Source organism: Crocodylus porosus, unplaced genomic scaffold (genome assembly GCF_001723895.1).
Source record: "Crocodylus porosus isolate Cpor-Errol unplaced genomic scaffold, CroPor_comp1, whole genome shotgun sequence".
NCBI classification, from domain to species: domain Eukaryota; kingdom Metazoa; phylum Chordata; order Crocodylia; family Crocodylidae; genus Crocodylus; species Crocodylus porosus.
Window position 1 is genome coordinate 10,756,837 of NW_017728932.1, and position 142,995 is coordinate 10,899,831.

General features: G+C 46.0%; 2 protein-coding genes and 2 long non-coding RNA genes across 10 annotated transcripts in view; 3 read left to right on the forward strand and 1 right to left on the reverse strand.

Annotated features, from left to right (window-relative positions):
* Positions 1 to 32,946: 32,946 nt before the first annotated feature.
* Positions 32,947 to 94,104, forward strand: MNT (MAX network transcriptional repressor). 2 transcript variants are annotated; one of them, XM_019545568.1, is made up of 6 exons: positions 32,947 to 33,200; positions 57,827 to 58,406; positions 61,994 to 62,035; positions 62,694 to 62,805; positions 86,652 to 86,844; positions 89,666 to 94,104. In XM_019545568.1, exons 1-6 carry the CDS (start codon positions 33,128 to 33,130, stop codon positions 90,379 to 90,381), a joined length of 1,716 nt encoding a protein of 571 aa, XP_019401113.1. In that variant the 5' UTR covers positions 32,947 to 33,127; the 3' UTR covers positions 90,382 to 94,104. The 2 variants fall into 2 exon arrangements, with proteins under 2 accessions (XP_019401113.1, XP_019401114.1); XM_019545569.1 differs by lacking the exon at positions 61,994 to 62,035.
* A 6,479-nt stretch (positions 94,105 to 100,583) lies between these two features.
* On the forward strand, positions 100,584 to 119,803 carry LOC109317103. Its single transcript, XR_002102975.1, has 3 exons — positions 100,584 to 102,212; positions 102,548 to 102,683; positions 119,206 to 119,803. It is a non-coding gene; the product is annotated as an uncharacterized LOC109317103 (long non-coding RNA).
* Positions 117,711 to 142,995, reverse strand: part of SGSM2 (small G protein signaling modulator 2) — a 106,011-nt gene continuing 80,726 nt past the window's right edge. The window contains exons 8-24 of one of the 6 annotated variants that reach the window (XM_019545572.1): positions 142,562 to 142,686; positions 141,107 to 141,174; positions 139,524 to 139,684; positions 138,849 to 138,975; positions 137,511 to 137,645; positions 133,526 to 133,676; positions 132,711 to 132,775; positions 132,093 to 132,238; positions 131,058 to 131,186; positions 125,930 to 126,112; positions 125,171 to 125,584; positions 123,982 to 124,106; positions 122,598 to 122,680; positions 121,953 to 122,062; positions 119,810 to 119,906; positions 118,726 to 118,893; positions 117,711 to 117,968 (exon numbers count right to left, since the gene is read on the reverse strand). In XM_019545572.1, coding sequence (XP_019401117.1) covers positions 117,880 to 117,968; positions 118,726 to 118,893; positions 119,810 to 119,906; positions 121,953 to 122,062; positions 122,598 to 122,680; positions 123,982 to 124,106; positions 125,171 to 125,584; positions 125,930 to 126,112; positions 131,058 to 131,186; positions 132,093 to 132,238; positions 132,711 to 132,775; positions 133,526 to 133,676; positions 137,511 to 137,645; positions 138,849 to 138,975; positions 139,524 to 139,684; positions 141,107 to 141,174; positions 142,562 to 142,686 — 2,376 coding nt within the window. In that variant the 3' untranslated portion in view covers positions 117,711 to 117,879. Of the gene's footprint in view, positions 117,969 to 118,725; positions 118,894 to 119,809; positions 119,907 to 121,952; positions 122,063 to 122,597; positions 122,681 to 123,981; positions 124,107 to 125,170; positions 125,585 to 125,929; positions 126,113 to 131,057; positions 131,187 to 132,092; positions 132,239 to 132,710; positions 132,776 to 133,525; positions 133,677 to 137,510; positions 137,646 to 138,848; positions 138,976 to 139,523; positions 139,688 to 141,106; positions 141,175 to 142,561; positions 142,687 to 142,995 lie in introns of all 6 variants that reach the window. The other 5 variants (XM_019545573.1, XM_019545574.1, XM_019545571.1 and 2 more) reach the window with 5 other exon arrangements.
* LOC109317104 lies at positions 126,253 to 141,054 on the forward strand. Its single transcript, XR_002102976.1, has 3 exons — positions 126,253 to 126,264; positions 130,574 to 130,577; positions 140,661 to 141,054. It is a non-coding gene; the product is annotated as an uncharacterized LOC109317104 (long non-coding RNA).

A 142,995-nucleotide genomic window follows, 5' to 3' on the forward strand; every position in this document is an offset into this window, starting at 1 on the left:
CCCAGGTTAGATCAGACCAGTAGTTCATCTACTCCAGTATTCCAACTTTAAGATGCTTATGGGGAAGGTTTAGGAAATGTTGAAGAATGTGCTTATAAATAAACTGCCCATTGGGAAAGATTCTTCTTAATGTCCATTTGGTAGCAGTTGACTAAAGGCCTGATACTCGAGTTGTATCCCTTCCAAATTGTTTTTAAAATTCTTACTAGCTAAGTTTCTAATACCCTTACTTTCCATATAAATATTCAATCTTTTATAATCCTCTGAGGGTTTCAAATTTTTCAATTACTGTTACATTTTAATTTGTTGAAAATAAATGTGATTACCTATATCAAGGTACAGAAACTAGAACTTATTTTTGGAGCAGAAAGTCTTACATTAGCATTTTATTTTATTGAATGTTTTAATTCTGTAATAACATAGAGATAATGTTTATTTAAGTGGAAGGATTAACGTAGAGACCAATTTTGGGTGCTAATTTGAGACACACAGAGTGTATCTACACATTCATTCATGTGCCATAGTTATGGGGCATTAAGCTTAGTACTTAGTTAACCAAGTACTAAATCAATGCGTAGTAACTTGCTGTACTGCACAGTAGCGCCAGTGCATGACTATTTAGTGATGCTTACTGCACAGTGGCCTAATACTACTGCGTAGTAACATATTAGCATTGTTTTTGCCCAGCACGCTACTGAGCAGTGTCATTAGGCTACTGCGCAGTTAGCATCTCATGTAGACGAGCCCACAGAATCGAATTTTTCAGAATCTTTATCATCGTGTGGCACATTCAGTATTCATAACACCACTCCCTCCGAACCCCATTTCAGTGCAAGTACTTTATCAGATCTCAGGGTCATCAGCCAAGCACTGGAAAATGAAGAACACACAAAATTTGGTGTAAGCATCTTGACTGAAATTATGTAGGAACTCGGTTGCAGAGACAAGGATAGAACAAAGTTTTTAAGGATATCTGTTAACTTCTTTCATCACAGGATTATTCTTTCTGTTCCTGAAGCCCCTCACCTCCTTCACTTCATAACTCCAGCTTTTGCAACAGATGAAGCAGATGTCCTGTAGATAAGAATCTCATTTTCTTCACTTGCTACACAAGTTTGATTCATCCCCAAATCAGTTCCATCCCATGCACTGAATGAGGGGAAAAAAGTATGTGATTGTGTAGTTAAAGACTGTATCTTAATGTATATGCACAAAGGGGCAAGTAAGGTGCATAAACAACTGCTCTGAGGCTGACATCTGGCACAGGGAATTTCAGCCTGATTGGTTAAGTTTTGACAAAGTTACAAACCACTGAAAACGTGGTCTTCCAATGGGAAGCATTGGGCAACCTTAAGAAGAGGTGGTACTACCAACCTTAACTCTCATATACACCTTGTCCCAGGAGGACAGTCACCAGGGGACAGGAGACCCTTCCCACAGCAGGACTCAGGACAGGGACAGCCTGTCCCTACAAGAAAAGGCCTGAAACGAGGGCAAACTTACCAGCTGCAGGTCAGGAAGAGGCAGACAAGTTGCGCCAGCGTGAAATAAGCTGCACTTATTTCTGGCTGGAGTCGGCACAGGCAGGTGATGTCATCCCAGGACACTGCCCAGCTGAAATAAAAGCTGGAACTGGGAGGAACGCCAGAGAGGCGCTATGGGGAGAGGAGGGCAAAGATGCTTCCCACACCAGGCACAAATGGCGCCAGCATGCAACATGGGATGGGGAGCCAGACCCACAGGAGAGGTCCTCAGCAGGAGAGAGGATCTGGGACAACACCGGGGGACTGCTGGGGCCACTGGCATCGTGTCTGTGAATGGGGGTGGGTCACAACCCTATGCAAGCAGCTGGGCATAATTAAGACATGGCAGGAGATCAGGGGCAGCTCAAAATGCCCCGAGGACACAGAAATTGGGAAGAACAAACTGTAGCCCAGTCAACAAGAGAAGCGTGAGTGATGACACTGGAGGGCAAGCCACACTGACGCCAAGTGGCCATCCTGGAGGCTGGTGCATGGATGGGGTGTAGGGGAGGCAGAGCCGCTTGGATACCCACCTAGAGGTGCAGCCAATCTGAGGGAGTCCACAGGAAGGGAGATCAACACTGAAGGTACTATCAAAGTTGTGACAGGAAAGTCTCTGGGTTTCCCTGCGGACCCCTTCAGAGACTTCGGGAACTCATGCAGCGGCCAACACCAGGTGCACGCAGCCAAGGCAGCATGTGAGCTTATCCTCGAGACCAGGCAGGCACATACCTGTAGACACACAGATATAGTTTGTCTTACTCTAAAAGGTTTTTTTAGAATTTCAAAAGGAATAGCCATGATTCTAAAGATATCTAAGGTTTAGCTCATTCTAGGTGCTACTGTTAAATTGCTGACAAAATGAAATAACTTATCAGTCCAGAGTGACTGAGCTAGAATTAAAAAAATATGCATAACAAAGTTCATTATCATATTACAAGTTATAGGTGAGAGCATCAGATGGCATACCCCAGCCAAACCAAGCAAAGTAACAGTTACATCCTCATGTTGGGTATCACAGTGTTTGTTCCATTAAAATGTAAGATTTTGATTTATGCAGCTTAAATGAAGAGAACAACCTATCATGTATAGGGCAGCAAGAGAAAGTCTGTGTGATGATATTGCTGACACCAGTATTGTACTGTGATTAAAATATGGCTTTTGATTAGTAAACAGATGGGTTTTGATCTGCATCACGAGCCTGAATAAATTTGTTGCCAATTCTTGAAGCGATTTGTGTTCTTGGAATCAAACTACCAAACAATAACAGATGTGAGTACATTGAGCTGTCAAGAGTTTAATGAAGTAAAACTGAGATCACTAACCAGTTTTAGAGAAGGGTTAAGGGGATCCCTTTTTGAAAGCTAATTATTTAGGACAGCACACCTGTCATGAGGCTGCAGAAGATACCAAAAATTAACCATTTGTCTCGCATGAATTCTCACTCTGCCACATGTTGTTGAAATGATAGACAGAGTTGTAGTTCAAAATTAATTGAGCTTTCAACCCTAGAATTTAACTGTGAGGACATTTCTGAGTTAAGGTTATTAAAATCAGTTAAAAACTTCACCATGGCCAATGTCTTCTAATTAAGAAACATTTTCTATTAATGCTTAATATGGTAAGGATCTCTTCATAAGCTGGAACACTGATAGTTAAACTCAACATAGTAGATGCAGATATTATTACCAAATTATGGGTTTATCCTGGAAAAAACATGATCTTGCAGTGAAGACATTGGACTGGGAGTCAGATCTGGGTTAAATTCCTGCCAGCTTAGTTAATGTCTAATCTTGACCAAGTTATTTAAACTCTGCATGTCTCATCTGTCTCCCTTTTTTTTAACTGTAATATCAGAATAATAACAGTTCCTTTGTTGTCTTGTATATTTAGGTTGTAAACCCTTGGCAAAGCGTTGCTTAATACCTGTTTGGAAACGCCCAACCCAATAGGCTTTTGATCTCAAAGGGGTGGCGTCTTCTGTAGGTGATGTAACGATGCATCAGAAACTGTAGATAATTTCATATGCAATTGTTGGGTGTGTTACTGTGTGCTGAACTGACTAATTCTGTAGCTAAATTCCCTGCAGTTTCTGTTTTTTGTTTTCTGTCACAAATAAAAAAAATATTAATTTACCAAATAAGGACTACAAAGAAACCTAGTTCTTCTCCTTATATTCATAATCAGGCTCTAAACTATAAAGAGACTGGGTAGATAAGCTCAGATGTTGCCTTTGAGCATCTTTGCCATTTCTTACAATGCTCAGATTATTATCCACTTCCCATTGCCACTTAGTCTTTTATATACAATCTGACCTTTGTAGCTTGAGCAATGCATGTGACCTTTTACTAGCTGTTGTATTCATCACCTTCCAGTGGATCAATCTGCAGTCGTGTTACACACATCCACAGCCCAAGGTATTTCTTTTTCTAGTGCCTGAATTCCACACTCACCCATTGTTCAGTGGTGGTTCCTGCATCCTTCCAGCTGATGCTCATCACACTGCATCCATATAGCCTTTTCTTTTGTGCCTTTTCCAAGAACCAGCTCTCTACAACACAAAGCACCAACTGGTCACTGCAAATTTAGTTTCACTTCACATGATGCATTAGACAGCCTTAGTCAATTTGGTGGGGGGTGGGAAGCACTTCTTTGCAAAATGATGGCTTCAGGTTAAGTATTTATTTTATCTTTCCAGTCTGATCATCTTAGGTTAATCACACCATCTTTATTAGCCTTATTGTTGTTGTAAAATAGCCATTGTGGGAAACCAATAAGTGGTAGATTAAAATTGGCAGTTGTGAATACTGTACTGTAGTTCTTTCCAATGAGAGGTGTTTTCCATGATTGTGCATAAGAAATATGATCTTGATTTGTTTTTTTGTTTCTCAAGCTTGAAGCCATCTGGAAGGGTGCATATCATAAATGTGAATGTGAAACTATATTTGTTTTTAAATATCAAAATTCTGCAAATGGTAAATATCACTTAAATCTGTAAAAATGGTTCCCTAATTTGTGGTGGATTTGTTACCTTCAAGTTTCTGTAGTATTAGCAGGGGATAATATCACTGGCATTGGTGCCAAGCATAAATTTACTTTGAATGTTCCCTTTCATGGCAGATTTTTTTTCTTCCCTGACTTTTCCGGGGATCAATATTTATATGCTGTACATAATAGAATCTGAAGGATGTCAGTGGTGAAACCATCCCATTTCTCTCTCTCTGGACACATCCCCACAAGCAGGAAGATGCATTTCCCTGGGGCAAACTGCAGCAGCACATAGGACTATTTGGGATTTCTCAGGGTCAACCCCCCCCCCCCCAAAAACAAAAAAAACAAAAAACAGGCTGCAAATTAGCAGTGCAGGGAATGCCTGCATATGTGGCATGTGTAGCACCACAGATGCATCTGCAGTATCGCATACCACATGTCCATGCCCATCTGCATGTACCCTCCGTCTCCAACTGAGTTCTTAGTTTGCCCCTTTTTGATCGCTTTTGAGAATTACCCCTCACTCTCTTCCTTCCAAGCCTATCAAGGCAGTGTAATTAGTTTCCAGGGAGTGATTAATTAGTTGTGTATGGGGAATGGTGTCATGCATCAAAAATTAAAGTGCATGCCCATTTTAAGTATGTAAATAGCTCTATCAAAGTTATGGGACTATTCCCGTGTTTAAATTACCTGCTATATTGGGGTTTTGCAGTGCAAAAGTTATATTGAAGAAATAAGTTTTGCATTAATGCCTCAAACTTATAAAAGCACAGGCATAATGTTACTCAAGCCGTCCCACCAAGTTCAGCATGCTTTTCTATGTGCTAGTTTTCACAGGAGCAGGGCCTACATCCTGAAAGTGCTTTTGTTCACTGGTCATTCTGTTTTCTTGCAAGACTGAGTTCCACAGTGGGAGCCCAGCTCTTGTGAATGTTTCTTTCCTTTCACTCAGCATCTCCCAACTGGTCAGAAGATTCATTATTCTAGTGCAGTGCTTCTATAGGAGGCAGGTAGGGCCAATATGTAAAAGATCGAGGGTCAGCATAGGGACTTGGAGTGTATTCACAAGCCTGGCTACTTATTAACATTTTCTAGAGATTAAGAAAAAATAGAGCGCACGCGTGTGTGTGTGTGTGTGTGTGTGCGTGTGCACATATACGCGTGCAAACTACACGAGATGGGACAGCTCTGGAACTCTTAACGCTGTAGTGATTTACATTGATTTTGAAACTTTTATTCCGTACATGTTGAATTTTTTTTTCTGGGCACTTTTCATATAATGTAAATATAGTACTTGGGAATCAGATCAGGTCCTAGGTGCAGTGTTCATAGCAGGGCTTATAATTATTAGTTCTAGCATTACCTACTGGACTGAGATATTGGACTGAGAGTCATTTTATATGACTAGTACTAATGAAATATAGAGTCCTGTCTCAAAAAAACATAGAACTGATGCTAAGTGCAAAGACTTTTAAAATAGATTTTTTTAGTTGCCAACTGATTTATAAACAGAAAAAAAAAAGCATTCTGTACAATCCCCTCTGTCTAACACAAAGGATGTGCATTTCTGCTGCTAGGGTTCCTTTACTGAAAAGCAAGTTTACAAGTCTTAGAAGGCTGATGCATTTTTCCAAAAGATTGGGATAAATGTGTAAACTGCCTCCGTAGGTGTTTTCTTGTATTTGTCATCCTACTGGCATCTATTTTATTTTCCTCCTAGGAATTATTCCTAACTTCCCAGAGATAAATCTTTGAATCCTTGCCAATTATCCCTTTTCTCATAAGTATGTAAAAATCTACATTGAGAGCTAACTCTCTATAGCTCTAGCACAAAAATAATATTTGAAGTCTGCATATTAGAAGGATGGATAGCTGTTGTTTCTTTCACCCCAGAAAATCTCCTCTGCCGTACTTCGTTTGTCTTGTTCTTTGTTAAATATACATCTACTATATTTGCTGGAATCAAGCGAGTTACTTCCCATAGTTTAGGCTCCTAGGTACTGAATTGCTTTAGTTTAACAAAAATCTTGGGGATTAGAATGGGGTATTTCAGTGAAATGTAATACCCTGAAATATGCAAACCATCAGAAAAGGTGATCTGGTAGCATTTTCTGGCCTTAAATGTCATGAAGCCCTATGAAAGTATGAATAATTTTCTATTTCTTTCTGAGAAAATAGTGAAAAGGTATAAAGCCTGCCAGTATTACTTAACTGCTGGTACACAAGTAGTCCTATTAACTTCCACTAGAATGCTCTCATAATTAAACTAGGGTATGAATTGGGGCTCATTGTCATAAAAGATTATCTTGTGGTTGATTAAAGATCGTACAGAATTATTTGCTTTTCTCTTGATTGAATGATTTCTTGCCATGCAGTTTTGTAGTATTTCAGTAGTTTTAAAGCTGAAATACTATTTTATAGACTGCAGAATATCACTATTTTTAATTATAATTTTTTTCCACAGCACAAACTAAATCCTACATCATCTTAAATGAATAGCTTTACTGACTTGAGTTGCCTCATTTAAATTAATAGGGCCAATAAATGCATATGCTTAAGTGTATGTAGGATCAGGTCTTACATTTGCATAATTTTGACATTTTTAGGTCAAAAGTGTGTAGCTAATTCATACTTGCTGTTCAGTGGTCGCTGTCATCCAGGTAGACAGGAGCAGAGGTTTAAAGCCAAACTGGAGTATCGCTAGAGGTCTCTGAAGAATTGTAGGCATTTGTCCATCTGAAAGTCATCACAACCAGTAGAAAAACATGATTTAATTGGTCTCACTTTGACACAAGTGACATATTCCTCCTGTTCAGAGAGATCAGGCACTAAAACAGCTTCTGTATTACACAGAACAAGAGGGAAGGAGCTTGGCAAAGCTAAAGCTTGTGAAGAAGACTGCATTGTAGCTACCTGTGTTACACCATGTTTGACTTTATTCTCCATCTACACTTAATTAATAAAAGTTTTGCCATGAAAAATTAACTCAATACTCCTACATACACAGACAAGGAGAAAGGTATTCTTCAGTCTTTTCATTTTAGTTAAAAAACAAAAACAGCCAGCCTTAAGGAACAACAGTTGGATTCTAATGTGTTCCCAAGATCCCATCTCTTTTACTATGTCATAGATGGGGGTATCTACACAAGATGCTACATTGCTGTAGTAACGAGCTATGGTGACGTAGCGTCAGTGGGCATGAACTGTGACACCATTGCTACTGCACAGTAGCAACGAGTTGCTGCGCAGTAACTCATTGCTAGTGCCTAGTAGGGTCAGAAAAAAACCCATGTGGCATCAGGACTGCACAGTGCAGGCATGTAACTGCCCATCATTTAGTGTTGGCAGGTACTAAATGACTGGGCAGTAACAACTGCACAGTCGGGCACATGTGTAGATGTGCTCGAAATGGTTTAATTTTTTTCCAGCATCTTACCTTTTCCCTCCAAAAGGGAAGCGTCCCATATAGTTAATCAAGAAGAGAAGACGACACAGAAGTAGAGTAGAAGACGCTTGTGCTTCTCAAGAATGCATCGCAAAGTTTTGTTTTCCTTTTGTTAAATCCTGTCAAATGGAGGGTCAGAAGAAGCTCTTTTTATCTCTGTAAGGCTACTAATCACAATTGGTTTTATGCTCTCCTGTCACAAACCAAGGGCTTCCAATATAATTATTAACTGAATTGTATTCCAGCATCACTTAAGGGCAGTGACAGCAAGTATGGCCCCAGCGTCCTAGGCTCTGTCCAAACTCAAAGCAAGAGACAATCCCTGCTTTGGAGAGCTACCAATTTAAGCAGAAAAGAGAAGCAAAAGGCATAAGATAAAAAAAGTGAGAAGTGATTTTTCTAGGTCACACTGCAGATGCAGGAATCAAACAAAGGTCTGAAGCTTGGTATGCCTACACTTTCCAATGCGGTGCTTTGTAGATTAGAGATACCCAAGTACCTGTTGAAGCAGGTTAAATTAGCCCAGGCAGAGGACCTCACTAACAATGCCGTGTTGCTTCCGATACCCAAGCTAGCTCTGTTACTTCTGCATGGTACTGAATCATGGAGTACAGACAATCTCCTTTGTCTGCATTTGGAAGGGTTTGTCATTATGTAATGGTAAAAGCTCTTACGGTCAGTGCAGGTCGTACAAAAACAGTGCTTTTGCCAGTACTTTATACCAGGTCCTCAAACAAAAGAAGTCATTGCAAAGAAGCACTCTTTTGCTGTGTAACTACATCTCTACTAGGGCTGCTGCCAGTATAAAAATAATGTAAAAACCACGTAATCTAACTGTACTGGCAAGAGCTCAGTCCTACTGCAGTGCTTTATTCTGTAGACCACACTATTTTGAACTCAAAATTTGTAGTAATAACAGCGACCACCTTGTTTGCCCTTTGTGTTAGCTGCAGGCTACACTCCAAGCCTTGGCTTAAGGTGCATTATTGTTTAGGGCTTTGACTTTCTTCCAGTATTTTTAACAACAAAAAGCCTTAGAGTAAATCCAGTATATCAGCATAGAAGTGTCTGTGACAATATATCTTAACTCGATAGGATAGACCAGTTTCACCAACATAGCTTCATTGGGTAGGAGACCCAGAAGAGTGTAGGTAACCCAGCAAAAGCCTCTGTAGGTGCACATTATACCAACCAAAGAATCTTTTTGCTAGTACAGCTTATGCTGTTTCAGGCAGTGTTTATTAACAATACTGGCATGGGACTCTTTTTGCTGATTTACGTCACATCCTCACAGAGGGGCTTGGCCAGGTTGGCTGTTCTGGCAGAACTACAGTGGCAACGTCTTTACAGTGTGGATGGGCCCACATTTCACATGCAGAGCTAGTATAAAATATACCATTCAGAGTGCTTTTTTGCAGGTATAAACTGTACTTATGCTAGGAAGTTTTTCGCCAGCATAACTATCCTGGCAAGCATTTTAAGCTTGGACTTTAATCCAAGGTAAACATGCATAGACTTTAATCTGCAATGTTTTCCACTTATTTTAATTTGTAGCAGGCATGAGTGCTCAAATGGGGCAATCTGCAAGGAAGCAGTTCAGCATTTGGGGAGAGGCAGTAACTTTGGGATCAGCATCCCAATGTTGTGTTGTATCTGGCTTGGGCCCTTATCATGTAATCAGATCCCCACAGGCACATTAGGACTTGGCACCATGATAGACAGACAGCATTTTAAGAAACTAGTTCCGAATGGTTTTTATTCTTTTTTGTTTCTTGTCATTTACCAGCAAGAAGAGAACTTAAAATTAGGAATGTCTTAACGTAAGCAGCTGGCCAGAAACTGGCTTCTAGGGCTATGTCTTGGTTCAGAATCTATCATTAATTGCATTAAGCTACCTTAACCTAATGGGATTTGAAAATCGTACTAAGTGTTAGCTGTCATAGTGTAGCTCAAGTGACATAGATCACTTACAGAGTGAGGTGCACTCTTCCCCTGCAAAACCTTTGTAAAGAGAAGGTGTTAACGTTAGCCACCTGTCTCTCCAGCTGTCAAGATCTTGACTTAGGTGATTAAAGATGTACAGGTTTCTAAATTATGCACATGATCATGCATTTTGAAGACTCAACTGAATTCAATTAAGCAAATATCCTTATGATGTGCTTGCCTGCTAAGCCTTTTGTAAACCAAGCCAGGCTAGACAACATGACCCGTTATGAAAGAAGAAATGTTTTCCCTTGATTAGTATCTTCTTAATTGTTTTGGCCACTTTCTTGTAAGTATTGTTCCAGGGCAAGGTGTTTATCCAAGGAGAGCATATATTTACAGCATAAAGTGCAAGGAGCATTCAGGGGAAGTGATCATTCGGTATCTATTAGGACATGTCATGATCCAATGCAGGGGAGTTATGAGGAACTCCCCCATGACCATATATGTAGGGACCTACTTCTTTCACAGTTTTGCTGATTGTGGAGGCCACAAAATCCAGGATGGTCTTCAAAAATCTGCCAAATAATAAAATAAATAAATACATCAATAAATAAATAAAACCTTAATAAAAAATAAAGTGCCGTCTCCCCAGCAGTCCTCACTGCCAGGAAGGGAAGGTGCCAGCTGGCAGAGAAGCATGAAGGGCAGCAGACAAGATGACGGCTGCCCCCTTGTCCCTTTTCGCCAAATCGGCACCAAGTGACAGGGCCACAGTGATATGACCAAGGAATTGATCGCGGCCTAAAGCTTCAACCCACAAGAATTTGTATGTCCCCCTATGAGGGAGGTAGCCCCCTACCTATATGGGGCTTCTCCAATATTGTGCCTTTACATGGAGATGAGAACAATAACTGAATGTCCATCATTCTTTACACCATGATTGTGCTGTGAGCCCCTTGCACTGATAGGGAAGAACAGGACCTTTGGCTTGTATGGGCTCTTTACTCCTTCATTTAGTTTGCATTAACTGACAGGATCCACTCCTATTTTTTAGAGGCATATACCATTAAAAAAAAATTGGGCAAATGCAACATATGCAGTGATGCATCATGTATGAGACTTGAACAAGCTCACTTTGTCACTAGTACCAACTATACACAGCCATGGTGTTTTGTCAACCGTAATTTCCTTGTTTATCTGAGATAAAAAGTATATTCTTATTTAGCACAGCTTTTAAAAGTTAAATGGTTAATAATACATTTTAGGGGGTCAGCTTTTCTAAAACAAGATCTTGAACATGTTGGCCTCTGTTGCCCTCAGGTATCTGGACCCAAATTTGTAAATCTTGCCCTTATTTTTTCAATTAATTATTATGTATCCCATTAGATGGGTAAAACCTGCTGATGGTTTAAAGTGATCCATATTCAAAAGTTAAAATAGTGATTTCTGCACATTTAATGGTTATTTTGGAAAGAGTATTGGCCAGCTAAAAGGGTGAGATATGTCATTTCAAATATTTATGACAGAGTTCCTTGCAAGACAGGAAGCTACAAACCAGTCCAGGCAAAAAAAAAAATCAGTTTTCTTCTGTTGCTGGATTGTTTTAATTTAAGGCTTGACATAAGCAGAACAGCCTAGTGAATATTTAGTAGGGTTTCTTCTGCTTTTGCAGAGTCTGTAAAGGGAAGCAGTAAGAAAGAAATGTAAAAGGTTGCCCTGTGCATGCGATTAGAGTAAAATGCAATAACATGCTCCATAGGTGCAAAAACAAACCAAATAATAGTTGAGCAATTATAATTTAATTTAAACTGTTAAAAGCATTGGCACAAGTGTTGTGGGGTTTTTTTGTTGGTTTTTTTTTTTTAAGGGGGGTTCCTGCCAGGAATTCATCAGCAGGTGTAAAGGGATGGGTGTGTGTGGCTGTTTTCAGCCACTTATCAATGCACTGCCTTTCAGATTTCAGACCTACTCCAAAACCCAGCAAAGTTAATGGGAATCAGATCAGGTCCTAGCTGCAGTGTTCATAGCAGGGCTTATAATTATTAGTTCTAGCATTACCTACTGCAGCTTCTTGGAAATAAAATGTGCAGATCAGCAAGGAGTAAAGGATCAGGCTGCACGTTTGTATTTATATACGTTGTATAGCTCCTTCCATCAAAGCATCTCAGAGGGCTTTACATACATTAATGAATTGCATTTTGTGCCATCTCACTGAGGAATTGTCCTCTTTCACAGATGAGAAAACTGAGGGAGAAAGGAAAAAAAAGTTCCCTTTTAATAAGAAGCTGCATGGTACAATACTGTGCAAATATTACATTTGAAATCTACAACTCTTGCTGATTTCTTTCCATCCTTTTTGCCCTGTTTATTGTGAACAGTATGAAAGAACGCTGCTTGCTGAAGGCTTAAAACTGTTCATGTACTGAAGTACTCATCAGCCTACTGTTAATAATACATTCCCAAGCGTTCCATTAGATGCACTTAACCTGGTGCAGGAAAAAGCAGTGATTTCTGATTCGTAGTAACCCAGCAACAGTTTCTTAGCACTGGCTCAGCTGATGCGAGTGCAGAGCAGCAGCTTTCCAGGGGAGGTGGGAGCAAGGGCGTTTCTCTGTTGGGGGAAAAAAAAAAAAAAAAAATATAGACGCACCTCATGTAGCTCAAGAATCCAGGCAGGCTGAAGAGTAAGCCAAGAATGGGAGCCAGCTAAGCAGAAATATTGGCCTACATTTTTTTCTTCCTCTTTAGTGTAAGGCATGCTAGTTTCTATGGCAACTTCTGTTTTCTGTGCTGTAAGGCCTACTGACTCATTTCTGTAGGAGCTGCACGCTGGAAAAAAAATTTTGTTTTCTTTTCCTGCCAAGTCAAGTGCCTCCTTTTCTGTATCCCATTGCTCCTGAGTTTGTCTGAGCAACAAAACAATTGTTATTTGATGCTGGCCTTTTTTTTCAGAAATCAGTTTAGTTTAACAACAAGAGACAGCTACATGTAAAAATACCCTCATCTTCTTGAATTGCAATCAAGAGGCTTTAATTTGCCCTAGCTTAAAATAGCATTGGGATGCGTTAGGCAAATGGTTCAAGATAAAGCAATATTATCCCAAGAAGGTTGCTTTTCCCCTTGAGGAAGACAGCTGCAAAAGCAGCAGCAGCTATTGGACCCGTGCGACTTGCCCATCGTGTGTGTTGTACAAGCTGCAGTGTCTCTAACAAAGAGAGAAATCAAAATATGCAGAGAATACATTTGATAATGTTAACTGGAACATTGCACGCAGACATCACTGTTGCCTGCTGGGATTTGTGCACATGCACAAATTATGCCTTGAAAATGTAACCCCCAGAAGGGATGGCTTAGTGCTTAGTACATGGCTCTGTCTAATATAGAAGCCAGTTGAGTCTTGCTTTAGGCCTGTGGGGGCTTTGCAAAGATGACTACCTTGGGTAAGAAAGATGACCATGTGATGATTCTTTCAGAACAGCTCCTATATCCAGGGAGGAATAGCAGAAACTTTTTAAAATGATGAGGTGACATTTTGGCATTATATTGTACATAGTGGTAAGTTTAGCAAAAAGGAGTCAAGAAAAGCCAGGACCCAAGTGGCCTGCTGCCTACATAGGTCTGTCTGGAAGAATGGAGGCCCCTTTTATAGTATGCTCTGCAGATAGCAGGAAGGGTGCACGTACAGGGTCCAAGGCAGGACAATATACACACACACACCTCTACATCTACCGTTATCTATAGATGTATGCCGTTTGAAAAATCTACACACATTACCTAGATTTGTAACTGTGTTACAAATGCGTTAGCACTGATTTTGATGAATGGGTGTATCCCAGACTCATTTTCCAGAGCATAGCATTTTGTAGTATTCTAGAGTGTTGTATTTAATGAGTGCTTTTTTTTTTTGTGGTACCAGTCAAAACCATAAGCTTTCTGTACATATTGTCAGCTGGTGAGAAATTAGCCTAGTTGCCCAAATCTGGTCTCATGACTCATTGGGAAACTGGTGTAGGCACTTAGGCTTGGATTTTCAAAGAAGCCAAAGGGAAATTGGCGCCCAGAAATTTAAATCCCATGGGAACAGGGTGTCTGACTTAAATTCCATTGAAAGTCTCAGCCTTAATTTATCAGAGGGCACAGGGATCGTGTCCTACCATCAATTCCATTGAAGGATTCTCCCCCTCCCCAGTCACAAACCCATGGTACACTTCAGGGGTAGGCAACTCCTGGCATGCAAAGGCATGTGCACCTTGGGGCAGATGGCAGGAGAGCTGCAGGGGGCCTGTTCTTTGTCGTGGCTGGGCATTGGGCAACCCCAGCCCCTCTCTGCCCTCTGCCTTGAGGTGTGCGTGCACCCACCACCAGCAGTGAGCTGGGGCAGTGCTCTGCAGACCCTGGTGCAACTCCTTACAGCCTCCTTGCCACCTGCTACAAGCAGCCCAAGCTCCATGGTGAGCAGCAGATGTTTGCCCAGAGCCTGGGCCTGCACTGGGGTTCGCAGAGCCCCAGCCAGCAATGAACCAGGCAGTGGGTACTCTCGCACCTCTGCACAGACAGCAGGGAGGGGGCCACAGCTGCACTGCCACAACAAGGATCAGGCCCCTCACAGCTCTGCCACCATCCACTCCTAGCACACCAACATCTTTAAAAAAAAAAAAAAAATCGAGGTTGCTGGTATTTTTGGGCACTCTGCCCAAAAATGTTGCCAACCCTGGCATACATTAACAGAGATTACCTTTATATTATTTAATATTGAAAATACAACCTTCTTACTAGCTTCCCAAGGTCACAGCAGACATCCAGTAGAAGCTAGAGGAATGAAATCCAGACCTAGATTTTGCCTGTAATTCACCGTGTGATCTTGGACAACCAGTTTACCCTTATAAACCCTAGTTTCTTCATTTATAAAACAGGAATAATTCTCATGTTCTATACAATGCTTTGAGATCCTTGAATAAGAGTGCTTCAGAAGCACAAAGTATTAATTATTTAAGGCCAGTAGAGTTGTAGGGAAATGCAGATGAATTTAAGATCTATTATTGCCTGTTTATTTATGTATTAGCTAGTATTTAGAGGCACAGTGATGCAGCCCTCAGTAAAGTGTGACGGCTGGTGTTAGCAGATAGTGCACTTCAGCTGTTGTACTTTTGCTGTTCGTGGCACAAAGACTAAGAAGTGATGGCCAGATATGGTGGGAATTCAAGCAATATTGGTACTCTAGCAAGTAAGAATATTTTAAAGGACTTATGTCAGCATTTTACATAGAGATCCTCATTAATTATACTGTGAGGGGGTGGGGAAGGGTAAGGAGGTAGCCAGCACTCAAAGCTGACATACATGTTGTCAACCAAGCATGCATTCTAGAAAATTATAAAAATGTGCATAACCTAAAAAACAGGCAAAGGCTTACTATTCTTGCCTCATGTTATAGTTTTCAGTTATGCGGTTTTGTAGGGAAACTTAATCTGAAATCACTCATAAATTGGTCTTCTGGTTGTTGCATTAAGCTGGATTACCCAGCACAAAGCATTGATTTTTAGATTTAAAAATGTTGAATAATTTATGTGCATGGTGCCTGCTCTACTAGATTGTGGCAGTTTGATTCCAGTGTTTCTTTTCGAAACAGATCCAGAAAACGACTGGTTTTAGATACTGGCAAAGTTTTAATTCACCTGTTTTGTTAGCAACTTGATTAAGGAGAGCGAACACATCTCTTCTTAGGCTGTCCCATTTTATTGAGTTTATCTTAAACCTACCAATCACACAGTCCTGCTGGGTGATTTGTGCATGATTTTTAAAGCTGGCAGTATTTAAACCCCCGTCTTGTAGTCATTCCATTTTAATATCAGCGCATATGCTTGTAATGGACACATAGCAACTGTGGAATGCTCATCTAGGTGGGGGAAGGAATTATATTTTTTATTATGCATGTTGGAATTAAGTGATAAATCCAGTTTCCCACCCCCAGAGTGTCTGTCAAATGAAACTCGTCTGAGGCATTCAGAAATTCCTGTTTATGAATCAATACTGTTGAAAAATAAGATGAGAAGCAAGAGGTGTTTCATCTAAGTTGGTTCAATACAAGACATTACCAATAAACCTTGCTTCTCACATATTACCTGGATCAACACAGGTACCACAACCCTATACCACTTCCGAAAAAACAAACAGCATTTTAGATTAATACTTGTATTGTCTAAATCAGAGGTTCTCACTTAAGAATGTAATTAATCTCCGATGCTGAAGCACAAAGTTGGTGCTTTGAGGCTGGGGAAATGTAGCTTTAAGACTTTTTTTAATATATATATAATCCCTTTTCATACCACTAGAAACATGGCCAGAATGTGTTGATTATGCTCTCATGCTAGGTCAGCTTTGCTTAAGACTCAAAAGCAAAAAGACATCTATTAAATGTTTTTTGCTGAGTCTTCAATTTAAATGAACTTGCAAGAAACAGCAAATATTTTTTCCACCCATTTTTCCCTGCACTAGCTTTTGCTTCCCTTAGAGGTCATAGTTTCCCCAGAGAGGCCAGTCTAATGTCTGAGAAACACTGGTCTGAACAAGTCCAAATGCAGCTATTCAGCAACAGGACAATAATCTCACTCAAGTACACCAACTTCCATCCATCAAACAATTGACCCCATAAGTGATAGGATTGGAGAAAAATTCTGTAATTGTAGTAACACAATGCCAGATAGCGCACTGTTCTTCACACTGCCCTTTACCTAAGACACTATTATCCTTACACAATAGGCTATTGACACAATGTCAGATGTTGACATTTATAGCAGCATTATTGACAGTGATTGTTCCATGTTGTAAATAGATTGCCTGCTTATGGCTTTTCATCTGTATCATACCTGTTTATCATTAGCTTTATACACAGGCTCTAAGGTTCACTTATGCTGTCTCCAGTTCAAGGAATGCATTATGCAGGCAGCAGTCACAGCACCATAGTTAAGGATTTAGAGAGATATTATTCAGCCTCTTTGTTACATATGAAAAATACAGACTATCCGCTCCAAACAAATAGCACTTGCTCTTGACTATTACCAGCTTGCTTGGAAAACCACTTATAGCTTTCCATGCATAGACGTGATGCTCCATCTTAGCCTGTGTAATAGAGATGGCATCCATCATGAGACAGGGTCCCCAGGGATGGCCATAAACACCCCTCGGGCTCCATAGGGATGCCAGTCTTGCCCAATAGGCACCCTTTTCCTCACCTGGCCCATCTTGCTGGTAATATAGGGAGGCTGCCCTTGAGTTTGGAAACCAGTCGTGATGGACCTTACTGATCCCTGTAGATTCTTGAGCCCTTTTTTGGGTCCTGCTCAAAGTGGATGCCTCATAGGACACCCTCAGCCGTATGGGTTAGATGCAAGACTCCAAAACCACCCTTTTACCACACCCCAAGCCCCACAAATGTTATCTAGACATTGACTTCTGGTGTTGAGGCCTCAGATTAGTCCAGCCCATTACTGCACCCCTTCTAGCAGTGGGATCTCTGTAGCCCCTATCATTGCACCCACTCTGGTATTGGGGTCCCCACACTGTGGTGGGCCACCAATGAAACCTCCTTCACCCCCAATTGCCTCAGCCCAGTCCACCAGGTTATAAACAGCAACCAATGTATGAGCCCCTGGGCTATAACATAATACAAGCAGTTCAAGGTGTGCTCTAACTCCTAAAAGAGTTAAACTCCCCCTCCCCCCCCCAGCACTAAGTGCCTTGCAGGCCAGGGTCCCTGGTAAGCTCCTAGAGCCCCTTAATCCTACCAGAAGCAAGACAAGCAGTCAAGCACCTCCAGTTAGCACTGTCTATGAACACTCCTTTCCCTTTAGCTACTGACAGAGAACTAACTCTCTAGTCCCAGCCCCGGGGGTTTATATGTGCACAGGGCCCTGCCTCTTCTGGTCAGCTGACCAGATGCAGGTGCAGGCTAATTCCCTCATTAGCCTGCTGCCACAGTAACCTGCACCTGTGGGGTTCCTGCCTGACTGCTAGGGCCCTCTCCCTAGGTAGTTTCTGCCCTTAAAGAGTAGGCACCTTGGAGCAGCACCAAATGAAGTTTTCCACTTGATGCACCCAGCAGCACCTCAGTTTTTCATATGCCTTTTGCTTTTTAATTAGCTGCTATTATTAAGGGGATTTTTTTGTTCTGATTAGTTGAGGAATTTTCAGTATTTATTCATTAAACTCAAGGACTAATATTATGTCAATGTTCCATTCAAAGACTGAAATACAGATTCATCGGCCACAGATAGGAACTATTACTCCACCTCACGATAATAAATGATTTCCGATTAGGTGGTCATTCTAGAAATGCAGTTTGCAGAATTGAATTAACATAACTGTACAGGAGTGCTGATACTATAAAAGCTTTGCTTCTAAACCATTATCTTGCCACTGCTGTTTCTGTTATCTTTACTTCTAAAACTAATTATTGCCTGGTAAATATTATACAGTATTTTTATAACGATCTATATTTATAATATTTGAGGCTTTGGAAAGACTCCTTTTAAAATCAATTTATGATGTTTTCCCAGCTGTGTTGGAGATAAACATTTGATCTCCCCTGACAGCCTGTGCTATTACTATAGCTTACCTTGGCCTAAATCACTTGTAGTTGCTGTAGTGAGAGACTGGATAGAAGTCTAAATAGGAAGTTTCTATTAGAGCACAAAACTGCTCCATAGAAAATATCTGGAGTTCTAATTCTTTACTAAAATTATCCTAAAGGGGAGAGCTTCATATTTTTAAGGTGAAAAGGCAGGTGTCAAAGTCATCAGGTTGCAGTAGAGTCTGGGTCCATCTAGTGGTTGCAGTAAAAACTTTCCTTAGTTGTCTTGCCTGGTAAGGAATTCAAACTAGTAAGGGGGATGGCAAATCTGTAATTAGCTTTCAGACGTACATTTTTAATAGCAGTGAAATTTTCCCGTGATGACCCTCACCTTGCATGTCTCAGTAATGGATACAACTGAACTGGCTGGAATAGAAGGAAAACCCCCATTGAATCAACAAAGTTGAGATACTCTAATGTTTATTTTTCTCCCACCCTGAGTTTTTAAAGTGCTGAGATGTGGCAAGCATGTGACTTTCTTAATGCTGAAAATAGAAATTCCTGAAGAAGGACAAGAATCTCTTAGAAAATCTGACTAAGCGAAAGGGAATGGATGTCCCTGGCTTTGTATTTTGGGAAGCCCACACCTCTGGAAATCTGTCTTTATGTGCATATCTATCTTATATAGCCCCATTACCATAGTGCCCATAGTTGGAGCAAGGCTCAGATGTATACCTCTGGAGCTGCACAAGATGCCTTAACTGCTCTGCTTCTGCATCCCTTCAGTGTTTTGGACTTGTGCCAAAGGCTGCCACAGGTTGACCAAGAGGTAACGGTCATTTGGCTGGGCAGTCAGATGAAGAGGGATGTGATTCTAGTCATGCTGAATCTAGGGAGCAGATCTGGGATCTAGGGAACAGATGTTACTTATATCAAGGCTTGAGCACCCCACAGAGTGGCTTGATTTTGAACCCAGACTGGCATTCTAGTGTTACCAGGAAATGGAAAACAAAAAATCATTCTCTTGCCTAAAAAAAAAATTAACATTCAGTTCAGATCAGCTAAATAGGGATCTACCGTCTCAAAAATCAAGAAGTATTATTAATAGTGTGTTGCAGTGAATGCCAGGCCAGTTTATCAGACAACTTCAGATATGCTCTCACTGTATTCATAAAGTATTCCACAAACTTGGGCAATACTGACACGCACCTTTTGGATCAGAGAAACCAGAGGCATTATTTATTAAATTTATTCTTCAGTCTCTGGGCTTTAGCTAAGCGGAGCACAGTATTTGGTCTGGCATGTCAAAATTGTTTGGCTACTTTGTTTTATCAAATTATTGTACTTCGGGGGGGGGGGTTCAGCACAGTTTTAATGCAGTTATGAGGTTACTCAAAGAAAAGCAGAGGCAAGTCGTCCCCATTCTTTCTCATTTTTGGCAAATTGCTTGATAATTTAAAAAATGGAGTCATTAGAAAGGGAAAGTAAAGCTAACACAGTAATTTAGCCTGTAATAAAAAAGTGAAAATTGAGAAAATGTATGGAAGAGCCCATATAGCAATGGCTCCTTCTACTGGCTGGAAAAGTCTGCTTCTGAAAAATCAATGTGGTTTTCCTGTGGAAGAGTGAAGGCATGAGATACTTTTATTTGGGGAATAGTTAGATTTCTTTTCATAGTTCAAAGATACAGTTATATCATGCCAGTTAACTGTTTTATTACAGGTAACAGATAGTGGGTGCATCTACATGTCTGACTAATTAGCTCCACAGTAAAGTGTCACTGTCTACACATGCACCCATATTAGGGCGCAGTAAATTAATTAACTCCACCAGAGGATAGTACTGTCCAGAACAATTATTATCCTATGGCAGAGGCATTTAGTGCACCAAAATGCACATGTAGGCGATGATCATGGCTGGCTGGGGCATGATTGTGCTATAGTGCAGGGGCTGCCTGCCATCTAGCTCCACACTGGAGTACCTGTGTACCCCAGCCATCCCTTCCGTCACCTGATGCCACAACCCAGAACCCAGGGCTGATCCTCCCAGCCACCTACTAGCCTGGATCTGCTCCACCCTGGCTCAAACAGCTGTGGTCCTGGGTGCACATGTATACACTGTTCCCAGGAGCAGCTGACTCCAGCATGAACTGTGCTGAAGTTTATTGAGCTGCACTAACTGCACATGTAAATGCACCCAGTGATTTGTTCTTGTTTGGATTTATTGGGTATTTATCTGTAAGCTCAATGGTTCTTAAAGCAGGATGTGGAGACTACTAATGATCCTCTGAGCTTTCCCAAGTGTTAACAAGCTTCGATGTTGGTCTCATGTAGAAATGGCTCCAGAATCCCTGCTTCTAGCTAGTTTTGATTAATCAGTATCTTCTTGTTTCTTGCTCAACAAATGAGAGGCAGTTTCTGCTCATCTACAACTATACAGGGCTTCTATTGACTTCAGTCAGCTTTGGCTGAGGCCTAAGTAGAGTTTGAGTTCAGACTTCAAGAATGTAGGTTGCATGAGTAGGCATTGCAGATCAAGCCATGTATCCCTAGAGAGTGTCCACATCCAAGAACTGAGCAGAAAATAAGTATTTCTGAAAATAAAAGTGGAGTTCAGTTTTGCAAAACCAATATCTCTTGTCTCTGTATAGCAGTTTTGTAGATGTATTATGAATGATGCAAGGGGCATCTAGACAGAAACAAATACACAATGTCATGCACAGTTTGATGCTGTGGCATAAAGGGTAATGCAATCCTTGGGTGTATAAACAGGGGAATAGAGAGTCACAATACGGGGAACACCCCCCCCCACACACACACAATTCCCTGTGTACTCTCAGGAAATACACACAGCAAGGGAAATTTGGGCATTGCAAAACAAATCTTAGCACTTCCTTCTGTGACCAGAAGGTGGCATATTGGGCATTAATAATCCTATGCTGTACTTTTGTTTTGGGGAGGCATAGAGAAGCTTGTATGCTTGTAGAGTGAATCTCACCAGTGTGTAGACGGCTGAGACCAAGGCCTGTACATCACTAAAGCCCCACTAAAACCCGAGGTGAAAGTACTAATTTTTTTCAGCCTTGCACTGTTTGTATTCAGCACCTGCATTCAAAGGGCAAAATATTAAGATGTACTGCAGGTATCGAGGAGACTCATAGAAAAGGGTTCTATTGAAAGGAGCCTCAGGATGTCATCTAGTTAAACTCCCCGCTCAAGGCAGGGTCTTCCCTGTCTGAACCATCCTAGGCAAGTCTGGGTCTGATCCAGTGGTTCCCAACCTCGGGTCACAAACCAATTGAGGGTCGCGGGGGCAATGCCGCTAGTGCTGCACACACAAGACGAGCTGCACCACATGCCAGGAGCTTCCCTGCCCCCATCCCCTGCCAGTGGCAAGTTGTGGCAAAAAAAGTTTGGCAACCACTGGTCTAATCTATTTTTTAAACTTCAGAAAGAACCTAAATAGCTTCTGAGTCCTAAGCATCCTGTCTGGTGTGAAAGATGGCTGTCTGGAAGAGGACGAACCCCCCCACAAATGTTTAACCTTTTCAGCTTAGCTTTTTAGGGCCTTCCAGCGAAGTGTTTAAGCACATGTTTAATTCGAAGTAGTTGAGTATGCCCATTAACTTCAACAGGAGTGCTCACCTGTCTAAAGCTGTGCATGTATTTTGCTGAACAAGGGCCCAAGGGGGCAGAGGAAGTTCAAAAGCAAAGGTGAACAGTGCTAATGTACATAGTTAGAACATTACACTGGGAGTCAGAAATCCCAGGATGTTGTTTTAGTGATGCAGTATCAACCAGTGATTGGGCCTTAGAAATATCAATTGATAAACCCAGATTCTGTTCCCTCTCTGCCATGGGCTTTCTGCTTGACCTGTGGCAAGATTATTCTCCCTCTGTTCACCATCTTTAAAGGACATTAGTGCTGCCTTAGAACAATCTGTGGGTGCTTGAATACTGTTGTAATAGAGACAAGGGGGCTTATGAACAGGTGTAATAGAGACAAGGGGTCTTATGAGTACCATAGATAACAATGAACAATTATGGTTTGATTTCCATCTCCAGATGAGATTCTCAGAAGGGCCTGCGGGCTTTTGGTATTCCATTCACATGGAAGGTCATTTATTTGATAATCTAGGTAAGAAGAACTGTATTTTGTAACTGATTTTAAATCTTGGCTGTCAACAGTTGACCTTACAACTGTGGGTCAGCTCTCCTCACAGGGGCCACAGAAGTTATAGAGAGCTATTCAGAATAATCCAAGCCCCCACTTTTTGAGAGTTTCATGCCAACATTATCTTCACACTAGGACAACTGGAGAGGAATGCTTCCATAAATGCCGCTTTCCAGATGAGAAAGATGTGCAATCAGAGAGCTGTGATACCATGATACTGGACTCCAGCATTCCAGGTGACAGAATGAACACTAAAAGTATCTGCAGGCATTTGTACTTGGACTCAGGAATAATATAACTGTGTGAGGAAACGTGTAATGATCTAACTGCCTTTAATGATCATGTGCAGCCTTCATGCCTCCTCCAACACTGTTCCCTTAGAGTTTAAGGCATGTGCTTCATGGCAGGACTGCAGACCCCCCAACAGCTGTTCCTTGTAAACTTAACACTACATCCCAGCTCCAGACCTCTTGTGCAAGAAAAACAAATGCAAGTAATTTCCTTAGGCTGGTTCAACAAATGAAAAAAACACACACATTAAACAAAAATCATCAGCTCAGTTTGAAATATTTCACAGATACTAATCTTATTAAAGCACATGTGTGGCAAAAAGTTTTGTGTAACAGCAGAAAGAAAATAAAAGGAATATTAGGGGAGAAGTAGAGCTGTCAAGTCCTCAGCATAATTAGAACTGTTCTCCCAGGTCTGGACAGTCAAGCTCTAAAATGCCCAAGTTGTTTTGGATCTCTAGTAAGATGCTCAGAGGTTTTGAGTATTGTGCAATGCGTAACCCATTACAGGAACAGATGACATTGTAAAAATAAGAACTTGCCTACAGTGCCAATTTCTCATTTTCAGTGGGACTTATTTTCCTCCTTTGTTGGAAGGATGAAGGAAGATAATGAGGCCTATAACCATTGCTCTCTTGCAAGCTCTATCTGTATATAACTAGCCTAATCATAATTGTATCTAATTAACTCTAAATTTACTGTAAGTACAATGCCCTTCCAAAAAAATGAAGGAAAGGACAGCATATTTAGGCCTTTGAATTTGTTTTGCTTTACATTGAACCTGTTTGAATTACTTCAATTATGTTCTGGCAACCATCCTTCATGCATAATGTGGGATGTAAGATCATTATTCATTGCATGCAAGAAATTAAGCCAGTTTTCTTTGCTTTCATTGATTTCAAAGGTAATTCAATGGGGTTATGGAAGGGATGAATTTGACCCATTTACAAAAAGACAACACATACTAAATAAACCAAAGTAGAACAAATAAGAGGAAAAAAATAATAACCCCTTCAGCATCCGCCCAAGGACATACAATAAATACAGACCTACTAAACCTTGAAAAGGAAACAGTGGCTAGAGAATCTGCCTGTTGGCCGCCACAGATGGTTTTTGAAGTAGATGAAAGAGAAGAGCATTCCTGTTACAAGCCCTGCATCTCAACCTTGGAAAAGTTGACCATTTAATTTCTACCAGCTTCCGATGCTGTGATTGGAAAATAAGGAAATAGGTGATCCTATTAAAACAAAACAATTATATTGAAGGCTTTTCATACTACAAGTCAAAACTTCAAGCATAGTTGCTAAGAATGTACAGTGATTGCAAGTCACAACTCAATCCTCAGAGACTTTGAATGGAAGAAAGTCCTTTTGCAACCACCCATCCTGCAATTATTTGTAACCTGCTAGCTGTTTTCAAGAGAAGCGCAGGTGAAGAACCTTAAAGAAGAAATCCCACTAAGCCGTGGATTGCTCTGGTGGAAAGCCCTTTCTAAGAAAAAGGCTGAGACTTTCAATAAATGTTTTGGCACCATCAAATACTGAATTTCTGTCACACACCACAGACCAAGGTCTGTTCTGTATAAACTACGAGGTATATAGCAGGAGCAGATCTGGGACCTCTTTGTACTTGTAGGACATCTGCAGTGTTTTAAAGGCTCTCAAGGAGTGTTCAAGAAGTCAATCCTAATAAATGAACTGCTCTGTTTTATTGCTGGACCTGGTAACAACATCAAATGATTCAGCAAAAAAACTTTCTGAGGATAATCCTCCAGTGAGAAAGATAAATACATGAGTAATAGATTTTGGATACATTCCCAAAATGCTGCTTTAGTTTGGTCCAAAAGCTCTCAATAAATGAACTTAATCACATACTGTGCAAGGAACATCACTCCCTCTGACACGAATGGGTAGTGGTAGTGAACTTGTACATTTGGCTGCCAAAGGCAGGAGCTGGCTCTGTAGGCAAGAGCGGACTAAAGGTTTTAGAAGAAACAAACCTCCCTGGAGATTTATGTTGCAAAAGAAGTTACTAGATAATGACAGGAAGAATTTTGCTTTTTATTTAGCAGTTAACCCAGCACATGCCTCAACTATTCCAGTGAATCAGAAATCACTTTTCTTCTAAGCCATGTTTTAGCAGTCCCCAGTATGGTATATTTAATGGACATCATCCCTGGTTTCTTTGTACCGTCTTGGAAAGCTGCTTTTTTTTTATCCTTTCTAAGTATGTTTAAAACATTTTCATTTATGGAAAACAATACTGTCAGTAACTGGCTGTTTTCACAACTGACTGTAAAGCTGTGAGAGTGAACCACAACACTGCAAAACCACAACTCGTCTGGTTATTAAGAAGTTAGATTAGGCCTTTCAGAGTATCAAAGGTCCACCCATGGTTAAGGCAGGCCACTTTCTGTGGTTAAAGGCACACAATGGAGTTAATTCAAGCACCATTGGTGCCTCAGCCTGAATGATCAGTTACTAAGTGGGGGTAATATTTGGCATGAGTGCCGAGCAGCAGTCATACTCACCTGTCTGGGACATAGTGATGCATTTAATTGCTCTCCCACCATACCCTGCTCCATTATGTAGCCAGATATTTCTATACTGGAACATTTGCTAAACCTCTGAAAAAGAGGAGATATTGTCTCATTTCAGTGCACATTATATTGGGTTGTAAATAACACTGGAAAAAAAGAAAAGAGAGCTAGTTGGAGGAGCAACTGATCTATAAATACATGTATCACCTCTAGGATGCAGCCAGTTTCAATAACCTGGAGTGCAATAAATGCAGCTGTCCCAGACTGCAGAATTCTGTTTCTTCCTTCTTGCAACAAGTCAGCCTCAATATCAGGAAAAATTTTCTTCCCACTTTTATTTTTACCTGAATATTATAATGCTTAGGAAAGTTCCCCAGAACATGTACAGCACAGGCTGCAGGAGTTGCAAAACTTTCCCTTATAATGACTTGCTTTCGTGCTTGAACTTTGGCTGCTGGGACCATTTGCTTCTTGGCGTCTTTGCTGTGACTTGCCAAATAAGAGGTTTTTTGGATGTGACATATATATGTTACACACAGAAAGAATGTTAAGATTGCAAAGTCAGTCACGCAGAAATGAAGAAATATCAGAGTGAAGGTCGTTTGTATAGCTTTAACTTGGCTCCTTGATGTGCATGCACAATTATTTGGTGCACAAGATTATAATAGTTTTTGCATGGGACCCCTATTTCAGGATTTTAGATGGATCCACTTTGGGAAGAGTCAGGGTTGGGTAGTAGAGTAGTTTTTTGGCTGTTGGATTCCGTCTTGGGTTGCAAAGGTTAGAAAATGTATGGTGAGTTAGGAGAAGAAAGAGAAAGGTTCATCTCATGATGAAGGCAGTTGAATACTGCCCTGAAGACCTAGATTCTCTCTGTGCCTTTCCCCAGGAGATCCTCTGTAATGACTGTCTTTACAGCTAGGTCTTAATCACGTGCAATAAGATAGGCATGGGCCCACACTTTGTAATGAGCCCTGTGTATAATGTACATACATATACATAATGCATGAATATAATGCATATACCTAGGATCTCCCAGTTAACATTTTAATTCTAGCATTTCTTAATTTTGTGTATTTGCAAACTTAACATTGTCTGTATGTAGTTTTTGGTCTGTAATTTACTACATTAAAAAACAAAAACAAATAAAATGTCATCATGGGAAATTAAGCATATTTCCCCCAATCTTATCTTCTGAAACAGCCAGATGGGTTTAGTTGAAACTTTCAAAACCCCACACCAAAAAATCCCCAACAAAACCAATATCAGAAAACTGGTCTGAGACATGCAATTGGCATGGAAAATTTCAGTCTGAAGGGTTAAAGCTACCTTAACAATAGGCAGAGGTATCAGCTCCACCTGTAACAAATAAAGCGAGCAGGAGCAATGCAGGACAAGCTCCAATACACACTTTTTTTAGAGCAGTCGCTGGTCTTTGCCTCTCCTCAGCAGAAAGATCTTGGCTTTTGTTTCTTGGACTTGTTTTGCACTCCATGTGGCCCCATCAGCAACCACATACTGACACAGCTAGACACATGCATCAAAGCACTAAGTAATCTTAAAAAATTCAAAAAAGAAAAGAGCTTCTTAAGTCTGTGGCTAAGAATAGTTCAGGAAAAGGCTGTCTCTCACATACAGCCCTTTAAAGTCTACCCAGACAGAGGACAGGACACAGAGCAAGAATCCCCAATAAGACAAAGTCTCCTGAGATCCTGACCTGTTTATGATCCAAAATACTTGTTTGTGGCAAATACAACATTTAATATAAAATGAGGATTGCAGACTTGCTGCCCCAAATTCATAGGGAATCTGTTTTTAAAGGTGTATTTTCTGGACATCAAATATTCGAGGACAGATTCATCCATTACAGCTAGGGAATGCATATATATTATGCCCCATGCTGTGCATGGGGGCAGGTCCAATCCACATGTGCACCGGACTCAAGCAGAGCAAAATCATTTAAAGAAAGAATTGTAAAGATCTAATTAAATTTACGCTTTTGTGCTGTAAACCCATGAAAGAAACAAGGGGTCGATAATAATGGGGCTACTCTGATCAACTTCACTTTTGTTTCTAATTAGTTCCTAGTGGTCAGTTCAGTTTCTACCTCTAAGCCTAAGGCACTAGCAGATACTGCAGTACTAGAGTTGCAAGCTCTGCAGAGGCATGTATGTTGTTTAATGAAATAAAATCCTACTTAGGTTTAATAGATTTTTTTCTAATAGTGCTAGACTTGTTTATACAAAAGCTATATTTTATGAAGTGCTTTGGACAGACCATCAGCTGGTGCATTTAAATCAGCATAACTCCATCAACGTGGAGCTATGCTGATCTACCCCAGCATAGCATCTGGCCCATTCTGAGGAAAAGAGCATAGAAGGACATGGCTGTTATTCTGGTCTTTCTCAGAAAGCATATTTAAAAATGTCTTTATATTATCACTTGGAACTGAGCAATCTCATTTTCTTCCTTCTCTGAAAGCCATGCAAAGTAGAAAACTCTACTTGATAATCACCACCTTTATGCTGTCATCTGAAATTCTGGCTGTAATACTGGTTTGCAGTATCAGACAAAAGGGCTACTGTACTGTATATAGTGTTGTATTATGTGATACATATACCTATACCCACAAAGAGGAACTGAGACAAAGGGTTATATTATTACACCTCTATTCTCCCTTTTTTCAGGGGAACGGGGGGAATAGAGCAAAATAAATTCCATGACCAACTTGGAACATGGCCACTAGAAATCCTTAGCTGTGTAACTGTAGATGGAGGAAAATTTTAGAATGGAACTTAAAACGAGATTCACCGAAGAAACATAATGGGCACTGAAGGGAAGGCACAACACCTCAGCACTAGAAGCTACATCAGCTGTCCCAGCTTTGACTATGACTCTCTCTTGGGGCAGTGTACTTGTCTGTCCCTCAGTCTCCTTGTCAGTAAAACAGAAATAATTACATTTACTCCAGAAGTGGTGAAGACTAATTGATTTGTATTTCACGTTACGTTATAAATGAAAAGTGGTGAGCGTGGCTGCTATAACCGATTTGCTCTAAACGTTCAAGATTTCAAGTGGCTTGAGAAGGCAGAGTAGTCTTGATGCCAGAGTAAGGCAGCATGCTGAGGAAGAAGAGAGGATTCCTGCCACAGGGCTATGCCAGAAGATCACTTCCTCCAGTTCTTGAGTTTTCTAGGACTTAGCTGCTATTAGCAAGGTAGAGCAACTTTTTCCCTGGTCCTCTGGCAAGAAAAGATATGTTTTGGTGGGTGATTTCAGTTACCTTATTTTAAGGCAAAGTCTAAAGCTGTGGGGTCCAGCCTTTTTGGCAGACATGCCACAAATTAGCCCTAAGTGCATTTTCCATGCCATTCCCTTATTCAGTTGGTTGCGCTGCCTTCTGCTGTCTGCCTTGTGCTTCATGTCTGGTTTGCTGCTCTGCTTTCTGCTCCCTGCCATATCTGCCACTGCCTTTCCCCTCTCCAGTCTGCCATGTGCCACCCCTGGCTGGCCACTCCTGGTCTAGAGCATTTAGACTTGTATCCACTGTCTGTGCTGGCGGAAGGGATTATGTTAGGAAGTACACTGTGATGTCAAACCCAGATGTTCCCTTGTGATGGGCAAGGACAAGCACGTTTAAAATCATGCTGGTGGGATAAGGCTAACCCTAAAGAGAATTTCTAATACGCTAGCTTTGACACTAGTACATCTCAGTCTCCACACAGCCAGTTGTTATCTCACAACTAAAGGACCTCACATTCTTAGCTCAAATGGTAGATGCACTGAGGTATGCCAGCAAGAGACTGGATAGTATTTTCTGGCCTCATTCAGGGGAAGTGGGGCAGGATTACAATGGGTTATGTTGCATCACAGGTTGGAGATCAGTATCCATTGATTCAACTGTCTCCTGGTAGAGGCTGGTGGTGCTGTGGATCCCAGGTGCAGCCTTTACTAATGGCCATGGTGTTGGTCTGGGCATATAGCCATGGCTCATGATGAACTCTAGGGACCAACAGCAGTTCTGCCATAAAAAAACCTGAAGCTTCAGTGCATAGCTGGTGTTAGTCATACAATCAGGGTGGTTGCGTCCTTTTGGTACACATTTTATCCCAAATGCTGGATGAGGGTGGGAGCAGCAGCTGGGGAAAGGACTGGGACAAAAGAAGAGTACATAGATTGGAGGAACTCCTAATTGTCTCCAAATGTTTCATGTGCTTTCTGTGGAGATGTGTCAGGTCAGCATTGCTCCATGAAGGTCAGCAGAACTAGAGTGCTGATAACAGCCCAAGATTTCTCTAATTGCTTCATCATCACTGTAGGGATCATTTTTACCTCTTCTGTTTCTTCTCAGCATAACTTTCCTAAGTGTCTCATCAGTTATGCTTGAAGCCACAAAGGAGCTGCAAAAATGTTACCTCCCAGTCACTGACTTTCTCATCAAATGTTGCTTTTTGCTTTGCTCATCAAATTGTGATTTTGTACTGGGTTGCACTTGCTCCCTTTTCTCCTGCTTGATCTTTTCAGGCTTAATCTGAAACCTGCCAAAGTCAAAGGGAGTCTTTTGACTGTCTTCACAGGGATTTGGATCTGATCCTTAGTCTTAAACAGCTGTGTCCTAGATGTCTTCCGTAAATAATACAATAGGAAGAGGGTGGTTTTGCGGTGTTGTAGAACCGGGAGTCAGGCGTCCCAGGTTCTGTCCTTAGCTGTACAGGGTCATTTTACAACCTGGTCTGAACAATTTAAGCTCTTATCTGTAGGTTCTGTCTGCAAAATGAGGGTAGTATTTATCTTACCTACCACTTGGGGGTGTTGTGAGGCTTGTTACATTAATGGTAGTCAGTCAAACGCCTTCTGTCCTCCAGACAGAAGGTACAACAGAAATAACAAGTATTGTTTGATTCTGGTTTCAATGCACAGACAGTAACCTCACGGGGATCAGCCCAGAGGTTTTCCACACAAGAGAAAGGAGATGTCCACGATGCCCTAGGGATCATTCTGTTGGCTCCTGGTATAACTAGAGGGGGGGCGTTTTTTGTTTCTCAAAAGACCGATTTTGCCATTGCAGCCTCTGAGCCTGGGAATGGATTTGTGGGCACCTTGGTAAACGAGCTCCAAGTTATTTACTGGCGAGAAGCTGACTGTTCAAACCAAACTGTATTTGTAGAGAAGGACTGCTCCAGGAAGGGCGACGGGTTTCCCCGGGATCTCTGGAGCGCGCACTGACGGCATTGCAGGGAGGCAGGTTTCCCCCGCTTTACCCGGGGCCGCTTGGGAGGCTGGGGCTGCGTCGTGCCAGGGCTGGCGGCTGTCTTCGCTGATGCACGACGCCGGGAGGGGCTGGAGAGGGATGAGCCCGCCTCCGTCCCTCCCTGCCCCACTTTCTCGGACCGGGGCAGCGCAGTCTCTGCAGATCGCGCCGGTCCCGCTGCCCGGGCGGGGGCGGGAAACGTGGCGATGCCGGACCCAGGCCGACCCCGGCGCCGCCTCCCTCGGGGCAGCACCCACGTGGGTCCCTGCAGACCTGGCCCCGCTCTCCCCGGCCCACGTGCCCGCTGCGGGAGCCGCCGGCGGCGAGCAGGGAGCGCCGGGCGCCGGGCCCTTTAAAGGGGGCGCCGCGGGTGGCGCACGGAGCAGGGCGCCCATGTGGAGCTGCTCCATGCCGTGTTGTTCTCCCAGCCCATTGGCCTGCAGCCGGGTGACATATTTTAATAGGATGCAAACGCAGTGCGGGGGGAGGATCCGCTACAAAACCCGGCGCCGGAGTCCCCGCCGCCCGGCCCGGCGGCTGGGCGCCCGTCTCTACCCCGCCGCTGCTCGGGGCAGCCCAGCGCTGCCAGCTCCCAAACGAGCCTGCCGGGCCTTGGCCTTCGTGGCGCCCCCTCCCTCCTGCAGCCCTGCCCGGGGGCTTGTTGGGGCCCTGGGCAAGAGAGTCATTTGAGGCCCCTTAATATTGATGGCCTGAAAGCAACTCGGACATTTTCACTTTCAGCTTCACCCTAGCCATGAAATAGCAATGAAAGTATCTTAATACAATAGTGATCAAACACATATTCAGTGTAATTTATTGTTATCAAGTGTGGGGCCTCTGGCGGTCACCTGGTTTGCCCTCCCCTAAGGCTGCTATTGGCCTGTCCCCGAGGCGTGGGGCCTGTGTAGCAGGGGGTGCAACCCTGTCCAACGCGGTTCAGACAAGACACCCTGCAAGTCTTGTAATTAGCTTCCCAGTGGCCAGCTTCCAGTGGGAGGATCCAGCTGCACCCCTGCTTTACGGAAAGGATGTGGGCAAATTGGAGGCAGTCCAGTGGAGGGCAACGAAAATGGTTCAGAGACTGGGGCACATGACTTCTGAGGAGAGGCTGTGGGATCTGCGCTTATGTAGTCTACAGAAGAGGAGACGGAGGGGGGATTTGGTAGCAGCTTTCAACTCCCTGCAGCGGGGATCCAAAGAGGATGGAGCGCGACTCTTCTCAGTTGGGGAAGATGACAGAGCAAGGAGCCTGGGGCTCAAGTTGCAGCAAGGGCAGTTGAGGCTGTATATTAGGAAAACCTTTCTTACTAGCGGGGTGGTGAAGCACTGGAAGAGAGGTGGTGGGCTCTTCATCCTTGGAGGTTTTTAAGACCTGGCTAGACAAAGCCTTGGCTGGGATGATCTGGTTGGGGCTGGTCCTGCTTTGAGCAGGGGATTGGACTAGATGTGACCTCCTGAGGTCCCTTCCCCACCATCGCTAACAACAGCAAATCCAGGTCGCAATAAAACTTCCTAAAGACACAGAGTCTAGGCCTAGCCATGATGGGCTGCAGGAGGGGTGAGATTTTTTTCCTGGTTGCAATACATCTTGGTAAAGACATAGGGTCTAGGCCAGGGGATGGCAATGTTTTTGGACAGAGTGCCAAGAACACCTGCAAACTCAGCTTGCAAGATATTGGTGTGCCAGGAACCAATGGTGGGGGAGCCACAAGGGGCCTGATCCTTATAGTGGCAGGGAAGGGGCTCGTGCCAAGCAAAATGCCTTTGTGACTGTGCCACACTCTGACTCCTGTGCTGGGGGTTGCCTACCCCTGGGCTAGGCCTAGCCAGGACAGTTTAAAGGAGAGGTGAGATTTGCTTCCTGGTTGCAATATACCTTGGTAAAGACACAGGGGTGTAGCCCTAGACAGGACGGTTTGCAAGAGGGGTGAGATTTTGTGTATGTATTACTATGACTCTATTTCATGTTCCAGGTCAAATCAGTTCGAAATCATACGGCCTGAGCAGGTGAGATGCGTAGGCTCTCCCTGGAGCACCCACTGGTAAAACGAAATCCATACAGGAGAGAGATTTAAGAAGGAGTCAACCTGCCCCCAGCAGACTCCTCGCCCCGGGGTTAACTCCACCCCTGCACCCGGCGCGCACAGCCCCAGTCCGGCGAGCGGCGGGGATCCAGGCCGGGTTTCCCCCGCCGCCCGCCTGTAGTAGCCCAGGGCAGTGTCAGTCCTTTTTCCTTGTTGTGTTTCTGTTACTCATCGCCATCTTGTTGCAAACCCTTTTCTTGTCTGCAAGACTCGCCGGGGATCGGGCTGGGGGGGTGCTTTGCAGGGGCATTTTTGCACGGGGGGACAGACCAGGCGAAGGAACCCCCTCTCTCCGAGCCTCCGGGATTGTGGCCCCTCCACCGCAAGGCAGCCCGAGAGATGAGCATTGAGACGCTGTTGGAAGCAGCCAGGTTTCTGGAATGGCAAGCCCAGCAACAACAGAAGACACGTGGTAAGGGGGGACAGCGCGGAAAACCGGGATCCGAGCTCTTTAAAGACACAGGACACCATTTCCCGCCGGCGGGGAAGCGGCAGCGCCTTTCTCGGGGCCCGAAACCCGGCTGCGGGGCCGGGGCGTGCAGGGCGCCTCTTGCTTTCCGAGCTGATTTTGCAAGGGCGGGGGTGAAACCATGCTTCCCCCCTTGAATAAAATCAGGGTGGCAGGCAGGGGCTCGGGCTGTTCTGCGGGGTGGGAGCGGAGCCCGGAGGAGGGAGGTGCTGACACATCCTTGCAAGGGCTCGGGGGAGCCTGGGTTTCCCTGAGACCCGCTCCCCTCCCGCCGGGGCTAGCCCGGCTCGGCTCGACTTGTAGGCGGCCTCTGATCCCGGAGCCTGTCTGGCTCGCAGGCTGCAGACAGACTCTTGATTAGGTCTTCCTCTTTGCTTAAACGATGCAAACAGTCGCATGGGAAAGTAAGTAGCCATGGAAGCATGGGGTTATTTTTCTTTCTTGCAAACGGGTTATCATGAATGGGTTGGGAGACACGGGGCTTCAATGCGTCAAAAACGCACCCCCCCCAAACTGTTCTCCTGGCCAGCAGGCTCATGCCTGGGCTCGCATTTCCTGGTGGGGCGGATCTGCCTCCGCGGTCGTGGGCTTAGGGCGGTGGCAGGGCTCCAGCGGAGCGGGCTGAGGCTGCCTTTGCATAATGCAATGACACGGAGTGTCAGATGATACGCGGCAGTTCCTCCTCCCTCCCTCCCTCGCGTGTGATACATTGCACACGGCCTCCTCCCTCCCTCCCTCCTTCCCGCGTGCGTGCGTGCGTGTGTGTGTGTCCCCTCCCTTCCTGGAAACGTGCAGGGCCGGGGCGCCCGTGTCCCCGGGATCCCTCGTGGGCAGCCGGGCCCGGCCCGCGGGCCGCCCCTCCCCCTTGGAATGTTGCGTGTCGCCGCGTTCCAAGAGCCTTCGTTCCAACCGGGGGCGGATGACGTGTAGGCCCCGCCCCCTCCCACGTGCGCCGGGCCCCGCCCTCCGGGGCGCTGCGGGGCTGCTCAGCCGCTGCACTTTCGTTCTGGCCGCGGGCGGGGGAGGAGGCAGGGGGGCTCCCGGCGGAGGTTTCCGCTGTCGGCCTGCCTATGGCAGCTACCCGGTCCTGCAGGGGCTGGGAGGAGGGAGCTGTTCCGGGCCGACAGCCTGAAAATCGAATAAAAAATAGGTCATCCACGAATATTTGAATATTCTCCCCCCGCCCTCCCCCCGTCTGCACTCCCCATGACTGTTTCATTCTTGCCTGCAGTTAACAAACATCCTGTTCCTTGCTCTCGCACATGCACACAGTTGTGGTGAAATCGATACTGTGTTAACCTCCATTATACTCTGCGCCATGGCTCTTTCGGGCTGATCCAGGGATTCCCGCTTGCTCCTAGGGAGGTTCCCTTTGTGTTTGGATCGGTTTTAAGGGCAGCTTTCAAATCATCTTCCTGGGACCGATAAAGAATTGATGCAGCGTGGGGGGTATTTCACTTCAGCATACTTCCTGTGGCTGTTTTTGGCTGGGGAAATCTCATGCAAACAGCTTCCACCGTGAATCTAGTTCAGAATAAAAAAACAACTCGCAGGGCCTTTCCGACCATTGTGAGAGCGGGGCAGGCCTGTGGAGGCTTAGACTTGCTGGGTTAAGTAATAGCGTAGGGAAACCCTGCTTCCAATGCATCATCTTTTCAGCAGCGTGGTCGAATCATCATAATTGCAGATAGCTAGCAAGCAAATACTACTTGGCAGGGATGCCACCCTTTTCCTGTGTGCCTTCTCTATATTCTTTGTTGACCCTAATCCAAATGCAGTTCACTCCTATAAGAACAAGGTTGACCTTTTCCGGAGGAAAAAGGCAGCGTGCGCATGTGTGTGTGTGTGTGTGGGGGGGGAGCATTAATACAGTGAATTTCACTGAATTTTAAAACCAGGTTCTTGAAAATTATGCTATGCAGTCTCGTTTCTCCCATTTATGTGTGTTTTTCTGTCTGTATGTTGTAAAGGGTGATGGAGCTCTAATACAGCATTAGCTCTATGGCACTGGTAGTATACCTGCTGCAAAAGCAAGGATCGGTTCCCTTTGTGTGTCATTGCTGTGGGATGTAGCTGAAAATCTATTGTTTCACTGATGAGTCATGCAGGAGATAGTGGATGTTATGAAGAAGGGCAGCTTGGAGGGAATGGGTGGAAAAGCTTCCGGGATAACTAAGGAAGGAAAATATCCAGTGTAAGCCTGCAGACTATCACAACACCCCCTCTTACACTGGGGCTAACATTGCTGAGGCCAAGCGTCATGCCTACACCCGGGAGCAGCACAGCTTTAAAAAATAAAAAAAGGGGTTTGTTTCATGTGTCTGCTTCACAGTCTCCGTGTTCAGACTTACACCCTGGTAGGCGTGAATATTGTGGTGCCTCACGAACATACTCTGATCACCATGTGCCAGTGGAACAAACTGGATTCATGAGGTGGGGTGTGAGGCTGTGCAGCTCATCATGCGATCGTCCTCTTGGGATGGGGAGTGGGGTATTTTTTTTTCAGGCCCCCAGAAATGAGCTAGCCACTTCTTCAGAACAAAGATACAGCTCTTGCCACAGCCTGCAAGCTCCGTTCAGCGTGCCACAACAAGCAAAGGTCATGTGCACAGAGCAGGGCAATGGTAGTAAGTTTGAGAAGGGGACAAGAGTGATGGAGGTCAGTGAGGCTTTGAGTCATCTTGGCTGCCAGGCTTTTTTTAGAGACTTTGTGGCAGAAATGATTTCAAGGGAGAGGCTTGCACAGGGTGGTATGACAGTAGGTTCCGGGAGGACTTCCCAAACAGGAGCACCAGGAAAGAAGCCTAATGGTGCTACTTTCCCATGCTAAACTCTTCTAGGCAGGAGCTGTCTCTGCCATATTTGTACAGCAGCCAGTGCACTGAGCCTCCAGGCCTTGTTGGGTGTTACCATCCTGCAATTCTTTACTGCTAGAGCTGCTGTAAGAGGAGGTAGCAAGGCTGGCATAACAGGCCATGTGGAGAGGGTTGGGGAGCATCAGTGATAAAGGAAACTGGGTCAGAGAGATATGTAGTAACTAGTCTGGCATTAGACCTGAAAGAGAAGAACCAGTCATTCAAACTGGATATGTGGGGCAAAGGGGATCCAGCAGAACAAGGGCGAGGGAGTGACCTGGTTAAAGGAATAGGTAAGAACAGCAAAATACACAAGATTTGGGTGTTTCTCTAAAAGAGATGCTATGGATCAAACAAATTAATTCAGGGACATCCGGTGGCCTGTGTTATGCAGGGGGCCAGGCTAGATCAGGGGTTCTCCATCTCATTAGATTAAAGGAGCCCCTTAGAATAGTGGCTTTCCACCTTTTACATTTGTGGACCCCTAAAAAATGTGAATGGAAGTGCAGACCCCTGTGGATTGTAAGTGTGGGTATTCACGTAATTTTAATTGATCATAGTCATCTTTTGCGGACCCCTCTTAGACATATTCTGCAGACCCCCAGAAGTCCATGGACCACAGGTTGAAAACCACTGCCTTAGAAAATACCAGTTCTTACTTTTCACTATTTTTGTTGACTACAGAAAAAATAGTAGACCAATTCTTCTGCTGCAGAGAATTCAGGAGGCCCACAGCAGGCCAGAATGTTTTCAACACTTTGGATTCCTATTTGAAATTCTTGGGTTTATCTCATGAATCATGTCTGCACACTTGACAGTGCTAACTTTGTGTGTCATCCCACAGCACCCTTCAAAGAATTTCATGGCAAGTTTGCATGCCACAGCTTCCTATCACTGAACTAAATGATTGCAGTGGTGCACCCCCATCTTACACCCTGTGAATGAAATCTGTGGGACTGTGAAGAGTGTTTTCCAAAGCAGCTTGGGTTCTGAGATTGCTCTAGTAGAGATGCCATAGATTGTACAGCTGAGGGGTGGAGGGATAGTACAGTATGAATCTGCTTGGGAGGCCCTGCTGTGCATGCAAGCTCTCAACCCAGGCCATGCCAATTTTCCCTTTCTATCGCAGAGCTAGAGAAGGAGAACCTTTTCTTCCCTGACTTCTTATGCATCCACCTAGGCACTGCATGGAGAGAAACCCTTCTTCCTGCATCCCTTTTGCCAGGTCCATGTTTTTTTGCCAGCCTATCACAGCTGTAATGTGGAACTGTTCTCCTGACGGAGCTAGCAGAGTAAAGAGCGTATGCTTTGCTGCTCTGAGAGAGAGACCCAGACATTAATAAATGCTCAAGCTGCCTCTGTGATAAAGGTTCTTATTTTCTTGTTATTTGTGTAGTACATAGCACAGTGGAGGTCTCCACATCCGACCACCAAGTGGGAATTTAATCATAATGCTACTGAGGATGTCTCAGTCCTATGATTTGAGGGGTGGGGAGGGGTAAAGGAGGAAGGAATTATTTGGGGGGGGGGGGAAGGGAGATGAAAGTATGGCTCCTGTTTTTGGAGTCTCCTGTAAGTGTTAAGTATAGCAATATTGCTTTTCAGCTCTGTATTTATTACCCAGAGTTCCCTACCGGACACAGGCACACCCTGTGTGAAGTGCATTTGTTGATGTAGGGGTGTGCGCAGATCTTGTATTAAACCGTGCAGAGAAACACAAGGGTGCTTCTAAATATGGCTTAGCTGGTGAGGAGGGAATGGCTCTGGATACACTACCTGCTGTCTTAGGAAATGTGCTGATTAAAGCACAGCATAGGGCCCCAAGAGAACTGGGAGGTTCTGTCCTTAGCTTGGTCACCAGAACTGCGTGCACTTGGCCAAATGACTTTGCCCCCCTGTGATTCATAAAATAGAGGCGTTGCTCCGTTAAGGCTACCTAGCGGTGTTGTAAGCCTTAATTCACTAATATCTCGCAGGTGCTTCAAGGTCTCCATGGGGAAGGTGATAGAAAAAAGAGCTTCGAAGTTGTGCTAAAGACAGTTGGCCCTTCTGTGACACAGATAACAAAAAAACCAAACATGACTAGAGATGTCGGGATGACACGCTAACATAATGGGAAGCATGTCACTCTCTTTCTGACACCCATCACTCTTGAGCCCCAGGAGTAAAAGGAACAAGCCGCTGTCACTCCTGTTGGGCGAGGCCTTTGGTTCATGGCCAAGGAGCCATGACCTCTGTGTTCAGCTGCTCAGGAAGTCCATGTTGGCTGAACAGCCTCAAGTTCTATGTCACAGGAAGTAGAAGAACATTGCAAGAAGGCAGGTGACTGGTCTGAGATCCATCTAGGTCAGTCCACCCATCTGCAAAGGCTCAGTGGCCTCCACCCTTCTGGGCAGGCGTGATGGAGGACTGTTCTTGGCCATGACTCACAATCAAGAGAATTGCTCCTTGACAGCAGAGAAAACAGTAAGATCCCCTGAAGGGAGCAGCGGTTACTTCTTTTGCTCTTCCTTGTTGGACTTGCCAAGAGATTAGGCTAGCTGCTTCCATCATCATCTGTTTTGTATTTTTTTCAGGTTGACCTTGTTACTGGGTTGCAACTTGAATGTTCTTAAACCTGGGGGAGCAAGGCAGGGAAGAAAATATGGGCAGGTCTTCATTTTACAGTAGAGTGATTAAATCACATTCTTAACTCAGCCCTGCCAGTCACCCTGGAGATCTCTGTGAAGTATAAAGATGCCAGTAGGAGAGCAAGTGTGATGGATCTATATGGTCTGAGCTGGTGTAGGAACAATACTTTGTTCCTAGGCAGTCATGTCAGTATTGAATATGGTGCCTAAAATGTTTCACCAGTTTCAGCAACACTTGTCTTAGAATCTTTCCTTGCTGTTTTCACTGAGTATCTGCCTGATTTCAGTGATCACACATGTGGCTTCCAAATGTTTCCAAAGCTGACACAAGTATCTCAAAATGCCTCATTTCCCCAGCAGTTACTCTAATGCCTTTGCTCTTGTCTGTTCTGTTTCCCGTCAGGCACACATGTGGCTTTTGCTGCTCTTCCAGCCTTTTTGATGTGTAGAAATCTAAACCACGTAGGCATTGCTTGCCTTAATTTATAACCCGAATAGCTTTATATTTCTCCTTTGGTTCTCTAAGGACCCATTGTAAACTAGAAAATTTACTGTACTGGGGAATTGTGTTTATAATGGTCTTGCCTGTGTGGATGGGATGAAATCATGCTTTTAGCCATGTTAACATCCTTCAGCAAAACCCAAGGAGTTTCTCACTCAGTTGGGGATCGTCCTTATTGAAACCACGTGTTACTACTCTATGTGGTAAATCTTTCTGTATGCATGGGCTGTAAGGCCTTGTCTACACTAGAGTTCAAACTGGTTTTAAAAAATGGTTCTTGTTAGAAAAGTGCTTGGATATTATGATATTTTAATATGCTAAGATCTGTGCTAACACAGTTTTGAATTGCAGCGTAGATAAAGCTGAATGTGTTGTTGGATGGTATATAACAGCCAGTCATAGTAGGAAAGGATGTCTGGAGTGAACTCCCGTGCAGGCCAATTCTGTGAGTATTGAGTTTTTCAGGTTTTTCCAGAAGAGACACCAGGGCCTACCAGATGTGGTGCGAGTAAGACATTGCCAACCACCTTCAACTTTAGATTGCATAAGGAATTAATGAGAGGGTGGTGATCGTTTCCCAAAACAAACTGTCCAGGACTATCTCCTTATTTACACACACATTTGCAATATAAACATACCTGCTTTGTTACTAACATTTATTTCTTCTTGATCTTTCTTATGTTTTTGTTACTTCCCAGCAGCAGTTGCACCTGCTGGTTTGTATGTCAGGGTTCCTCAGGATTGGGATTATTTTGAAATTTCCACAACACAGACCTGGCTTAGAGCAAATGCATACAGAGGACATGTGGAAACTTTGCAACCAGATGCATGGAAACTTTCCCATGATGTGCCCTGGCCCTCAATACTTCTGTCAGAGCCAAAGTACTGAAGTTTTCCTCCAGAGCAGATGCACAAAATCAACCCCCCTGATTTCTTGGCCGTAGAAGAGTTTACACTTGTGATACAGTGATGCTTGCCCAACATCAGTGCTTATAGCAGTAGTGGAGTGGTGGACACACTTATGTAGATAGAGTGAGTACAAGAGAGTGGCCATTTGATGCTTGCCATTGTGTCCTAATGAGTATGCCCATGCCCTGTTTTATAGACTTGTCTCTCTCTGTCTTTCCAGGGCTCTGGATGATCCCCCTTTGTACTTTCCTTTCTCTGCTCTCCTAAAGTGAAGGTGTTTATTTGGCTTGGCTTGCTCCAGCCTCTCTTTTGCTGTCTTGTTCACGCAGCTTTTTTTCAGTTTCTTAGTTAAGAGCTACCTTAGCAGAAGTGGGCTGGGTTGAACAAGTCTTGGGTCTCCTTAACACAGTTCCACATCTCTGATTGAACAGAGAGGGGAAGAACCCTCTGGTGCATCTTCCATGTCCGGCTGTATTAATTGCAAAGGTCAGAAAGATGTGCTGAGAACTTGTTGTGTTGTCCACAGGTGCAGGTCTCTCTGCTGGACCAGCAGTGCTGTCTTCCTGCCTGATTTATGCTACAGTTTCTGTCCCCTGGGGTTCTTTGTCTCTTGACTGGCTTGCGTCTTGTCCCTCTCCCTGCCTCCCACCCCCCTGTCACAACAGACAACTGGAAAGGGTTTCCTGGGCCATCAAGTCCAATCTGTTGAATTTACCCATGGAATCCCCCAGATCTCCACTTTGTGCCCTTTTAGCTGCAAGGCACTATCCCTGAACACCAAGATCACCCAATTACACACTGTGGGTAAAAGCAGGGGTGACAAGGGCCCTGCCGGTGACAAAATTAGTTGGTTAATGCATGCTCAGAAGTTCCTACAAAAAAGACCATAGTCTCTGCTATAGAGGAAGGGAAGTCCCTCCCCACTGTCTATGCTCATCCGACCTGGGAGAGAAATTTTTTCCTGAGTCCAGATCTGGTAATTGGTATGACTGAGCAGAAGAGCAAGACTCTCTAACCAGGACCCTCTGGGTTTTCTAAATGCTAGCACTGGAATAGGATACCTGGATTCTATCCTCATCTGTGCCATTGACCCCCTGGGCGACCTTGGACATGTCACTTCACCTTCTTATGCCTCAGTTGCCCCATCTGTAAAACTGAAATTTGTGCCTTATATTTCTCGGATAAAATGCTTTGGGATCTACAGCTGGAAAATGGTGTCAGAAAAGAAGGACTCGTCATTGTTGTGAATGCAACCAGAACACAAATAATAATAAGAGATGCACTGGAAATGTACTGTGTTAGTCATATACTCCAAGGCCTGACTGTACATTTTGGGTAGCTCCATTCTGAAGCACTGTGTTGCCTGTTTTTCACTTTTTCATAATGATTTCAGGCCTAACATTTTCTTTTGTAATGCCATACTCTGTTGTTTCCTTAAACTCCGCAGACGCACACAGGCTGAACTACAAGTAACATTTATTTAAAAAAAAAGAGATTTTGCAGTGGATTTTGTAAAAGAGTTGGAAAGTGGCCAATTTTTTAAACCTGTCTTAGTCTGAGAACCTTTTGTTGTCCAAGATGCCAAATTATTCATGGTTGGGACTAACTATGACTTGCTCTCTTAGGATCTGCTTTCCGTGGATACTTGTCTGAAACCAGATCAACTCCGTGCCTTCTGCTGTCCCTCACACTGCTTAACTGTATTGTTAAGGCTTTACATTGAATACAGTTGGCAAGCAGTGACTTGTGAGCATGTGCATTTCTTTTGGTCTTTCCTGCACTTGTCTGGCTTTCATTTTGACATGTATCTTAATTACCTGGGGTTGATGAGCTTAGATGTGGTGAACACAAAGAGCCCCTGGCCAGGTTTAAAAATCATTGTTTTATGGAATCATGTAACAGTGCCAGAAAATAACTATGGGACTCCCAGCTTCCCATCCCCTGCCCGTTCTCTGCTCTTATGTTTGTAACAAGTTAATATTGAGCGTTATAACCCATTGCTGTCTAAACACTCTCATACACTTGCTGTTCAGCTGAGATTTGCACACTACGTTGCTGAGATGGGCACTTGTGTCATTCCTTGTTTGTTGATGGGGAAGTGGAAGCACAAGTAGTTTAATCTTGAAGTGTCAAGCATCCCCATTCCCTCTGTAGCCTGTAAGGGACACTCCCAAGGCCACACAGCAAGCCAGTGGCAGAACTAAGAACCTGTCCCTCCTCTAGGCACTTCTCTACTCTCACCACTCCCCCAGCCACCATTTTTGTCACCATAGGCTCACCGCACGCAGCTGGGTTACCTTGATTCTTTCCAGGATAAGTCAAGGTCTGTCCAGGAAATCCAGCAGTATTTACATAGTTACAAAAAGCTTCCATTTCAGTTGAATTGGAACCACAGAGGAGGCAGGGGCTGCAACAGATCCATGGCACTTGGAAAAAGCTCTGAGGTGTAAACACTAAGTTGACTTTTATGAGTCTACATGGGCCTGCCAAAGCCGCAGACTAAACTGACAGCAGGTTGGTTTCAGGCAAATAATTGCCTCCCATGTCCCTGCCCTATCGTATTACCTGCTGCTAGATTAAGTAGCTGTTTTGTTCACCTTTTCTTTGTTTTGCCTTCTGATGAATACCCAGTCCAGCGTGTGAACAGGCACAGCGATCAGTAGGCCAGATGACAGGATGAGAGCAAGGGTATCACGGAGTGGCTGGAATTGAGGTCTCTCTCTGAATCTGGTGCTGTCTTCACAGTTCATTTTGATTTGACCCACTACAAATCAAAGGCTATATTATTGGGTTAGGAGTCAGCACTGCCTCCTGGGCTAAATATGGGACTGAAAGTGAGGCACTCCGGCTTCTCCTAATTAGCCCTTCCTTCCTTCCTTTTTTTGGCCTTGGGAGAGCCACTTTCATTCTGAGGATGAAATCTTGGCCTATCGAAAACAGTGGCAGAACTGTCATTTAAATTCACTGAGGCCTGTTTTTTTTCACTCTTTACATTTGTGTCTTTACCTGCAAAATGAGGATAAAGATATTTATCTGTCTTGTGGAGGGACTGCTGATAAATTATGTACCTTTGCAGTGGTGCAGGTTGTAGCCATGCTGGTCTAAGGACATAGGCAGACAAGGTTCTTTGGGTAAATCCGGTATCTTTTATTAGACCAAGTCAAATAGTTGGAATTGAGTTGGTCTAATAAAAGATATCAGATTTACCCAAAATACCTTTGCAGGAGCACTTAAAGTCTATGCACAGTTATATACGTAGGGCCAGACTTCCAAGTGGTATCGTTGCTATAACTCTGTCAAAGATCCTTAGTACTCTGGGTCTGAATTCTTGATGGATGCATTTGCTGGGCTGCTAGGAAAGAGTCAAAAGGAAGCAGGAAGAGCCCCACTACACACATGTTGAGCCGTGATTCTCAGCTAGGGTGCTGGGAGATGCTTTGAAGGGTGCTACAGGAAGTGTGAGGAGATGAGCAAGGTGTGAATAGATACTCCCTGTCTGGTCGCTCCTCCACTCGCTGCCTAGACCTTCTGCAAATAGGTAAGCACTGGAATGAATAGATTAGCTTTTGAAATGAGGTGCTGCTCAATTCACAGTGTTATAGAGAGGTGCCTCGAGTCCTGAGGAGTGCCCTGAGTCCAAGAACAGTTGAGAACCACTGCTGTAGAGGATGGGGGAGCATCTGCAGAGAAACAAGTCAGTATGATCCCTCAAGTATCTTAATTAAAAATGTGGCTTCTGGCAAAATGTTAGGAGTTGTTTCTCCTCCTTTTCCCCTTTCTCTGCCCCCCCCCCCCCAGCAACTTTGATCAAGTCTAGCCTCTCCTGGGTAATTGATCTTCAGTCCTGGTGGAGATAATCAGTTCTGGACTTCTTAAGTCTGACTGATTTTTATTTGGAACTGCACGGCTGACAAACTCCTGGTGCACTGATTTGGGCTGTTCAGTTTCTGTGCAGAGGCAGATGTGCAGCTGGGACCTGAAAAAGGCAATTTTTCACATCTGTTGAACCTTCCTTCTGCTTGCTTTTTACCCGCCAACACATGCACTCTCTCACACGTAGAAGGTGGGTGATGATACCATCTCCCTGTGCAGTTACTCCCTCTGTCTGCATGGAAAATAAAGCAATTGTGGCAGAGGGCTCCAGGGATGCTTCTTGGAAAATAAATGAATAGACAAATGCATTGCCCAAGGATCTTGGAGCACTTTATAACATATAATTAAGTTTCCTAACATGCCAGGGAGGATGTTGATCGTTCCATATCAGGATTTGCATTTATCCAGCCAGAACTCTTGAATCTTGTGTTAATTCCCCTGTTGTGGAATCTTTTTCATAAGTCGAGCCGGATCTGATAAAGAAACTTATTTCCTCTCTGTTATGATATTTAGAGTTTCACGTAAAAGGAGAGCGTATATTTGATGGCACCTCGTGAAACCTACAAGGTGGTGATATAACCTTTTGGAAGGTGATGGATGTGCCATGTGTTAGTACGTTTGTAAGGACCTGGATATAGCACAGATGATGTCAAAAGCAGCTGTAGTTAAGCACTTTTGCTGCAAATAGGATGGCTGGCTTCTTTGGGCAGTGTAGGAAAGAGGTTCTGTGTGTATCTAAGAGCACATCTTGAATCCAGTTATGAACTGAGCACATCTAGAATCCAGTTATGAACTGGTGGAGGCAATCTGTTTGGTTGTGTGTGTATATTAGGAGACTAACCTACATAGAATAGTGGATGTCAGACTCAAATTCCCTCTACTTCTCCCCACAACCCTTTCAGATAGAGTTACAAGTATTTTCCCTGCATGTATTGATGAGGTCGGACAAGTTCATCATCCATTGTAAAGAATGGTGGTTACCTTTTGGCTTATTCTTTCATTTTTAGATATGTCTCATTTCTTAGAACTCCAGGGAGGTGGTTCAAAAAGTTTTTCCATACCTGAATATTCATATGGCTCAAAACTGAGAGATTTTGCACATTGCAGCATAAACCAATTCGATGTCAACTCACTTTGCCTACAGTCAAACCATCCTTTAGAGCAGTAATTCTTAACCAGGGTGCTGCCATCTCCTTTGAAGGGTGCCTTGAGGTGTGAGCAGATAAGGTACGAGGAGATAAGCTGATAAACTAAGCAGATAAGTGCAGGGCTGGGCTTGTCTTTGCTTGCATCATGCCCTACTGGTAACTGCCTAGCCTTCCTCCAAGGAAGCCTTCCCTGCAAGGAAGGTTTCCTTCCTGAATGCAAGGAAGGCTTCCATCCAAGAAGAGCACAGACTATCTGCAGAGGCTTCCTCAGCCTGACTAAGGGTGTTTGTGCCCGAAAGCTTGCTAAGAAGATTTGTTCCAACTATTTAAGTTTGTCTAATAAAAGCTACTGGATTTATCCAAAGAACCTTGCCTGCCTATGTCCTTAGACCAACACGGCTACAACCTACACCCCTGCAAGGAAGTAAGCACTGTAGTAATTAAATTACTTTCAAAATTGGGTGACACAATTCACAGAAATTACGGAGGGTGCCTCAAGTCCAAAAAAGGTTGAAAACCACTGCTTTAGAGAAAGCCTGGACACATTGGGCAGGTCCCCACATGCAGAGGTGTGCACTTGTGCTTTGTGCCCCATTGCATACCCGTGCATGTGTGTTTTGGTGTGCAGCAAATTGTCCCAGGAAGGGGTAGGGGAGGCTGGGGCCAGCACCTGTGCTGGCCCTGGCCCCAGAGGTATTCCTTGGTGTCCTCACATAGCAGAGGCACAGATCTGGCACCATGGAGCTGGGCTGGCAGCCAGTGTCACTCCAGACAGCCAGCCCTCTGTTTGTTTTGGTGCATCCTACTGATGTGTGCTCTGCGCTGCTTTTTTCCCTGGAGTTGTTGCGGGGGAGTTGTTTTGGGGTTTTTTTGCTATGAGGATTTCCCAGTAGCAAATTTTGCCCCTGCCGTGCAAATTCGCAGCAAGTGCATGTTTTTATGTTTCCAACTTGTGGTTTGTGGCACCACATATGGGATGCCCCTGCACATGGGGACTTGCTCATTGTGCCCTGTAGCCACTATCTAGATTGTCTCCAGGAAAGATGGGGGATTCCAGGCACAAGGATCTTCTGCTGAAAACATCCTCCTACCAAGTACACAGTTTGAAGCATTCAAGCAGGTCTGTTCTCGTTTCTTTAATAAAAAACACTGCCACGCATTAGCTAAGAGAACAATGTGGCAAAGTTTCAGTTTCAGTGTAGCTAGAGAAAGCTCTTGTCTGCCTTTCAGTAATCCGAGCTGGCAAAGATCATACCAAAATTTGGTGAGGACTGTTGTGGGTAGGGCTTGCCTGGTTACTGATGGAAGCAATGTGAAGAGAATTGCGGTAACGCTGTTGCTTGTGCCAGGAGAGGACTTGGCCTGGTTTGATTACTGGATACCTCTGTTTGTGACACCTCCACCTCCTGTGAGTTTGTTCATTAGAACAGCTTTGCATATGATGGAAGGAGCCTTGCATAAAGATGAACATTGATGTTGTGAACTTGAAGACAACCTGTGTGCTTGTTGCCCTGTGGGGAGCCATTGATTATCAAGATAGCCATGACAGCTTAGGACTCAAGTGACTCACGTGCTGTCCTTTGATAAGCAGATGTCACTTCATTCCTACCCATTTCCCATTTTCAGAAGTACTTTGTGCATGCACTCAGTGACTTCAGTGGGAGCAAAGTTAGGTTGGTGCCACATGCTTTTGAAAGCATCACCCTTTCAGCTTTTGGACCAGTAAGCTGTAGTGCACTGTACTTTTGGTTGTAGGAATCCAGTAAGAATCTGTAAGCATTGTTAAAAAGACAAAATGATTGTTCACACACAGATCCCTTCCTGCCACGATTTGCTGGGTGACTCTAAATACATCGCTTTATCTTTCTATGCCTCAGTTTCCATCACCTGTAAAACCGTGATAATGTGACCACCCTTCAGAAGCATTGGGAAACTTATTTCATTTGAAGAGCATTTGAGATTCCTAGCTGCAAGTTGCTAAAGACATGCAGAACATGTTAGTTACAATAGACAGCCTGTCTCTTTCAAAAGGTTTTACGAAAGTAGGTACAGGTTAACCATTCATTTTGACTTTTATATTTAAAGTAGTTCAGAGTTCCAGTAGATTTCTCCAGGCTTCCTGTTGGTATCCCAAGCCATCACAGTTTTGTGGCTGAAAAAGGAAAGTAGCATTCTAATGAATGTGCTTTTACCCGGGATTGGATTCCCCGTTATTTTACAAAGTCCCTGTTTTTGCTGTGGAGTGTGGTATAGAAGCCTTCAAGCTTGCATACAGTTGCTTATCAGAATAAACTAGTTTTCTGGGTATTCTGTGAAAAAAGTGCTGATGCCCAGTGGAAAAAACTTAAAAATACACATCTCACTGAGAGAGGACTCTGGTGATTAGCTTGCTAGCTCAGGCCCATCGTATGATGTAGTGGAATCAGTAGTAAATCATGTGCCTTTTGTGGTTGTTCTGCATGTCAGAGCCATACCTCTTCAGCATTGCAGTGTCTGGACTCTGTGTAGTGCTCTGGTTGTACCTTTCTGCTGATTTCAGACTGTCAGATCCTTAGTGCGGAGCAGAAAGGGGGGCTGGCCTGTTGTACCTCCTTACCCCTTGGAAGGCAAGGTTGCTACTCTTTGTCTGAACTGTGTTATGCTGATTAACAGAGAAAAAAATAAGCCATAAGCCCAGTTCTGTCATCTGATTTTTTTGCTTTCCTTTTGAGTGCGTTTCCTCTGGGCAATTATGGTCTATTTAAAAACAAACAAATATGTAAATAAGATTAAAAAGGACTTCCTCCCCCTCTCAACCTGAGAGCATAGTGTGTAGGTCTCTGCTCCCATGTGAAGTTGCCATCATTTGAGACTTGCCTAAATATGTGAGTTGTACACTGTGCCCTGAGGCTGTTGAAGGCCTGCTGCAGACCATCAGGAGCAGCTGGTTCCACTGACAGTGTCCCACAAGTGCAGTTAGAAGTGTTTTCTCTCTGTTCACACAGAAGCCAGATATGATGCTCTAACCTGAGCGCCTTCAGACTGCATGTGCCCTATAACATCAGGCAGAGCCTGGGACCCAAACAGGGGTGTTGTAGCCTTGCCTCTGAGAACCAGCCAGGAAGGAGGTTCCATGTTAGCTAATGTGCGCACCTTAAAAAGACAAGACCTCAGCCAATCTAGAACTGTTCCCTGTGCTGTTTTTTGTACCACTACCCAGTTTCTCTTGAGACAGCCCTGTCTGTGATGCTATCCTCAGTCCTTTTGAAGCCTTCTGTTACTCTTTCTGTTCAGAGCTGAGATTTTGGGGGGAATCCCGACTTCCCAGTAAGCCATCCGTCTGCATGAAGTAAAGCATGTGTGTGTCCCCTGGTCTCACTTACCAGCTCGGAGGATTCTGGTGCCATTTATTTTCCTGTTCAGTTTAGGTTGGGATATAGCGTTGCTTAAGTTTTCTGGGAGTTTTGAATAAGCGTGTTGTACTAGAGCCTCTAATCATCTGTATTGGTCAATGTACACCAAGTTCTTCCTTTGTAAAGTGGGCTTTGATTTACTCACATGGGCATGCTCGTATTTCTTCTGACAAGGAAAACAGGAACTCAGGTTTTGGTCAGTGATAGCTGTACGTGCCTAGCAGCTCCCCTTTCCTACTTTGGAAAGGATGGCTTAGTGGGGTGAGTATTAGTTAGGCCTGTGTAGAGTTTCAAGAGACATAGTTTCATATCCCAACAGGGTTGACTCTGCTGTTTATCCCTGAGAGGAGTGGGATCTGAGTGCGGGACTTGGAGTCAGGATCTCCTGAGCTCTAAGCCTTCCTGTGCTTTGGAGCAGTCTTTCCACAACTGAAGCAGCACTGGCTTCCACTTGTAAAATCTCCAGGGATTCAGCTGCAGTGATGGAGAAGAGCTACTCCCTGGCTCTGCCATCATAAAACTTCTTCAGATATACACAAGAGAGGCATTTTTATGCAGATAATGTGGTTTGGCTGTGAACCTGAGGCCCCGTCTTCTCAGCATTGACATTAAAAGATTACAGGGCACTTTCGTAAGAGAACTGTTTGCCTTGTCCTTTTTCTATAATACCACTTTCCACCACATTGGTGCCCACTGGCTACTGCCCTCTGCTCCATGGGTGGCTGCATTTTGCGGGCACTGTATGCACAAAGAGCTGGAGAAGCATTTTACTAGTCTGTGGGTGTGTCTGCATGAGACATTGACTGTGCAGTACCGTGCTGGGCAAAAACTCTGCTGATATGCTACTGTGCAGTTGTATTAGGTTACTGTGTAGTAAGCATCACTAAAAACCTGTGTGCTGGCACTGCTACACAGTAGTGTGAGTTACTGCTCATTGATTTAGTACTTGGTTAGCCAAGTATTAAACTTAATGCGCAGTAACTATGGTGCATTAATGAACGTGTAGACGTGCCCTGCGTAATGAAGAAGCATAGAATTAGTGAAATATTGATCATGTGGTTTATTCTCCCTTAAGTCATGCGGTCTGTTTGGTCTCATCTATAATTGTAAAAAGGGGGAATGGTGTGTCTTAATTGCAGACCTGAATCTGAATGAAAACCCTGAATTGGCAGTGGGAGGGGGAAGGGTTGTGGGGGGATGCCGCTGGAAAGCAACCAGTTTGCCTTTTCCTATGGGCATATATGTTTGACATGTCAGTGGAGGCCTGGCTCAGCCCAGTCCTGGAGATACCTGGCAAACTGTGTCATCGGTACAGAGGCGGAGGGTGGGGAAAGAAGTCAGACAAGGGAGGTGTTTGCAATCTCTTGTGGAGAAAGGAATGAAAAGTCCAAACTCCGCTGATGGGAGAGTACTAGCAACTGAAGCATAAAACCTAGTATTCAAGCTGTATCAAAAGCAAGGCAGACTTGGCTTTTACCCTTGTGTTGTGGGTGTTGCAGATGAGTTAGTGGTGAGTGCTGATACGTTACACATGGACAACTAAACTTTATGAGGATTATGTCTGTCTGTCAGAATTCTACATAAAAATGGTAATTGCAGGGCAAACTGCCTGGAGGAACCTTATACAGGCAGATCTAACCAGGATGTATGTAATTTTACCCTCGTATGTCATACTCTTGCCCCTTGCCATTTAGATTCTTTCCAGTGGAATCAGTGTTTGTAGCCAGAACCAGATTGAGGATTTTGCTGTCACGCAAACAGTGTTTTCTGTTTCAGGAGGGGGAATCTTCCTTTCAGTCTTTCATCATTCCTCCCCCCTACTTTCCTCCTCCACCCCACAAAGAAAAACCATAAAAAAGAAAACCCCCAAATTGCTCCATTAATCCTCTTGGTCAGTGTTGGTCTCGGGAGAATTTGGTACTGTTCCTAGTTTGAGGAGCTCTGATTCCTATGTGAATTTATGCTCCTCTCATTGGCCAGCGTACAGGATTTGGGATCCTTAATGTTGGTTCTTTGTGCCATAAAATCTGTATACTTACCTTTAAGGGTAGATGAAGCTCATATTTTGCCCATTAATCCATCAGTCTTACAGGTGATTTACAGGGGAAGTTAAATACCATTAGTCTCATGGTATTGATGGGGAAACTGAGACATAGAGAAGTGGTGTGACTTCGCTGATGGCCACACAGAAGGTCAGAGGGAGAGTCAGGTCTCTTGAATCCCACTCCAGTGCCCTATTCACTGTAATAAATCTCTTTTTTAATAGACTTGCTTTACTATGGTCATGATGCCTTTGGGAGACAGATGTTGAACTATGAACTCAGGAAAGGGGTAGGGGAAAGAACTGCATCACAGTAGAAGTAAGAGGGTTTGGGGTTTGCTTTTGGGTTTTGTTACTTTTATCTGGAGTATCCAGATTCAGGAAGGTTCAGCTAAAGGGGTTCCAGTTTTGCCCTGTCTTCGGTATTTAGACCTTGTTCCAGGCACGAACACATGCTAGGCTGCTCCATAGTGTATCATCTGCCTCTGTTTCAGCAGTATGTCTTTGTTTCTCAGCACGAGCCATTGATTCAGGGAGCAGTTGACTTCCAGCATTGCTGACTGCGCGCATCCTTTATCTTTTCTACCTCCCTCTCCATTCCCTCGTCCAGAACTTGCAGTCCACAATGCCAGAAAATAATATTCACACTTTGAAAGGTATTTTAATGTTTAGTGGCCTTTTCCTTCCATTTCCCAAACAACACTTGGATTGGCTGCAGAGTTGGCAATTTGAGGGGGGAGGTACAGTGCTTTTTGTACAGTAATAATTAAAAGGTCCTGTGCTGCTCTTGAAGTCTAATACCCAGGAGAAGAAAAACAGAGCAGTTCCCTTGCCCCCACCTCTTTATCATAGCCTCTCCTCCTTCCCACTGCCAACAGGGAGACTCCCACCAGAAAGATGAAACCTAAGCATGTGTTACACGATTCATTTGTGGTTTCACGGCTGTACTCAAGAGTTCGGTTCTTCCATGTGGAATACATGGATAGGTGATGTTTGTTGTAAAGTAAGAGGCTTATGTGAGCACAGAGCTAAAACATGAAATGGCCAAAACACACCAGTGCAGCTGCTGTGTAAAAGCTGAGCTAAGACCCATTCCTAACATGGCTCAACAAGATTTATCTGTTTCAGGCCCCCAGTCCTGCCCCTGTGAAGCAACTAAGCTATGTGGAAAGGAATCTTGTGCCTGCTAAACACTGATTTTGCTCGTGATTCAACATACACTGTTAATCTTTCTAGGGAGCTTTGATAGAGGTGGGTTTACATGTAAATAACAGTACAGAAAGTCTCCCCCTTAACTATAAAATGGGAGATTTTCAAAGGCACTGACCCAGCCTTGATGAAGAACGCCTTGCATTCAGAAGCTTGTCTAGCTTTATTCCACTCAGGCACTTGGTCCAATAAAAGATATCGCCCACAAAAATCCTTGCCTCTCGCATAGAGTTAATTGACTCTCTTTTTCTTTCCATCAGAAGTATAAAGCATACGTTGAGATAAGGTGCCTGACTTTTGCAAAGGCAGATGCTGTTTGCATGCGAATTATGGCTGTTGACAGTCTCTCCAGTAGCAACATTAATAACAGAGGTTTGTCTGTATTGTTCTCTTGCTCACTGAACTTCCTTCTGCGGTCTGACAACTGGTGCTCCAGCCCCAGGACCCTCTGTCCACACAGCAGCAATGCTTGTAATTACAGTTTGATGGAGTTGCCAGGGCATTTGAAAGAGAGGAGTTAGACTTAAACCCAGCGGCTTATTAGATAAACTGAGTGTCCCTGGCACTATGTGCTCGTGAAACATTTAGGCCCTAAAATAGCACCAATCCATTTGTCGGGGAATGTTAACCCTGCTTCCTGTATCCTCTTGTGACATAATTTGCTCTCTCTCCTGTTCCTCTTGCTGCTGGTATTATTGTCATCCCCCTTTATTATGTGCGACCGCTGTACTTTGGTTGTCAACTTAGTTAAAATCCTCAGCCCTTGGGACTGAAATCTTGTACTCACAGAACATATATATACAGAATGAGCAGAGGCAAAGCAGGACTCTTTATCCCAGCACCTATCAGCTGTGGGCTAAAGAGACTACCTTAGGGATAAGGGAATTTAGCCTTTGTGATCATGCAGTCCTTGTCCTTTCTGCTGAGAATGTCAAAAAGGGGTGGCAAGTGTGAAGATCTATTTAGCAATGTGTGGGTTAAAAATACATGTGAAATATGCCTGCCCTAGACATTGCACGTCTCACACATACCTATAGGAGGTCATATGTTGGCTTGTACGAAAACCACAATGAAAGTATGCATGTGGATGGCAGTCTGGGGGATAGTGTGCCCTTATTTCTATATCCATGTATATGAAATATGGAGGGGAAAACTTGCTAGAGACCACCTCACTTGTTTCACATAGGCAACTAGCAAGGTGTCAGGTGGACTTCTCAAAATGCAAGTGCCTTCAGTTGTTTGTAAGGCACAAGTATAACATTGGACGGTCTGAGCAGATCCTCATGTCCTGATGGAACCACAAGCAGTGTTTCCATCTCAGAGGTATATCTTGTGTCATTAAGGGAGATGGCTTAGAGGCATTTTTCCTCTTTGCAGTTTTGGTGACAGCTGCCAGTTTGGTTTCTTTTTTGGCCATAAGTAAGTTGGACTCAGAGGTCAGTGCCCCGCTGGTGTCAGACGTGGGCTAAAACACCCTTGAAACGAAGCCTTTAACTCAAGAGACCGCAAGATTTGTGACACTAAAGGCCTTGTTGGCAGCTTGTCAGGAGCCTGAGGGCTGCACCTGCTTTGCAGAGGTATTTACATAAATATTTCTGATCAGTAATGTGTGCCTGTAACCTTACTTTCCTGTGCTCTTATCTTCCTTGATGAATGAAAATTGTCTGTTGTGTGAATTTCAATTGACTCTACTAATCTGTACATCAGTAAGCAGCGTTGGCACCTTGGAGTTACAAAGGGAAGGCCAGGTGCAGGCCATATTTTTGGGTTCTACACTGTGATTATCCTGACTTGAATACCAGGAAATGGGACAAGAGTTCATTCATTGTTGAGTTATTCCAGGATGAATTTGGCTTCGGGGTTTTTCAGTCCTAAGCTGACTGGCAGTGGCACCAGGAATTCCTCTTATCAAACCCCCTCACAAATGTTTTACCTTTTTACAGATGGTTGGAAGTCCTTCACCCATTCTTCACCCAACTCGGGCAATGCAAACAGGAACCTGGGTGCCATTGTGGGCACACCCTTGGCCTCTTCGAGCCAGGCTGCCTGAGCAGCTCTGGTGCTGGAGTGCCTGATTAAACCTGCAGATAGAAAGCACAATTTGTCATCAGGTCACTGAGATTGAATTTCCTCATGCATCCTTTGCCAAGGCCATCCTGTTGGTTCTGGCTGCAAACCAGGCAGCGAACTAGAGCAAAAGAATTGCAGACAAAGGGCTTTTATTTATTAGTTATTAATGTTGTTCAGTTTAATAGGATCAGGCTGAAATCATCAGTAGCTCTGGTGTCCATTGTTTACAGCAGGGGATTCCTGCTGATGGGTCTTTCCCCATTATTCCTTCCTTATTTTTTATGTTAATATAGATAATGCCATTTCTGCAAGATAGGTTGGATTAGAGAGAGCCCAAAACAAACCCTGTGCACCAAGACAAATCCCCTGGTTCTTTGAGGATATCTAGATTTAAACTTCAGCCTAATCTTTTATCTCTAACAAGCTGAATCAAAGCTCTGACCATGAATGTCCCAAAATCTTGGGGGAAGTCCAGATTGCATGCGAGTCTCCTTTCAAAACACTGACTTTCACATGCTTTCCATCCAAGTGCTGAATGCACATTGAACGGTTTGGGTTTTGAGGAAGTGAACCAAATGTTATTTGTAGATGTTGGACTGTAGTGATCTGCATCCCTGACCTAGCCTCTGTCCTGGTTGGGAACATTTTTTGTTAATACAGCTGAGATTTGAACTAGGGTTCTCAAGGTTTATGGGAAGTCACTGTAAAAGAGGCGTACAAAGAAGTTTTCCCTCCTCTCCCTCCTCCCCGCCAGCCAGTAGGCTCTGTGCAGAACTGCTCTCTGTTGGAATTCGCTCTATGCATATCTTACAGCGCCTGCTACCTTTACTTTCCATTCTGAGTCATGTGTCCAGCCTGCCATGCACGTGGGGCCAAAGTCTGCTCTCCGTTCCTCTCGTGCAAACCTGGTTGATTGCAATCAGACCTGTGCCAGTGTAACTGAAACTAGAAATGGTTCTGTATTTTTTTTTTCTGGGAGGAAATATCCCATGTCATAAATCTCAGCTGCATTGACGAGCAAAAAAAGTTCCCAACCAGGACCTGTGACACTGATGTGTAGAAATTTAGGGCTAGAAGAAACCTCAAGAGATCATCTAATTATGCATGTGTGTAACAGAGTGCAAGTGTTGGAATTTAAAAGGAATCCTGCAGAATCTCCCCACTGCTGTCTTCAGCTGCCCCACTAATCATCTTCAGCCAAAGCTTTGTGCTTTACTGATCTGATGTGAAGAACTTAACTAACCAAACCCGCACACAGACGCAAAGCTATGCGAGCTATAAGATTGTTTTGTTTGGGGTTTTATGTCTGTTTTTGTACTGTTTTATTTAACGTGTTTACTTGCCTTAAGGGAATAATATATCAGTGGAGCTGAGCTTGTCTCTCTCTCAAAGACAGGAAAGCCCTGATTAAGTGTAAGTTGATGTGGCTCTTGGCTGTTTGTTTAATTGGACTGTTTTTCCCGTGTTTGATGCTGACCAGTGTGGTATGGGAAGAAGGATCTCCAAAGCTCTGGATGGATGATAGAGTTGTCTTGCATTTGGATAAAGCTAGCGATGCAGTTTGTACAGAAGCCTGGCCCTGGATTTCCTCTGTTGGAGAACCTCGTTGAATTCTGTTTTGTCCTGGCTTTGCTGTTTTAAGGGAAGGGTGTATAAAAAAGAAATGTGATGGCAGGATGCATTGTGAACATTGTTGAGTCAGACCTCTCTTCCATACACGGAAATCCTTCTGCTTCCATGTATGAGCCAACCACCACCTCCTTCCAGAATAGGCGTGTTTCACAATTAGGGATGTTGTTGCACCTGTTTTTGGCATACCCAATTTGGCCACGATCAGACACAGGGTGCCAGTGTCGAGGCCCACCCCTCTAGCTCAGCATGGTGGTTCTTGTTCTCCTAACCATTTGGAGGTGACTGGGGAAGAATCGTTGCTACGTGGATGGAGCCAAGGGGCCAGATCTCGATGGAACTCTTTTACTTCCATTATGGTTTGCACCTCTCGCACTTTGTGGGCAGCCAGTTTTCTGCCCATCTAAGGAAGCGAGCTTTCTTGGTAGGTGTCTGAGCTAAGGCTATGAGATGTCTAGGCGCCCAGGCCGTTGGCGCCATACCACTTGTATAAATAAATTTCATTTGTGCCACGTTCACACAATTAAAGCCAGAGACCTGGAACATATTTAATGAGGTTTATTTTGCTAGTCAGGACACACAGATTCCATTTACTTTGTCTGGCGTTGTAAAAACATACACGGGCTCACATGCCTGTCGAAGTAAGGTGAAGGGGCCTGAATGAAATCCCCAGCGGCAACAAAATGTCATTTATGGGCTTGATTCCCCCACTCTTCACAGCTTCATGTCGCAGTAAGTCTTTTGGGTTCAGTTAAATTATGTCTCATGGAGGAACAAAAGCAGCTGCCAAGGAAGTCCGTGACAGCTAGCTCCCACTGATACATACATACATACATACATATATATACACACACACACATACATATATACTTATATGTTGTTGGATCAGGTCCTCTTGCATGTAAACTGGAGGGCTCCCAAGCCCAAGAAATCTGTCCTGCCCTGAACTCACCCCAGTGAGATCAGTTTTAACCCTAGGCCTGTGTGCTCAGAGTCTGAAGGGTATTGCAGGGTTTGCCTGACTTGTGCACGCAGGGGTTGCCCAGGGAAAGGAGTGGGCCAGGATGCCGTCATTTCTCTGCTTCTCTTTGGGTTTGTTGTTGTACCCCTTGAAGGGGATGGCAGTTTTGCCATTATGGCTTTGAGCCCTTTTTAAGGCATTCAGTAGCATGAAAAGGAAGAATGGGAATGGTTTGCAGTGGACTGATTTCTTTTATTATGTAGTGGGTGGCAGTTTCTTTTTTGAAGGGCATAGCCCTTCAGCGGTTTGAGGGCAAATATGTGTGGGGAAGGATCCTCTAGAAACATACAGCATCATTCAGGTGACTGAAGGTTGACTATCAAGAGCCTGCTCAAAATTTGCCTAGAGGGAATGGGGGCTGGGGCCGGAGCTTGCTTTGTCTTTAGTTTCCTTTTCTTGTTTTTCTCTTAATTGTGAACAAATTCTTGGCAGGGGCTGGGGGGATGGTGAGGGAGTGAAATAGGTTTGCATCATTTGTACTGGTGCCAGAGCTCCACATTTCTATCTAGACTCCAGAATTCAAGAGGGGGTTGGAGCTGCAGTTTTGCTTTGGGCCCTTCTGGCTCGGACAGTAAGATCATAGTTAGAAGGTCTATAAAAGCAATTTTATGTTAGCATTATAACACAGCATTATGTTTCCAGTGGCACACTTGGCCAGGCCTGCTGTGGAAGAACTTTTGCCATCCTCTGAGTCAGACACAGACAATGATCTGGGTCATGATAGAGATCTTGAAGGTCCATTTGTTTTGTCAATCCTGCAATATTGCAATTACAGCATAGCAATATAGGTAATCCGGGTCTGGCCAGACCAGAAGGAGCATTGGGCCCGGACAGCCTTCTATCTGTGGTCCCATTGCTTGAGGCATTAGGGTAATGGGCTGGTCTAGGACAAAACCCTTTGCTCTCCCACCTGACTGTCTGGTTGGTTTGTTGTTGAATCTGTGCCAGACTCTAAAATCTCAGCTGTCAATCAGCCATTTGTGCTCAAGACCTGATTCTGAAGGTAGCCCAGGTTATAGATTAATAATCTGTGCCTGAACAGAGCAAAAATGTTTGGAGGGGAGGCCATGGTCCAGTGGCCAGAGTACAGGATGAGGAGTCACGAGAGAGCCTCCATTCCTGGCTCTGCCACCGACTGATTTCTTGGCCATGGCAAATCTCTTCCAATCTCAGAGCCTCATCAGCAAAATGAGGATGATGGTACTTAGCAGCTCTGAGAAGAGGCTCCTGGCTAGAAAATGCTGTGTAAATGATATCAGTCCCTGCTGACACTGTTTCTTTCTTTTACAGAAGAAAACGAAAAGCATGAAAAGCTCCGTCTAGAAAGAGAGGAGGAGCAGAAGGCCAGCATCCCAAGGGTTAACCATGCCATTCACGCCGAGGAGCTGCGCAACGAAATCCCGGCAGTGCCCATTTCTCCCCCTGCACCAGCGCCACCTCCTCCCCCACCTCCGCCGCTAGCTGCTCCCATATCCGTCATTCCCATCCCTGTCGTCACAAGCCCCCCACAGCAAGCAGCCCAGACCGCCCTGTCCCCTCCGCTCATACGCCACCAACCCCTTGTAAGCACTCCCAGTGTCAGCAAGGAAGCGTCTTCAGTTGCACCTGTTATACAGAGACCGTCTGGCCCGTTGCTTCCTGACGTCAAAGCTGCTACACCCCCTTCCGGGAGCCCCAAGCAGTTACCGCAGTATGCAACGCCAGTACTGGCCATCTCTCAACACCACATGGTGCAGCAGCCCATCCAGCCCCAGACTCAGCCGCATCAACCTCTGCAGCAGCATCAGGCACCAACCTCACAGCTCAACACTCTTAAGCTGGCTCCAGCAGAAGAGGCCAAACCAAATGAGCAGAAGAAGCGACCTGGAGGGTGAGTGCACGGAAACTTCAGGAAACATCTTAAAAACGGGGGCGTGTTTTAGTGACATAGGGTCCATGGAGTGTCCTGAAGGTGCGGGGAAAGGTGACCTGTGAATGCTGTATTAGCCCTAAGATATGGTTGCTTTGAGGAGGGATCTCAGATTAGTGCCATGCAGGCTTAATGGGTATTTGAATAGATCTGTTGGTAGTAAGGCTTTAGTCTGGTTTGCCCTGATCAGAGTACACAGGGATTTTCATCTGGCCCAGCGCTGTATTCTAAACCAATTTCCCTAGACTACCCTACTGAATCCAAGAGGTCTCTGACACTGTTCAGCACCAGAGCCATATCTGCAGCCCCAAAGCCATATCGGGGAAACTGTGCCAGGATCCTGAGTGCAGCAGCCACATTTAGATTTGGTTGCAGTTAGTTTAGTATCCTAGTGCAGGCGACATTTTGGTTATTTCTTCACGTAATGTGGATGATAAACTTTAGTTAAGTAAGAGGTGAGCACATGGGCATCCTGCTTAGAAAATGAACATTCTGGGTGGATGTGTGGAAAGGAGCAGAGCAAACAGGCACATTGATTTCCCTGGCGGATAAGTTCTCTGAGGTCAGTGTCTCGGTTCAAGAATTAAAAGGAGAGGCTGTCAAACAACATTATCTAAAAGTGATAAGTGAAGTCTGCTCTCTAAGAGGCACAGCAGAGGTAGTGTCTCTGCAAGCTTCTCTGATGCTGACCTGCCAATATGTCTCTGTTTTTAGGGGTAGGTCTCTGTGGTCCACTCAGTCATCAATGCCTCTGCTGTACTGCCTGCAAAGGTGTCAGAAGTGATGTGGTTCCACATAGCCTGGACTGCGGCTAAACAAAAACCTTCTGTCCAAGCCAAGAGCTGGCCTTGTCCCTTAGCTCATTACCAAGCTGGCTGGGTTTGAACTGATAATCAAGAATTTCCCAATTCTGCAGTCCCTTATTTATATCCTGTGCTCTCTGGTCCCTTCTGCATCAGTTCTTGGCCTTGCTATAATGTGACTGATAAAAGAGCAGGAATGGAGGGCTGTGAATTCTGCCTGGTTATGGCAAGAGAATCCCTGGTGTTGCTGAGCAGGATGACTAAGGAGTAATATTGACCTGGTTTTTATCGACTAAAAGGATAATGGCTGAAATATATACCTCCCCTGCTCCTGAGGCATAAAGGAAATGATAGGATCCATAGATGTCGATGTATCCATGTAGATGTTTCTGTCCCCTGCCTGTTTCTCCGGGGAAAAGAAAGGAAAAAAGCAAGCTCTTTCTCCCCCAAAACTATTATTAAAATTCCAGATAGAAAGCTTATGGTATTTAGGGTCTTATTATCAGAAGCCAGGTGCAAAAATGCCTGATGAGCCTACTAAACAAACGAGTAGTGATCTCAAGTATCATGCACATATAGCTTGTGTCCATCCCACTGTCAGGATTGCTTGTTAGGAAGGGTTGTGCTAGTGGCCAGCAAGCTGTATAACTAGCCACCTGGGCATATGCTGACCCCTGATGATAGCAGTGCTAGTGATTTCTCCTCTGATATAGGTGATCTTTGAGTGTCTGCCTTTGGAGAATCAAGTCTGTGTTCTCGTTTTGTAAAGCTAACTTCATTTTTATAAGAGCTGGAAAAGTACGGCTTCAAAATTGGTCACTGAAGCTGTGGGCCTTGGGTCAGTTTGTAGGACATCCCAATGAAGGGCAAACAATCTCCAGACTATGCCTGTTGTTCCTAGAGATTTCTTACAGCGTGCACGACACTTACCCATTTGGCCTCAAACTGATGTGCTTGTTTCCAGAACAACAAAGCTATTAAGTTCTGTACTACATAAAGGCTTGTCTGGATCTAAGGCCATGTCTGCCCTATAGCTTTTTGCTGGCTGAACTATCTCAGTCAGGGGGTATAAAGAGGTGCGTTTCATGCCCAATATAACTGTGCTGGCAGAAGACCCCAGCGTAGGTGCAGTTATACTGGCAGAATTATTACTTTTCCCAATACAGCTTGTTTCCCTCCTGGGGGTGGTTTTCCTATCCTGGTACTCGATACTAATACACAGTGCAACTTTGCACCCACACTAGAAGTGCTTTGCGGTAGTTGGTGTCGTGTACCAGTATTTCTGTAGTGATAAAGAGCTCCAAGCTAGATATAGCCTAAGAGCACATGCCCATATGCTGAGCAAGCTGGCTTGTAAATGCTGCCCTGGTGAATGCATTTAGGTCAGACACCTCAAGGTGCATGCTTGTTGTCTCCCCTTGTCTTCCAGCCACATGCATATGGAGAAATTGTTTATTCACTTCATAAATGTTTCAACGGAAAAGGCCCTTGGCTATTTATTTTTAATTGATTGAATAATTCTGGCCCTTATTTAAAAAAAAAAAATTCCAACCCACTACTTTACTTCCAGTCTACTTTTAATCAGAAGTAAATAATCCCTTTGTATAGACTATATGGAAGATACATGACATCTCTACCTGTTACTAATATGGCTCATTGCCTGATCAACTAAGACAGCGATTCTTAATCAGGGTGCCACAGTACTCTGGGGTGCCTTGAGATCCTTTCAGGAGTGCCGGGGGGCGGGGGGTGCTACACGATGTTAGCACCGTTAGGTGTGAAAACATGATTCACAAGATAAATCCAGGGATTTTAAAGAGGAATCCATAGTGTTTAAGAGTATTCTGACATGTTGTGGTCTTTCTGAGTTCTCTGCGACAGAAAGAGTTGCTCTGTTATTTTTCTGTAGTCAAAAAATGAGTGAAAACTGAGAACTGGCATTTTCTGATGGGTGCCTCAAGTCTATCAAGGAGTGCCTCAAAGCTAAAAAAGGTTGAGAACCACAGTCTATAATACGTTTTTTGTGAAGGTGAGATGGTGTTTATGAATCCATTTGGCTTTTCCCAAAGTTTTTTTGTTTTGTTTTTTTCCCCCTCTCTTTCAAAAATCTGGAGCTAGCTAGCCCTTTATCCTTTTTCTCAGGTGGTGACTGGAGAATTCCTTGATTTCGTTATTTCACATTCAAATTTGGCCATGTTATTTCAGTTACAGTGGAAAACTAAAGAGATGTAAAGTATGTCTACCAAGTGCCATATGTTTTAATTTATGACTGCACAAATCCTACCCCCACTGGTGGGTGGATATAGATTAGAAACGGGTCAGAATCCTGGCTGCAGGCTCTAGGCCTGCATACTACAGTGATTAGCGCTACATAAATACCTAAAATGCATGTTAACGTAGATACTACCAAGCTGCGCATCTTGCCCCTCTCTGCTGATATATACACTTAATATATTAACCTATGTATACCCAGTGTCCAGAAGATACATAATATTCTGTGTATGTCTGTGAGATACGGTTTAATTTATATATTATTTATATATATAAAATAGATCATATGTACAGTGTATTTAGATCTATAGTGTATATAAAAATAACATAGAAACTGGTAATTTCTAAATTCTTTTGATAGTCTTTAAAATCTCCCCCTCCATCTAAATACACACACACTGCTGAAACCTCAAGTTGAATGGCAAGAGTTCTAAACTTGACACTGAGTTTATCTTTGTTCTGTTTGGGTTACAGGGTTGGGACCAGGGAAGTGCATAATAAATTGGAGAAGAACAGGTGGGTAGAAAGCCACATTTTATATTGCAACTCCCTCTCTTTTGCTCGTAGCCTATAGATAAATGTCTTTTTCAACAAAATTCATAGTGACCTGAATGAATCTTACAATACTACCATGCTTCCTTTTAGCTGATTTTTGTCTCTTTTGCTTCCCACTGTGTTTTACTGAGCTACATAATTGGATTACAATAATACTGCAAAGCTATGCTCCTGTGCAAACACCATCCTTACATGCATAGTATTATTATTTATCACTTGAATTCAAGTAGCACCAGGAGGTCCCAACCAATGGAGGTCAGAGCCCCATTGTGCTGTGCAAACATATAACAGAAAATGGTCTCTGCCCCAAAGATCTTACAATCTAAATGGATCAAGCGGGGAAGGGGTGGGAGGATAAGCAGAGGTATGGAGATGGAATGTTTTACCTAAGATCATGCAGCATTTGGAGAATCAGGGAGTGGATTCTCAGTCTCTTGCACTTGACTCTTACTCCTGCCACTGGATCTGCTGACTCTATTTTAAGCCTGCAGAGAGTCCTGGTGACTAAAAGTCACACAGTGTGCCTGATTGGGGCCCAAATGAAGCTGCAGTCCTCAGCCAGATTGTCATCTGCCTTCGGTTCCCTTAGAATAACAGTCAACCTGTGTTGTTTCTTTAGACGTGCACATTTGAAAGAATGCTTTGAGACATTAAAACGCAACATCCCCAACGTAGACGACAAGAAGACCTCAAACCTCAGCGTTCTAAGGAGTGCCTTGCGATACATCCAGGTACGTGCAGCCTGCAGCGACTGGTTGTTACTGCAGGCCACCCAGTCAAAAACGCTTTATTCATTGGAGCTTAAAATGCAGTGTTTTGCGTCTTTTTCATTTAAGTCGCTTGGTTTCTTTGGTTTAATTCTTTTGCTCTGAGTACATATGAAGGTAAAAGGAACAAGAAAAATCAGGGTTGAATCCTTTGTCCACACCAGAGCTCTGCAGTCTCTGAATCTCTTGCATCTTCTCCCCTGTTTATCCCGGTCTCAGAAATTCCTTATTAAGCACAAGTCATTTGCCCTGACAGCAGTGCAGTTTGGGTAAAAAATCCACCCAGGTGCAGTGGGGCAGATGAAGTGGGGGTTAAAATTGGCAGAAATCTGGCGTAACCTCTGTGCTGTTTCCTTAGATAAGGGTAAATTTTACTTTTGAGCATTTGTTTCCCTGCTGCCCTGAAGCACTTGTATTTCTTGTGAAAGATTTGAATGTGAAAATAAGGCTTGATTACATATATGACATACTCATGGGCAGAAGTTGACAGAAAGCTTCCAGTTACAGATCTGGAAGCTCTGAGTGGCTTTGAGATGAGAGGGAGTAGAGAGAAACTAAAAATAAAGGTCAGTCCTGCTGTAAGCAGGCCTGACTGTTGATACCACGGGTGTACGGGTGTTCGTGTCTACAGTTCTGTTTTGTGTGCGACACTGTCAGCAGTGAAGGCCAAAAGCCATTGTTTGTCTGCATGGCTCTGTATTCACTCACTGAGCACCTTTTCCTTATTTAATATTTGCAGGAGTGGTAAATTAACAAGAAACTCCCACTGCTGTGCCCTGTGGTTGGGAAGTTGCTGTGCTAAATCCAGTTCAAACCACATTTAATCTATAAAACAGGGATGTACTCACTTAAGGGCCCTCACATCCTATTTGTGCAGGTACTGAGCACCTGTACCTCTGGATGATTTCCTTTGGAGACCCAGTGTCCAGCAGCTTTATTCATTGGAGCTTAAAATGCAGTGTTTGTGTCTTTTTCATTTAAGTTGCTTGGTTTCTTTGGTTTAAGTCTTTTGCTCTGTATGAAGGTAAAAGGAACAAGAAAAATCATGGTTGAATCATTTGAGCACCTCTTTAGGCTCAGACCATAACTTAGCCCTGGGCTTTTATTAGCCTAAATCACTCCCTGTCTTTGCCAAGAGGAATGCCTTCAATAGGGGAGGTGCGGGGCATGGAAGCTAGACACATGTTAATGGTACTCGGCAAACAAAAGACGCAAAGCAGTGTTCCTTAGAAAGGTCATCTCTGGAGATGCAATCATTTTGCAGCTAATGGGCATCGGAAAAGTCGGGAGCCTTTCACTTGATTTCCAAAGCAGGTTGCTGTCAGTTAGGAGCTGAGCTTCCATTAGCACTAACAGAGACAGAGCTATGTGATCGCCTACTCTTGCATTCGGGAGTTGAGTCCAGAGTCACGATGTCACGAACAGAGACGTCTCCGGCGTTGTTAGCTGACACTCTATGAATATTGATACAAGTGCAGATCTCGCTCTGTGTAGACTCTGCGCTCAAGCAGAATTTTTATTTGGTGCTTCTGGAAGGCGGCTTGAAAGTCTCTTTGAGGGTGTCAGTGGGGATGATTGGTGCAGTCTCTGTACCTTGGATCCATTGTGAAATACGCTGAGGCTGAGGAATGGTGCAGTTCTGTGCTGCTCCATGCATCCATACTATCGGCTCTTAATTGCTGGAAATTAAGCTCTTGCACTAGTTACAGGGAGCACTTTCCTGATGATGGAGCTGGTTGTAAGAGGAGAATAAATATTCCCAGGCTGTTAATGAAATGCACGGTCATGTCCTTAAATGCCTGGGAAGCATAATCTGCATTCATGAGTCTGAAATGTAACTGTTGACTCAGAAGAACATTGTGTCTCCCTTAATTTCCTCTTGCAAGGGCTTCAGTTCAGTTCTACCTTTGAATTGCCTTTTTCTTTGGTCACCCACTCTACTTCGCAGAGCTGTTGTCATTTCCGCATGCTGGAGTAGCAGTCAAAACCAGCCTCGTACCGGGTTTACATCTGTCTAACTCCTGTCAGGGGATGGATGCCTTGAGAACTGTGTACTGGCTGGGGGGATGTGTGGGGAAAAGACGTCTATGCTTTTCTGTACTCCCCCTGCCTGAAATTAAAAGGCATGTCAAGGGAGTATAATTGGGGCATATTTAGCTGTTCTGTCAAGTGAAAAATGCAGAAGTGCAGACGGTTTCCATGTTGTTGTTTTGATGCCACACTATTACAGAAATGGCTTCAAACCAAAATAAATCCTCGATGTGTAATTATCCCCATTCATCCTTCCATTAAGTTTACAATGTCTCCATCATGGTGTCAGAGCACTGCGGGCACCTGCTGTTAATTTCTTCCTATTGTGAAAACTACATTTTGGTCTGGGGAATTGCATGATGCAAGGGGAGGAAGAGAGAGAGAATGAAGCGTTTAGAAAAGAAGGAAGCAGCTGCTTTCCCCCAAGAGTGACCTTTCACTTGCGTTAGATGTAGACTGACTAAGAGTAGGGTGCAAAGAAGCGACTGTGGAAGGTGACCAAGCCAGGTATGCAGATGGGCTAGTATTAAATAGGTTGCGAGTGCTAATTTAAACCTCTTCAGCTTCTCTCAACTGTGAAAATAGCCAGGGTTTCAACAAACCCAGGAGACCTGTGACAGTGTCACAACAGCACTTTGCAGTGCTCGAAATGAACTCTGCTGTAGGAGAGATGGTTTTAAGTGTGCTCTGTTCACAGCTAACCTGGATTGCCATCTATGGAAATCTGAGCGCGACAGTAAACGGCAGCTAGCTCCCCGCACGTAGATCCCACGGCGTGCAGCAAGAAAGAGGGCAGCCGAGGTGACTTCCTCATCAGGGTGGTTTTGGAGATAGCAGTTGCAGAGCCTGCAGCAGGATTTGACTAGTGCAGAGCACGACAACCCTGTACTTCTTCCATGGCCGAGCAGCTCTGGTGTCCAGACCCCGTCCTGCCTGAACCCCGGCCGTTCAGGTAGCAGGATGGCTTGCAGCGATGGGGAGGCTGCCAGGTAACGTGCGCATGGGCGTCTGTCCCTCTGCTCCCCCTGCAGCTAAGCAGCCTGTGGGAGGCCAGTGGGAGCACAGGTCATCGGAGAAGGCCGAGGGCACACGCAGCTGCAGAAGATGGCAAGAAGCACCTGGTGACCAGAGATGTTGCCGTGGGTTTACGGGAAGAGAATTGCTCCCAGCGGAGTATCTGTACTTGGGGTTTGAGTCTGCCCGACACTCAGAGTCGAAGCCAACTCCATGGGCGCGACTGAAACGGCTGGCCCGGGGAATAATGCAAGTCACTGGAAGCAGGACAAGGGTTGCAAGTCTGTGTCGAAGGAGGGCGAAGTGCGCGTGCTAAGGCGGGTGGACATAACTGGGGGGGGGTACATTCTCTTATTAATGGCGGCTGCATCTGTTCAGGAGTAAGCGGGGGATCGCTCCAGACTGCAGGGCCGGTCCCTGCCAGTCGCGTCGCAGGTCTGCGGCTCCTGCTGGCCCCCCCGCCTCGCGGGGCCGGGCGCAGGCGCAGGCGCTAGGCTGTAAGGTCACGGCGCCCCGCCCCCCCCGGGCGCTCGCGCCAGCGGCCACGTGGGCAGCGAGCACATGGCCGCCCCAGTTACGTCATGGCCCCGCCCCGGCGGCCACGCGGGCGAGAGGGGCGGGGCGGCGCCGCTTGTGTCACTCCGCGTGACGTCAGCGCCTGCCGGGGCAGCCCAGGCGGCTCCAGGCTGGAGTGCCCGGCGCGCTGCGGCCCGGCCTGCGGGCGGGGCCGCCGCCAGCCTCCTGCCGCCGGGAGGACTTCTGCCTGCCGCACGCTGCCGCTCTGGGGTCACGGAGCCCGTTTGCGGCGACCTCCCGTTCCTCGTCTTCGACTCTTGGTGCTTTCACGGAGCCCCGTCCCGTCCCGGCCTTCTTATTCGTTCCCCGGCTCTCCTCGTGTCTGCCCCCCACCTTTTTTCCCCCCCTCTCTTTTCCTTCCGCGGTGCCCTGCGTTAACGGGCCGTCTTCTTTGACCAGTCTCGTCTTTAATAAAGATATTAAGAATCGTGAACCGAAAAGATGACAAAGCCAGAAGGGAAACGCAGAGAGCCCGAGCTGCTCTGCGTTGAGGCGTCCAGCGCCAAGCTGCAAGCAGTGCTACTTACTCTAAGGGAAGGGAGACCGCTGCTGGGCCCAGACAGACCCCAGGAACGTTTCCCGCTAGGAGCTGGCTTGGTTTGCTAATTCACAAAAGAAAACTGCCAGGCCTGCCTGCTGCTCCTAGCTGTACACATGAAACAGATGGAAAATTGTCACGAAATCCACTGGCAAGGCTAAAATGTGATCCACCTGCCATATTCGGTCTCAGCCAGGAGCAGCAGCGCAGTGATGAAGTTTTGTTTTTTGCTTTGGAAATTCAGGAGTTAAATCCTGCCTTTGTGTTCCCTGCACTGAAACCAGTGGTCTCCTGTGGGGTATAACCTGGCACAGAGTTTGCTTCTTACCCTGTGCAGGTTAGCTTCCTCATTATTGCCAGCATGTGTTGCATTTCATTGTCAGTTTTGGTTTTAGCCTCGGATGTTTGGCACTTTTTTATAAATGAGTGACTGACAAAGCACCCTGCAGATAAGGTTATGATTCAGCCGGTGGAAGCAGCTAAGCCTCTGTGAACCTCTGTGCCACTTGGGTTCTGGGAGCAGTATAGTTGTTGTTTTTTTTTTTAGTTCCTGTTTCAAAATGACACTAAAATAATCCTCCTTACAAAATGGAAACCTTTTCTCAATCCAGTTGCCCACAGCAAGGGGCCGCATCACAAGAGCCGCGCACCTTTGGCTGGGAATAACCAGCTCAGAGAAGTCGAGCAATAAATGGATGTAGAGCCTGAGATCCCCTTTTGCTCCTAGCATTAGTCCCTCCAAATACTGAGAGACACTGGCAGAGCATCCTGGGGAGGAGTTTGCAGGCAGCTGCCTACATTGTGCCTCTTCTGTCTGAAGGAAGGCAGTGACCATTACCATTGCCTTGCCTTTGGAAAGCACAGCTATGGCCCTGCTACCACTCACGATTTTGCAGTCTGGTAGGTAGAGCAATTACCTCCAGGAAAACTTACCCCACAGGAGCCTGGATCCATTGCACAGTTCCTCCGTCATGTGTACAGCACTCACATGCCGAGCGGTGCCACTTCACGTTGTTTACCTGACCTGATCCATTGATTCCATCTTGTCTAATTAGCCTGGATTTCAGTGCACGGAATAGAGGCTTCCCGCAGCAATAGGCTGTGGTCAGATACTCGGTGTCAGATAATCTCCAGGCTTCAGAAAGAGGACAGATATATTTTCTTTTCTTTTTTTTAATATAACAAGGAACAAGCAATTTGTAATGCTGCTTTGAAAGTGTGATACAGATGGTATCTTTCATGGCTAAGTCCTAAGATTGTGTCTGCGGGGTGCTGCCCCGCTCCAATTTGTTACTTTTGCCATTGACTTTTCAGGGGGCTTAAGTTTGCTCCTACTGAAGTCTCTCTGCAATACGGTTATGTTACAACTTCAGGACATGCAACATTGAGTCACGTTTATTAAGAGGTTTAGGCAATGTAGTCCTAGATTTCAGGGCCAGAAGGTTCATTCAGCATCTGATCTCCTGCATACCACAGGCCCTGAACACTTTCCTGAATTGGTTCCTGTTTGACTGAGAGTGTAACTTGTAGGATAACCTCCAGTCTTGAGTTAAACATTCCCAGTGATATAGCATCCACCCCAATAGAAACTTGTTCCAGTGATTACTTACTCTTACTGATAATAATTTGCACTTTATTTCTGGTCTGAATTAGTCTAATATGAACTTCCAGCTATTGGATCTTAAGCGTTTCCTAGGTTAAAGAGCCCCGTGTTAGCAAGTCACTGTTTAACCTTCTCTTATTCTGCTTCTGACGTATGTTTGTGGGATGCAATTATATTTAAAATGTAGTTGCATTTGACAGTAATTGCTTTTCCTTTGGGGAAAAATTGCACATACAATTATTACAAAAAATACTGGATTTCTACCCTGAATCAGACAGTTGGCTCTCTTGGTGCAGAAGCATAGATAAAGCAGTGACCCATACCTGATTATGTCTGAAAGCAGCTGTGGAAAAAACCACATGGACCTGTGTTCCCCAGTTGTGAAACTCTGCATGAAGAAGGTTTCCTTTTCACACTTGCAACAGTCAGTGGACTAAATATTAGCATGTGTGGTTCCAGATGATGGGGGGGGCTGTAGGTCAGAGAGATGTCCTGCTTTTCCAAAAACAACAATTCAGTGTTTTGCTCGATTTGGTAAATGACACATTTGTATATCCTCTTTGCCATGAGCAGGCAGCGGGGTTCTGTACAGCACTCCGCACCCAAGGCAGTTTACAAAATGGAAATTTTTTAAGTATTTGTCCCCTCATATACAGAAGTCCATGTCCATTGAGTCTATGTCCGCATACGAAACAATTTAAGGAAACAAAGCGAAGTCTAAAGCTGGACCTATATTGTCCCATAATGTAAACTTTCATTATTGGTGTTTATTTAGTTCATTTATGTAGTGATTACATTGCAGTTGGTGCTGTACAAGCATTGAGAAAGATACCATCCCTGCCTTAGTTTTTCTGGAGGAAATACAGTTTCTTGCAAGCACACCAGAAGACATGGGTCTTCAGGAGGGATCTGAATGGAGAAAGGAGCAACAGCCTTGCACACTCCTAAGAAATCCAGCAAAGTAACCATTTTCTTTTTGTTCTTTTTTTTTCCAGGAAGGCTGGTTGTGTAAGGGGCTAGGTAACGGGATACAGAGCCTTTCCTTCCTGAGCCAACCATTTTGAATCCAGCTCAGTTCCATAGTGACCATCTGATGCCTGTTCTGATGGCCTGGGGAAACAAGATTGGTGGTATCAGGCTGGCACCTAATGGACTAGAACCCCAAAAGACACACTACCATGTTTAAATCTAAATGGCACCCATTGCTGGCACTTTCAGCTGAAAGAACAGAGATTGACTGGACCATGGAGACTGGGCTAACCATTCTTGCCTCAAAGGTCAGGACTGAGACAGGACAGAGGATTATGGGGAAAGCTTGCCCTGTTAGTACATTGGGGCATTATAGAAAGCTGGAGATAGTATGGTTCTTTCTTACTGTCATTTTTATCCCTGGGGACTGCAGGGGCTAATGGTCAGAGAAAGAAGTAGGCTATGTCACTGATTCCAAGTGCTGTGGGAGATCAAACAAGTTGCAGCATCTAGAATTTATAATATGGCCTTGCCTGCACTGAAAGAACACATAGCATGAAATCGCAGATTTCACAGTGGTAGAGTTGAACAAGCCACCATCGGCTTCTTGAAGTGCATTTCTGCCATTCACAGCCAGAACGGCCATAAGGAATATGCTATGATAAGATGCCATGAAGGGGGTCTTTTGAGACGCGCTAGACATGTGAATGTTTGCAGCCCGGACCCAGGGCCCCAAGGCACAGTGTTCAGGAGTAGTTAGGGTGCAATGAGACTTTCTTCTCACGCAAATTAGGAGATGTACTTCTGATTTAGATATATGTAAGGTACACTTCCTAACCTGTGTCACCAGAAATTCACTGTGCACTTGTAAATTGTAATTAGCTAGTTATTAGGCCATTCAGTTACTAACAGATGGTTGCAGGAAAACAACAGTTATTGTCCATGATGCAGAGTTCAATCTGTGTTACACAATGGGACATAGTCACAGGTCTCAATTACAATTTTAGTTAGACATGATGAATCAATTACAAAATAAAAACTAAGAAGGACCTGAAACCTTCTGTAGAGCCTCAGCAGCAAGCTCCACTGAAATCATAGTAACATCAATGTGACAGACTAGTAACACTGATATATTTAGAGGAAATGGATGTGCAGGTATGGGTTACAGAGACTCCATCAACTTGAACCATTTTATAGATGGTCCAGTGTTGTTCCTGGTTTTGTGCCTGCCCCTGGCTCTCCCTGCCACTGTTTGTGGTTTTACCTTCACATTTTTCTATTATAACAGTATTTTATATTTTTGCTGCTCTTGCTGAGAGAAGGACCCACACAAGCACTGGGGGAAATTGGATGACCTTTGAGAAACAGTGAAAGTGCTTATACACTATGTGTTGTTAGATGCACTGTGCAAGCAGACTGGAAAAATAAGGGTTTTTTTTCCCCCTCTAAGCTCTTTCATCTACTGTTATCTGAAGTATCAATTGCATTGTAAAAGAAACTGGACCAAAATTTAAATTGAGCACATCCATAAATATTAGCCTTTGTACTGCATTTTTGACTACCAACAATATGACCCTGACAAATAATGCAGGCACATCCAGTATACAGCTTGTTGATGAAAACATGGCCTATGGTGTTTTACGTCTAGCCGGTGGATGCTAATAGTAAGGGTATCAGGTAGAGACCATGCTGGGGCTCCTCATCTCTAGATGCTGTTTGACCTACCACATTGTATAAACTAAATTATAGTTGGGTGCTAACTATTGGGCAGAGGTTTGGTTCTCTTCATACATTTCCATTTTGGGGACCCAATTCTTAACATATGAGCACCATTATCTCCCAAATTCTTCCATGGCATTAGGAAGACCAACATTTACTGTGTATATCTTCCCGAAAGTCCAAGCCACTTATATTTGAGTGGAAAATGCTTTTAAAAAAAGCATAATTAAATTTTCCATTCAAGCTCTTAACTGGGAAAGATACCTCATCTGTTTGTCTCTAACTCACGTTGTGTTTCTTGGTAACTGACATATTTTTGTTAATCTATGGGCATTGTCCTTAATTAGGTGCCCCAGCACCATCAGAAAGTCTGGCTGTCAACTGCTGTTAAGAGATTAGTCTCTAGGATGCTCTGGAATTGATCACTGCAGCACTAAGTCACCACAGTGGGAGAGAGAGGACTCTGCTTGCGTTTTACTCTGTTGCAGCGAGGGCACGGAAATGATCCTGGGATCTGGGTGCATCGTTATCTTTCTCAGCTGATCTGTATTTTTGATTTGGGGTAAGCTTTTTAAAAACACTTGTGTGACTTAGGAGGCTACATTCTTTAGAGTTTAGTAGCTGCCTCAGATTACTACGTGTCTCAGTTACTTTTGACAACAGGACTTAGGCTCCCAGGTTATTTCACCCCATTTTGAAAATGTTCCCCATTCTCTTTTCTCCCATTCTAGTTCCCAAGAGCCTGTCAGCTTGCATTTCTGCAGTGTGGAATTTCTGTAAAACAGGAGCAGATGTGCCAGAAATGTACTGAAATCACAAGCTGGAGTCTCCTTGCCAGAGCTTGTTCTTTAGCCAGTCGTAGACAGGGCAGGTCCTTTTCTGAAAACACCATGCTTGCTGCATCTGTGTGAGGGTGAAGTCACCTCCTAGAATATAACCAACCTCTTTGGCTGCCTTCCGTGTCCAGTGTTAAGCAAGTGGAAAAACTATGTCATAAAGTCACTTAACACATGGCAAGTTAGATTTTTATGATTTGTAGATAGACCCACACCCCTTTTGTCCATAGTCCCATAACAGGTTGTTTATTCTTCTGTAAAGGATCTGATAGGTAGCTGGAAGAATGGCTATTGATGTAAAATAAAATGATTTTGCTGCAAAGGAGTACTGATAGAATAGGTGAGAGATGGACAGGCAGCAGGCCTCTTTAGCCCCTCCTATTTTTCATATACGTTATATGTGTATTTTAGTGTTAAAATGCTGCTTGACAGCCAGGGAGGCTGAAGTCCCCACCTGAAGACTAGTAGCACAGACTTCCCACATAGTGACCCATCATGCATATGACTTCCCTGCAGTCTTAGCTTATGCTCCTGTATACAGACCCTCAAGCACATATTCATTTGTACCTTGCTTGCATAGCAGGGGGATGAGTTAAAACCCAGCTGTGCTTTTGCTGAGGTTAGAACCCACCTACTTTGCAGTGAGGATACAGGCAAGGTCAGTTAGGTCACTTACGGTCCTCCTTTCCCTGGTTGTGGTTTGCCCAAGGGAACAGAAAAAGCCTCTCACAATTGACATAGGTGGCTGGGAAAGAAGCCTAGAGCATCTCAGGCTGAGGAACCATGGAGCATACCTCCAGACACAGCCATTTGGAAAAAGAGCGAGGTTCATTAGTGCAGGGAAGGCTGTTTGTGGCGATGTTCACACTTGGGCAGCATGAGCAAGGCATTCGGTCTCTGGGTCTCAGTCAGTCTGACATCTCTGTTAAAACTGGGACCCTTAGTGCTGGTGGTAGCAGTTTCATAGAACCATGTAGGACCCAAAAGTCATTTAACACAAGCCACCAAAGCAGGTTGCAGCTACTGTGAGTCTTTACATTAACTACTTTAGACTTTGGATCAGCCCTTAATCATTTCTTAGTATCCCTAGGGAGAACACGGCCTCCAGTTTTTGTTTTGTCAAAACTCCCAGAGACACCTGTGTAAAATATGCTGTCATCTGACTTGTTGGGTGTAGCTCTGTGTGGGTGAATTTAATAGTGTGCACCTGCAATAGTGTGTGTATGTGTGCGCGTGTGTGTGTTTCTTTCCCTACACACTGAAATCTGCATCAGCAAAGAGGTTACTTTGAAAGGTTTTTTTTTTCTTTGCATGATGATGACATAGTTGTGCAGAGACCTGTATTTTCCAGTCTATGGCAGGAGGCTAAAGAAAGCAGGAACCTATGCTGCCACCGCTGGGAGATTTCATCTGTAAAAGCCAGCCGAATGAAGCAGTTGCCATAGAAACCCGAGTTTTTGTTCCCTTGGAAACCAGCTGGAGGTTTCACACATGCAGAATATGAAATACAACTCTTACCTCTGCTGCTGGGTCCATTCCTGCCAGGCGCTGAACTCTTTACTTCAGTCTTTGGTATTCATAGACTAAGGGGCCTGATTCTGCTCCTTTTGGTGTCCATGGGATCTAAACGAAGCTACTGACCTAAGTGCTAACAGTAGACGCCTTGTGTAAGGACCAGGGGCTTGATGCTATAACCCTTGCTCATGTAAGTAGTCCATAATGATCTGATGAAGGTTACTTGAGTGACCAAAGACTTAGAGAACAAACCCTTTATGCCAGTCTCAGCTTAGTTGGGCAGTGGAAAAACTCCTATAGAATTTAATAGAGGTGATTTCTATGGAAATGCAGGGCCGTTCTGTAGAAATTCCTCTAAAATCCGTAGTACTTCATTACTGAGCAAGATTCAAAGAGGGATTAGACATTTACATGGCTAACAAGACTATCAAGAGCTGTTATAGTTAATGCTCAGTATTTCAAAATATATAACCTCATGCTTCAGAGATTAAACAAGTCTCTGACTAGGTTCATGGGGAGCAGATTATCCAACATCTGTCTACAGAGTCGTTTTTTGCATTTGCTTCTGAAGTGTCTTGTTATGATCCATGTTGGAGGCAAAATATTAGACCAGCTGAAGCATAGGCCTGATGTGCTATGGCAGCTCTGACGAAGTGTTTCTTTTCCATGGCACTCTGGGTGTTTTTAGTCTCACAGTCTTCTCCAGCAAGGATAGAAGTCTATATGAAGTCCTGCAGCACAGTTCAAAAGAGCCCTTCAGAAATCCCCTATAGAAAAAGCTACAGGGATTTTCCCTCTCCATCTGATTCCACGGGAGAGTAAAAGCTGACCGAGGAACTCCAGATTTGGTGCAGTGGTGCGGCTGGTAGTAAAGAGCTGCAAGACCAGGCTGAAAATCCATAAATCACTTTCAGGATCATTTTTCTGATGGCGGGATTCTTAATGGGTGGACGCCTAGTAATATATGTAGCCCGGCAGCTGAAATGTGTTCTTGGAAAAGCTCGTAATTGAAAGTGTGTTTTAGATTGCTAATATGATGTTTATAAGCGGAGCTTTTTAATAAGACCTTTTAAACCTCTCAGATGCCAAGTGCATGGCTGGGAGTATTTTGGAGGCAAAGGAGGGAGGAAGTGTTGGGGCATTATTTTCCACCAGACGTGAGAATAAGCAATTTAATTACAGCCAGCTATAAAATGGAAATATTTGTACAGTGACAAATGGCTGTTGCTGTGGAAAGACAGCAGCAGTTTGTTTCTAGTTTGTTTACCAAATAGTGGCAGGCAGGATGCACTAAGGGCCATATTAGCGGCTTCGAAACAATAGGAAGAGCGAACACAAAGGGGCAAAATGTTACGACTTGCATTGCGTTTTGTATTTGCTGCCATTAACGCTGTGCTGTTTTTGCTTAATAATCCATGTGAGCGAAGGTGGCTCTGAAACTGCCTGCTGCATGCCAAGGAGGAGAAGCAGGTTCTCGTGGGAAGCAGGAAAGAGAAACTGTCGTTTGGGTTTTGATTTGTTGATGCCCATTGAAATCCAGCATGTACAGAGCCCACTCACCACTGCCCTGGTACCTTTTGTTGTCCCTTCCACCTATAGCATTTGACCCCATCAGGAGTCTGCCCTAACCCCATAGGCTGTGTCCAGATGTGCGCTTGCAGCAGCAAAAATAGTAGAGGCACAAATTTGTGCTGCTACTTTTTGCTACAGCACATGCCCCTGCACGTTCACTTTGTGGAGGGACAGATTGTTCTACTTTGGGCAAACTGCCTGTGCCCAGCTCCTCCTGGCTCATGCAGTGCTGGAGGAGCTGGAGCACAACTGAAGGAGGTTAGATGCTCTGGCTGACAGCGAGAGCATCTCCCTGGAGGACTCCATGTCTTTGGGCGCACACTCCTGTCACGTGCCCTGTGCCACATTTTCCCAGCATTTTTTGTTTGTTTGTTTTGCTACCAGGATTTACGGGTAGCAAATTTTGCCCCCACGGTGCAAATTTGCAGCATGGGGCTTGTTTTAACATTCTCCATATGCAGTTTATAGCGCCACAAACCATATACCCCTGGCTCGTCTGGACACGGCGATTGGTAGTATTTTTGTTACGTGCTTTGTAAATGCACCTGTAATGTAAATGACAGCACAAGGAATTTGGCAATTGGCTCCAGAGAGTTAGGATCCAGTCTTTCCACTCCTTTGAGGCCTTCAGGAAAGCATTAAAGCATGTACTTTATTTTCAGCACACACATGTATTCCTAGTGGGACTATGCATTATGTATTCAAAGTTAGGCAATTGCTTAAGGGGATGGGTACATGAACAAGCTACCGTGAGGTAAGCTGCAGTGTGAACAGCACATTGGCTACTCCACAGTAACTCCCAGTGTGCTCATTTTTACCCCACAGTAAATGAGGCAACTTACCTACTTTCATCACTTACCTTTTGGTAACTGATTGTGTGCACATAGCACGGTTGAGGGCTGGATGGGGTCATGTGCTTTCTAACTACCGCCTCGCCCTCCCCACATTATGTTCATCTTTCTTATTTTCTTCCATTTGGGAGGTGGAAAAACCTCCTGATCTCAGAGGAGTTCAGGCTCTTCCAGCCCCATTCCTGACTCACTGGTGTTGCTCAGCTCCTGCTACTTAGCCTCTTATGCAGCTTAGCATTTAACTTAGAAAGCAAAGAGGTTTTCGGAGGCATGCTCACCTGTTTCTCATCAGAGCCAGCAGCCCATGTGCAAAAATCTCCAAAGGCACAGGTGCTTGAAAGTGAAAATCACGAAGTAGGATCCATGCCTCCTGTAGCTGCAGTGTCAGGGCTGGTGTGTGTGAACTCCCACGCGGGGAGGCTTTGTTTGAGATTTTTCCATGCAGAAAAATCTAGAAATTCCAAGTTGTGGCTGTCACGGCAGCCCCCTTGCACTGTGGAGTAACAGTTGCCTTGGCAACCGATACTTTGAAATTCTTGACATTTTAAAAAAAGAATTGTGATCATAAATTTGAACAGACGTAAGGACAGGGGTTTTCACTGGAATCCTCCTCTTAGAAAACAACAGCCGTGGGAGATGGTGGGTTTGCTGGGCTGGCGAAAATCAGATTGCAGCCTCTGCCAGTGACAGGCTGCATCTGAGATCAAGTCACACTCAGCTGGGTTTGGGGAACAGGTCCACATGGCACCGTGAAGTGGTGCTCAAAGAAACCCAGGCTAGCTTGATTATCAGAAGCAATAGAGCCATGTTAGCATGGTGCTTTACCTAGGCTAATTAGCCCTACCGAGAGATGTACTATATTAGCCCAGACAGTCTGCCAGGCTGATGTAGCTAATATTTCAGTGTCCAAACTAGTTTGTTTAGAGTCATCTCGGGTATCACGGCACAGTAGTTAGATAGAGCCTTGTACGGTATCTCTGGACCTTTGGTGTCCTGTGGATTGTGCAAAATGTAAAGCAGGTGCTGTGCGCTGATGGAGCTGGGCCCATTAGATGCTTCCGTGTAAGCATCTGGATTTAGTCTCAAATTTTCTTTTGGTTTCAGAACATCAGAACCACAAGTTTTTTGAACTGAACATGAGCTGTGATGAGTTAATTACAGTGGTGCTTGCTACCAAATGACTACCTTGTTTCTAGAGTTGCCTATTCCAGAGGCCAGTAAAACCTCACTCTGCTTTCTCCCTGTCAGCTCAGCACAATCCCACGGCTGTCTCCTGGAATGACCAAAATAACAGAAGCCCCTTGTGCTGTTACCAGCAAATACTGTGATATGATAGTAACACATGACATTTTTATAGTCGTTTACAAGATCCAAAAACCAAGTAAGTGATCCTTACAACAGTCTGAGGTAGGAAAGGATTTGCTGTTTTACAGATGGAGAAACAGGGGCACACATCATTTAAATGACTTACCCAAGGCCAAGGAATAGTGCCTGAATCAGGATCAAACTCTAGATTTTTTTGGCTGTAAATTGCAAACCTACTTCACTACTGTGTCCTCTCCTAAACATAACTGTGGTAGGGTTGCAGACCAGGTACGGAAAGCACTTGGGACAGTCACTATGAAGCACAGATGGTCCCCGGAGAATGAGTTGCATTAATTGGATATAAAGATCTCTGAGTACCTACCTGAAGTATTTCATTAGGCATACTGTTACATGAGGTCATGGATGCTGCATGTGTTCAGCAGTGCAATTTTTAACACTCTTCCTGGACATGCACATGGCTTGCTTCCTCACTGCCTACTTAGCATGTTGTGGAGAAAGTCAGTCTGAGCCCAAAAAACCCACACTTGTGTACTTGAACAGTGAGGCCGTGTCCAGATGAGCATGGACATGCAGTGTAGGACTATGGCGCTACGCACCACGAATGCAGGCGTTTCCACATTGCTGCCTTGAGGGGTCAAAAAAAAAAGATGCCAAAAAAAACCAAAAGCAGAGTGGCACATGTGGTGGCAACGTGCTGCCCAAAACGGGAGCCTGGCTGGCTGGAGCCGTGCTCTGGCTGCTGGCCAGGCTTCCTACCGCAGCTGTAGTCCCGGGAGGCCCCCAGGACCTCGGGTAAGGCTGCTGGGGCCAGCACAGTTGCTGGTCTGCGCTCATCTGGATGCAGCCTGTGAGAAAACCCCTGTGTTATACTTTTTGTTGTTCTTAGACAACAAAAAACCCGGAGGAATGAGATGAAAATCACCTCTTCCCCAATAGTTACTAGGCCAAAGGTTTGTATAAAATCCCAACCAAAGGTCTTTATTTTTTTTTTAGGGTGAAAAATGATAAACTAGAAAAACTAAGGCATTGTAGTAACAATGCATAACTGTAGTGTCAGTGCTCTAGTAGTAAATACAAGCCGTAGATCACTAACCTTGGATTCCTTCAGCACAGCCACGACTGTCCTTGAGCATGCATTATCTCTCTGCAAGTGCTTGTTCTGTCACTCTGGGGGAAGGGAGCTCTACAGATGAAAAATGAATCCACTGATGATCTAGTGCCGCCGGGCTCTTTTTGGCTGCTTGATAGGTGGAAGGAATTTTTGGCTAATTTTGTGTCACTGTGGATTTGGGGCCTTTGTGTGTTTCAGATATCACCCGCCTGTGAGGGACTTCAGCTGCGCACGGTACCGTCCTGTGCACTGGTGTTTAAAACACCCAAAGCACCAATGAACCCCGTGGCCTATTTTTTGGCTTCTCTCACTGCCATGGGAGCTATGTGGTTATAATGTCTAGTCATTATTTCTCACTCCTTCCTAACGGAGAAGTAACTGCCTCCGTTTTGCTGAGTCCAATGGACTCCTGTCTGGTCCTCAGGTAGACAGACGATGCAGAACAATAAAGAGATAATTCATAGGAGGAAATAACAAGTCTGTAGCTTGGGCCAGATCCTCATGCTATGGTAAACCAGGTGTCAGAGGCACGCATGCATAAACTTCTGTCAGAAAATCAGAAGTCAGGTGGAAGGGGGAAGAGGGAAGAGACAACTTAATGATCTGAGCACTAGACTGGGAGACAGGACTCCTGAATTTCAAGCCCTGCTCTGGCATTGGCACTTAGCCTCTCCACCATAGTTTCCCTAGTCATAAAGGGAAAATAATACAGCTGGGAGGGTTCAACAGACACTGCAAGGGACGTCTGTGAGCTAACCAGTGTGGTGGTTCATGGGGGTTTTTTTTGTTTGCCTGTCCCACTCCATACTCAGTCTGCCACCTTGCATATGTTTGCTGAGGGAAAAGAATGGCTCTTAGGCAGCAACGCAGTGGATGCCATCAGAGTAGGCTTTTTATCTGAACCCAGGCTGGGGGGGGATCAGCTTAAACTTGCAAGGAAAGTTCTGCACATACAGCACGTCTCTGCTTCAGGACAGGAAGCTCCATCTGTGACCATATCCTAACAAAGCAGCAGGATAGTATGAAGGGAGGAAATGACCCTTTGAAGGGGGAGTTGCTAGAGGCAAAGGTTTAACTGTTCAGGCTATCAGGCTTGGGTCAGACTTGGAGAATGTGCATCTCTCCGGACCTTGGCAGACAGCATAATCTTTATCCCAGTTACCAGTGCTTGAAAACTCCTTATCAGAGTCTTAACCTTTTTGTCTTTCCTAACCATTCCTAGTCGGGAAAATGGGTCAGACAGTTGTTAAAAACCTACGACTGTCCCAGGTCAGCACGTGGCTGATTTAATGAAACATGAGACCTCCAAAGATATTTGTATGAATTCCCTTTTTGTCTTGCAGCTTAATCATTTGTCTTGCAGTCATCATTTCATGTTCGTTTTCAGCAATTTGATGGCAGTATAGTTTTCTTATTCTCTCAATTCTAGTCTGGTTTGCTGACTCAGCCGCAGAACTAAGAGACAGGTGAGATGAGAGCATGCATATTGTATCCTATTTGTAAACAAAGGGAATTGCTGTAGGTTATAATTGTTCACTTGTGGTGCAGCAGTGGCTCCTGGCCAGGCTGCTTGGTGATCTGTGCACTGCAATAAGTTCCTGGTTTAGCAAAGGTGGTTTAAGGGACTGGAAGGAGCCTCTAAAGATGCCCTGCATTGTCGAGGATTATGGGCAAGCAAAGCTCGAGAGGGTTGGTTGCCATTGTGACTTTCCAAGTGAATAACCCGGCAGCCTAGTGTCCAACACCGTGGGAGAGTGAAAATAGGCACTTATGGAGGGGTCAGCACAGCATAGCATAGCAACTGCATCTGAAAGGATCAAGAGGCAATGCTGGTCAAGGAGGGGAATGAAGAGAACGGAGCCCCCGAGTAGTATGGGTCTGCCTAATAGAGAAGCAGAACCTCGCACCCTTACTTCCTGCCAAGGCCCAGCGTCTGAAACAGGCAGGGGATGTCCGCATTCAGCCCCAACACCTGGGGAGTCCTTGCTGCAAACTGGCATGGGCTCCTTCATTCCTTCAACAAAGCCTCTTGAGACAGGGAGTGGTGGAAGGAGTGACACCACGTCCGGCTGGAAGTGAAAGCCTTCTGATGCATGCAGGCCAGCAGTGCAGCGCAGCACAGGCTCCGATATTGTTTTAGCTGCACCGATGCTCCAGACGAGCACAGGCAGGTGCGTTCGTGTTTGTAAGAACAGCAGGACCCTCAGATGGGAAGCACTATGAAGGTGGGGAAGCATCCCGATAATTGCTAATAAAAGCGAGCGGTGCTGCAACGAGAACATGCCTGCTTGCGCACGGAGGGAGATGCCTGGCCTACGTAACGCAGGGCTTTCTGCTTCAGAGGCGGCCCCTGCGTCTCAGGAAATGCCGTGCTGTGGCTCCTTGTGCCAGTGCCCTCTGGGAACGCTTCCCCGCCACGAGCACCCAGTGCACGCAGGCACACCCGTGTTGGGAGGGCGGTTTGCGCAAGCCCTAAAAGGAATGTGTAGCTACAGTGAGTAGCTGTTGAGAGCTGGCACCCAGTCAAGTCATTTCCCAGCAGAGGGAGGGACGCAGGCTGTTGACACGTGTAGCTCAGCTAAGAAGCAGAGGAAGGCGGGGGACAGGGGGAGGAAGGGCTGGCACTGGAGTACCGTCATGCAGGAGGCAGTCCCAGAGCCATGTGAGCTACAAGGGAGGGGATTACTCAGCCCGCATCAGAGCAGATCTCTGAGCCAGCAACCAAGAGAGTGTCTGGTGACTGTTGCTAGGGGGTTGCTTTCCTTCTGGTAATTAATGTTTGTAACTAATTAAAGCCCAAGCTGCCACCCTGTCTCACCCGGTGTCATGCTCCCCCTATGGCTCGATTTTTGCGCTCGCAGAAGGCAAGGAAATCCAGTCCAAGCCCGGATTCTGGTGACGTGCACAGGAAGGGCCCTGAGACTGCGTGGAACGATTTTTTGAAAGCTAATCAGCTCTGCTCTCTCCTTTCGCTCCTCCCGCCATGCAGCTAATCACATGGACATATCTTCGGAGAGTGATTATGCATAGGGAAGGGCAGGTCTTGTAGGTTTATGAGTAATTTTAGCGCCAGCCTTTCCTCCGTTTACCGAGATCACAGATGCTGCCCCGTTCGTGGGGGTACGATTCCAGCAGAGGTACTCTTGTACATCTGAGAATAGCTTGCCCTTCCCCACCAGTCTTCTCCACTGCATAGAAATCAGAGCACAGCTACATTTGTATAAAGTGCTGCACAGTTTTGTAGTGCTCCCACAACAACCCACCCACAAGCTTCAGAAGAATGGGCTTCAGGATCAACGCATGAATTTTAAACTCCTGTTGCCTTGTCTGGATTTAAATGAGGTCTCCGAAGATAGAGATCAGAGCCGAACTACGGTCAGGAGCACTGGCCTCTTTTATCTGAATCTATAGTATTCAGAGAACTTGCAACCTGCCTACACATTATTATTTTGGCCCCTTCTTTTGCTACCCACGTCAAAAGGTCTGTCGGCAAGTTTCATTATAAACCTCTGACATTAGAGGATTCTTTTATTTTCTGGATTTAAATAAAATAAAAATAGGGTAAAAGAATTTTCCCTTTGGAGTGAAATGGTTAATTTTCTGCAGAGTGTTTACACTGGACTAAATCCAGCTGTAGCACAAAGCAAATGCAACCCCCATTGCAGTCGCTGGCCCCCACTTACACCCATGCTGAATTTGTCCTGGCAGTACAAATCAGGTTGATGCAGTTGCTCGCAACCAGATTCAAACAAGGGCTTTGGTGCTTATGTCCAAAGCTGTGATCCAGTACCCCCCATCCCATGGCTGCCTCGCCTTGGAGGTGGCATGAGACCCCTCTCCTTTTAACCTGAACGCGCCAGGGGTGCCTGGGGTTCTGCGTTGTGTACGTTCCCACAACCCTTCCAGTCTGATCAGCCAGGCACCTGGCTCTTGCCTAAGCCCCACCGGGGTCTACTACAACCTAGACAGAGTGGAGCTTGCTTCCTGTGCTGGGGTGAGTGTGCTCTGGTGCATGTGGGTTTTTTTTTTCCAATTTGGTTTCAGTATTTCTCCTGGAATGCCCGGTGTGATCTATCCCTTCTACTTTAGGAGTGCTTTGTAGTGGGGTGAAGCTGGGCAACTAGTTAATACTTGTAACTGTGCTTATTTCTTTTTACCATGTAAAAAGGTTCCTTCCATACTGGTTTCTCTTCTCTATGACCCTATCCCTGCTACATTGGGAGCAGCAAGCTGATCGCCTACCTGGTGATAATTTCATACGTTCATAGTCGGGTTTTCCCTGGGCACTGGATTGGTATGGCAGCTGTGCCCACCGCCTGTGCGTGTTCCCCTCCCATTGAGGCTTCAGGCAGCAGATTTTTCTGGTCATAACTCCATCAGCTGGACCCCACAAGTGACACACCTGAAATATTTCTTGTTATGGTGCCTCTTGGGCATCTGCCCTTGGCCTTGATCCCTCTTCAAACACTAATTGGAGAGGTGAGATGAGGCTGATGTTTGGAGCTGCTTAGGGACACCTATTGATTTAAAGTGCAGGTGCTCAATCCCTGGCTGACAGGAAATGTCCGGCCCCCACCGTTATGTCATTTGACCCACAAGGCTCCCCACGAGTCTGAAAATTGGGCAGCAAGTGTACAGGGCCACACGGGAGTGGTGTGGGCTCCAGGGCGCAATCCTGGTGTACGGGGGCCAGCCAAAGCTGCACGGGGCCAGATCCAGGCGTGCCGGGCCAGTCAGAGACAGCATGGGGCACAGACTGGGCGTGCAGGGCCTGATCCGGCCAGCAGATCCACTCATGGGGCCAAAGGATTGAGCACTATTGGTCTAAAGCAATTTTGCAGCAGAACAAGGAGTTCCTTCAGACTGGGATGGGGGGAGGGAAGTAAAAAGGACTATCCAGGTTCATGCTGTTGGTTAGACATTATAATTACGCTGTGAAGGTCCTGCACTGGCTCCTTTGCTGTTTCATCAGCTTAAGTTCTATGTATTTTGTGTGTGCTCTGCCTCCGTGATTCATTTGCTGATGTCCTTATGGGAGGCTCTTTCATGTCAGCATTTGCCACGCACGTACAGTCAGTGTTCTGGCATTTCACTTAGGAAATCAGCGGGGTGGAAGCGCTGTGCTGGGAAGGGTCTGACTTTCACATTCCACAGGAATCAGATTTAAAATTCAGTGCTTCTTGGTTCTTAATTTCTGTGTGTTGTCAGAGCTGCGGGTGAGGGAGAGGAGGAAAGAGAGAAGGCAGCAGCCGGGTTTAGTTTGTTCGAAAGGAATATGCTTCATTAGCACTGTAAACTTAATCACATTCGGGTTCAAGGGTTTGGGTTAAATTGGCCATATCTGAATGCGTTTATGTCAGAGAGCCTGGACACAATTCTTTTTTGTTCTTTTTCTCATTTACAGTCACTCTTTTACCCTTCCCTATCATAGGCCAGGATTTTCCCAGATAAAGTAAACGTTTGGATAGTAAAAAAGCAGTTTTTAGTAGCAATCGTGCTCTGTATCCTGAAGGCCCCAAACTATATGCAAACAGCATCTCCTAATACACAGCTAACTTACAAGAAAGGAGCATCAACCACCTGGTTCAAAAATCCCACCAGCACTTTAGGGAAGGGAAAACTTGGACTCTGGGACAAACACCTCTCTTATGAGAAATGCAGAGGGAGCGTCAGGGTTCATTGAGAGCAGATGTGAACTTGGATTGTTACGGTCTCCTCTCATGTACAGTAAACCACGTGGAATATGATCTGTCTGCCTCGCAAGGTCTGCTGAAATGTAAACCTTATAGTATGGGGGAGTTTTAAGTGTGCCACTGTCCCTTTGAAGCAAAGACCTCTGCTGTGAGATAACCCCTTGGTCAGTATGTCACTGACCTGTATATTACAGTGTCGCTTGTCTGACCTTGCGGCTGTCGTTCCTCCAGTGGACCCATCAAAAGCAGAATATAGACCAGAGCAAGATAGTCCCAGATCCCAGTAACACAGCAGATACAAATTACTGCCTAGAAGGGGGCGGGGGCTGGACCCAATGATCTGCAAGGTCCCTTCCAGCCCCCAACAATCTATGAATCTATTTGAGATTTCTGTGCATTGGCCATTAGTCATTTCACTGTAGGACTCTTTAAGACCTGATTTTGACAGATTCTGAATTCTGGAGTTAAAGGAAGTGGTGGGTACTTGTCTGGATTTGGACACTAGAGAGCCTGTCTTCCTACCCTAACTTGGCACCAGTCAGAGGCAGTCTAGCTTGTTTCATAGTTGCTTTGGATCATATACTATGAGCATCAGCCAGTAAGGAATTTCTCCATCTCCCACATGCAGCCCTGCACAGTTGCCCAGGTGTGTCTTGGGATGCTTTCGTGTTGCTCCGGAGCATCCAGCGGGAGAAGTTGCCAGACCCATGGAGCTGACTTGCCGGTTTGGATGTTTCCTCTGTCAGGGCAGATCTTTACACTCAAAGCTGTGCTTTTAGAAAGCTTTACATCCAGCTGGCAGCTGTGGGCACTGTGTGCTGTGGCGTGGGCATTTGGAAGAAATGTCTTGCACAATAAGTCCCATTTTATTGCTTCTCCATATTACACTCGATGGTTCAGTGCCACCTGTGCTACGTTGCATTTGAGCATGATTCTCCCCAGTTTGGGTTGTACATTCAATGGCATTGGGTCAGTTCAAAAGGAATACAGAAATGGAAGCGTCAGCAAAGGATCAGTAGGTGAGTTTTGCAGGCCATGTTTTGTCTCACCTCCTAGGAAATAGTGTGGCAATCTGTTAACTGGTGATGTGCGCCTCGAGTAAGCGCCTTATCTAGCAGAATCACAAGTAGCTGGTTCTTTTCAGGAGTTGGACCTATATTTTCACTGGGACAGCAGGTGACCCTGACTTTCACAGAGGTTTCCTTTTACTGTGGAAATTGAACAGGCCCTTGCTGAATGAGCAGAGGTCAAGGAAATTCTAGCCCTATGTAGGCTTTGGGGTTCGATTTTTAGAAATGACTAGGTATTTGGAGGCAGGGGTGTTTTGCAGCCAGTATTAGACACTTGAAAGGGATCAGGTTTTCAAAGGATGGACGCTCAATGCTTCCTGAACTTCAGAGCCATTTAAGGCATCACAGGTTGGACGTTGAAACATGGAAGCATGTGAAATCACTAGTCGTCAAATTCTTGGCCATAGTCCTGATATTAGATGCAAAATGTTTTAGTGACGGTAATTTATCCTGTATAAGGATATATTCAGTATAAGGGTGTGTCTGTCAATCTGAGGACTTTGCACTAATTCCTGTCGCACATCTTCCATAGTCTCTGATTTTCCTCCCTTTCTGAGATAGAACCTACCTCCTCTCTCTTCTTCTTCTCTCCTGGAGTTTTCTGCTGGTTAATTAATTTGTTTGATTTGTTCTAAGTTGTTGTATATTTTCTTTAGTTCTTATTCTCATTATGGTTTTTTCAAAGCAGCACCTCACAGTATTTCCAAAAAAGGACCAGACTTTGGATTCACTCAGTCTACTTAGGAAAATTATTCCATGTCTGGATCTCCTTCTCAGCTCTTTCCTCAAAAGTTTTTGTGGTTCCCGTTGTCCCAGCAGAGCGCAGCTGTTTCGACAGCTCACAGATAGAAATGCAGTCTTTAATGTGGCCAGAGCTTGTTCCAGACTGGATAGTCTGTAGCTCAGAGATGTTGGCACAGGCACCATTGTTTATTCTGACATAAGACTATTAAGAATTTCAAAATGAAAAAAACCCATTAAACCTTGGTTTAGGAACAAAAACGCACTCAAGCTTTATTACTCAGGCCTGTGGATATATTGGGTCCCATTTGGATGTAACAAAAGCAGGTACAATTCTAGTGATATCCATGCAGTTGCACCTCCCTGCATCTGGTCTACTTGTGCCCCATTAAGCACTTTGTGTGTGGAGCTGCGCTCATATGCGAGGATTAGCATTGTTCTTACTACAGGAGAGTTTCCATAGGATTGACTAGGCAAACCTTCTACTTTTCTTAGTCACTTCAATCCCTCTCCTTTTCTGTATGGTTTCAAAGGCATACAAAGAATGATAAAGAAAACCATCAGAGGGAAAAGGGAGCGTCCTGCTTACACTGGATCATGGTTTGATTTGTTCTCCTTACGTTACTTTCTTTATCCTATCCTCAGACTTTAAAGAGAAAGGAGAAGGAATATGAACATGAGATGGAGCGGCTGGCAAGAGAAAAGATTGCTACCCAGCAGCGACTGGCAGAACTGAAGAACGAGTTGAGCCAATGGATGGACATCTTGGAAATCGATAGAATTATTCGGCAAACAGTTCAGCCAGAGGATGACCAGGCATCTACCTCGACTGCATCAGGTACCGTTACCTCCTCCATGGCCACTGCCAGATACATACACATTTGAGAGTAAAACCATATGGAACAACCATTTTCCCCCACTTTTTGCCTCAGATCCCTGAACCTGGTGCGAGGTGATGAAACCTCCATTTGGCACCACAAAAGTTTTTCAAGCCATCCCCCATTTGGGCTTTGTAACAGGGCCTAACAAGTTGCAGCATGTTAGCTTGGTCTGCACTTTTTAAATTAAATTCTTCCCAGCACAGTTCAACGCTATCAGCAAAATTACTTTCACTGCCAAGTGGGTACATCCACATTACTTTGCTTAAAACCTCTGTTGCATTTACGGGGGGTTTCCAAAGCAAGAGCAGCTGTGTTTTGTAAATGATGCTGGAGGATTCAGATGTGGTTCTGGGACAAGCTTCCCCATTCTAGGGTTGAAGGGTTGTATCATGCATGCAAGCCTGCCATCTGGTTTGTAATTGTGTTAAAGTGCATTAGGTATTTCAGGCCTCTCCAGGAGGAACCTGGAAATTGAAATAAATAGGACTTTTTCACGCATATTAACAGGTAGGTAATCTTTACAAAGCCAGGCTAGCATGGTACATCCAAGTCCTGTGTTTGGAAGTTGGACTCAGCACTTAGGTTTGAATCAAACTGGCCTGGCGATAAGAGCCAGATGACCTGAGTTCTGGTCCATTGGACAAGCTACTTAGGCCCAAATTCTAAAACCATCCTCTGATTTTGGGTGCCCAATTTAACCTCCTTGCACCTGGGAGCTCCTGTTGACTTGGGTGGAACTGTGAACAGCACTTCTGTAAACCAAGCAAAAGGCATGTGGTTTGAGTATCCAAAGTCAGAGGACTCATTTGAAAATGATTTTCCTTAGCTCGTTGCTTTGCAATAGTAATTCTTGTCCAGCTTTAGAAGGGGCAGCAATAATTTTGCCTGAAAAGTGCTAGGTAAGTACACAATGCTGCTGTTTATATGTGGTGGTTTGTACATTAGGCCTGCAATTTAGGCATCCTCCTGAGACTTAGAACAATTCAGCTCCCTGCCTTCCAACCTCAGTTCTTACGACACACATCCCTGCTTGTTAGAACTGACTGGCTCTGGGAAGCAGATGTAAGGGAAAGGTCCCGCTATGTAGAAAAAAGTCTTTAGAAGAGAGCAGGATAGAGGAAGAAGTCACCGGAGCACTGGAACAGTTCAGTGAACTTTAACATGGGCTGAGAAGGACCTGTAGTGAAGATTAAATGATTCCTTTGGAAGCAAAGCCTTTTCACACACACCATTCCCTTCGACAAATGTATCAGTAAGAGGGGCCCTCTTTTTGCCTTACTTCCAATCTGCTGTATGAAGAGTAGACAGTTCATGGATGTGACATGCTTTTGCAGAGATCCGTGGGGATAAACAGCCTGTAATAATATGTAACAGTTCCTTCAAAGAGCTGAGCAATCCACTCAAGACACTGCATGCGGGTGATACAGCAGCAGCCAGAAGGGGAAAACCTGAGTTTGCCAATTTTGTTTTGGTTCTTGTATTATCACCATAATATCTAAGCATCAACAGACTTAGAAGTGAGACTGATGGAAGTTAGGAGTGAAACGCAATGAAAGGAAGTGTCACCCTACATCTCTTCCACTAAAATCTGCAGGGAAGGATCTCTTAAAGCAACCCAGCATAAGAGTAAAAGCAGGGTGTAGGAAAGGGAAAGCTCTTCCCTGGTTTCCTCAAGCTTCTGCGTCTTCTAAGATATTCCAGCACTGTGGCATGGCTGTTTTTAGAGCAAGCAAGGCAAGTCAAGGTCCTGGTTTCAGAGGGTAACCACTTTTCTGCACTGACTGAGCAATTTGGTGACTAGAGCAGTTTCCCTTATTCCAAAGCCAGACTGGGGTGAGGCAATCTCATTGCCTTATTTCCCCACCACTGTTTGCTTCCTAATCTGAGTGGAAGGGGAGGTGCCACCCACAGAATGACTTGGCAGGGAAGTCACTAGTTCCAGTTAGTAAGGTCTGTTTATACCAAAAAAAGTTTGTCAATGTAGGGTTTGCCCCAGTTCTGTAATCTGGGGTGTGTAGCCCTGACTTCCTTTTCTTTCCAACCATCCTTTCCCTGGGTTTCTGTGAAGTTGAAATGTTCATCCTTTGCAAACTGAGAACCAAGTACTGTCCTTGTCCCCCGTCAACAGATTCCTTCACTCACTTGACATCTTTATGGCATCACTCTTACTTGGCGCTTCTCAAAGGCAGGTTTTGCACTTCTGTACAACCCCTCCTTTGGGAACTGGGCTCTGAGTGGGTTGGGGGAGCCAGTGATTGCCAGCATTGTGTAGGCTGCTGGCTTGTTTCCCCACCCTCAGTCAGGAAGGACCGACACGTCTCCAGACCCTCTTTTGGATCCATCCCTCAGAGCGCAGTCTGTTTAATTCAGTTGAAGACTCATGAGGTAACACAGCACAAAAGCGACTCCCTTCACCAGTGCAAGGCTTCTGAGGACCAGATGCCTTTCTCACTGCTCCAGGATCACTGCCCTTCCCTTCCCCAGTTGAGCTCTCTTGGTTCTTGGTAGGCACTGCTTGACTCCTTTCCTGCTGGGTCTGCTAATCAGATAGGACTGGCTGACCCCACACCTTTTCAGGAAGCAGACCAACCTGTTACAAGCTGGTGAGGCCTCTATTAGAAAAGGGAGGCATTGAATTTGGCTGTGCAGCACCTTCACGCTTTAAATCGGTGACTGCCTTGCTGATATAATCCATTCCTCCCTTTTGTGCGAACCTGGTTGATCAGATTCAGCCTCTGCATTCTCTTTACCGGAGCTTCTTCCTTTCGTTTTTTCCAGAAGGTGAAGACAACATTGATGAAGACATGGAAGATGACAGGCCAGTGAACTCATTACCAAAACTAACCCAGCGCCAGCACCCCGAGCTCCTGAAAGCCGTCCCTTCAAATGCTGCTTCACATCACCCAGCGGTTTTGCCTCAGCACCTGTCTATACAGCAAAAACAAACCCCACCCCATGCGCAACCTCCCATCCAGACCCAGGCACTGGTCCAGCCGCAGGCGATTGTCCCTGCACAGACTCACATCGTGGCGGCCTCAACAGTGCAATCGACTGTTATCGCCCACACGGCCACCACCCATGCTTCAGTCATACAGACTGTCAACCATGTGATTCAGGGTCCACAGACCAAGCACATTGCTCACATTGCACCTTCCACGTCCAGCCCTGTACAACTTACCACTGCTGCTCAGCCTATTGGCCACATCACTGTGCACCCGGCTACCATAAATCACATGACCCACCTTGGCCAGCAGTTACCCATATATCCTCAACCCGTGGCTGTCAGCCAACCGGTTGTGAGTCATATCGCTCACACTATTTCTCACCAGCAAGTAAATGGAACCACAAACCTAGGCCAGCCAGCGGTGATGACCAAGCCTGCTGTAGGAACCCAAGTTGTCCACCATCAACAGTTAGTTGGGCAAACAGTCCTAAACCCGGTAACTATGGTCACCATGCCGTCATTCCCAGTGAGCACACTGAAGCTGGCCTAGAGCAGGAAGCCCTTTGGTAAAAGTCTTTGGCGGGCAGCCTGTCCCGAAACTCCATACATTCCAACCACGTCTGATTCCAAGGAAGAGAAGTGCAGAAACTCTGTGAAAACAGGAAGAGAAACACACATGAGGTTGGGAGTGTCACGTCCATCTTTAACCCTTCAGTATCCAACCTGGCAGTGGTAATGAAAAACAGGGCTTCTCTGCACTTGAATTTTGCTAATCAGAGAAAACTTTAATGACAGTTGTTCATGGTGATTTTTTTTTCCTTTTATGTGTAATCAGTGAAATATGAATATGATGTTCTTAAGACTTTAATTTTCCCCTTACATGTGTTGCTTCTTTGTAGAATAAAAAAAAATGCTGATCTCATTACTAAGACACTGCGTAGAATGATAAAAAAGTAATAGAAGTCTATATTTATATATATGTGTGTATATATATGTACCTGCTCATAGCTACATATATGTATATATACATATATATATATACATGAAAAAATATAACATTGAAGAAGGCTTCTGGTAAGGATGATTATTTGCTGGATTATTAGACAACTTCAAATTCATTTTTGGAGGAAGAAGGCAGAGTGTACTCTTTAAACAAGGAACTTTAAAGACAGATGGTTTGGTGGACCAGGGTACAAATAAATGATACTAACAACTATAGTAAACAATGTTAAAGGTATTTCCCTTCAGCATATTACATTTCAAAAAACCATCTAAGATCACTGTGACTTGTTATGGCATTTTAAGGAAATTCTCTGTCCTGTCTAATAAAAGGAAAAAGAATACACAACTGGACTTCATTTGTTGGAATTTCATAAATGACTCGCTTTTAGTTACGTTGAAATAATACTTATTTTTTTTTATTTCAACAGTTTAAAATATGTATTGTTTCAATTTTTGTTTTGCTAACGCAATAATTGATTTTGCAGAACTCTCTCTGCACGGCTCTATTTCAGGATTCCTCATACCAGTTCCATTTCCTAAAAGCATTTTGACTGAGGCAGTGATTTCAAGCTCGCAGCTTTGCAATATAGTTCACTGGTCTGGTGGAATGGAACCTGGGACAAGGAAGCTGATGGAAAATAAGTTGATTTTTTTTTTTTCCTTCTTGAACTGACCACATTTTAGTGCAGGATAGCGAACGGATTAGAAAAGGGATAAATGCGCATGTGGAGTGCTCCGAAGCTCGAGTGCTTTTGAGAGCTTTTTCTTTAAAAAAAAAAAAAAGAAATGAAATTTAGTTTTGTATAGGATAACAGTATATTCCATTAAATCAGTATGTATAACCTCACAGTGTGTCTTTACACAATACAGTGAAACCTGCACTAAAGAGCAACCCTCTCTTATCTTAAGTCACCATCTTCTGTTCCATCTTTTTTGATGGCTGTGTCTGATCCTACCACGTTCTCATTCCCTTTGGTGATGCAAGGATTTTTGGCTGGTTCTCGCCAGACTCTTGGGAGGTTGTTTAAGACACGTTTCATTGTTTATTGTTTGAATCTTCTGTTCCTTGTCCCATTTCTCCATGTTGTATTACAACTAACGTTCTCCTTTTTCCACTCTTTGATCCTGTAATCCTAACACAGGCAAAACTCCCACTGCAGCCAATGGAAATTTTGCTTGGGTCAGGACAAGAGGATGGTCCATATGCTAGCATATGCCACTCCATACATGTTACTGGCTCGAAGCAGTTCATAGTGGGCAGTAAAAGTGCAGTAAGGCCAAGTTCCTCTAGAAACGACTCCAACCCAGATTAGACTGTGAGGAGCTTGTCGACCGGTTGCGGTTTCTGCAGAGTTACAGGACAACCTTCAGCCTCCTGACCACTGTATGGGTTGAATCTGTTTCTGAGTAGAGATTTTCTGTAGGAGACATCCTTTTGTCCATACTTGCTCAGAACTCCCACTGACTTCAGTGGGAGTTCTCCCTGAATGAGGACGGCTAGAATTGACTTTCTGGCAGCATAATATTCTCAACGGTACAGTTGGATAGGTTTGATTGAAAAATCTAGCCAATTTTTGTTCTTGTCCACTTTTATCCTTGATACTTAAGAGGCAGGAGTTGCTGCCAGTAGGGTCCAGAACAGTTTCCCTTGCCAGTGTAGACAAGGGTATTTCTCCTAAGAATTGTGTGAGACCCATGTTTATAAAACTAAGCCTGAAGTGAGGGGCTGTCTAGAGCACAATCAGTAGGGAACAAAAATCTGTTTGCACTTGCATGGGAAATGGTGTTCACTCCAGCCTGTGTTGCTAGCACAGTTTCCATAGCATAGTGGACAGATCTTAAAGTGAATTATTCCCTATCCCCAAAGCACCTTTAAACAAATTTATTCCCTTTCACTTCTAATGCACTGTAAGCATTGTAGGGAAAACAGATTTGCTACAGGTTTATTTTCTCTTTTACAAATCCGGGGGTTTTCTCAATAAGGTTGTATTTTTTTTATGTGAGCTGGAGCCTTGATTGACCTCAGTGGAGATCAGAGCTACATGGCAGGAGAGCTGCTGTTCATCAGAGATGCTTGAAAGCACTGGATCATTGTGGCAGAGTTGTCTGCCTTTTTAGGAGTAACTGCCTAACTTCATGTCCTGTATATGGGGGGAACATAGAAAAGAGCTTTCACTGTTTTCATCTCATGCATCCCCATAGGATAACAAAGGCAAACTGGAGAGCCCCATCTGAAAAAGTGTTTCCCTTTTCAAAAGACAGAAAACTCAGATCTGGGCCCCCAAACTCATTTGTCTCTAGTTATGATGATGGCATATACAAATGACTGGCTAGGGACCTGTGGAGGGTACCGCATGCCATCAGCGGTAGCTGAAGGCAATGGGATTTGAAGGCACCAGCACCCAACTGGGGTAGACTCATAGTTACGCATGTTTGCAGAAAATGGCAGTAATTGCACATGCAAACTTTACTGCTCTTTCACATGCTTTTTCGCTTGTGGACCTACTCCTCCTTTGCTGAGAAATTTGACCCCAGATGGTGTCCCGAGAGTCTTTCTTCTCAGAGGCCCTGGATGACTAAGACTGAAGTAGAAACAGGTACTCCTAAAAACATCGGCAACTTTTCTACAATATTTTCTAGAAGAAAAGTGTAGATGGTGCAGAACTCCCTGGTTCATTTGACGCTGGGGAGGGAACGTCCTTGTGAGTTCTTCAGTCCTTTATTGAACAGACACATCTTCTTGCTGACCGCAGAATCTTCTTCTCCTCCTGTGTCCAAATTAAAGTATAAATGGTGCCATTGAGGATGGTAACAGGATGGATCTCCTGTGTGAAACCTCTTTCACTGATGTTAATAAGCTCCAGCACAAGAAAGGCTCCTTCCACTTAGCCAGGCTTCAGCCAGTCTGTTAGCCTAGAAATCTTGGACCATCCCTCTTCTAACTGATGTTCTCCAAAGCGATCAAAGATACTTTTTTTTTTTTTGAATCATCAAACTTCTTTCTGTTCTTTGGGGGGAAAAAAAAACAGACCACAAGTCTTCTCTCCTCACCTCTGTCATTCCTATTCAGAAACTTCAGATTTATTCTAATACTTCTTAGAAATCATGTTCAGTACTGTATAACAAGGGGCACTTTAGAAATGTCTCTCCTCCTTTGATATGTGTGTTTTCCCTATGGAGAAAGCTATATATATAAATATATATATAAATATATATATATATCTGTACACTTTGGGATACAGAAGATCAAGTTGTCCCAAAAAAAAAAAAATCAATAAATATGAAGTTTACAAGAAACCTCTTCTGTTGTTGAATAATATTAGTTACTGGTAATCCTACCACAGAGAAAATAGCCAAAATGGGTTTCCTGGGTAGTACTTTCGAGCAGACTGTCGCTGTCATTTAGGGCCTGCTTCAAAGCTCATGTAAGCTGGTAAAAACACTTTAATTGATTTCCGTGAGCTTTGGATTGGGCATTTAAATTGCTGTGTTTCTGGACTTTGCAGGGTGTATGTTAGCCTTGGTACATGTCTACCACTATCTGCAGTGTAGGATATTCTCCGAGGCTTGGTCTACACTTGAACGTTTTCTCAGCATAGCTGCATTGGTTAGAAATGTGGGAAAAAACACACCACAACTGTTGTGGCTCTGCCCACAGGAACTGTAGTGTGGCTGCAGTTATACCAGCAAAAAGTCATTTTTGATCCATGGTGTATTTCTGTTTGGTGACCTGGTTTAAACTGTACTGGGAAAAGAATTCTTGCCGGTAGAAGGTACATCTCCACTGGGCAGGTGTGCTGACATAGCTTTGCTGGATTAGCTGTGCTCACGGTTCGTGTGTAAGTGCAGGTACCCCCCTAGGTAAGCTACCAACAGTCTGAATGTCAGTCATTTCCAGTCCCTTACTTCAAGCTAATTTCTAAAATTAACCTGCTGGATAAACTGCATCTAATTATAAACAATAAGGAATAAAATCAAACTAGGTCTTTAAAAAGCATACTTACTAAACAGGAAGCTCTTTTAGGTGACCCTTTAAATATGAGGCATGGTCCTGACCTCCCCTAGATGTAAATGGAGAGTAATTTCCTAGATGTCAATGGAGTTACATCAACATGAGATTAGCCTCTTGTTGAAGAAGCCAAAATTTCTGTCACCCAATATAGTGTCTCATGTTTAAAGGAGATCAGGCTGTTATTCCCAGATTTCCTTGTGTATGCGTATATGTGGTTTGAAAGCATTTTACATCCACTTCGCACACATTGCATGGGTCTGAATGGTGACCCAAAGTGCAACATTTTGGAGGATCAAGCCTGTCATCTCTGAGCTTTCTATCCATGTGCGTGAATTAACTAATGTTTTACATCATGATTCAAAACTGGTTAAATACACAGTATCCTGTGGCCAAAGAAATCACTGTGATTGTAGCTACTTTCTGCTTTTCATACCCCACAGACTGCTGAGGATCTTTAAATCCGGTCAAAGCAGAGTTTCTCATTTTTAAAGAAATGCAGACCAATCACATATATTAATAAGTAATAATAATGAACTTCTTTTAACTGATGTCAAACAAAAAAGAGGGTAGTTGGTGGGATTCTTAAAAAATCCTAAATCTCTTGGGTGTTTTTGAAAATCCTGCCCAGGATACACAAATATTGTGGTACGTGCTGGGGAACTGTGTTGACTGCAAAGTATCTTCCATATGAAAATCAATGGCATTGAGTCAGTCTACTGGGAATGGGGAATTACTATTGGGGGAATTAGGCCCTGGATAGAAAAGCTTTCCTCATCAGTTTATAAATGCAGAGTTCATGATCTGAGCTAATGCATTCAGATAGCTCTTGGCTGTTGAGGGCCAGGTCCTGAAGTCTTGACTCATACTTTTCTCAGGCTAAACTTGTATTGATCTCCCTAAAGACTGAGGAAAGACTTCAACATTTAGGCTCTAATCCTGCAAGTGATGGGGGACAGACAGCATGCTGCATCCAGGTGGAGTTGGGCTCTGCTTGAGTGCAGCTGTCTACCTGTGCGTTGTCTTTTGCACAGGCAGAGCTTCAGTCCTCTGTACAATTCGGATTGGAGTATGTCTGATGAGTGCAACTTTTACATGCATCAAAGTTTCCAAAGTTGAAAATCTTTTGCAACCTTCACCACTGCCAAAAATTAAGAGAACTTATTTTATACAAGGCTAAAACAGGCCACGTGCTTTACCTTTTATTTTTAATAAGTTGTTCTTTCCACTTGTGTTTCATCTGCAAGTAGAGCAAGTGAAGGAATCTTAATTATTAACATTTGGCAAAGCAGGGGACTGGTTGATGTTGAACAGATTAGGTAGCTTTGAAAGCTAGTTTTGACCAAAAAAGTTTCCTGTACATTTTGTTATAATAAAAAACAAAGCTAATCATTACTAACGTTTTTATGAAGACCGCCCATAACAAAGGACTCGCATACAGCATTTGAGCTTCCCAATCAAGGAAAATGCCCCCAAAGTGGTTAAGATGAAGCTTTGTTTCTGGGCTAGGAAATTACTTGCTGAATTGGAATAGTCCTTCACTTTTCTGTCTGGCAGAGTATGTGAGAAAATCCTCTCTTTGCTCAGCCGCTGGCCATTTCATTTCTCCGTAAAAGATGGAGTGCACTTCCGAGGCAATAACCCTGAGCAGGGGTCAGTGCATGTGCAGCTGGGAGGGGCGTTATTGAGGTCAGATTCCCATGCAGGTTCCCAGCTGTCCTGTTCTCTTAAATCCCTCCCTCTGTGTGCATACAAAACATTACTGTCGGATCCAGAAATGTGTGCATTTTCTATTGTGGACCCTGTCCTCCACCCTAAGAGCATCCAAAATGCCTAATGGTAGCATTGGGGAGCATGGAGCATGAAGGGTACTGGGTACATTAAAAATTGTAAGGGATGCCTCCAGACTTGTTACAATTAGGGCAATCGTTTGATTTGGGATTACAGTGTAGAGGGGGAAAAGACTGGCTATATATCTGCATACTCTATGTGTATGTGTGTGTCACTATACCTAAGCAGCGGTGCCGGGGGTGATTGTGTGTGCCCATACAGTGCATGCGTGTGTCTGTGGAACAGCGCGTGGTAGGACTAAACCAAAATCACAGCTATAAATAAATGCCTTCAGACTTTTGGCAAAATCAGATCTTGGCCCACGATTTTGTCACTAGGCATCATTGTGCATCCTTGCAGTGTGTGTGTGTGTGTGTGTGTGTGTGTGTGTGTGTGTGTGTGTGTGTGTGTGTACACACTTGCGTGTTCAAGTTAAATGCTGAATGTCCACGATGAAAAGTACGGTTCAGGTATTATATTCTCTGTGGTAAGACCTTGGTAATGATAATGGAAAATGCTAAATAGAACCACATGCAGCTGTTAGCGGCTGAAGGCCTCCATGTTGCTAGTCCATTGTTGAAATCCAAACATCGAAGAGCCTTAAATCTTCCTGGAAGGGAAATACAAATTAGGAAGGAAACCGTGCTCTTCTTGGGCAAACCTGGGTTATTTAGGTGGTTGTTTTGCTTTACAGCTGTCCTGTTGGGGAGGGCAGGGAGAAACCAGTAGCAAATAAATCGCTTCGTTCAGGGGTCAGTCCTGCACCATCCAATCAATGGGGTTTTTGCTGTTGTAACAGTGAACGCAGGATCACATCTTCATAGCACAGGGAGAAAAAGAGGTTAGTTTTTTACCTGCTACAGAGCCCATAGACCTGATGCTCCATCTACAGCTGCTTCTGCTCTTTTTTTTTAACTTGTGTACAATTTATCCAGGTAGGATTGGTAGTTAAACTTACCAACAACCAATTATTATTTAGTTTATTGTCGTGCCAGAAATATAGTAGGTCCAAAGATTAGGCAGGCTGTTGGATTCTAGTGCTGGACTATTTGTCTCTCCTTTTTTTTTTTTTTTTAATTAAAAGTGGCCTTCTGTAACAAAAATAAAAAAAAATAATAAAAAAAAAACAAAATGCCTTTTGAGTGGGTTAGATGGAGGTGAGACTCTCTTGCTGCTTTTGTCAATATTGGTGTGATTGTCTGTATGCACGCCTGTTTATAAACGTATAGAAGTTCAAGCAAAGATTTTATTGTGTCTCCAATTTTTGTATGTAGCCTGTGTCTCTTTTGGACTGATTTGCATCCTGAGTGAATTTTTTGCATTTAAAAAAAAATGTGTGAAAATTGTTTTGGGTGGGGAGGGTGGGAAAAAGGGGGAATTTGAAGACATCACCTTGTGCGTTCGGGGTGGGGCTGGGCGGGTGGGGAGGCCTGGGGAGAAGACTGATTTGCCTGGTGTGAAAAAGATGTATTTGGCGTTTGTTTTGTATTCTCCCCTTCCTGCTTTCTGTGATGTGCATTGAAAAGCGTATTGCATAAAGGTAAACATTTCTTAGCTGGGTTGTGAAAGGGCCTGATCCCAGGAGGTGCTCGAAGGTTTTATCCAAAGTCCAATAAAGCCAAGGAGAGTCTTTCCATTGGGTTTGGATCAGACCTAAAGGGTCCGGATTTTGCAATCCTTTTCTGTTCGGCAGAGCACGTAAGCAGGTGCTTAGGTCCCATTGACCATAGTGGGATGCTGAATAGACATGGAGTTAATCACGTGTATAAATGCTTTGCTGAACTGGGACCTGGATGCCTTAATTTTCTTTAAAGTTGAGTCCAGGTGCTTTGCACCTTTTGAAGCTGCTTAACACCTTTCAGGATGAGGCCCCCAAGCCTTTGACTCCCCTTCTGCGTGAAGAACCAGTTGTCCATTTCAGCTTCTTTTTTTCTAGAAGGACAGTGAAAATATAAAGCAAAGGAAAGAACCCAACATGCTTGACCTCCCTCATTATCATTTTGAAAAGATTAAAATTGGTTCCAAAGCTAAATATTTACTTTTAGATTTTGCCATCTTTAGTCAAAATATCAGCGGTTAGGAGCAGGCATTTGAAGTTACGGAAACGGTCATCTTTTACCAGGGAGTTATTTTTACTCGTGGCTTTTTTCCCTCCTATTTTATAGTAATTTTAAAAAAATCTAAAAACTTGAATAGCCAACAAGATACCAGCAAAAACACAGCATCATTTGCCACGGTCAGAGGAGTGTCATAGCGAGCAGCATTTCATTTGCAGTTTGCCTTTAGTGTGCTATAAACACGTTGACCCAGGATTAGGATTTCTTCACCAGTTTGCAAACATTTTCAGAAGCCAAATTCTCATTTACCTGTAGGGCTGTTTACACTGCTGATGCAGTATAAAGGGGCCTTAAAGTAATTATGAGTTATATTCATGCCTACTTTAAGATGCCATTACACTGCCAGAGTGGTGTTAAAGAGTTTTATTGTAAATTAATTTGACCTCTTTCCATGGGCTACAAAGTTGCAATTAACCTAACTGGGCATCCTCTTCCAAAGAAGCATGATGACTTTTTAGCCCACAGCATGCCCACGTCCATACCACGTTTTGTCCTCTCCCTGAATACTGAGACGCTTTCCTCCGCGTCCCATGCGTCTCTTGTTCTGAAGGGCTGTCCACTATCAATTCTGTCTGCCAGGTTGCGTCACGCAAGACTGTTCAAACCAAAAAAAACCATGGTCATTCCTCCTGATGGGCTCAATCCAGCAAGGTGATGAGTGCATTTGTTGATGAAACAAATCATCTGAATAAGGTTTTGGGAATTGGGCCAAAAAAGTCTCAGAAGAACTGATATGGATGCCTTACAGACATGCCTTAAGAACCTAACCCACCAGGACACTAAGCTTGGGCTTAAATGTTAAGTCTGTCCATACTCCATTGACTTCAGTGGAACTGATCCTCTGCTTAAAGTTAAGCATGTGTTTGAGAGTTTTGTTGGATCAGGGTCTATGGTGGGAATGGAAAATCAAAATGATCCCATCCTTAAGTCTTGTGAAGGAACCCTCCCACCTGCCTTTCATCATTTAAGCACCTTTGTGGCTAAAAGTATTTACCTTTATCTGCTCTGAGATCTTTTCATTAGGAATCCTTCTATGAAAGGCATTGATTCTGAATGCAAAGTTACTTCTGCTGCTTGCCGGCGATTCGGTACCAGGCAACCCTATTTCCTCCTACTGAGCATCACAGGAAAGCCAAACAACCTGAAACCAATCACACTGGGCAAATGCTGTCTTTGTTTACAGTGAGGACTTGTCACTGTGTTATCAATTTATTGAAATATTAAATATTGAAAAACCTAGACTGTAAAGATTTTTATGTGTTTGGATACATCTGCTATGTGAAAAAAAAAAAACTAATTTTGTACATATTGTATTTTTACTATTCAGCTGTATTATATTGGCTCTTCATGCTCCAGAATTTAGGTATCAAACATGAATAATATCCATGTAATAAGCACTTGCCTGAAATAAAATATAAAACGGAAATAAACATGCACTGAAACCTGAAACAGAAGTTTGCATCTTCCTCCTCTTGCTTTCCATATGGGTATTTCAGTGTAGTTATCATTTTCCAAAAATAAGGCCAATGCTGCATCCCTCTCCTGACCAGAACAAATAGGTGCTATTGGGCGGGCGGCCGTTCACGTAAGCAAGCACAATTGCCACTAGTATAAGTCAGGTCCTTAAGTATCTGTTTTGTTAAATATCCTTAAATATTGGTCAGCCTCACTGATCTCCAGAATTCGGTATTTGCATCGAAGCATTATTCAAGTATCAGCATAAAACACAATGGGAGGAGTCTAGGATCCTCAATCAACAGTTCACGTCACCAGATCACCCGTCTTCATTCAAACGCAGTCACCCGCAACCTGCTTCTTAATAAGAGTGACGTTGCCGTAAGTAGAGCTAATGCACCTTCTAGCTGAATGCAGCTTGCTTAATTTGTAGTGGATTTTGATTTCTTTCAGGCCAAAGACCACAAGAGCTTTGTCATTGACGTCAGTGGGTGAGGGATGCGATCCTTGGTCCGTAAGGCATATCCTATTGAAACTAATTATTGCCATAACTGGGGCCAGTTGTTCCTATTGGGCAGCTGGGCAGCTTTTCTGACTGATGGAAGCAGATTTTTTTGCCTTACAGGTGTGTTACTAAACTGCATCCCTCATTCAGTATAGAACTGGGGGTTATCGCAGACAAAAATCTCTCCACCTCAGCTGGAGAAACTCTGCTAGCAAAATGGAATTGATGCCAATAGGGTTTTACTGGAGCATCCAAGCCCTGATGCTGTGAGACATCCAGCGAGGTCCTGGGCAGTCTTTTCATGATCCTGTGGGATCACAGCTTCATCATCCAGAAACTGGTGCTAGGGCCACTGACTGTAATGGCCCTAGCAATGAATAATTTACATCTACCGAGGATCTGTCCCATAGATCTCACGTCAGCCTGCCTGGGACTTGGGGCTCAGTACGGTTACCGAAAAGAACGAATGTTCACCTAAGAGGAATCTTGATGCCCTCTGCTGGGCAGCTGTGGCATCAGAGTGGCAAAACCCCCTGAAATGTTTGCGTGTATGGCTGGCCGCGCAGAGTCAGCAGCAGTCTATGGCTTCTGGCAGAAAAGTTAGCAGGATTGAGGTCATAAAAAGGTAGGGGAATGGAAATGTGAGCTGGCAAAGCGCTCCTTTGCTAGATGCAGAGAGGATAAGAGTGTGCATTCAGATGGCCTAAGATTTCAGCTTTCTCTCTTGCAGACGCTCGGCTTTCCTGACAGTGCTTTGTTGACATGTCTGAGCATGTGGATGGCTGGAGACACCCACGCACGTTTGCTCGTTCTGCGGTATCTCAGCTCCACACTCCTGTGCGTTTGAAAGGGTGGACCGCTCCAGGAAATGCTGGGGGCATCGTCTCCTGGGTCCCCGCTGTGGACACTGCTGGATGAGCAGAATGCAGGTCTGTGTTTAATCTTCCAGCCCCTTCTCCAGTGAGGGAAGAGGAGCTTCAGCCTTTGCAAGTCTTGGCGCCTCTGCTGGGAAAGCTGCCCATCAGGGCCACTTGTGCTGGTCACCTTCGTGAACTGGAAGGGACCAGCAAGAAATAATTTAAGGCCACTAAATTCATCTCACCCGTTTCATTCAACTGGAACCAGCCTCAGCTGAGCTCCTTGCTGGGCTGAGCTGGATTCGGATGAGGTATTGCAAGGGCCGAGGTTCTGCAAAACAGTTGCGGCCGGTGTCCGTAGGTAGGGAAATAGCCGTAACTGAAAGGGGAAGGGTTTGTTTTTGTCTGCAGGAGCAAGCCAGAGCTGGACGCCGGCCGTTGCTGTGTGCCAGCACGGGCAGGGGTCAGCACACGTGGGGTAGGATGGATGTCTGCAAGGAGCGGCGTTCCCCAGGGAGATCTGGTAGTGGCAGAAGGGACACGTGCCAAGCTGTGCCTTCAAGAGCTGTTGCGAGATCCAGCATCGACAGTGATGATCGGTGCTTTGTGAGTATTGTACAGGTTGTATCCTCCCTATGGGGGCTCCTTAGTAAGACTAACTTACTGCTGAGGGCTTTCCCTCGCTGTGGCCCTTCCCTCTGCACCAAGGTGCTGAGCACCAGGGGCTGTCAGCAGCAGGGGCAGCCTGGCAGCTGGAGGCCAGTTGGCTGGGGCAGGCTGCGAGCTCCTCAAGGAGCAACGAGCAGCACCTGCGTCAACTGCCGCGGAGCAGCCTGGTGGGAAGAAAGGAGTCTGAGTGGGGTGAGAGGAGGGGGAAGCTGTGTTGTAAGCTCCTGTCTGGGCTTTCCTTCAGTGGATTAAGGAATGAAATTACTTCCCAGCTCTCACCTTCCCTTCCTGCATCGTGTGGATTGATCTGTTCTCCAAGGATTATTTTGGGCAATTCTGCTCCGCTCCACTCTGCAAAGGCTCCCCGGGGATCACGGCAGGACAACGGAGATGGTGAAGAGGCTGCTGGTAAGTCCCACACTTCACTGGTGGCTTATTTTTATGAGTGCTAGGCCCTAGCCATGTGCTGTGGTGTGAGGCTGCTAGCCTCTTGGTTCAATGCATGCTCAGTTCTTAAATATGAGTGCATCTGCCTGGTTCCAGTGTTTCGCTGTCTGTATCCCACAATGGGTGGCTGGGTCACAGTCCTTTGTCCCGTCTTAAACACTGCTCTAAGGAACTATTGTACCATCAGGGGTTTAATGCTGCAAGCCTATCAGCCATTCAGTGGTTGTCAGCTGTGTAAAACTCTGCCTTTACAACTGCATACCCCATGGCAGGCAGAGGACATGGCCCGGGCTGGCGCTCTTTAGAGGTGCCACGCACTCCTACTTTAACACGTGTAGTCGGAGGCCTTGCTTCGCAGGTGTGTGGACTCGATGGGTCCCAGTTGCATTGGAGTGGGTGAAGTTGTGGGTGTCTGTGCATGGGTCTCCCCAGCGGGGGGTGTTGAGTTGAAAGCCTGAAATGAATGTAGCATTTATTTATTGTCACAAAAGTGAAAATTGTGGAACATGGAGGGGGGAATGGGTCTGGGGCTTATATATTCTCCACAACCCTTGTTGCTGTGTGTCTAGGGCGGGAGGTGGTGTGTGTTTGAATGGTGACACTGGGGATGTATTTACACTACAGATGCTGCTATGACTCCAGTTTTGTGTAGATGTATCTTAGCCAGTTTAAAACAAGTGTAGCCGCGACAGCACAGAACTTGATGTGCCTGGGCAGCGCGTCGCTAATGAAGTGTGGCTCTGGTAGACCTGAATGGGCTGTAGGCTGATGGTGGCTGTGCAAGACCAGGTGATCCCTGGCAGGATTGCTGATGTTGATGAAGGTTTGTTTGCTTGCATAAAGGTCACAACCTGAGCTGCTGGGCTGGCAGAACCGAGTGTCAGGAGGCATAACGTGGTGTGCCATAAACTGTGCAGACCCAGACAGCGACCACCTCCTGACTCGGGCGTGTTGCCCAGAAATAAGAAGCAGCGACCCATTTAGAGCATCGTGGTGATTGTTTGGACTTCCTCATGCAGGTGACTGGTACTCAAAAGGACCTGAGGCCTGTATGTCAAACAGAGGAGGGCTCTGCCGACCTCCCTGGGTGGGCTGTCTTGTTTCAGAAGAAGAGAGCCTTAATCCAAAGTGAAACTATGTAGGTGGCCTGTGGATATGCACATCTGTGGAGCTGAAATACAGCCTCCTGCACAGGAGAGGTGCGTGACGCTCTCCATAGCGGGGCCAGAGCCTGTGTTACGCCGCGGGAGGTACACGGCTCTCCTCCTGCGTGATGCTGCAGAGGGCTTTTTGTGGCGTGAAAACAGAGGGGAAATCACTTGAGGAGCAGTTGTAATGAATTGCTGCTGGGTCTGGCACAGGAGCCCTCCTCTGTCACCCTGCAGCAGTGACTCATGCTTGGGCTTTTTATGGGATGTGCTATAGTCTTGAAAACTCTCTGGCATTTGTCTGTCTTTTCTGTGTCTCATCCCAAGCAGCTTCATGCTGCAGGTACGTGGTCCTGCCAGGGTGGGTATTGCCATGTTTCGGGGACAGGTTTGGGCACTGTGAGGCATGGGCTCCGTTACTTGCTCTTCTGCTGACTCCTGTCTGTCTTGGGGCATGAGCTGTGACTGGGGCCTGGGGATCCCTGTCTGTTACCCATGGGTGACATAACACTTGCCCACCTTGCAGGAAGGCAGATGCATAGTCTGTAAGTACCGTATGATGAACAGATATGCAGACGATGAACGTGGCAGCCCGCTGTTAATTACAGCTTAGCTACTGAGGGTCAGGGTGTGGGCAGAGCCCAGCACCCAGAGGAGCAAGGCTTCTGCTGCTGGGGACCCAATATCAGCATGCAGAGTTTCACAGTAAAAGTCTTAACCCCCTCGGTAAGTATAACCAAACTGCCTAGCTGAGTTTCTGGCTCTTTCCTTGCCACATCAGTGCTTTCTGTCACCCCAGTTAGCAGCTTCAGTCTTAGGACTGATATTGGTGTCTTTACAGCTGTATCCTTTAGATTTGGAGGCGAATCTGCTCTCAAAGGGTTGTGGACAGCGATAAAGTCTAACAGCCCTCCCTTCTACAGCTTTTGGTGCCAGGCCAGGACTCGGGTTTGACCTGTAGGAGATGGGTGGGTCTCAGTTGGGTTCCTGGCTGTCAGTAGCATCTCCTGCCCATTCCTCCCTTGGCCCTCCAGCTGCAGAGGCTTTGGACCTCCTGGAAGTCCTCCGCAAGCTCAGTGGTGACAAGTAATGAGCCAGAGTTAGCTGGGCTTCATGTAGTGTTGTGAACTGGGACCGGAACTGTGATCCCGACTGTCGCTCACCTGCTGTGGGACTGTGAGCAAGGCCCCTCACCGGTCCGCCCCTCCAGTCCCTTGCCGTGGGACTGTGATAGTACCTGGGGTGCATATGTGCTAAGGAAATTCACCGCCAGGGCACATCCCATTTGCCTGACTTGCACCTAGGGAATACAACCTTGTAATTAGCCTTCTCCTGGCTCTCTTAATAGGAAGTAGCAGATTTAGGAGGGATATTTTTCCTCCCCCCCCCCCCCTTTCAAGTTAACTAGGCACAAATTCATGTATCCAGCTGTGAACTCTCCAAGACAGACTGCGTTAGCCAAAATAGTTTCTTATTAAGCCGGCACCCTGCAGAGCTAAGGCTGTGACTTCTCACTGCACATCTGTGGCATTTGCTCGCCTCCCTTACGCCTCTCTGTTTTGGCACTGGCAGCGAACTCCTGCCCTCGTGCGTCTCTGGATCACGGGAGGCATTATTGAGCAGATCTGTTGCCCGCTCCTTAGATGTTCACAGGGTGTCGCGCCCAATATGCATGTGCTTGCTCTTCTGTGGCAGCAGGTGTTGGAGGGGAGCTGCCTGGCTACAGCCGCCTTTTTAACCCAGGAATGGTCTGGACCCGGTGAGTCTTCATTCGAGCAGTGCACTGAGGGCTACTGGCCTGCAGAGCGACATGCCTGTGTGGGCCTTTACCTCCGCCGGCCCATTGCAGCACTGCCAGCCCGGGCTGGGAGCACTTGGAGGAGCACGGCCTGCTATCACATCCCCAAATGGGGCCCGAGCAGCCAACACATGCTGAGCCCCTGCCAACACATGCTGAGCACTGGACTGCATGCGTGTCTGGGGGCCAGGTGCGGAGCAGGTGTGTGCACCTCACTGCTGCTCTCCCGCAGGCGTGGAGATCTGTGGGGGAGGGATAGCCCCTTTGCAGGGTTGACGAGGGACTCCTAGTCTGTGGCATCCCTGTGAATTCGGACAATGGCCTGCATCATTCAGTTCCCTTTCTGCAAAACGGGGGTAATATCTGCACATGCTGATTGCAGGCTCCAGGGACTGTCTCTCTATGGGAATTCATGCAACAGGGCAGAGACTTTGAGTTGCAATTGCAAGGTGGATCTTTTCTCCTCCTGCTGGTTCATGTGATGCATTTCTGTCCATTTGAGTGTGTGCCTTATGTGATCACTGGGGAGCAGAGTCGGTGCAAACCAGAGCTTCCTGCGCCTGAGGGCTGGAGGTGCCTGGAGTTGCTCCCTTTCAAATCATTTCACCACGATCACAAAGCTCAAAACTTGGAAGTGAAAGGCCGAGAGGCTTGGCTCGGCCACGTGACTCCTGGAGCCAGAGCTTGAAGGAAATGCGTGCATGAGAGGCTTGTGATACAGTGGGAGGAGCTGGCCATACACCAAGCCCCAAAGCCAGTCAGCAGCCTCGTGACACTTCATGTGACCCATGTGTCCTCGACTCAGACGCTCGTAGGGAAGGTCTGTGCGGGAGCAGAAGACACGCTGACCACGTGGGCTTTGCCAGAAGGAGCTCTGGCTCCACAACATCTGTCTGGCACACGTGCTTTTCAGATGCTGCCTGGCTTTCAGCCGGGGGCGAGTCTCTGTGCAGGTGCAGTTGTCCTGTGCCCTCAGCTTCCTGCCTGGTTGAGGTCAAGCGAGCAGAGACAAATCGAAAGTGCAGAGTCATGCGTGCGACTGGCTGCAGCTGTAAAACAATCCCGTTGCCCCTGTTCCAGGCACCTGCCTGCGCACACCACCTGGGCTGAAAATCACTTGTGCTGGGAAGAGCAGAGGCACCGACTTCCCCCCCAGACCAGTTCCTGTTTCACATGAGAGTAAAACCAGGAAACTCTTGGGCCAGGGCAGTGACAAGCTGTTTGCTGCCTCCGAGTTGGATCTGTGCACGCTTGAAGTGGAGCTGGGGGGGCGGGGGTGTTATGTTCCCACGAGGCTGGGATTTAAGCACACGAATCCCGCCGAATCAATTCCTTGGGCTCTTTGGGCAATCCACGCCCTCGAGTTTTCCTTTGGAAGCAGCTGAGGTCAACGTTTTGCTTTCTAAAGGAAGGCCTGGTTCCCTCGGGAGAGAGCACAGCAGAAAGGTGAGCAGGAGGCCTGCTTTTATGCTGAATCTCTCTACTAAGGCTACAGACAGACGTTGCATTTGTCCTGGGGTATGCCAGTTTATTCTGGGACAAAGTGCGATTGTTCAGGCACCCATGTCCTTTGTCCTGGGATAAATCACAAAAAGGTTCTGAGGATAAGAAGTACTAACAGCTCATCCCAGGACACTGAGACATGTGCCTGATCAGTTATCCTGGGCAAAAAAGCAGCAATGCATTCAGCCACTCATTAAGCCCTGATTAGCAGGGCACTGTGTGGGCACACCAGTGCCAGGACAAGCACGGGCACAGCTTGTCCAGAGAGAAATGCAAAAGTCTGTTCATAGCCTAAGAGAGAGAGCCTGCCTCTGGCCGGGTCTCTCTGCCCAAGTGTAGTGCAGCACGGGGTCTGCACTGATGAGCTACAGGCACAGTGGGGATCAACGCCCAGAGATGGGACCTTGGGGTGGCTTGTGTTCAGCTGTTTGCGAGCTCTGAATATTTAAAGGAAGAGGATTGTGCAGCTCCTTGGTCAGGTTCCCATTCTTTCCTTGCTCCACAAAGCTGGACGCAGACAGCACGCAAAGGAGCCCACATGGCAGCACCCGGAGATGGACGCGAACGAGGATTGGCTTGAGGAGGCAAGAAGTGACATGGCTGCCATTCAGGCTAAGTGGCACATGTCTGCTTTCCCAGCCACCTTCCTCCCAGGCTGCCACCCTAGCGCGTGCCTCCAGTCTTCTTCCTTCCCCCGGGGTGGGAGGCTGGGCCTGCCCTCGGTTATCCCACAGTAGGGCTGCTCTCGCGCTCCGTTTTGGGTCCTCTCCTTCCAAACGTCTCGCTGATCCTCTTTGGCGCCTCTCGACCATAAACCGTAGAGATTTCGGGTCACGTAACGAGGGTCGGCCGATCGCAGGCAGCATCTGGGCTAGAAACACGTCGCCATGCGACTGACTGGGGTTCTGCTAAGAACGGGGCAGGATTTGTTTGCCGTCGCCTCGCCGTCATCCCGCTGTAAAAAGCAGCCTGGAATTTTAACCGGTTCCAGAGGGTATCTGCATCCCTCGAGCGCCAGCAGCCCGGGGGTATCCGAGCCCGGGCTCCTAGCCAGCCTGGCGCTGCTCACGCTTGAGGCCACACCAAGCATGTCTGAACACTGGGGTGGGCAAAGGCCAAGTGCGAACGGACTGGCTCTGCACGGAGCGGTAGCAGGACTAGGCTGGATCCTGGCCATTCTCCTTCCCATGGGGTGCAGGAGCAGGCTGGGCTTATGGCTGGAGCACTGGCCTGGGGCCTGGGCTCTTTTCCCAGTGCTGCTTCGTGCCCGCTGGTGACCGTGGAGAAGCCGCTCGGCTGCTGCATCCCCGAGGCTGCGAGCTGGGGGCCGAGGGAGGGAGGTGGCTTCAGCAGCGCTTGATGTGCCTTCCAGCCCCGGGTGTTTTTTCTGTATCGCCCTCGTGAAGCCCCAGTGCTTGAGACTTGCTTCTGCAGTACAACGAAGCTTGTGGCTTCGCCTCCAGGAGCAGGTGGGGGTGAGGCTGGAGCAGTAGCATCCGGATCCACATTTGAGCTTCCCCCTGAGGAGGCCTGCTTTGTCTTCTCTGGATGGACTCGAGAGGGAGGCGTCCAGCTCCAATTTCCATCTGGATTTTGTTCAAGCCTGTGGGAATCGGAGGCCCCAGATCCCTCTCGTGGGAGGAGGGGAAGGGTCATGTGAGTGGTTGGCTGGGTGTTACGTTTCTGCCAGCGCACCAAGTTATTCACTCGGCAGGGGGAGACGGCTCAGCTTTGCGTTTACCGTGATCCCGCAGCATCAGCCGTCCCCGGACGCCCCTTCCAGCCCTGCCTTCGCACCCGACACTTGAGCTGCTGCAGCGGTTCCCTCTACCCAGCGTGTTTTCCCATCTCAACCAAAGGCCGTTTGCTGAGCCCTGGTTATAGTATCCCAGTGCTTAGGGTCGGAAGGGACCTAAACAGATTATCGGGTCCGACCCCCTGCCCTGGGCAGGAACGAGTGCTGGGTCATAACACCTTAGCCAAATATCTATCCAGTCTCCTCCTTGAAGACCCCCAAGGTAGGAGATAATGGTGATAATACTTACTGTTTTCCGCCCCTTGTTAGCCCAGGATGTTGCTGGGACTGGATTTAGTTAATGCAATGCTGTTTGATAAGCAAGGTAGGCCAATATGCTCCCACCTGTAGCTATGCCCAGTGCTCTCGACACCAATGATGTTGCTCATCAAATAAACTGCAGCCTAATTGCTCTCTTCTCCAAACTGCTGCCTTCCCTCCCCAGACTGCACTATGAGGGCACAAGCTTCGTGAGTGCAGATGACCTTTCTGTGGTATGCGTAGAAGGGAAAGCAAGCAGACCAAATGCTGCCCCTCTTCTAATGTAGCCAGCTGAACAGTGTTGGATGCCAGGAGCCACGTGGCTTGTGCGGGTGCTGAGCTGGCGATCACTGGTTTTCTTATTGCGTTAAGATCACGCGGGAATCTCGATGCCATGACAGGTGACCGCAGAGCACTGGGAGAGCTTCTTTTAGAAAACACCTTTGCTTTTACCCACCTCTAAGTGCTGCTTCGCGTCACAGTAGACACTGGCAGTGGGCAGTGTACGAGAGGCCACAGTGGCAGGCAGGGACTTTCCTGTAGGATGGGCTTTAGGGGAAATGCAGTTTGGAGCAAGTCTTGTGCCACGCTGATGACGGTGCTGCAGAAAGGCATGGGCTTGTTAAGTGAGATTATTGTCTCGTATGGGAAGACTAAAGCCTCATGTTGTATTCTTGGGTGGCTGGGGTTTGGCTAAAAGCCTGAGCGAGTGATGAAGAGTCTTGTTTCTAGGCCTGCCTAGGAGAACTGATTTCTGCCACTCTCCCTGGTGGTGGAAGCAGGATTGCTAAGGCATAAATGCTTTAGAAATAACATGTGTCGATATTACTACTGCAGTCTTTTTACCTCTTAGGCCACAGATACCTTCCTGTTGATTTTTTTTTTTTTTTTTTTTCCCCCCTAAAGATACTGTCCCATACAAAACTGTGGTTGTTTCTAGATGCACAATGCACATCTAGTCTAACACTGCCTGCAGCCTTTCAGCTTATCTGAACAAGAAATGGGAAAAAGAGAAGCTTTTGAAGGCTCTTACGTGTGACTTGAGGCCTGTTATGTGCCAGGTTTTATATCTAAAGTTCTTGGTTTTGTGCAATTGGTTGGGTAGATCTCACTTAAAAATAAGTGCCCCAGCCTAAGCGCTTTGATACCTAGGGCTGAAAGGCTTTGATACCTAGGGCTGCATTATGGTAAAGACAGAGACAGGAGGAACGGCAGAATTATTATTTGGCCGAAAGATGAAAAATCAATCCTAATCGTTTGCATTCTAGGAAAGGGTAATCGCTTTTGCTGGTAGTTCCTCTCCGAGCCTTTGTTTGATGTGAGGGCATCACCTAGTGGTGGAGCCTGGGATAATGCTCCGCAGCTCTTACCTTGCGCCTGTCATTAGATCTGCAGGAACTTCCCCAGTATTATCACCATTTTGCGACGGGGAAACTGAGGCATGGGGCAGTGAAGCAACTAGCCACAGATCATGCAGCAGGCAGGGGGCACAGCTAGGAATACAGCCCAGGCCCAAGTTGGCCCTTGCAGCCTTGCGCTGGGGCAGCACTTTCGGCGAGACGGGGGAAGCCTCGCTTTGATTCTTACTCCCGTTGCGGAGGTTTGCAAAGTCCCAGCTGCGACGTGGCTGAACGGCGGTGGCGGGGGATGGATTGCACAACGTGCGGGTCGGAGATGGGCTGGCAGGGCTGAGTGAGGAACGGCAAACTACAGTGGGCTGCTGCCATATGCGGGGATAGCAGATCTCTGCGGACCACGACAGCTGTCCAGGGTGACGCCCGTGGCAGTAGCTGTGAATCGGGTCTTGGAAACTGAAAACAGGCCACCATCCACAGCTTCCTCTGCTGTTGGTGGCACGTTCAGAGTCAGGCTGGCTAGGGGGGCACTTCAGAGTACCAGGCAGGAAACGCTCGCTCTGCTCCACAAGTGAAAACCACCTCTCAGCTGTGTGGGGAATTCGGTAACATAAACTCGGTTAAGCTCAAGGGATGATTTTTAACCAGGGCCTGGCTTGGGCTCAGCCTGCTGCTTTCCCAGCCCTGGGGAAGGGTGGCTGATGGTTGGGAACCTGGTGCCTCAGCACCTGCCTGCGCAAGTCAGTCTAATAAAAGCAGTTGCCTCACCTTGCAAATCTCGCTCTTCACTGGGTTAAATGGCATTAAAACAGGTAGTTCAATTTAGTGGGCTTTGCAGCATGGTAGGGAAAGCTAATGGCTTGCTTTAAAGCGGCACCATGAGCACGTTGCTGGAGGGGTAGGGAAACAAGGGCTGGGGAGCACCCAGGTCACACAGCGTAGCTCCTGCTTGAGAGTCAGGAAATCCCTGGTGATTTTTGTCTTTTCTGTCTGTGCTGGAGCTGCCACTGAGCATTACAGGGCGGTCCAGAGCAGGTGTCCGGGACCTGGTGGAAAATCTCCAAGACACGTGGTACCCAGGAATGAAGAAGCATCTTGGTGTAGGAGATATGATATTGGAGTGATGTTGTAGCTGTGATGGTTCGGGAACCATGTGAGGCACCAGGATTTTTGTGGGTGATGTTTGGGATGAAGTTCGCCAAGCTTTCAAATGCATGACATTCAGTCTAACGGAGAATGAAGGACGCCTTGCATTCAAACACTTGACTGACTTCACCCCCACCATGCAGCTGGTCCAGTATTGCCTACAAAAATCCTTGATGTAGGAAACATTTCTGAAATGTGGTGGGACAGCGGCCCCATGGGGTGCTGTCCTATCTGGCCTTAAATGACGCGTGAAGGCTGGATGAGCTTGTGAGAGCAAGGTCAACTGCTAGAGTCTAATGAGCTTGTTTTGCAGCAGAGTTTGCAGAACAATCTGTAGAGATGCAAATGGTAACTAGAAATACAACCAGGATTAGCTGCTTCTTCCAGACAGGAGGAGGCATGAGGTCAACAGAGGCCTCAAACACTAATAAAACAGTGACCCTGGTGACTTGAGCTGTTTGTCAGTAATACGGGCCTCGACCAGCCTGCGGCGCTGCTCAGAGAAGCAGTATGGCAAGACCTTGAACCTCTTACTCCTGGAACAGCGAAGTCCAGGTTCTGCACGACGCTGTGCTTCACATGGACCCGAGGTATGCAAACTGCGGCCTGGCCAGCGCTCATACCCGGCCCGCTTTGGGGAAGCTCTTGATTGTCTCCCTCAAGGCATCTGGGTTTGGGGATGGCTGAGGTGGACCAGGCCCAGGTGTCTGTGGCCATGCTGCTCACTGGTTGTTACGCTGGGGAAGTGTTTTCTCCCAGGTCAGGACCCTTTTCCCCTTCCCCCGTAGCAAAGGGCAAGGCTCACTTCTGAGATAATCAACTCCCAGCTATTGCAGGGCCTTCAGCAACTAAGCTGTAGCTGTTCTTTTCCTTGGGCCCCCCGGTTAATCCGAGAGCTGAAATCCATCTCCAGGCTAGCAAAAATCTTTGCCTTTCAGACAGAGGTAACTGAGCAAAATGTGGCAGTCAAGGCAGGGTACCAGGCTGGGCGAGCCTGGCGTTCCTCCTGGCTTTCAATTTCTTGAAAGCAGAGAAAAGGGAAACTTTGTGAGAGGGACCAAATCAAATGGGAACTGCAGTAGCAAGACAACCAAAATCCTCCCTCTGTGCACATAACCATGGAGTTTATATTTCCGTTGCTATTGAACATATAAGACCGAATGAATGACTAGCGGGAACTATCCTGTGGGGATCCTTGCAGCTGCCCGTAAGCCATTTCAGGCACCTCATGCAGTCCTTGCTCCATGTAAGCAAGCATGACTGAGTTATCCTGCCAAAAACATGGCAGCACAGCCTCAGCAAAGCCAACACCCAGAAACAAGCAGGCAGCCAAGCTGGGAACGTGACGCAGCCTGGACAGCGAAACCGAACCCCGACCCCTCCCTCACACAGTGGGAGAAGCGGGGCAGTAAGAGACTTGGCAGCTCAGTGGACTAGCACCCGAGAGCAAAGGGAAGAGGTGCAGGGGAAAGGGCAGGTGTCCTGAGCTCAGTAGTTTTGCTGAACCACCAGCTGCTGTAGGACGGGAGGGTCGTATTCCCCCTCCCACTGCAAGAAGCCTGCGCCCTGCCCCCCAGCCTGGCAAACGCTGCTCCCCTTGCTCAGCACCGAGATCTGGCTGGCCGGGGGGGCAGCGCATGCGCCTTGTCGGGAAGCTTCATCCACTGTGCATTTACCATCGGCTACTCGGGGAACCTTCCAAAGCAATTTGGCAGTGACCTACTTATTCTGAAACAGGCGGCGCAGCACATTGGCCAGTGTGGATTATGCGTGGAAACTTAATTGCATCTCATGCGCTCTCTTCATACAGAGGCATAAGGTTAACGCTCTCTGCTCAGCTTGGGAGATGAATGGGGAGAGGGGAACAGACTGTGTCCAGCTCTTGCAGACGGCCGTGACAGTACGTGTTTATTCATACGTTGCATTGAAAGATAAGTAAGTCTGAGCAATGAAGAGAAAATAGTCTGCTCCTGGCAAAAATAAATAAGGCAATGCACAATATTCATAAAATACAGGTAATGCAGAATGTTATAATACCAGATACCACCAAGTTTGCAGAAAGTTGTTTTTACATAGTAAAGAGCCGTATCGTACACTCCAAACAAAACCGTGCCGCCGCTTCGGGTTTTTTACGTGGATGCCTCGGTCGGGGTCTGGCAGAGGGCGGGAGCGCTTCACTGAGCGCTTCACCTCTCAGATGAGCGAATGGACACACACGGCAGCTTTTTGAACAAGACCCTCCAGCAACCATGCACTGGTCTAGAAAACAACTGGACACACGACTATAAATAGGGATGAGTCGAAACTGCTCGCATGCCAGCAATGCGCATGTGGGGTGTTTGGTCTGAAGTGTGAGCGCGCCCAAACGGCTACACAGTGGAGCTTCTCAGGCACCCAACTCTTGGCTTAGGGTTTTCTCCCTCCCAGTCCAACGTCGCCCCTTTCTGCAGAGGTCTTCAGCACCGCTGCTTTTTGTCCTGTGCCTGCAAGGCTCAGCTCCGAACACAGTTGGCTGCTGCCTTGAGGAGCGTGGAACAAATGTCTCCCTAGATCTAGCAAAGTCCTGAATGAGGCTTGCCAGCCTGGGCACACAGGCAGGACAGATGTGACAGCAATACTATGAGGCAGCCTTGAAATTCAAGGATGCAGCCTTCCCCCAAGAGCATAGATTTGCACGTCCTTTCCCACATCCATCTGCATCTTCCCAGGGCAGCTCATGGTTTGAGAGACTCTGGCCTGCTTAACTTGCTGCTTTGAGCGCTGCAGAGACTTGCGCTGCAGCTGCAGAGTCTAAACACTTTCCAGGCCCAAATCCAGCTCGCCTGACTCAGGTCAGTAATCCCACAGCAGGCAGTGAGGCTATGCCTGGGAGTGAGGGGGACTGGCCTTGCAAAGCAACTTTCTTCCCAGCAACTGTTGCCAGTAGCAATAATAATAACTATGGTAATAATAATAAAACTCTTCTTTCCCCACCAGTATTGGCACATGGGGCGGGCGGAAAGACTGGGGCAGTGATCCAGGGGAAAGCTGAGTGAGCCGTGCTGCATCTGCCCCATTTCTATGCAGCCCCTCTCAGTGCTCGTCCCAGACATTTGGAGACGGAGGAACGGCCAGAAAGAGCCAGCCAGGGGCCTTCTTGTCTCTTGCTACCCTGCTGCTTGCTGCTACTTAAGAGTATGTCTTGCCTTTCCAAACACACGTGCCCACCTGTGCAAAGGAGACTGGTGGGTGACGGCTGCACTGTTGTGTGTCAAACTGGGACAGTTCGAGTAGGTTGACACTTGCTGTCAGATTTGCCCCCCAAGCACATGACAGAGCAGCCCAGGTGGGGGCGATCTCTGTACACGTTAGGCCTGAAGGAGTGAAGCAGCCCATCCTGAAACAGAGCGCTGCAAAGACGTTTCAAACCGCACAGAGCATCCCCTCCCCTCCCCTCCCCTGTGGTTCAGCAATGCAGAAGAGCTTTGCGGTTTCCACATTCCCCTTGCCTTCCTCACTTATTGCAGCAAAGTCTGTTCTGGTTACCGGCTCTGTGAACCTGAGCATGTCGGCAGCCCTGGCAGACGTGGCCTTCCGGGGACCAAGTAGCTAATACAAGTACCACGGGTTCACCTCAAAAGGGTGGGTGAAGACGGGCAAGGACTAACCAACTTGCAAAGCCAGAACTTTCTGGTACTGTGTGTGCTCTGATGTGGGACCTGGCTCTCTCTAGGGGACAGAGCTAGAAGACCCTTGGAGAAGCCTGCCAGCCCTGTGGTCCTATGAACTGAAAATGCCTCACATTCAAAGCTGTGCCCTCCGGTCCTTCTGAGGCTGGAGCCCGCTGCAGGCTTGCCAAACTTCAGCTTTGTATCTAAGCCTCTCTCCTAGTTTTCAAAAGAGGGACACAAAACAGAACGGGGACTAAAGCCTCGGCCTGTCTTGCTGTACAGCTTAGCACCAGGGAAGGATACGCTTCTTGTGGGAAAAGTTTGTCCTGTCCCGCCCCCCCGCCCGCACTTGTGATGGTAAAACCGTAGCTTGGAGGAACCCGTGCAGGGACCAGTTTGTTCTTTGGCAACACGCAGTCCATCTCTGCACAAGCTAACGGGGAGTGACAGGCTTCACACTCAATCGCTTGTGGATTTTAGCCTGTTTGAGAATGACGCGGAACCCAAGTGACTCGTACTGTGTGGCCAATGCAAGCAAAGAGCGGATACCAAGCTAGCAAACTCTGGCCCTGTTAATCCCGCAGCTGAAAGCACTTGCAGGAATGTCAGAGCTCACTGTTGCTCCTCTCCTAGGAAACAGCCTGTGAAAGGTCATTTAAGTTGGATTCGTTCTTCCTGGAGGAGTTTCCCGAGCGCCCAGTGTTCTCGCCGGCACGGGGCCAGCCCCCCGGCCCACACTGAGCTTTTCAACATCCTCCTCTGAAAAGGTAACAAAGGTATAAAAACTGGGCTACAAGGTTCAGCTCCAAGATTCACGTGATCTTTCAGGCCATGGCTTCTGGTTCAGAAGCAAACTTAACTAAATTGCAAAAAGCCTCGGCCATCTTCCGTAATGAGACACAATGGCATGGGCATGATTTTTTTTTTTTTTCCTCTCCACAAGTGCCTGAATGATGTGTGCCTAAATCATTTGGGTACCTGAACTTTTGCTAAAAGTATCTATGTGTCTGCTGCTGTCTGCATTACTCATTCTTTAACCGGCCTACCTGAATCCTTCTTGTAGTCCATCTGGGATCCATGCGTGTAATCTAGTGTAGATGGTCACAGTGCTATCATGTAGATATTTAACAGCCTGAAATAAAGCTACTGTCCAACTAGAGACTTGGGACAGCTCCTCTGGTGGTAAAACTGCTGGAGCTCCTAGCAGCAGCTGGTATTTGCTCCTGAAAGAGCGAGTGTCATGTCACCCCTACAACCAGGAAACTGAGGGGAGCAGAGCCTCTGTAAGACCTGCTAACAACTAAGGGAAGTTTGGGGTTAAATGCAATGAAGTAAAGGCTGGAACAAGAGATATTTGGCTACTCTGGAAACTGCCCATACCTAGATGAAAATCAAATCCAGGACACTTCCTAGGGGGACTAACAAAGGAAGACACCCTAACAGCCACTGCTTTCATCTCTGAGAAATGGGGTAAAGAAGCTAGTGCCTCTAGGGTGGAAGTTGGACACGCTAAAGCACCCCCCACCCCCGCTGCAAACCTCTTCTGCTGTTGCTAAACTATTCCTTGTCCCACTGAATTTAATGGGGTGCCATCGGAGTGCAGGAAAGTCTTTGGGCTAAGATCACCCAACACTCCCAGGCCTGGATAACTTCATACTGCCAGGAGCTGCTGTGGATCAACGTGTAGCTTGTCCTTGGTAGAGTTAAGTGTTTGATTGAGGTCCCTGATGGCATGAAGGTAGTTTCAGGGACTGACTTGACACTGGGCTTTGCCTTCAAGCTCACCCTAGCAGGTATGGGGGCAGCACCATGGTTCAGGTGTTCACTGATCTAAGAGTTGTGCCCAAGTGTGGACATCAGGGTCTACCTATTATTCAGGTGGGGTTTTCTTTCTGGTCCTAGGGGAGGTAGCACGTGGAGCATGATCTCAGCTCTTGGACTTCTAACCTGATCCACCTTTAAATGCTGCATCTATACATGGGCCTTTGTACTTCTACGGCCAAAATATGCTCTAACAGGTGGGAGCCAGCGCCTCTCTTCTTGTATCCTACATGCCCAGTCTATGGCATTTGCTTTACTAAGGGCTGTTTGTACACTTCAACAGGCCTTAACTCTGAATGTGTAGGAGATTTTGGGTGAACACAACTGATTCCCAGGGCATTACAGAGGTATGAGGTCAATAAATACAAAGCCTCCCACAAACAAAATCCCCTCAATAGCTCAAACGCAGAGATGGACACTTCTAGAGCCTAAGAAAAGGGCAGAATGAAAAAAGATTTTTTCCCTTAAAATACCAAGTGAGAGCAACAAGGACGATCAAGCCAACCTCATCTCCGGGGGAAATCGGCTTTAAATGTCTCTCTTACAGACCTCTGGAATACTTATACATTACATGGAAGATGCAATTAAAACGTTGTTTGAAGTGTGTTCAAAGAACAGCTTCATTGCACAGTTTGCACAGGCCCGTGGCAGCTCCGTGACCGTTCTCTCCACATCTGCCGTCACTTGTTCTCTATCAGCGTTTGCACTTTGTAGACGAGGTCTCTTGCGATCTTGAGGATTTCCTGGGCATTGTGATGCTCGGCCATTTCTAGATGGGAGAACAGACGAGCATTCAGAATTGCCCACCAGGGGTCTTGCAGCATTTGAAATGTGTTGCGTGCCATAAACCCCACACTAATCCCTTGGTGCTAAAGACCCAAGGAGCCTGACCCCACCTGCTAATCCTCCTTGTCCCAGGCAAAACCCTCACAGCCAAGGGCATATAGGCACGGTGCCCAGGGAGTCTTTGCTGCCACCAAACGTGTGCAAACTCTCACAAGGTGCCAAGACAGAGCGGGGCAGGGGGGGCTGGCTAACAGCTGGACACAGCTGTAGGTGTTCGTGTTAATGGCCAAATCAAGGCCCATGATCCCAGCACCAAAGCTTTCACAGCACGACTGATGCCAGCTGCCTTAAACAGGACGTGTCTAGGGCTCTTGTTCAGCAAAGCACTGGTTTCTCTGGCTGGCAGTCTGTGCCTCAAAATGTAGCTATAAATGCTGCCTGCTCCGTGGGAAGCCCTAGAGCAAGGTGCATGCGTCAGTCCAGCATTTTCAGTTACTAAAGGCTGGGCCTGGTTGCACAGATATCTCAAGTACAGACAGGTATTCATGATATCCCTAGATACATATGCTGGTATCTATAGGTGTAGATACACCCACGTACGTGAATCTATATTGATACCCAGTTACGCGTGTCCGCACATATGTACGTGTAGAAAAATCTCAGCAGCCAGTAATAGCACAGCGCATAGGGCAAAACACAACATAAGCTGCTTTCACCAAATGACTTTAAAAGTTTCTTACCATTAAAAAACTTGATGATATCGGTGAAGTCCATGTTGTTATCACGGATAATCTCTCGATAGACCTCCACCAGTGCTAAGGCAATGAAAAGGACAAAATGTTCTGAAGAGATGTGCTTTGCTGCCCAAATAACTTCCCACACTGTAAATACATCCTCGTACAACAATTCTGAATGGGAATAAACATCACAAGAGCATCAGGTTGTTATCATTTGAGATGACGGGAGCTTATTATTCAAGATTATTCAAGTTGACCTTTTTCTTTCTCTCCCCCAAATGTTTTCTAAGCTTTATACAAAACTCTACATTGCTAGAAGTTCTGCAGGGTCAGATTCTCTTACTCCCGTGTAAAACAGTAGCAAAATCTGCTTTTTCATGGTTATACGGGTTAATTGTTGGGCTTACAAACTATGTACATTTTACAATTACTTCGGTCCTCCCTTTTGTAATACATTTTGCAGAATTAATAAGTATTTTACAGATTATGAATACACAACCGCCTATAATGACACAGAAAAACTTGTTTAGGGGGAGGAGTTAGACATCCCCCTGCAATACCATGCAATCAGACAGCACTGTGCATTAGCACGAAGATCAGAAGCTGACTGGGAGAGCAAGTGAAACTCCAGGACCGCTTTTCTTTCAGGATGCAAAAGGAAAGCAAAGCATGACTAGCAAAAGGTAAGATGTGCACTCACGCTAAGGATTTGTGAGAAGTCTGTAGTATGAAGAGTATTAGTGCAAAGCAAAATCACTCCAGTACGTAACAGCAAAACCAAAGCCTGCAATCCCCCGTCCTCCGAGAACACCAGGTGTGCGTGTGTGTGACGCACAGCCGCGCGGTCCAGTGGACTGGGATTGTGGAGATTTGGGTGCCACACCCAGCTCTGCTCCTCAGCTGCCTTCGGCAAGTCCCTCCAACTCTGTGCCTCAGTTTCCCCTCCCCTCTGGTTTGGCCATCTCTGGTACATATGCAGAATGCACAGCACAAAGGGAGCCCAGTTTTGCCTGAGGCTCTTACCCACTACTGTAATACAGATAAGAGACCCTGGTCCTAACAAATGCATTTAGGCTCAGGGTATTACCTCTCTTAAAATCAAGCAGGAACCAGCGATAGCAGAAGTAGAAGTGAGTGTAGTCTCCGTTCTGGTGCATCAGCTCAAAGAGCTCGGAGTCCAAAATCTGAAATGCAAACAGTTACATTTCAGCATCCCATCTGGCAGCAGCAGTGTCCGAGGCTCGAATCTGTTGGGAGCTCATTGGGCTTCCCTCTGACCCTGCACTGCCTAATCCAACCACTGCCATGAAACCCCGGTACACCAGACAGATATCTAAATCAAGCGCCAAATCCTGCTGCACAGGGTCTATTCCAACAGACCTGCTCACCTGGCCCGTCAGACCAAACGTGCCAGGCTTTGTTCTGAAAGCGCTATGTTTGGACTGAGCAATTACCCCACTGGACCAGGGCTGAATGATGGGGGCGCCCCATATGGTACAACTTGCTACAAATACGCAGCACGGCATTTACAGCATCAGCTTATTGTCTGTGACTGTCGATAGCGATGGTGCTACCTTCTGCATGCAATAACGTGTGCAGGACAGACTCCAGCCTGGGTATCGAGAGGGCTGTGCTGAGCAAAGCAAAACTGCTAAAACTTTTCATGTTGTTTTACTTGGGTTACGCATGACATAAAAACTTGTTTGGGACCCATGTGTTTTGTGGAACAGCGAGCTGCGTTTCTGTGGCTTAATCTGAGGCTTTTATATTTAATGGAAAGGTATTTATATTTAAATAAATAGGGGCCACCTGTTCCATACCTACTACGCTCAGATCATGGCATACTCTGACTTCTAAGCATGTGCAGGCAAAGAGGCTAAATGGTCATTAGTATCAACTCAGACAAAGAAGTTAAAGAGCAGACTCAAATTTACCACAAAGCAAAACCTCAATGTGTAAAGAACAAATATCCAACTTAAAGAACTGTGTAAACAGTGTGTGGGGAGTATGGTTTCCCCTGTTCTACCCTACAACTAACCAGTTTTGTCTACTAAAGTTACAAGTTAACAAGGGAAATCTGCGGTGAATGCACAGACAATGGATGTGCTTATGCTGACAGGGCTCTTAGGACACAGCGACCCACCCTTATAGACGGAAGTGCAGGAGAGGAACCTGGGGTTTGCCAAGCGTGGTGAAATTGAATTGATGAAAAATGTAGTGCTCAAGCTCCTGAACAAACGTGCAGAAATACTGCCCACCAGGGTTTGTCCACGCAGCAAGTACATTGCAGCTGCTGTGAAGTTTATTGAAAACTACCTATATTCCTTCACACCACACCTTTATCCTTTGTAGCATCAATCGCTTCCTTTGGAGTACAACATGTGCTAAGGCTTATCTCAGCAATTACATTACACCCTGCTGTATACAATTTATACAAGTAACCTTCATAGAAGTGTGTGACCATTTATTTTATTGTCACTCCACTATAGGGGTCACTAACTACATCTAATAAATGGTTAGAGAGTAAATGGAGTTCAGTGTTCAAAATAATTCAGCATATCTGAGAAGACCAAAACATTTTGTAATCAAGTTACCCTGGAAACTGAGCACGGATGTAGTGTGGGTGGCCTTTTCTTCAAAAGGTTCTCATTTTATTCCTCCAGCTGTGGGGTGAAGGGGGGTTAGTCTCTCTCTCTCTTGCACATTCACTCACTCACTCCCTGCCAGGTGATTTCCTTGAGATCACACAAGGACGCTGGGCCCAGCCAAGTTTCTAGCCTCCCCTATCCCTGGTCTGTCTTGCAATGGAATGGATCTCCCAAGGACAGCAATGCCATCAATCCACGCTCTCTACAAGTCCAAAGAAAGCTAAACTGGTGCCTTCTCTTCAACTGCTCTTTAGGCTGCCCCTATGCCCACTTTCTGCTGGCTGGGCCTAAGGCATCACTGTTCCTTTTCATAGTTGGCACAGAGATGTATGTGTGGGGGGTGTCCACCTGTCAAGTTATGGTAAGAATTGGTTGACTGACTTTATGCATGTGACTGACAGATGTGTGGTACCTGTTGTGTTGTGTAAACCCAACAACTCCCAGCACACAGGCAGGTGACCAGGCACTGCTGCTGTCCTGTGCTGCTTCTGCCTCTCCCTGTGACATGAGACCAGGATCGAGATGGTGGGAACTAAGGCATGCTTGCCTCTCCCACCTCGAACAGGGGTCATGAATCCTCACCTGGATTAGGGAGCGCATGTTGGCAAAGTGTGTGTCCATAGCACCACCGTTGGGGAAGTTCTGGCTCATTCTCTTCATCAGGTGGCTGAAGCAGCTGTATGCCAGCTGATCTATGGAGGCAAAGAAATGGTATGGCTTAGCACGTTGCAATGCTGGGGATCTCACGTTTTGAGCTGGACAAGGCAGTAACTTGAAAGGAAACGTGATGGAGCTGGGGAAGGGGTAGCTTTCTCCTTCCAACTCAGTTATTTCCTCTGTATCTGGTGCTGGGTTAAAATATTAGCTAGGGCACCATAGTCTATGTGCTGATTGCAAAACCCCTCTTGCTTGAAGCAAAAAGAGTCTAGCCACTGGGTTAATTAGATCACCTGCTGAGCCTGCAGCTGCAGAAATACTACTGGCTTGCGAACTGGGTTGAACTTTGGCTGGAAGCCACAAAAAAAACTAACCAGGGAATCCTTAAGTTGCGGGTGTTAGTCGTATCAGTGATTGTGCATGAGCAGACAACTCAATCCCTGCAGGCTTTCTGCTGGTGAGGTAGCATTTACACAGACTGTCCTGCAGTTCCCAGCTCAGGGTTTAAAGGGCTCATCTGCCTAATCCGTACCAGTGACCAAGCCTTACGAGGCAGCTCTGCCTCCTTACCACTGTCGAGTATGACCATGAGAGGAGCCAGGAGATCGCACATGCCTTGAACGTAGCCAACGTCGAGGTGCTCCCAAACATAACTGCAGAGGAAAGAAACAAGAGATGCTAGAAGACCTCGTGCAAATCATCTTGCTGGGGGCTATTCATAAGTCAGCCAGGCTACCAGAATGCCAGCTTCCACTGGAGGGCTTCAGAGGACACGGTCTCTAAAGAATATAAAACTGGGGCCAAAATTTCCCAAAGACGAAACAAATGGGAGTCTCTAGAAATCCCTTGGAATACCTTAGAGAACTTAACAGAGACTGTGAATCCATTTCGGGAATTCCCAAGCAAGGACTGTGTGTTTTTTCCCCTCTCTGTTTTACAGGATATCCCCCCAAACCCATAACACATTCCCTGGGAGTTCTCCATGAGGGAAGAGCCACACGTAAGTCACAGGGCACCACCATCTCTGCCTGGCTTGATACTGGGCTGGAAGACAGTGCGCAGAGGGCCAGTGCCTCTGGCCACTGGGTGAGGGGACTGCTGAAAGCACATAATGCATTTCGACTTCTACAAAAGGAGCTTTTTCCCCAAAATGCTGCCCCGTTTTCCAAAAGCAGAATCACCGGCTTCTACTGGGGCTTGTGCTCCTGGGCTTCAAGCAGCTTTTGAACATTTTTCTCCTCCCCTTTTGCCATGGACTAAAAACACAAATTCACCAAAACAAGACAGCAGCAACCTCAGACAACTGCAGTGTCTGGCCTCCAGTCTACCCGAACCAGGGGGACAGGCAAACTTGGAGCCCTGGCCAGAATGGAGCTTGTAGCGCCTGAGTCTAACATCTGAGGGTAGAAAAAATGCTACCTGGAAGCCATGGCACAGATATTTACTGGGCCTTAATTGGTGCTGGCTTCATGTTTTGAAACCGAAACGTCAGATTTTTCATGGGACATGTATCTGTCACCTGCTGATACGAGCCTAGTCAGACTTTCAAAAGCACCTGGGATGCTTTGCTCTCCATTGATTTCAATTCTTCCCAGTGGGTGAAGATACTTGAGGGGTTTTCATCTGAAAACAGACACTATTGCTCCTAACATTCGTGCCCCTCACAATCCTGACACAAGCCCTGTAAAGCAGGGCTCTTTATCTCTCCATCATACAGGTGGGGAAACTAAGACTGCATGAATTAAGTGACTTAAGGTGAGATGGAGTCTTTGCTGGAGTTCAGAATTGGAGTCCCCAGAGTGGTACCCAGACCATTTGCCCTACCCTGACCTTCTCTTCTGGTAGACTTTTGCCACTCCCAAGGGAGAGGAAAGAAGAAAACGTCTATAACTGTTATTGACCCAATCTAATTGGAAGTCAATGAAAGAAGAGTCTCATTTGCAAATGGTGTTACCTGCACATGACATTTCTGAGCTTCTCCAGGTTATCAGCAGTAAAATACCAGTAGTTCCGATCACACCTCTGGACGTCTTTATCAATTCTATGCAGATTTAAGGCAACTGTGTCCAGTAATTCTATCTAGAAGAGAGATGCATGTGTTAGACTTGCAGTTAAAAAAAAAAACACTTCCAGAGATTAACCTGAATTAAGAAGCAAGACGACTCTCAGATCCTGCCAACCAAGAGTTCCCATGAACCTTCTTTGAGATCTAGAGAAGACAAGTGCTACACCGGAGCTGTGTAGTAGTGCCACTGTTACCACTACTGAGCTTGAAGCTGGAGTAGATCTGGCTTCCCTGGTTCCTATCCTCTCCCCACCACTGCAGTGGGGACCAGGCTGGGGGAACAGGCTTGAGCATGCTGGTGGTGTGACTTGGGAGCCAACTGGCAGAGTTTAGAGCAGCTTCTAGGAGCCCCAAACTGCTGCAAGGCCCAGCTGGCAGAGATCAGCCCACAACACTGGCACCAGCGTGGACTTCCTGGCTTTGCTCAGTTCAGCAGGGATGAAGGGATTTTAGCAAAGCAGAGATCTTGCAGCAAGCTGAGATTTGATGTGGGTCACACTTGGCACGGCATTAGTTTGCCTGTACAACAAAGCCTATAACACCTATTACACTTCCGGGCATCTTTCATATGTATAAGTACCTTGTAGGCATGATCAGAGCATCCATATACCTGCCTGCTGCTAAGTCTCCGCTGTAACACACCTGCTGGCAGTGGTGACCGTACCAAACACACCCCGTTCCAACAGGGGGTCTGTTAATGGGTGACCAGGGGAAGCCTTGGAGCCTGAAGCCTAATCCACTGAGAGCAACAGTAATATCCAGGAGCCGTGATGGTGCAATACTAGGGTAAGGATTTGTTTTTGCATCAGGTGGTTTTGGAATCTAAGCTGTTCCCTTGAGGTTCTGGCTATGCTACAACTGGGCGTAGAGAAAATGCTCTGAGTTCTGGCTTCAATCCAGAAGCAAGATGAGCAGGACAGATCTGGAGGCAGGGACTCTAATTTACCCTCCTGCTACCTGGGTTTAAGGTTGTGGTTGTGGCTTATCCTCACTAAACCCTGTCTAGAAGAATAGCTGAGACACCCTAGGGATCACTCAAAGAAGAGCACTCTACAGACTTTAAGGGAGCGCGACCTACTGTATAGGACGCAGCACAAACAGCAGCAAGATCCACTCCAGATGTTAAATAATCCAGCTGGGAGCACAGCTGTTCCTCCGGTATGGAATCCTGAGCCTCTATGGCCACCAACCCGGCTTTCTGAGCATGGACTGTGTCCAGATCTGTTCTTTCCAAGTCCATGCTCGTTTCTTCTTCTACCCCATCTTCAAAGCAGATGCTCTGCCCGTCATCGATGCTGGAGAGGATGCCTGAAGCTACAGAGTAGTTCCGAGAAGAAGGCAGCCCAGAGTCAGGAGAATCAAATTCTACCGACTGCTGCTCTACTGCAGCAACTGCTGTTGGTGTATCCACGTTCACCACAGTCAAAGAAGGATCGTCCTGGCCCTTTAAGTCTCGTTCTGCTGAGTCCATTTCATCTACAGAGATGAATACCTGACAATTGGTAGGTAGGAGGAAAACAAAAACCAGAGCCGTTAGTTTGGCAAATCAGAGGGGTATGCAGGTACATCAGTGCAATATATAATCACTGGCTAGTAAAACATCTATTTATTACCATATGCGGGTTAAGTGTGCCTGTGCAGCTTGGATCAGGGTCAGTGTATGTCTTCTTTCTCCGCCTTCCCCCCAAACAGCCCCTCAACCAACCAACGTAGCGGAAACCTTGACTGCCTGAATTATGCCACTCCCGACCACACACAGGCTGTGCCTTGTGCACCAAGCCTCTGCCATCACTTGACAGGCAAATACTTCTCTCTGAAGATGCAACAGGCTACTCACATCATTGCTGATGGTGGAGTCCCTGTGGATCAGTCGCTGGACGTGGCTGTCGATGCTGCTGCCCGATGAAAACTTAGCCAAGGTGGCACAGTGCGACTCCTTCTCTCGCTGCTTCACTATCACCTCACAGGCTTTCCACTCTGCCATGACCTTCTGATACTGGAGAGCAATGTCTTCATCCACCTGCAAAGCAGAGGGGTCAGAAAGGCTGGATTCTCCCTGCCAAGCAGCATGCGAGAGAACCAGAGTGACGCACATAAGGAGCGAGTGAAATTAATAAAAAGATCCAACAAGAATTCAGGCTCCGAGTTGTGCGTTCCACACCCAAACTCCAGGTGAAGGCCCATTTCAGCAACATGAATTAAATCCCTGTCTGTGAAAGGGAGACAAAGTCTCTGGGCTGCGACTTGGGATACTGTCTGAGCTGACGCAAGTTGCTTTAGCCTTTCTGGGCCTCAGGGAAGTGTTACTCCCCGCATCTCAACGGGGTCGTGAGAAGAGATGCAAACACCAAGCTGTAGAAAAGGTTTCCATGGATCTGGATGCTTTCCACAAGGCTATCTGAAAGGAGAAGACAGAGGGCTGTGATGGAGTTTTAAGGGCATGTCAATAAAGAAGGAAGTGGAAAGAGACAACAAAGCCACGGAGTTTGCTGCAGCAGCAAGCCAAAGATAAAGCAGCAGGGCTGGGAAATATAATGACTGCCTGCCCACATTAGCAAACCTGAAGCACCTGAGAAACCACCAGGAGTAAGTTGATCACTGCAGGCAGGATATTTTTAACCCTGTGGTGAAGATGCTCCCAGCTGCCTTCAGAAGAGCAGAGGAGCCAGTGGCGTCAGTCTGCCATACACTCTAGATGCCAGACAGGACGTGGTGCACCAATGGCTGGCGGCAGCAAAGCAACTCCTGTCGTCACATTGTGCTGCTTGAGCTCCCTCAGTGTGCCCCAGGGTCCAACTCCAAGTCCACAGGAAGACTCAGGAGCAGAAAGTGATTCTGCCAGGCTGGAAATTCCAGCTTGGAGATGGGCTCTGTCAAAGCTGCACTGCATGTGGCCAGATGGTGCCCCTCTGCTCCTTGCAGCAGTAAACTATCCGCTGCCACGGCTGGCTTCTTCTGCACAAAGTCAGCCTGGAAAAGCCCTGGGGCAAAATAAGGACATGCAACAATTTTGCTGCTCTGTCACTTGTCAACAGCTGGACAGAAATCATCGCTGTGAGTTGGCTGCAGGCTCTGGGCTTTGCCAGCCAGTCTTGCTACTGAAATGCTCTCACCAAAGCTGAGGGATATTTGTCACTTGAGGTAGCGGAGTCATAAATCACCAGGCACAACCTTTGGCGGGAGGCTGGAGGAGAGCCAGGCTGGAGAGTGCCCCAGGCCTGGCTGCCTAGCGCTGATGGATGGCTGCAAGATACTGCCAGAAAGCAAAGACGATAAATAATCCAGGACGGGCCCAGCTGAGAACATGGAGAGTTGAGTTCAACATGCTGAAATTACGACTGCTCTGATCTCACTTGCTTATGAATCCCTTCCATTCAATGGCGCCTTTGTTTAGGACTGGACTCCTCAGACAAACACACCATTTAGTACTGCTATTAATTATTGGCACTGCAGTCACCTCAAGGACCTGCAGCATGGACTGGGCCTCTCTGTGCAGGGTGCTGGAGAAAAGATGGCTCCAAGGAGCTGACAAGTGGGTAGCACACTCCTCTAGTGCCCTCTAACAGAATAACGAAGCACCCAGCCTGCCCTGATTTATGACTTGCTGCACCTGAGCTTAGCATCATCCCTAGCTTACAGCCTGGGAAGGTCGGTCAACACAGGAATGAAAGTCAGCTTTCCTCCTCACCAGGCCCGTCCTTCAGATACTTGGGACTAGTCTCCCCGAGTTCTGGTTCCACATCCCCTTCCTCAAGTCCTAGGGGCACATCCCCTTCCCCAACTGAGGCAGGGTTTTTTTTGCTTGGCCGCACACTGAAGGCCCCTCCTCAGTGTTACAGTCCAGTCCTATAGGCAGGAGTGAAAGACAGAAGTAAAATACAACCCACAGCAATCAGATCACGGAGGCGGCAGGAGCAGCCAACACACATCATCTAATGGAAGAATGACTGGAAACAGGAGGCAGTTAACTCCAGTCATTAGGGAGAGGGTGATGACTGGCAATAGCAGTGCTGACATGCAAACATGCCATACTGGCACCCCCTGGGAGCTACTGCACAGCCTCAAAACTGCTCCCGCTGATGCTCAAAACGAGCTTCGCAAGGAAGGTGCTGTGGTGCCAGAGACCACGTGAGCTCCATGCACAGCGTCGGTCCCATCAGAGCTCAGGCTGGCAGATATGCCTCCTGCCCACGCGTGTACCTGATGGGGCTCTCCTTGCTGTGTTCTGACCATTTTCGTGGCTGGTCCTGTGATGCCATGAGACGGGCTGGGAACAGAGCAGGCCTCATGGGCAGGCCAGGGGTGGCATAAGGAGGTGGGAGGAGAAGTTGAAGTGAAGAGATTCGCCTCTTAGCTCAGCTGTTAATGGAGTGGGGCACTACCACTACCAAGGCCGCAGGGACAATCCCAATATAGGCCAGCACGTGGAAACTGCAGCACTGGACGGAACAAGGGTTAAGGTTTGGGCTGCGACTCCTGCAGCGCTCGTCTCTACTCAAGTACGGGCCTGCGTTGCACGCAGATAACAACTCTGCACTTCTGAGCAACAGGCCAGTCAGCAGAGGGGACATGGCCGAAGAGCGGGCCCATCATGTCCTGCCGGGCAGAGTTTAACCCTGAGGGGATGAGGCAATTTATTTCTCTCTGGGAGAGTACCCTACCCAATTTCAGGAAGGATTTGTCCCCAGCTCCCTCCCAACACTAAGACCTTCTGAGCAGGGCAGGCTGTGTGAATCACTGCACACTGAATGCTTCCGAGGTTAAGGCAAGATTGATTCAAGGCACAAAATTTGGATCCTGAGCCCTTCTGAACACGCCAAAGCTCCGGGCTGCCTGCCTCCAGCTTTGCTCCAAATGACCGGATTACTGGGATGGAAAAGCCAAGTCACCACGCATTGGTGGGATGAAGGCTGCTTACACAACACCAGCAGTTGAAATGATGACTAACTGTTCAGCTTGGAAGGCTCTAGGTCAAGCCGCCTTTGTGATCTGCAGCTGCTTGTAATACCCTTGGGATATATGCTAATTGGAAGCTAGCAAGTGCCAAATATCCTGTTTATACAAAAACTGCTACTTATCCCTTGTAATCTGTTCCAGAGCCGCACCACGTACATTCTCTTGCTGGTAAGGATACACGTCGGCAGCGAGATTAGGGAGTCAGCATGCTGCGTTCCAGAGCCTACTCTCCTTTTGCACAGTGAGTAAGCATCGGGTGGGCTTGTAGCGTAAGCCCGCACCAGGCCTTGTCTGCCCAGAAAGAAGACCAAGTCCTAGTGTAGCCTTGTGGCCTTTGCGAAAGGGCAAGTCACCGAGGAGATGCACAACGGTGCGAGATGGATGTGCTGGTTGATGCTGGCTTCGTGTGCGTAGCTGGAGCACAGCAGCCTGACTCCTGCTGTCAGTCCTAGGATTTCATTCTTAACACTGGCACGAGCCTGTTTGTTTCTCTCTGACAGTTCACTACTGTCTCTGCCTCCCGTTAGCCATTTGTTACAAGCAGTAACGCTCGGGCCTCTCAGAGCTAATTATTTTCTGTCAAGTGCTTTGAGATCAGTAGGCGAAAGGGCATGGCTAAGAAGGGCAAAGCAGAAGTGTTCTAAGTGGATGAGCAAAAGCAGCTAATATATAATTTAAACACGCAGAAAGATATGGTTTAATGAAGCTGAAATGTGTCCACTTACACTTAACACTTTGCACCCAACTTTCTTGGCTTTCAAGCAGGGCTAAGACAAACTCTACCCAGAAGGCAAGAAAGGAAGGGTTTATGGGCTGGTTGGCCCATGCTGAAAGGTATAATGTGGGGAAGCGTCCTTTCCAAAACTGTACAAGCAGCCTGCGACAGGGCTTACAGCCCATCAGGAAATCTAAGATGAATAGGGGAAAACGTGTGTAAATCTGAATTACAGCTGGGAAATGGGGTAAAAATAGATCTGCTCCAACTCCAGAGACAGACATCCAGTGCCACCAAAAGACAGCAATACACTGCTTGGGTTGGCAGGCTCCGGTAGGGTCACCCACTCGTATTTGGGTGGGTCTGCAGCCAGGGTGCTCTTTTCCTCCAGGCATAGACAGAGGCTAGGAGACACTGCAGCCTCTTCCTACTTGGTTTGCCTGTGACCCTGTAATGCTTCTGTGCTGAAGGTCCCATGTGTTAGCAGGGCACAACAGTTTATGTGATGGACATTCTGACAGGGTTAGCCCCTGATCTCCAGGGCTCAGGCCCTTAACCATGTTTAACTGCACCAATATGTAGCAAACGTTGCTAACTGGGCAAAGGCCATGGGTTTGGGGGTTTTCTGGGTACCTTTAATATGGACAAGAAGTTACTATATGAAAGTCCCAAACACTTTTGCAATTACACAGGTGTTTCAAAGGAGAACAGAGGTGTTTTCATTAAAAAAAAAATACATCTTGCAGTCTGTCAGAAAGACAGAAGTGGTACATTGTGCAGGTGTCTTGCAATCTAAAAAGGGACTGTTAGTAAGGTGTGCCTCAAGCTTTGCAGGTCACAAAAGCTTGATATGCACAGTTTAAAAGTAGTTGCATTAGTGTTTCAAGATGGGGGATTTGAATTTCTGCTGTGCATCCTGGCACACTGCTGACAGTAACTGAGGAATGCACTGTCTTGGGATAGCCCCTTTCCCTCCCAGGATCAGGAAGTACTTTCCCTGCACTCAGCTAAGAGCGGACCCTACACAGCTAACTGACACCCATTTTACAAATACGGAAACTGCTGAGATACAGTGAGGCTATGTGATCAGGCTGCCACAGCAGGACTCAAAACGAAGTCCTGGCTTCCAGATCTACTAGAAGGATGTTCTCAACAAAGCAGCCCCTGAAATCAGGTTTCAGATTCCTCCGAACAGCTGCATTCTTTGCGCTTTTGAAGCATTTTTCCTAACATAAGTGTTCCACCAACTGAATGCTCTTGGTTTTCCTTTCTTAACTCTGAAACTGGAACTTACCCGATCCATATCCTTCTTGGTCATGCCAAATTTGTAGTGACCTAGTAAGAAGGGCCACACTTCCTTTCGGATCTCATGCTGCACCCCACCATAGTACACTCTTCTCAGCAATTCCAGCTCCTTGTAATTCTAAAGGAGGCAGGGAAGAGACAGGATACGGGAGTTAACACAGCTGTACTCTGGGCTTGTTTGACATAAAGAAAAGCACTTGCATCTAAAAACATAATGGGCCTCAAAAAAACAAACAGTAGAATACAGAGACCCTTGTTTTTAGGGTTCAAATTTGGCCCATTGTGCTGATGTTACCATTTGACTGCAGCACCCCAAAAAACGTCTAATGAACAGACATCCATCCAGAAACACAGCCCCATATGCTACACAATGCTGGATTCCAGAGAGCTAACTCTTTCTTACTTCTGGGACATGATCCCTTTTAAGAGCCCCTGATTTGGAAGGCATGTATTTATGCCTCTCACTTATGCGGTTTGTGCCTGGGAGCAAGGCAAACAGCTTGAAAAGCAATAAGTAGTTTGCACTGGCACTGCCTGTGCTAGAAGTGTTCAAATGGAGTGAAGACTGCAGAGCAGCCAGAAAGGGGTAGGTGCTAAACAGTTCTAACTTGGCTTCAGGAAGCTGCCTTTAGAACTCATTCTGGCTTTTAACAAAGCATTTCAGGTCTGACCGTTTGAATGTAGTCCCCTGTAAAAGCTGCCTGCCGGGACACTCGGAGCTTGTGCAGAAGGCAACCAGACATAAAGCTGGTCACATCATTTATATCACGCGTACCCTGGAGGGCCTCTGACTCCCACCCCACTGGCAGAGCAATGCAGGAACTGGGTCCGCACCAGATGTTGATAGAGGAATTCTGGCACAAGGTGTGACTTCAGGAACAGTTCCTAGAGGACAACATGAGAAGCATTCCCAGCGAAATAATGCTGAGATGCCATTTCACTGAGCACTGAGTGGGGACAGAATAGCTGAATTTTCCTTTGAAGAACTGGGGGCTGGTGCAGAGCTCACCAAGGTCCCCTTTACCTTCTTGTCCTTCTGGTATTTGCTCCAGACCTCTTTCGTTAGGCCTCCTGTGGCGCTGGTCGGTTTGTCGGGTGGGATGATGGTGTGGTTCACAAGAGCAGACAGATGTGTTCGCACTGTAGACAAATGACGGCAGTAGGCAAGCCCTGCATTTGGTGGGGGAGAGTGGCAAGATCACGTAAGTGAGAAGGAACCCGTACAGCAGGCCCTTTTAAAAACCAAAGCGGACAGTTGAAGCTTAGAGCAAACACCCTAAAACAAAGCAAGTCTGCACATGCGCTGGGCAGAACGAAGGCTTGCAGAGCTGATGGCACACTCAGTTCAAAGAGGAAAGTGAAACTGAAAGGTGGATTAAGAAAGGACAGAGGGAAGGAACAGAGCTGTAAGCCTCTGTTCTCCGCTGCTGCTTACGGAAGCCTGGATATTTGGGCCAAGAGTTTGATCTTCTTAATGTTCTGAGTTGATCCGACTCCTTATAAAGATAAGGGACAACTTCACCCTCTCACCTACACATGCTCAGGTACCTAACAGTGGAGTCCTCCTACAAGCAAGCATGTGGCTGCAGCAGGAGCTGAGTGCACCATGCTAACATCCCCCTTGGTGAAAAGCTTCACTTACATCCATAGAAGGCTCTGGAGACAATTTGTCTCTTCATGCTTTCACACAGCATCTTTAACGGGGTTCTGGAGAGAGACATTTTTGACAAGAATGAAGTTGGGTCACACAGATTAACATTCCCACTTGGCTAATAAACACCCCGCTTCTCTGAAGCACGCTGCCACCCTAAGGCCTATCTAGCAGAAAAGCTCATGTCACAAAATATTAAAACTTGTGGCGCTGCCTCAGACGGTTTATCAGGTACCTTGCAGCAACTGGATACTCTGGTGACATTGCTGAGGTCACTGATCAATTATATTCCTAGCTGTCCTCTGCCAGATTAGTTGCCGGCTAGCTTGTTACCACAACCCTGAAGTGCCACTTGGGCTTGGGGGTTTCTGCCAGCGGCATTGCCTTGCAATCAATCCCAGATGGACCTGAGAGTCTCTAGCTAGACTGGTGCAACCGCAACAGCCCTGACTTACCTGCACAGAAAGGAAGCTACTGAAAGCCGGCCTCAGAAGTGCCAGCAGGACTTAGGCGCCCATGTTCATCTGTTCCCCCCACCCCAGTCTCAAGCATCTATCCTTGAGCTGGAACCTCAGAGCCAACATCAGTTCTGAAACATGACTTAGGCATTTTTAAACTCTTGATCCCTTAGTGTCTGATATTGCAACCAACAAGCCCACGCTGGATTTCCCCGTGTAGGAGAGCAAGAGCACTCGCACATCATGTGCCTGCAAAGTGCTCCACAGGCCACGCAGCCAAAGCTTTCCCACCACTATCTGCCTTCTGCAGTTGGGGCCAAGCTGGCTCGCTGAGCACACCCTGCTTACCTGTCGTGTATGCAGTTGCAGCAGCTGGGGAGGTCATAAGGAGAGCTGCCCGTCGAACAGGAGAGACACGAGGAGCCTTGGCTACAGTGCTCCAGCTGCCATGACAACAAGCTTGCACTAAATCCCTGCATCTCTATCATGTCGCTGGGGTCTGAGGAAAGAAAAACATCTGGGCATAAACTTTTTCCCCTGGTGTGCCCTGATGGCTTTGTGCTTCACTTTGCTGCAGGCTGTAGCCTCCGTGCCAGGAAGGGGAGAACATAGCCCTACTGCCCCACAAACACTGCTCACTAGTGCTGCTAAGACCACTAAAATCATCTTTAGTAACCCCAATGCACAGCTGACTGCGTGTTTTCAAACAACAGCGTGAGAGAGGCTGCACTGCTGCTTTGCAGGGGCCAGATTTGCAGCCCCATGCTGCCCTGGACCTGAGCTGTCATGCCCCCGCGCTCCTGGAGTCTCTCCATTAAGACCAGCCAGGAGCCACACAGGTAGGAGCTGCTGAGAAATGGAGTCTGGCCAGTGGCCGGATCTGCCATTTTGCCCACCCCTGCACTGGAGGAACATTTTACTACAAGAAGCCATCATGAGTTCATGGAGTTTGACCATTCCTGCTCAAAAACATAATTTCACTCGGTGATTTCTGCAATGGCTCCACAGCTTCCAGCTGAGTTCGGATTAAGAAGTCCACGCCTTCCAGGGTCACACTTTTATAACGAAAGGAGAATTTTTTCCTCTTAATACCCAGGGCCTGATCCTAAAACAGTTACTTGCAGGGGAAGAGAGAGTCCCACGCTGAGTTCCACTGACTTCCACGGGAATATTACAGAAGTCACGGTACTTGGGAGGTGGAACTGGAGAAAGTGACTCAACTACCCAACCTCAGCCCTACCCCAAGCTTCTTGCTGTTCCCAATTTGCCTCAGCAAAATCCTAGTTCACAAAAGAACAAGGCTAAACATCAATAGTAAAAACGTATTCCATGTGCCTGGAAATCTGGGATGCCGCCCCTCATCTGTTCGGTATCAACAGCAACCCCTTCTGTGCGCCCCTGTTGCTCAAAGGCATCATTTTAATGATTGAGTTCACGGCTCTGAACACAGCGCCTGTTCCACATGGGCGTACCCAGGTGCCTGCAGTCTCGGGCGGGGGGGTTGTGCAAATGGAACGAGTGTCGGGATCTGGACTCAAAGCCTCAAGGCAAAGATGTTCAAAAGTAAGTTGGTAATTTGGAGTCCCCAGCTTGACACACCTTTACATGGGCCTGGAAACTGGGCTTCTTTCAGGTGTCTCTAGAGAGACAGCCATGAAAGAGAGATCACTAGTTGCTTTTGCCAATCCTGGCTCCAGTTCTTAACCTTTCCCAGCTGTTGCTTTTCATAAATAACTGGCCTTTCAGCTCACCCATGATTTAAAATTAAGGCAGAAGACACAGCATTGGATGCCATCGCATTCACATGTGCAAGCAAATTTCCATCCCTTGGGCTGCGCTTTTAAAATGTCTCGGTGGGGGCGGAGGGGGGATTCCAAACCATCTCATGCATTCTGCTTTGCAGGCAACAAGACAGGCTTTTGCTTTCACTTTTTTGTTTGCTTTAAACGGGCTCTTTTAAATCTGGATTTCACCATCAATGCAACATAAAGCATTTTAACGGCAGCTCTCGAGGGGAATAATAAATATCCGTGAACATAAAAAAGCACAGGCTCATGCGGAAGCAGTCACATAGATATTACACTTCACAGAACAACAGTAATGAAAAAATGCTCTTCACCTTAATTCTTCAGGAAGGAGCTGAATGACCAAGTATTTATTGCAGCTTCTCATTTGGTTCAAATAAAAGCCATTGGACAAAACAAATCTTTTTAGAATTTTTTTCACCTCCCCCTCCACAGACAAGAAAAAAGTGGGTTGGTTGGTTTGTTTTTTTTAAAGGAACAATAGACTTTAAAAATGAGAGAACCCCACAGAACCTAAGGATTCAGATGAAAGGTACCTGAATTAGTGAAGAATTAGAGTGAACAGCATCTTCATTTTATTCAATTGTGGTGCTGGCGGTTTTAATCTGCAACTCTGGCCACATGCAAGAGTCAAGCATGTTGAAAAAAAATCAAAAGCAAATGGCTAGCCAACCCAATACAACAGTGTTGTCATTATTTCAAAGGAGCGCTGATGGGCTGACAAAAGCCAATCAAGTCTAGTTTGCTGACACGAATTGCTGCTGAACAGTCCGCTAGTCCTAGCTCTGCTGTCAACATTAATGGCCATTTAAAATCATTCCATGTTTTTTTTTTTTTTAAGTGACTGAGTCTCCAAAACAAAACTAAGTAGATTTGAGGTGAAGGTAGCTTTTTCAATCTAACCTTTGCTGGCATGCAACACTAGCCCGCTCTTGCCCTAAACTCTCTTTGTTCTCATCTGCACAACACACTCCTCACTTCAATATTCCTGCAAGCGGTAGCTTTCTACTGAAAGAGGAGTGCTCTTTGGTGGTGGTTCTTCTCTGTCCCTTTGACAGAACGTGGAAATCCAGCTTAGGTTTGCTGTGGTCAGCCTTTTGATTTGATGGTTGTTTGAGGGACCTGTTTGAAGCAAGGACGATCTTTGTGGGTAAGCATCCATGTCACAACTGGACGGCACTATAACAGTTGCTGAAGAGAAAAAGCTAAAAGCCCTATGCCGATTCATCCTTGGATAGCCACAGCCAGGGTGCAGATGAGGTACACTCAGCACTTGGGCCACCGTTTTGTCAGCTTATGGGATAAGAGATGGGTCTTTTCACCTTCTCCCATGTCCCTGTCCTGCTTCAGGGTGTGTGGTATGGTGTTTGTTGTTATTCTTCTGAATCTTTCTGTATTCGCAATACAGGGTAGTGAGAAAACGATGCTGGTGCATGCAGAGCACTGAAGGAAAAACAGCGATATAAAAACCAAAGCCTTGAATCTATGCTGCAGGGATACAGAGAGAACATGTAGCATTTAAAAGGGATCCATCCCTGACATCCACTCTGTGCAGGACCTGCAGACTCAATCACATGCAGGACTAGAGATGTGATTCTAACCTCCTAGCTACTGGCTGTTACCAGTAAATCAATGGAGCCTGTTTTCTTGGCAAAGGAAGAGCACGTTAAACTTATACAACATGCACCCAAGAGGTCTGGCATGGAAACAGGGCACTGACTGGTAGGCCGGCAGCAGACAGAGATGGGTTTGCTCCTGAATCGGCTGAGTCCCGGGAAGCCACGGCCACAGGGAAACTTGTGCTTGGGCAGGACGAGTCTGAAGAGTTCCATGAGGGAAGACCAGAGTGAAACTGGTACAAACACTCCTGCAGATGCTTCTTCCTCCCTCTTTACTGACCGGCTGTACTCTTGAGCCCCTTTCTAGAGTGTTAGGACTCCTGCTGTCCCAATGCAGGCTGCTCCGCCTTGCGCAGGGGACTTCTGCTGAACACCAGGCTGTTTGCTCCTTAGGACAGGAGGAATCCTGAGTCTCCAGAAGAATGCAGTCAGGTCCTCATCATCTGCTAATTAGACCACTTTGCATCATTATTAATGAAGCACTTTTGAAGGGGAAGGGTAGCAGCTGATCCTCTGAAATCCATCACTATATGGAGTGGCCATAAAATCGAGTAGCCTAAGCAGGAGAGCATAAAGCTGCATTACACTCCATTTCTCTGTGAGCAAGGGACGAGATTTGGATCTTATGATGATGCTGACGGGGTTCAATTCTGTAAGAGAGATGATGATGGCATGTTCACTGGCTTCAGAATGACCTTGAAAAAGAGGTGCTATTGACCCTGTACCCACAGGTTGCACCTGCCCTCTCAACCGGCTGCACAGTGGCCACGTTACGTCAGATTGGCTCCTCTAACCTCAGGGTGGAAGCAAACAAAATGTCTGTCCTGCAATAATGCCAACACTGTTGTATGCATCAGCGGAGTGCACTGCCACGGGGCTCTGGGGCACAGGGGAGAGGAAGATAAAAACCTTTCATCCTATTAGGAGCTGTGAGGTTCCGAGAGCAGATCATTGATAGCATTGCGTGTAGCTTATCTTCCTCCTCCTCGTCATCGTCGACAGAGGCAGAGCGGCTGGCAGCTAAGTGGTGGTAGTTAATAGTTACTGCTCAAAGAAAATAGTGAAAGAGGAGCATAAGAAGAGAGGACTTTGTTCTATGGGAAGTCTTAAAAGGACATGTTCAACAGAGATGAAAAGGAGTTGGGGTCTTCCCCCTCCTTTTGGGGATGGGAGGGGAGGAACATTTCTCAAGGGCATATTCTCCATTGGGCAAAATTTCCACCTGGCCAATGTCAGCCCCGAGTGTGTGCATTATAGTGAAGGCACCGACAGAGTTTGCTTCACCCAACTAGACAGCACCTGGGAAGCATGCTCCAGATGGGCATGACCTCAGCTGTGGGTGCGTACCAGCTTGAAAATCTAGTCTACGTTGCAGGGAGGGGGAGGGGGGCAGGGGGAAGGAGAGGTTTAACTGAACGGTTTAGCTGTAATGGGAACGTCACATGCAGAAATAGCCTGAAAGGCTGGACCCTGAGCCACACTTGAGGAAATCATTACTTTCCAGCTTCCGTGTCAGTGGCCTCAAGAACGAGCACGGTGGCAGAAAATCAAAGTGAACTACGTCTTGTTTGCAGAGAATTCAAGTTCACTAAAAAGAAGGGGTGGTGGTAGTTTGTTTTTTGAGGGGTAAGAGAGCCTTTATTTCATCACTGTGAAGCTTTTGGACACAAAACCAGAATAAGCTTGGCTTGCGTGGGGCTTGGGTTTTTTGGCAATTTAAAACGATGGTTAGTCGTTTGGTCTGACAGCCCATTTGCTAGCAAGCAGTCTGGCCAATAAAAGTACTTCCTTTCTGGAGCAGAACTGCTCTTTGACTAGCTATGACAATCCTTCCCTTGGTTTCTGTCTGAAAGTCCTGCTGCACCAACTAAACTTTGGCCTTGTTCACAGAAGGCTCCCCTGCAGCACACAGAAAACTCTGCTCTCAAATCTACCCTATTTCTGTTTGGGATAATGAAGGTTAAGTTTTAGCAGCTTTAAAAAAAAGCCCATATTAAACTGGACCATCAGCAATTAACTAACAGGCCCAAAAGCGTCTATGGCAAAATCCTCTGTTAGAAGAGAAACTTCTAGCTTATTTCTTCTAGCTCTTCTGGTATATTAAACTAAAATTTCAGACTGAAGGTGGGGTGGGGTGGCACCTTAGAGACTAACTGGTTTAGAGAGGCACAAACTTTCATATGTAGGCGACAACCTCCTTTGTCAGATGCTAAATGTTTAGACTGAAAAAACAGTGAAGGGACTTACTGTTCTCATGCTTGTGTCCTGGGTAGATAATTCTGAAGACATAGTCTGTGGCAGTCTCCTCTTGCATTTCATCTAGATCCACTGACTTGTTACTATTCCGTTTCCGGAGCTTTGGAAACACTTTACCCTGTGGCGAAAACAACCCAAGAGATTCAGCTATTGAGAGTCATGCTGGTGTAGCAGGAACAGACTCCAAAGGGCTTTCAACTAAGAGAGTCTAAGGATAAGCACAGCCTCTTGAGGAGTAGGCCAGGAAGGGCTGCAGCCACGTGAGAAGCAAGCAGTATCAGCTATTTGCTACGTATGCAGCTTGCAATAGGATACAACAGGAGCTGGGCATCTGAGGCCCTAGGGATCCTTTGAAAATCCAAGGCCTGACCAAGATGCATGACCAGTGCATTAGTGGGAAGGTGCTCATTCAAAGGAATGGAGTAAGGAGTGGTCAGCCTATAACAAGGGGTGCAAAAACATGGTCTTCCCTCTCTCAGTGGCTGGAAGCAATCCATCAGTTAGGCCATATCCCCAGTGATATCAAGTCAGATGGTTGTGGGGGTGATTTTTGCTTGATTTCTTCTCCCATACTGCGCATGTATTTGTATTAGGGTGGTGCTGTTGCATGGGACAAAAATATTAAGATCCCCTTGACCCCGACGAGTTTGCAGGAAATGACAGTACCTTGCCCTGTTGGGACCAAAGCGGTGGCTCTAGTTGCCCTCGGGGCAGAAGGCCATTTTCGAGGCAAGAGAGGAAAGCAAGGAGGTGGCCTCCCTGTGGGAAATGGAGCGGAGGTCTCTGAATCCCATCCTGACTCACCAACACTAATGTCCCTCCACTTTCTGCTGAAAGGGAAACAGGAGTGAGTTCATGCTTCCTTTCACCCTGTTAAAATCATCATCTTCCAGCCCTTGCTTTCAGAGGGGATTCTATTTGGGGCTCTCTCAAAAAGTCCTGTTAAATTACAGCAAGAACATTACAAACTAGATTCCTTGCCTGCAGGTGTGAAATTTCCAGGGGTACCAAGGCTACAAGTAACCTCTGATAGTCCCTGAACAGCCAGTTGTAAACAGTATTCATTATATATAAAACAGAGAAATGGGAGTAAAAGTAACTGTCTTGTGTATTAAATAGGTTAGCATAGATGCATGCAATCTAAAACAGAAACGCCATGTACTGCTAATATGGGATGCAGTCAAGGGTAGTACACTAGTGCAATTCGGACGTCTAGCTGCATCCATTGGTCGGGCCATTCAAATACAGAGAAATGGTTTCAGTGACTTAAAGTTATGGAGGGTGCTTGGGAAGAATGGTTACTGATGACTGTGAGGCCACAGATCAAGAAAGACTTTTCACCCTGAAGCCAAGGTCCTGGGTGTAAATCCCTGAAAGATTTCACACCTGTTAATCTGCCCTCTATGGAATAAGCTTAGTCCACCAACCATGCAGGCAGACTTGCACCAGTGGCTGGAGAACAACACCAGGCATGGATGGCCAAGCCATCTCTCCCATAATTTCTCATCTATTTTTTTTTCTTTCTAAAGGGCGTTGCAGTGATGTTGCTGGCAGGATTACTATCCAGACATCTCAGTGCCGCACAGGCTGAGTGACCTGGGAAAACTGGAGGGGATAAGACAAGCAAAGCTATACCAGCATTACAAATACTCATCCCTTACTGATCTATGAACCAGCTCAGTGGGTACAAGCATTAATATCTATCAGCATGGTCTGGTAGCCACAGTGAAGGGAGGTAATGAAAATTCAGAGAGAGAGAAACCATCCAGGAAAGCATCTATAGGATGTGTTCCTATATTCCAGTATTTTAAATTTCACTTTCCATATCCTAGAGTTCAGATTTGGCTCCAGTCAAAATGCTAATTGCATTTACTTTGGAGCTGTGGCTTAAACTTTTGGGAGGATAGGGGGTAGAGATGGGGTCTTTTAGCTTAAGCAGCTGACACTTATGCTTTAGGTTTCAGATTTGATGACAAACTCTCAGGTGTATCATGCCAAGCTGACACTTGTCAGAGAAAAAAAAAAATAAGGCCCCAAGACTGTACTGAACATAGTGAGCAAGGGATGCTTGGAAAGGCTTTAGGCAGAGAAATCCTCATTACCTCCTTCAGCGAAGGAAGCCAAAGGAGAAAAACATTGCCTGCCCCATTGCACTAAATACCTAACAGGCAGCAATATACCCTGCTCCCAGCATTACCATGCCACATGCAGAAATGAGGCACCTCTGTGATGAGAAGGCTTATGCTTACGTTGCTGATGGCAGTGTATGCAGACGATCTGACTGAATGGCACGATTAAGGCGTAGTCCCAGTAAACACTGAAAGGAAGAGAATGCAGGACACCTTGTTTTTCAGGTGCTGTGCCAGAGCTGCATCGGAGTGCCCAGTACAAGGATAAGCCCATCACCAAACTGAGAGCTGCTCTCTGAACTTGGCCAAATAAATGGAACTTCCGGCAGTTAAAAAGTGAAGGAACGGGATGGATGTGGTGTGCGCCTCTGCAACCGGCCGATTTACAGTCAATCCTCTTAGCTCCTTGCTTCAAGCAAATGCCTCATTCTCAGGACTCTACTTGGGCTGGGAATCAGGACACCTGTGATTGATTTTTGACATAATTCCTGCATACGGTAGTTAAATCAACTGGGTCCCAAGGACCCACCACTGAAATTCCATGGAAACAGGAGTCCTCCCTTGGACTTCCAGTTGGCAGAACTCATTTCCCCTGTTTTGTTGTTGAAACCAAGAGCTGAGGGATTTTGTTTTGTTTGGTTCTTTTTAAGAAAAAAAAAGACTGGACATTTGTGTGTGACACAAGAACTGCCCAGTTCATAAAACTAAGGATTAAACACCATTTGTGGGGATAGAAAGTCTCAGATTCAGATTAGGGTATACCCAACACCAAGCAGCTGGGGATTGGGAGAAAGGTTCCCTAGGGACTGGTTTGCACCTGCAGGGTTTCTTTCATCTCCGTTGGATGCAGCAGGGGATGGGGTACTTAGGCCGCTAGAGGTGACGGACCTGTATTCTACTAAAGGGCGGCAGTATCACACTGCTTCCTTGAGGGTGAATTAATAAATGATTGCTTAGTGTTCTGAGATGCTGTGAAGGGATGATGGGAGGGAACTTCAAACCCAGAGGCCCTGAATAAAACTTATTTTTTTTAATGGATCCTAAAACTGGGCAACAGTGCATGCAAGATCAGATCATCTAAAGTAAGTTAGGGCAGCACTGGGTCTGCATAGTGACCAACAATTTTAAAGTAATAAAATGTCAGAATTGCCACACAGCAAATACTGTTTTCCTCCTTGGCCAGCGTTTGTTTATAAGCAATTTTGGACAATTTCCCCCAATTTCTGCCTGTTATTAGTATTACCATTGCACTGGGAGGTTTCCCAAAGATCACAAGCATCCCGTTTTCTGGCTACTGAGTAAGTGCACAGTGAGAAACTGTCCTTGAGTGGATCTTATTGTCCAACAATACACACAAGGAAGGAAAATGGAGGCACAGCATACTATAGTGCCTTGTCCAAGTGATGAGGTGAACAGGAGCCAAGATAAAATTCATGTCCTCTGCCTCCCAGCCCCCTGCCCATATGAAGGATCATGCCCTTTTTATTAAATCAACACAGCTACTTCCTTATTCAAGTGCATCTTCAATACACCAAAAGTATGTGCTTCCAGTCTTCTCTGCAAAGTCAATGTTACCTTTTCTCGAGTTCTGAATCCCCTAGGGTCCCATTCATAAGCTGGTTCGGGGTCCATTTCAGAGTCAAGTTATCTGCTGACTGATGCAGGGAGAGATACCCAGGAATTGCCTCCATATCATCTCTCTGTTTAAGAAAGAATATACATATAAAGATACTCTAGCTCTGCGTGCATTGCCAGTGAGCTGTTATAACATGCAGCTAACGCAAGTGGCTTATCTTAATGTACAATCCTAGTGGAGTAAAAGCATCACTCTTATCTGGACGGAGACAGACCCTGAGTTGTGGGTAGAGGGTTACCTCCGACTGAAAATGGGAGGCCTAATGAAAAACGTCTTGCATCTGAAAGTCTGCTTACTTTAAACCAGCTACACAGTCGGTCCAATGAAAGGACACCACCCTAAGAAATCCTTGCTTCTTGCATAACTCTATGAA

Coding starts and splice junctions, on each gene's coding strand:
- MNT (XM_019545568.1), top strand. CDS start 33,128: ATGAGCATTGAGACGCTGTTGGAAGCAGCCAGGTTTCTGGAATGGCAA. Junction 58,407..61,993: donor CAGAAGAAGCGACCTGGAGG/GTGAGTGCACGG, acceptor TTTGGGTTACAG/GGTTGGGACCAGGGAAGTGC. Junction 86,845..89,665: donor ATCTACCTCGACTGCATCAG/GTACCGTTACCT, acceptor CGTTTTTTCCAG/AAGGTGAAGACAACATTGAT.